Source organism: Enoplosus armatus, chromosome 5 (assembly GCF_043641665.1).
Source record: "Enoplosus armatus isolate fEnoArm2 chromosome 5, fEnoArm2.hap1, whole genome shotgun sequence".
NCBI classification, from domain to species: Eukaryota; Metazoa; Chordata; class Actinopteri; order Centrarchiformes; family Enoplosidae; genus Enoplosus; species Enoplosus armatus.
This window is the reverse complement of record NC_092184.1, coordinates 13,568,842-13,711,766: the sequence shown is the minus strand read 5'-3', so window position 1 is coordinate 13,711,766 and position 142,925 is coordinate 13,568,842. Positions and strand designations below refer to the sequence as shown.

Genomic DNA, 142,925 nt, shown 5'->3' with positions numbered 1-142,925 from the left:
GTAAAGGTGGAGCTCTCTTTACTTTATATACTGCTTGTGAATTTCCCCCCAGGATCAGTAAAGTCTTATCTAATGTACTTGTTGATTGTATTATTAACCTGAATCTGCAAAGTAACTTTTAACTCAAGTTATTAGATAAATGTAGTGCAGTAAAAAGTACAATATTTCCCTCTGAATTGATGCAGACTAGAAGTATGAAGTAGCAGAAATACTCACATAAAGTACAAGTACCTCAATGTTGGAGTGAATGACAGTCATGCTGTGGCACACTGGTATAGTCCATTTTAAGTGAATAAAGAAACTGTACTTGAGTGCAATTTTAAGGTACTGTGTTGTCATTTTATGCACCTTATACTTTTACTCCACTACATTTCAGAGGGAAAGATTATACTTTTTACTTGACCACATTCATCTGACAGCTGTAGTTTTCAGATGAAGATTTACACATTAAGCAAAAGAAAATTTACCCAGCAGCATGAGTGCACCATAACTACATCTCTAATCAGCTAAGACAGCACAATGGTATGTGTGAACTGTGTGGGCTGATGTGGCTAACATCCTGACCTTGAGTGTAACCGATGCAGCCGCAACATCCAGTGTTGCTCTCAAGTGTCTGTATCTAAATTTAACTGCTCAGAATTTAATTCTAATTTTAATTTTAATTTTTTTTAAATGGGATCAGTGAGAGACTTATCACAAATCTTTCCAACCTTCAATGAATATCTTTAAACAACTGTGAAACTCTGAAGTATTTTAGTGTGCACTTTATACTCTCAGTTGCAGGTATGAGGGTGCTACACTGGTGCATGCTGGGAGTGACCATCCTGCTGCTGGTGTGCGAGGTTGCCATCAGTCAGCTGTGCAAGTCACTCATCACGCTGGTGGACGGTTTCCACACGCTCTTCATCCTCATGCGCATGGCTCTTCCTCCTCCTCAAACTGCAAACCTAACAAAACCTCCGCTCTCCTCTTCGGACTCCCCTGCGTCTCCTCCACATGCTTCCTCCTCCTCAGTAGCACTTCCTTCCACCCTGCCTGCAGAGTCATCCATCACACCTCTACCTGGCACCCAGACCACCACTGACGGGTCAACCGTCCCAGATCAACCTCCTACTCCTCAGCCTCACCATGACGCCGCCTCACTGGTTAACTCTCATCACCTCTTCTCCCCAGAAGTCTCTCCTGCAGCTCTCCACTGCGGTCTGTCCTACACCACCAGCAGGATTCAGGCTGTGGGGACTTTCATTTCCGCTCTCATCCTGGCCTCTCTGTGTCTCTCTTACCTAATCGAAATCATCAGCTTTTCCCTGGAGCCACACCCAGTGCAGCGCCCCCTGCTGCTTGCAGCAGTCGGAGCTGTCAGTCTCCTCCATAAGATGCTGGTGCTCGGGCTGAACTGGGATCAGCTGCAGGATGAGAGGGCTGCGGCAAGCAGGCAGCCGGAGACCGAATCTCACCTTGAAGTGAACCACAAAGGTGACAGCTTACATGTTCACTTTGAGGGGAATGCACAAATATGCACTTAACAATATGTGGCATCATGTTCTAAAAAGGCATCTTTATAAAGGGTTTATAAGTTGTAACTAATAGCTTTATTAATGGTCAATAAATCACTAATAACTTTAGATCAGTTAAGCCATTAATAAGAACAACATTCAGAAGGTCATGAATCCCATCCTGTGGCATATAGACACTCAGATAGGAATATAAGCGCACAAGAAAGCAAACTTTATCTATAAAGTACTTTTCAAAAAGGACATTCAGAGTGCTTTATGGGGAGATGAGAGAGAAAGAGAGGACAACAAATACAAACAAGCAGAACTAAGTGTACCCACAAAATAAAACATATAAAATCAAGAGAAAGCCAGCAAAAACAAGTGCATTTTAAGATACTTTACAAAGATGTGCACTGACGTGGCTTCTCTAAGACTTTGCAGGAAGCTGCTCCAGATTTGAGGAGCAACAACAAAAGCATGATCACCTTTAGCTTTCAGGTTCTGTTATATCTTCGTGGGACATTAGTACCATTTAGGTGTCATCCAGAAAGAAATTCACGGCCTTCAAACTACAAAACAAACTGCAAACTACTAGTTTAATCGGGGTTATACTTCTTTAAATACTTTTTTGCAGAGAGTCAGATGAGAAGATTGATACCGTGACTACATAGTAAATATTAAGCATCCGATTAGCTTAGCTTAGCATAAAAACTGTAAACAGGGGGAAACAGCTAGCAGGGCTCCGTCCAAAGATAACAAAATGTGCCCACCAGAAGCAGTAAAGCTCACTAATTAACACGCTATGTCTTGTTTGTTTAATCCGTACAAAGTCTAAAAATAACAATTTGTTAGCTGTTTCCAGTTGTTTCCAGTCTTGATGCTAATGAGATGCTAACGGTAGCTTCATATTTACCCTAGACATGTATTGATGCTAACACGTGGTGGTTTTTGACCTCTGACATCCAGTTTCAGCTGGTTAACAATAGAAATCTGATCAATCTAATCTGAGATACTATAGTTGGTTATTTGATGTGTGATGTCCAGACTGTGTTGAAGGATTTTAAATTTGTAGCAGTTCACAATGATGCATGAAGCCGTTTTTAAATACTACTGCAGAGTCGCTCTCTCTGTCCCACCAACCATTACTCTCCTTGAGAGTTTAAATGAATCAGTGTGAAAGCACGAACTCACACTGGCATTATGTAATGATAATCTTTTACTACAGAAGAATTACTGTGCCTGTCCAGGTGATGATATTGCTCTTACAGCTTTCACTTTGAAGTAGCTGCCAAGTATATTCAGCTGTAAGGAACATCAAACAGTGTCCGTGTTTGTTTTTCATTCCTCTGTTCGACTCCCACAGCCTTGGCTGAGGAGGAACCCAAAGGCCAGGCCGAGCCGGGGCGAGTCCTGGATGACGTTAGCCGCGTCCTGTCTGCTATGGATGACTCCGTCCACAATGGGGCGCTTGTCCTCTGTAATCCGGGAACCTCCAGCATCCCTGACACTGACTCTCAAATCCCACAAGCACAGCCAGAAGTCCACCTGCATGCAGCAGCTCCACAGGACGGCCAGGACTATGAAGACATCGCAGAAATTTCCAAAGACAATATCTGCATGGGACATCTTGGTAAGAGAGTTTAGCTCCTTGGACTGTCACCTGTCTCACCTTAGTGTCCCTTAGAAAAAGAGCCACGTGAAAAGACAACATTTGAATTCCACACAAGTTTTTGTAATATTTGGTTTTCATATGTGACCAAATGAAATTACCCGTTTGTTATGGGTGAGGTGTGTTTTTACGGGTGAAATTACATTTTTACGTGCAACAAATATTGTTTGCATGAAAGACGGAAAGATGGTTATGTGAAAAAAAGAAGAATGATGAACTTCAATCTCCTCATCTGAAATAAGTGAAGCCACAGAATAATGTCAAAGTAGGGCTGGGCAATATTTTAATACTATCATTTATCGTCATTAAAAACCTTTTTAATTAGGTTAATGGTTTTGTTTTACATATTTAAAGAGTTTTTGTAAGTTGTAATACAGTAACTATGGAACATATGATTTTGCCTACATCTTCCATATTACGATAAATATCAACATCAAAAACAAATGCTTGTAAATTTTGTGATAATGATTTCAGTTCAGCTCTAGTACATAAAATTGACTCAACTCCACCTTTTCCAGAAAGCATGGTGTTTTAAATTCACATGATAGTTATTAAGGAAAATATGATTGTTTTATTTCCTATTTGTTTATCACTGTATGGCCCAAAAGCAGATGTACTGTAACTCTGATCACAAAAAGGATTCTTGAAACAGTCACGTTTTACAGTTTTCTCCCCCTTCAGAGAGTCAAAATGCATCTGATACCCCTCCAGTCTGCAAGTCATCACATCACATTCAGAGTCCTGTACCGAGTAGCCAGTGGCCAGTCCGTCTCCAGTCATTCGTCCCTGTCATTCAGGGCCTTTGTACCTCCCTTCTGGCTCTGATCAACAGCCAGGTGATGCTGCTGTTCGGCCCACAGTGCCTGCACAGCTCTGGGTCCTGTGGCCACCTGGTGTACCTGGATCCTGGCCTCTCCCTGCTGGCTGTGATTACGCTGATTGCCACAGCTATGCCACAGGTCAGAACCAAATTAAGAGTTCTACCCTCGAATGACAACCTAGAAAGTATTGGATTTAAGAAATTATTTATTTATGTTGCTCATATTTGCTGCAGCTGTATCCAAACCTGCACTGACTGTTGCCATTATTTCACTGGTGAATCTCTCCAGGTGCACAGGTATGGACTGCTGCTGCTACAGGCCACACCTCGGCACATTTGCGTATCCGATCTTGGACGGAGGATTACGAGTGTCCCTGGGGTGCAGGCTGTGCATGACCTCCACGTCTGGCAGTTGACTGAATCGTTCACGGTGGCCTCTGTCCATGTGCACTGCCATGCTGGGTTTCCAGCACACAGGTGAAGTTTGTACTGGTGGCTGTAACTCTTTATACAGACAGTACGGACAGTATAACCGAACATCTGTGATGTACGTGTTTGTTTGCAGTTCTAGACTAATGCTCAAGTATTAAACTGTAGGTAAAGGCAGCAACAGTGAAGGCTAAAGCTCATGGAGTTCAAACTTATTTGTAGTATTGGCTATAAAAATGGACAATTACTGGTTTATACATCTATCTGTTACTGTGTCTTTTGGGTGTTAGAGCCAGCTCACATTGGGCGACAGGTGGTCCATCCTTGACGTCACCAGTCAATCACACATATACATTATACATTCATTTTTCTTAGATTGTAGGGTTATCATGAATATGTTTCTGCCTATGTTAAAAACTGAGTATTGTATTAATGCAGAATCATTTCCCATTTGTCCAGGTGTGCTGATCTGATGTCGGGGGTCACTAAAGTGCTGCAGAGTGTTGGAGTGAGCTGTTGTACCGTTCAGCCAGAGTTTGCTGCGTCCTGCTCTGGGTCCTCTGCAGGGAGTGGGGGTGGTGACACCTCCCCCGTCGTCCACAGAGAGGACCCCTCCCTGCCTCCTCTCCTGGCCTGCAGCCTCGCCTGTGGAAAGGCCTGCTCTGGGAATATGTGCTGCACTCCCCTAGAGGAGGAGACCAGGAGCCTGCTGGCACCACCAGCTGGGGAAACAAAGGAAGAGCCTCAGACACTGGTCATCGAGAACACCTTCCTCTGACTCTGTTTTAACCAGAATTACACCAGATGAAAATAAATGGATGATCTGATATTCATGTGCCGATGTAAAGGAAAATATGGTGGTAATCTCTCTCAAAACACTGCCTGCACATTATATGTGAATGTTCAGTTAGTTTTATGTCATTAACATGGTGCTGCACCACAAATTGTTATGCAATATGAAGTGAAATTCAGTGAAAATGGAGGCATTGTTTCTTGTGTTGCATCATTTGTACCTGGAACCTCTGTGTTCTCTCTCATGTCGGTATTGAAATAAAACAATTTATGATACTAAAGAGTGTCTCTTTTCATTTAAAGATAATAATAAGAATGAAAAGTGAGGTGTCACAGCAGCAAAAGGTACAAGAACTAATGCATATAGATAATGTAACACTGCATATAATACAAAACGAAACATACTTCTATTTACATCCAGTGGTGGGAAGTAAAGTACATTTACTCAAGTACTGTACTGAAGACCAATTTGACGTACTTGTACATTACTTTAGTATTTTCATTTTATGCTGCTTCACACTTCTACTCCATTACATTTATCTGACAACTTTAGTTACTAGTTTACAGATTTTACATACAAAACATGTGATCAGTTTATATAATATGATGCATTGTTACAGGTTAAACTTACATCTATACATTAATAATAATAATCTAACAATATAATAATATAGAAATATATGGGAGAGTAAAGCAGATCACACAGAGGGCTTTTCCATGGCAGACATTTGGTCATTGCAGGTGTAACTAAAAACAATAATGATGGCTTAGCATGCACAATAATTGGCACACTTAAACGTAATGCAGCCATTACGAATAGCACCAGCTAAACCTGTGCCCTTCCTGCTGTGACATGCCAAAATGGATTTCTATTTGTGTTTAATTGTAATCCTGAACATATCTCTTACCTGCGATGACACCATGTGGCTCCACCTTGTTATTTTCAGACAGCCAATCACAATGCCTCTGATTATCATACTACAGCACAGACCAGACTAGGTTTCCCTTTTTTCTGTTTATTTGATATAAATGTGCTTGAGGGCATCCAGCGCGCGATTACACTTTGTGTACAAGAGCTCTGTGAAGTAAATTGTAAGTAACAACAGTCATTGTGGTGGCACCATGACTAAGAAAGGTCTCGCTGGTATGAGGTATATAAATGTCTGACTGACTAATTGTAAGTGCCCGGATGAGCCTCGGTGGTCCGGGGTGCAGGCTTCAAACCTGTAGCTGCTTAGCGGCAGAGTGGTTCAATTCCACCTTTCGGGCGACACAGTGTTTCTCATTATGTAACATTCACCTACTATTTGGTTTTATGATGATTTCATTTTACGTCTTATGTTTTTTCGATATCCACAAAACTTATGAATACAATTTATTCATACCTGAACTGTGTCAACTAAACGTAAACAGCACATTTTAAACACTTAACACTGAAAGACTCGTTTATTATTTCCATTTTTTACAACCGTTAAGATCTCCTGACTACGTCACCAGCTTACTTCCTGTTATGTTTTGTCCTTGCACTTCACAATAAAAGACCTAGTTATTAAAAGTCACATTTTTTCTTCACAATTTCTCTTCATCGAAGTACATTTACTCAAGTGCTGTACTTTAATTGTTGGGGCATTCGTCCGAGTATTTCTTCTTTTTTTTTGCTCCACTATATGTCAGAGAAAAGTATTGTACTTTTACCTCTGCTACATTTATCTGACAGCTACTTTACAAATTAAGATTTTATGTACAAAACATATGATCAGTTTATAACATATTACGCATTATTACCGGTTACAACAACCCAACATTATATAAAGTTGTTAAAATCTGCAACACCTCGACCAACTGCAATGTTAAAATGCTGCTCACATAATACATCTGTCATTATGTTATATAATAATATAACACAAGGGGCAGGGGCCATTCAACATGAGTATTTAATATTTAGCTCTTAGTACCTCTGTACACACAACACTTGTACTGTATCGAGAAGACTAGATGAGCCATAATTATACTAATAAAATAGACAATTGAATACTTGAATTGGTTACTATATATGTTTTATATATGTTTTAGTTAAATAATAATTATTTAATCAATTAAATAAAAGTGGAGCTGTAGAATTGTAGATTATTTTGATTTATTCAAATCATGCATGACATAGAATATAATTTTGAACACCTTTAAACACATAACTTACTGTGAACATGAAAATTTGATCTTTTTTTTTTAAAGAGAAAAGTAGAGTAAATGTACAAATGTAATTAATATGAATGTGTAGGCCTAATAATATGGTTATATTTTCTTAAGAGAATTTAAATGGTTCTGTTGTTTAACGTTTAAAATGCATGAAATGAATGATTAAACAACGATGTAAAAGCTATGACGAAAAAATGAATGCATGTACTGTAAATACATTCAATCAGTGTGGTTATTGTGCATGGATGGGGAATTTACTGTGAATCCACATCCGCTTTGCCCGGAAAAAAACATTGATTGACAGCCTCTCACAGCCAATCATCTGCGAGAATTTCCTGTCTGCCATCCAATCATCTTCCCCATCGGTGTAGGCGGGCAGGTCAATGCGGAAACCAGCCTGTGTAGCGGAGGATGCGTGATGTCCTTGCCTGCTTGATTTTGGGATAAAGTGGATGAAAAACTCACCCTGTGTTTGGTGGAGGTCACTGATTTCTTATTACCCGGTAAGACAGATTTTTGAACGTATTATCAACGTTATATTAGACTCGTAGAGGCCTCGTTTTGTCAAATAAACTGACGTGTAACTGTGTTGTTGGCCTGTGCCCGTCAGCGTCCTGCTAACGAGTAGGTGACGACGTTATGAAAGTTATTAACTTGTGTTTCAGTTAAAATTAATTAAGAGACAGTCTATACCAAGCAGAAACTCTTTATCTGCATCTAACTTTACCGTCACTAATCATTTCAGACGATATTTTAGGAGGCTTTAATTGTCCTCATCGAATTCGAAATGCAGAATGGCTGCAATTAACTAACGTTTCACTATCGATTAATTCATCGACTAATCGATTAATTTTGTATTTCTTTGTTTAAGCGATTATTCAATCAATTTATTTAAAGCTATATTTACAAAAGCCCAAACAGGTTATACCCCAGGTTATGTGAGAGGTGACCATATATCTTGCTTGATAAATTAGTAAAACAACTTCTTATTGAAATTGAAAGAGATTTTCTGTCTGTTGATCATTTCATTGTGAAAGAATCTGAACCACCTTAATAATGCAAGGAGAGGGTTTCACGTTTCAGCTCTGGACCAACTTAAACCTTCTTGGTATTTATTTAAACATTTCCTGCATGTGGAAGAAAAGTGGAAGCAAAAATTGTTAAATGAATACGAAGATGATTTGAGTTTGTTCAGAGCAGAGTTTTGTTGTTCATTTTGTTGTTGTTCGTTTCATCCTGACATTTTCCTTATTCTGTCTTCCAGAGTTGACTTTAAAAGACAGTCCGTGATGCCTCTTCATAAATACCCCCCCAAAATCTGGGATGTCCTGAAACTGAAGCAGGGCATCTACGCTCGTCTCCCTAAACACTACCTCAAGTCCCTCGAGCAGAAAGATCCCACTCCTGTTCATTGGAGGCCTCTGGGAGTCCAGTACCGAGCCAACCCAACGACGGGGCAGAAGGAACGGGTGCAGGATGTCCCGATCCCTATCTACTACCCTCCACACTCCCAGGACGGCCTGTGGGGAGGAGAGGGCTGGATATCAGGCTTCAGATACGCCAACAATGACAAAGTGAGTCTCCAGGAAGATGATTTCCTCTCCTTAGTTCATGACAATGCACACAGCATGAGCTTCCAGCTGCTGTAGATTTATATCCAGCCTGGGTTTTATTTGCATGTCACGCTCCACTTGCTGTCAACCTCGTCTCCACGGTAACTATCAAAAATCTAGTTTGGTCTTAATGGGAATTCAAATCAAAGGGTCATGTTTGCAGTCAAATAAGCAACGGTTTAAGGCTGTCATCTTTTGTAAGTGCAGAACACAGGTCCTACAATATTATGTTATTACAATACTTAAGCTACAATATGATATTTTGATGCTTTGATGATATGTTGCAAGCTCAACTTTGTCAAGATACTTTTATCCGTGAAGAATTTATCAATAAAGATATATTACAAGGTTTATTAGGTTTTCACTCTGTTCATCACACTTTTGAGATAAATGAGGTTCTCGAGTGGACGCACTCAACAACAGCACTGTCACAGAAATCAGTGAAGTGCATATAAAGCTGGGCCGCTTCACTGAATGCAAATATGTGGACCAAAATGTGTTTTGTTGAAGTTTATTGCATATTTAAAATATTTATTGAAAGACATGCATGTTGAGATCCACGTTTGCCAATCAGAACATCACATCATCTTGTTATTTGTCTTTGACATTTCCAACAAGTTCTGTACTCAAAATAGTCCACAAAACTAAAATGTTACTCTCTACTTTATCATACTTGTCTCATGGTTTTATTGATTTCTGAATTTTTCTCTTTCCATAGTTGTCGACTCGTCTGAGGAAGACCTGGAAACCACAGGTGTTCAAGAGAGAGTTGTACAGCGAGATCCTCGACCACAAGTTCACCATCACAGTCACAGCGCGCACTCTGGACCTCATCGATGCTGCCTTCGGCTTCGACTTTTATATTCTTAAGGTAAGAGAAAGCTACCTCTGTGTGACAAAATTACATATTCCAAAGGGCTTTTTATGTGACTGTAATTATCCACCTCAGACATCAAAGGAAGACCTGAACTCCAAGCTGGGGATGGACCTGAAGAGGGCCATGTTGCTTCGCCTGGCACGCAAAAACACAGAGCTTTACCCCAACAACCTGGTCAAGAGAGAGAAGGTCTACCACAAATACAAGGTGGGTGGGCTTGTTTACGTCCTTAATGTGTTGGGAATGGAGATGATTTCTGGCACAACTAACCCTGACCAGCTACTGTAAAAGAGAAGGAGTTGTGATAAAAACCCAAATCATGTGTTTCTTTTTCTGCTTCCTTCTGTCTGAGCAGCAGTTTGAGATCCCTGAGGAGGAGGCCGACTGGTTGGGTCTGAGCCTGGAGGAGGCCGTGGAGAAACAGAGGCAGCTGGAGCACAAGGTAACAAAGTCCTCAAACACGAAGACCGAAGCTCACCTCATTTAGCACTTTTATTTCAGCCATTTCACCTCACAACAGCTAGAAACAAAGTGGAAGAGCTAATGCTCCTCTATTGCAGGCCGCAAGATTTATAAGAAACTTATAAATAGGAAGAGTAGAGTGCAAATCTCTTCTATTTTTAATGAGAAAGACATTCATTGAGAGAAATAGATTTCACCAATACCCAAATCACAGACCCCTGAAAGATGTAAAAAGAAATGTTGCTTTGTAATGTTAACACTGTTCAGTCTGTGTTAGTTGGTCCCGAGGGCTCTGACTCTGTTTTGTTCTTGTCTCTCAGGAGCCTGAGCCTCTGTTTAAAGCCTGCGTGGACCAGCTGGTGGAGGAGCTGCACATCCAAAAACTCTCCGAGCCACACCTCATAGAGAAGTGACAACCTGAACCGCTTGAGCGGGACCAGAAGCAGCTTCTCAGACTGAAAAAGTCAGTAGGTTGAACTGACAAGCTTGTCCAGATGGTGGTGGGAGTCATCTAGTTTCTGTTTCTGAACAGTTTCAGTACTGATTGTACACTTGGGAGAACTTGCTGCAGTTTCAACTTGTATTTTCATCTGGAAGCGGCCCACAAGTGGAAGTGACACAAATGACGAGGCCATGCTGGAGTAATGCTTATTTATTTCCCCTTGCATTTAAGATACACTCGTAAGACATTTTAGGAATTAAGGGAAAAGCCTTCATCAGTGTAAATACTCCCCGACCAGTTGTGATATAAGGATACAGGATATCTAAAAAATAAAGATTCCCTTTTCTTTCTTAAACCTTGTTTCTGCTCATCTGTTCTCAAATAATTATTAAATCAGGTCACTAATACAGTGGGGCAAAAAAGTATTTAGTCAGCCACCAATTGTGCAAGTTCTCCCACTTAAAAAGATGAGAGAGGCCTGTAATTTTCATCATAGGTACACTTCAACTATGAGAGACAGAATGGGGGGAAAGAATCCAGGAAATGACATTGTAGGATTTTTAATGAATTAATTGGTAAATTCCTCGGTAAAATAAGTATTTGGTCACCTACAAACAAGCAAGATTTCTGGCTCTCACAGACCTGTAACTTCTTCTTTAAGAAGCTCCTCTGTCCTCCACTCTTTACCTGTGTTAATGGCACCTGTTTGAACTCTTTATCAGTATAAAAGACACCTGTCCACAACCTCAAACAGTCAGACTCCAAACTCCACTATGGCCAAGACCAAAGAGCTGTCAAAGGACACCAGAAACAAAATTGTAGACGTGCACCAGGCTGGGAAGACTGAATCTGCAATAGGTAAGCAGCTTGGTGTGAAGAAATCAACTATGGGAGCAATTATTAGAAAATGGAAGACATACAAGACCACTGATAATCTCCCTCGATCTGGGGCTCCACGCAAGATCTCACCCCGTGGGGTCAAAATGATGACGAGAACGGTGAGCAAAAATCCCAGAACCACACGGGGGGGACCTAGTGAATGACCTGCAGAGAGCTGGGACCAAAGTAACAAAGGCTACCATCAGTAACACACTACGCCGCCAGGGACTCAAATCCAGCAGTGCCAGACGTGTCCCCCTGCTTAAGCCAGTACATGTCCAGGCCCGTCTGAAGTTTGCTAGAGAGCATTTGGATGATCCAGAAGAGGATTGGGAGAATGTCATATGGTCAGATGAAACCAAAATAGAACTTTTTGGTAAAAACTCAACTTGTCGTGTTTGGAGGAGAAAGAATGCTGAGTTGCATCCAAAGAACACCATACCTACTGTGAAGCATGGGGGTGGAAACATCATGCTTTGGGGCTGTTTTTCTGCAAAGGGACCAGGACGACTGATCCGTGTAAAGGAAAGAATGAATGGGGCCATGTATCGTGAGATTTTGAGTGAAAACCTCCTTCCATCAGCAAGGGCATTGAAGATGAAACGTGGCTGGGTCTTTCAGCATGACAATGATCCCGAACACACCGCCCGGGCAACGAAGGAGTGGCTTCGTAAGAAGCATTTCAAGGTCCTGGAGTGGCCTAGCCAGTCTCCAGATCTCAACCCCATAGAAAATCTTTGGAGGGAGTTGAAAGTCCGTGTTGCCCAGCGACAGCCCCAAAACATCACTGCTCTAGAGGGGATCTGCATGGAGGAATGGGCCAAAATACCAGCAACAGTGTGTGAAAACCTTGTGAAGACTTGCAGAAAACGTTTGACCTCTGTCATTGCCAACAAAGGGTATATAACAAAGTATTGAGATGAACTTTTGTTATTGACCAAATACTTATTTTCCACCATAATTTGCAAATAAATTCTTTAAAAATCAGACAATGTGATTTTCTGGATTTTTTTTTCTCATTTTGTCTCTCATAGTTGAGGTATACCTATGATGGAAATTGGAGCCCTCTCTCATCTTTTAAGTGGGAGAACTTGCACAATTGGTGGCTGACTAAATACTTTTTTGCCCCACTGTATATCATTCACTGATTCACTGCATGACGTTTGGTGAGATGACTCCTGTCTTGTAAGCAAAAACAAGTTAAAGGAATAGTTTGACATTTTGGGAAATACATGTTTTTTATTTCTTGCTGAGAGATGAAAAGATGTCTCATGTTTGGACAGTAAATATCAGGCTGGAGCTAGCAGCTTGTTAGCTTAGCTAAGCACAAAGACTGGAAATGGGGGAAACCGCTAACCTGGCTCTACCTAAAGGTAACAAAATCTGCCTACCAGCACAGCAGCTGCAGTCCTTTGGCATGATGTTCTAAAATCAATCAAGTTTTACTAAGTTCATTTATTCAAGTACTTCACTTAAGTATACATTTTGAGGTACTTGAGTATATCCATTTTAAGCAACTTTATATTTCTTAATTTCAGAGGAAAATATGATTTTTATTTCTACATTTATCTATTTATAACAACTAGTAGTTACTTACAGGGTGATTCATCGATCAAACTAATTAAGTATATAAAATGATATAAAATGGTTAAAATGATCTCCTTCACGACCAGCTCATTAACATTCACATAATTCACAATCCCATTATTATACATAGTAATATAACTTGTGACAGGAGTTGTTGTACTGTTTAATGAATACTTTTACTTTTCATACTTAAAGTACATTTTGATAACAATATTTCTGTACTTTTTAATTCATACTTAGGAGACAGGACTTCTACTTCTAATGGAGTACTTTTACATTGTGATATTGGTACTTCTCATCAGCTCTCAGCGAAAAAACTTCTGAAGTACAATCTTAATGTGTGTTTTACTGCCTCTGAGGATGTGCTGTAAACCCACGACATGTTGTGTCTGTGTTTCCTCAATAGATGGAGCCAAAATGCTTTAAATGAGTTAAACCGCCATTTAATAACGTGAGAGATTATGACTTGTTTGTATTTTGAGCCCTTTTTTTGTTTGTTTTAAATGGTTAGATTTAGATTTTATTTCAAACATGTTAAAAAAAACTGAAAAATATAAGTAAGAAAACAAAACAAGAACAACCAATAAAATTAACAGTAAAGATACAGCACACTCACAATAAACAACATAAATAATTATTGAACTCTAGACATTTATTAAGCTCATCCATTTGAACCATATGACACCACATGTCAACATCCAAACAGCAGTTAAATGTGTTCCAGCATTTCTTTGTTTGCCATCAAAACAACCAGTGTTGCAATAAACCGCAACACCGCAATCTGCCCATGAACACGGCACTAATGCAGCTAACATCCTTATATGGTGCTCGAGTTGACCAGGGGAAAAAAACGAAGGGGTTTATGAAAACATAAAAACCGCCGTTTCTCGCCTGGTTTCGCTTTTCATCGCCTCTGGTCTGATCTCTGTCAGTTGTATTTGGTGTTGTGTAGCTTTGTGGTTGCAGCATGCTATTATGGTAACATGGGGAGTCCCAACTGGTGTGGGGACTCCCGTGGGTGTTGTAACCTTGCAACAGAGGAGGAAAAAAAAGATACCTGGCACCTGTAAACAGAAATATTCACTCCTTATATAGATACAACCTCAGTCTGGAATTACCCTATCAAATGGTGCACATGGTTATCAAATCATCTATATGAACAACAACAAACTCTGAAACTGACACACACCAAGCGCCACATTTTCTCTGCTGGCAGATGGATTTTAGAGGAACATCTGGCTGGTTCATCTTCACTCCCCTGAGCGAAACTAAAAGTTGTTTGACCTCATTTTTTCCATTTGAAATCAGGCCATGAGCAATCGGTGACCATGTATGAGCTGTCTGTGTCACATTTTTCCAACTAATCATTTGCCAGCAACCTCCATCTGTAGTCTGACAGCAGTTCAGCTGGAGAGGTGACATTGATCACGGCTGCAGCTCGTTTTGATCGGCCTGTGATTCACAGATCATTTATCCCTGTTTGTCTTTACTTGTGTAAATATTTATTATGGTAGGCACCCCCTTACATCACCCTTCCAGTCCACCTTTTGCCAAATATGGATTTTTTTATGTTATGTTTACTGACTGGGGTATCAAACATTGAAAAGGAACACTGTCAGTTGTACAAAAGTTGTCCCGGGTCCTAAAATGTATCCGTTGAAGTCCTGTACATTATAAACACTATGGCTTTAGGGATGGCAGTGTCAGTCCACCGCTTTGGTCCAGACTGAAATATCTCAACAAATATAAGATGAATTGCCGTGAAATTTGGTGCAGATGTTAATGGTTCCCAGAGGATGAATCCTAATGACTTTGGTGATCCTCTGACTTTTCATCTAGCGCCATCATCAGGTCAAATTTTGGTTTATGACCAAATACCTGCAAAACTGATGACATTCTCGTCAGCTTCAGCTAATTAGCACATGTTAGCATACTAACAGGCTAAACTAAGATGTTGGTCATGGTAAACATTATACCTACTTTACCATAGCATGTTAGTGTCTTCTATTATACATCCAATTTGGGTCTCAAAATGCAGTCCTACATTACCAGCTGGTCGTCTGGGGTGCTCTGATCAGGGTTTGTTGGTTGTTCCTTGATCCAGGCTCAAACTAAATGAGTCTCTCTGTGCTTCTGAGGTTGTGGCTCCTAAACTTTGCAACTCTTTTACAACTTCACCTCTAATTCAAACATTCAAACTCTAGTATTGTTTTTAAAAATATCTGTCTTCAGTCTCTTAATTTGTTTTTTAAAAGGTCCACAGAATGGAGAGTTAGAGTTATTTATCTGCAGACATGAGAAATGGTGATATGACTATACATTTGTTAACCATCAGTGTGTCTGCCACACCCTTCAAACCGTAGTATCTCTACTTTTAGTTTGTCTGCTTTATGCAAATATTGGACTTTTACACGAGGCAATGAAGTACTTTGTCAGGTATTTCATTTGCTTGATCAGCCATCCTCAGTTAATATAACTACTTATATACAATATATATCAATATTGCAGTTAAACCAGTTGATACCAGTTACTTTCCACCACTATAAATAATAGTAGTACATTTAGTTATATGTAGTAGTACATTTTAGTATTTCTACACTGTGGTATTGCTATTTTTACTTTAGTAAAAGATCTGAGTACTTCTTCCACCACTGATGATTTACCAGAAGGTGTGTGATTTACCATTAAGGGCTTGTAAACAGCTGTGATCACCTGCCAGAGTGGGTGTGACTCCAGTAATGGAGAGCCAGTGTGATTTCATTGGAGTGATGCAACTGGAAGTTAAACCTCACCTTCCAGAGGGCAAACATCTGAAATCAAAAACCGTACGAGGGCCCTTATTAAATCTCTCCTTGTCATCATTTCTATATTTGATTGTTTCCACCACACATGACTAATCCTGTGAGCTCAGTATTTCCCAGAGTTTCCACAAACCAACCAACACCTGAAAGTTGAGGTTCATGCCCACCGTCTGAGGCTGGTGTTTTATTTCACTGAGAAGAAAACATTTCATACCCTGATATAATAACAGGAATACTGCAATGAACCCTCATAAGATTTGTTTTAGCAACATTTATGACAGTGAAAGTCTCAGGTGCACATCTGTCTTCACTGAATTTGTGCTTTGAGGAGAGAGTTGCTCCCTCAATCGTTTTGCCTTCTTGTCTAATCCTAATTCAGATGTCCAGTATAATACAGGGCAAGCACAAGTCATGTCTGGGCTTTTCACATAAACAGTCCCTGAAGTATTGAAGTGACTTGTGCTGGGACTCACCTCCATGTGACCGTTTTAATGCCTGTATCATTTTTACAGTACAGAGTCCTCTCATGGGCAGTCTTATGGAAATAATCCTTTTAATAATGAAGTCATGGGTCAAATTCACAGTTGTCTGATCACTCTCATGACAAATCCACATGATTTACACTCTTAAACGTTGCTTTACTGCGGATTATAATCTCTGCTTTGAGAGAATAGTTTGACATTTACCTTTGGACAGAACCAGGCTAGCTGTTGCCACTGTTTCTGGTCTTTATGCTAAGCTAAGCTAAGCAGCTGCCAACTCCAGCCTCATATTTAGCATACAAACATAAGAGTGGTATCAATCTTCCCATCTAATTCTTGGCAAGAAAGCGAATATTTCCCAAAATGTCAAACTATTCCTTTAACATTTTGTGGCTACCACTACTGTCCCTGCTAAAATTTTAAGTATAACTAAATCCTTAAGTATGCTGATACTTCCTGTAGCCGTAAAATAAGGCAATAAAAATACACACTTGTCTACGTGCTTGTACAAGTCTTTATCAAACCGCCACTTTTGTGCCTTTGGAGAGGATGACCATGTGTTAAATCTGAAAGTGTCGACATGTCTGGACGAGTCCTAGCAGCAGGGTATGGTGGTACCATTTCACAGGAAATAATGCTCATCTCTTTGTGTGCACTAGATAAAAGGCCTTGGAAACCAGCCCAGTGTGGAGTTTCCCAGTGGCTGTACGCCATGTGTTCAAGTTCAAGTCAACAGTGACGGGCAGAGCCAGAAGAGGTAACAGCATCACACGAGGTAACCAGGTGCACAGATGGACGACTGAGAATGTTACATATTGACATTACACAGCTGCCAGTTTGTTTACTACTCAGTAAAAACAGGTTTGTGGGTGTGAGAGGGAACAAAGAGTAGTGAAGATCACAAGAGCTGAAACCATTAATCCACTAATCGACAGAAAATGAATTGGCAACAATTGTGCTAATTGTAAATTGGTACTAGTTTAAACTTGTTAAATGTGAGGATTTGCTTCTTTTTTCTGTTTTGATATAATTTTAAGTTCTTAAGTATCTTTGGTTTTTGGACAAAGCAGTCACTTTGAAGATGTCACCATGGACTGTAGGAATTTATGATTTATGTTTTTCACTGTACACAATTAAATTAATACAGAAAATAATCATTAAAGTTTGAATATTTCCCAAATGAATCTGCTTAGCAAACACTCCTTGAAAAGCTACTTTATCAGAAATAGCTACAACAGAAAAGCAACTGGTGTATTTGTTTGTGACGGAAATTTGAATCAATGGCGGACTCCACCACTAACAGGGGAGGAGGAGGGGAAATTATAGAATATAAATACATTGAAAGGCCACAAAGGAAAAAATGCCAACCATAAATAGTATTAAAAACTGGGTTTGATTTAAGGATTATAACTTTAAGAAAACATTTACTCACAAACCGTAATTTGGAAGTTGGCACAAGAAGCATTTGACATTTCAAAATGGTTAGATAATAGTGTTTATTTCCCAATCTGTCTCAATATATGAAAGTTTCTAAAGTGGCCTTACAAGTTTCCCAAGAAGAATGTGGCCTTACAAAATACTCAGCAAAAACCACACAATCTGAAAGGAGAAATAGATTTTTTTCAGCCTGGATTACTGTAAGAGGTGACAGCCAAGTTTTTGAGAATTAAAAGGTATTGGGTTGCTTGTGTGAGGCTAAGACGCTGTGACTAAATGGACCTGAAGGTGTCTGATAACCGTAAACAACTAAGGACACTTTTCATGCGAACGTTTCTCTAATTCCTTGGACAAACAAGTCATTCAGCATTGTCTTGTGACATTGCTGACATTTAAAACTGATGTGAAAAGCATATAAAAAAACACTTGTTGGCAAGATTCATTGGTTTTCTAAGTGAGCAAGCAGGTTAGGAATGTGTGTAGGCAGGCAGCTAAAGATATTCAAAAGTGTCTTCTTCCCTTTTTGTCACTCTGCAAACTCTTTTGAAGTCGAACAAATCATCACAAAAGCAGTAGTCCGTTTCAGAGGAAGTAACGACGTGACAGAAATAACACCGATCAACATTTAATTTTTTCTTTTCTGACATATTGACATTACAGTGCTACGGCGAAGGGGGGCGGAGCTGGACTCGTGACAAGCTGCGAGTGGAAATTTGAATGGCTGACACGAGAGTGAAACTGCAGAACAAAAGGAACCGACACAAACAGCAATGAATACGAGGACTGGTTTCTGTTAAGTCGATTAAATATTAAACAAGACAGCTGGTGCGACGGCCACATCAACAGAGAGTAATCACAGACGTGAATAATGTGAATAACAGATCAGAAACTACTCAAGACTTTGTGTTTTTAAAACTAAAATCCTTTCACACTGCCGACAACTTCTAGTAGGAAGTCAGGCCGTTTCCCTAAAATCATGCTGAAGCAAACAAAACAGACCTTACACAAACATTACATGACAGGAATTCAGTCTTACCAATGATTTACTACAATAGACAGCAATTTATGGACGGGTTTCTACTGTTCCCAAGTTAAATATATTCATGAGTTCTCATTAAAATCGCCTTCCTCTGACCTTAAGCCCGAAGATTAATGTTAGCAGCAATTATGGGAAAAATATGTGGGAATGTTGACCTGCTCCTGGTTGCTAAAAGCCTTGACCAGCAAGGCGTTCAGACAGATATATGGGGTTAGTGAGAGGGCAACAATGCAGTTGTGAAACCAAATGAGTCTGCAGATACTTACACAGTGCAAGCAGGCATCACTCCTCAAAACACACTTGTATAATGCCGCTTTTTATCTTTGATTCTATTTTGTTTTTTATTTATTTACCTTTTCTCTGTTATATTAATTAGATTGTTTTTACATTCATATTTGTAATTGCTTTGCTAACTGACACTTTGTCCCTTTTCCCCATGTCTTTCACTGCTTTGCTCTGTTTCATGTATATACAGCACTTTGTAACTCTGTTTTTGAAAAGTGCTATATAAATAAAGTTATTATTATTGTCTTGGATTTGGGACAGCATAATCTTGGTTGGCTCTAAATACAGAAGCGTTATGGGAAAAGTTCAACATTTTGGGAAATGCACTTATTCGCTTTCTTGCCGAGAGTTAGGCAAGAAGATTGATACCACTCGTGTCTGCTAAATATGAAGCACGAGAACGGGAATCGGGGAAAGAGCTAGTCTGGCTCTGTCCAAAGCTAATAAGCATATTTCCCAAAATGTCTAATTACGTTTTTGTAGTCGAGAGTGTAAGAGCGCTACATGGTCCTGACTATGCCGTCCTCATAGCTCCTCTTCTGTCTTCACCTGAACCATGTTGGAGGGGCTGTCCTGTGCCTCTGACTGCGGAGTCTGGCTCTCATTGACAAGCATGTTGAACTGCAAGTCGCTATAATGGGAAAAGTCCTGAGCGTACGAGCCAAAGTTCTGGTTAAAGTTCATGTCCATGTTGGCAAACATGGGGTTGGCGTCGGCCCCGGCCCCCTGCTCAAAGCCAGAGAGTATGGACGAGGTGAGGCTCGGGTCAATCATCTCCCATAATGCAGGCATTTCTAGCAGCTGATTAATGATGGACGCCGCATCGGTGCTATTGCTCGAGTCCTGGGTCTCGTTGTAACACATTTCCCCTAAAGCGGAGGCCCCGGGCTGGGCAGCACAACACTCGTCTGGAGACATCATGGCTGAAGGCTGCGGGAAGTGGAAGGGCTGCTCTGCTGCAGGTGCACTTTCAGCTGCTGGAGAGGAAACGGATTGTGTTACAAAGAAAATAAATTCCTGTTATAAAGTTATTAGGTAAAGAACTTTATACTTTGATCACGACTTGTGATTCTTGCTGTTTGCACCTGGATATTATTTAATTCTTTGCCAAAGGAAGAAATTTAGATATTAATTTCACGACTTTTCTGAGAAGTGTAGGCAATCGATGGTGGTGTCAGAACAAAATGTGCATGTGTGTTTATTATAATAAGCCTGTCATACACATTATAGAGTATCACAATCATGTGTACATATATATGTGACCGTCTCATATTTCTGTGTATTCCAGCAGCCTGTTTTGGGCAGTTTGGGCAAATGTCATGTTATCTGGTTACAGTTTCTCTGTCTAGTCATCATCATGTGACTTCTTATCATATGATGAGACAGAGATTTGAAATATTCATGCAAGTAACACTGTGTCTCTATTCGTCCTTGAACAGAGACAGGGGTTATAATCTACCCTCGTGTCTGATTTCACACATTTGTTGCAGGGCATTATGGATCTGTCCTAAAATCCTGTTGTAATAAAGTCTGTTGAAAAGCAATTTTCTATATACAGTGCATCTCAATGTGGGTTTATAACAACACTTCAGTCATTATCCACACTTTTATGTTTATCAGAGGCAAAACAATTACTTCTAATAGGCCGTTTTTTCACAGCAGACACATTTTGACTCGCTACAGCAGGAAAAGCACAAGAGTACTTAATAACATTAACAATGGCTCTGTTCCATTCAGGTTTCCTGGTACGTCATGCCAGTGAGCCAGCATGCACAATAGGCTTTTTTTAACGAGCATTGGTGTAAATAATAAATTCCATTTAGCTGCTTCAGTTTCAGGGTCCTGGTATTGTGCATGCTACCTCACTGTCACATTGTCATGAATTACTGCCCCTCACGGTGAACTGAGGGGCTGCATGAAGGGCCAGTATAAGATAAATAATGACTTTTTCGAACTGTGAATCATGCAAAGCTACGACTACAAAGAATAAAAACATAGAGCTAAAATGACCTTTAATGTTATTCATACCAACACCTGTGCTTTTCCTGCAAAGACACGTTAAAATGCTGTGAAAAATGGCAAATACAGACAAGCAGACAGACAAACAAAGGCTACTTGTGTCTGAATCAGTTTACCTCCTGACTGCTCTAGACACAGTAAACACGAGTAAACATGAAAAAAGAAAACATTCAATCAAAAGAAAGAAAAGGAGGGATGATGTTCAATCCTCACCTATCACACAAGGTTTCTCTCGGAAGCTGATGTCTGACTTTATCTTTCTCTTCCGCTTCACCTCATATGGATCTGAAATGAGGACAGAAAACCTTCACTAAACCTGCTGTTATTGTTTCTGGCTAAAAAATAAAGTACACTGCCATCAATAACCATAGAGTTGCTGTACAGTCCTGACTGACCTGGGTTGTGTGGCAGGTACGTGAAGCTGATCGGCTCACTCTCCATCTGGTCTGAGAGGCGACGCAGGGACACGCTGACTTCCACCTCCTCTGTGATGTCCTGGTCCTGGTAAGGTGGAGTCTTAAACACGATGGCGATCTGCCGGTGCACATCTGTCTGGGCAAACTCCCCGCTCGCCTTCCACGACCCTCGCCTGAAGATGATCTCTATGTCATCTGTGGAACAGCGACAACACACAGTTAGTCAAGAGAAATGAGCAACCTGAGAATAAAGAATTATTTTCAATTTCAAAGTCCAAGTGCTGTCCAATGTGCCTGCTATTTATATATTAATTTATCCTAACAAGTGTTTTATCTGTCTACCTTAGCTTCAAGTTGAGTTCATGACATTTAACATTCATTTATTATGTTATTTTCCTTTCTACGGCAAAAACCCTGCATTAAATACCAATTTGGTGGCCCAAACATTAAGTCACATTAGCATGCCTTATTTCATATCAGCAGCACCTTGTTTTAATAGTTGTTATCTACTCAACAGTTTGGGAGCTTAGAGAGGGAGAGTCACATCATTATCGTACTCTAAATGTCTGCAGTTTGGTGTTGTATGAATCGGACCCAGGATGTTCTCTACACTTAACTCCTGTAGTCTGCTGAGTGAACCAGATCTTGTCCACCCTCTGTATATTGTGGATATGTGTTCCTCGTACCTTTCTGCACTTTGTCACACAACATGTAGATCTCCGTCTTTCCGATGCAGGAGCCTCTGTTCTGGTTCAAACAGGTGATCTTCAGCTGTGATGTAGTCGTGGCCTCTGTGAAAAAACAATGTGTGAGAATCAGGAAACATATTTTTGGTGTGGTCGGTTATGCTGTGGTCAAGAGTCACAAGTGTGTGTTCGGCGATGTCTTACTCTTGTCATAGATGGGGTTGGACACCACTGGGCTGAGGCTGTCTTTCCTGCCGTCGTCCCACTCGAGCTCACACTGAAAACACAGACGCACAACGTTCATGTCCATGTCTTCAATGCCCTTTGAGTGACCAGCTGAGGAATGAAAAGACACAAAAATCAAATCATGAAGTCTGTTTCGAGGAGTCACTACGAATTCTAACAGTGAGGAAAGAAGAACAATTTCCCCCCGAGGATCAATAAAGTATTTCTGATTCTGATTCTGATCTGAGAAACTGTATCAACCTTTATACTTAAATATATGGATGTCTAGAAAGATGACAATATTAACTAAGTTCTGAAGAGGTGTGTGTGAATGTGTGTTAGGATCACTTACTTTGAAAGGGGTCGATATTTTGGTTTCTCCTCTTCTGAAGTGAAGTGTCCAGCTCTTTCCTCCTCACACACTGGATGCCAAGGTTAGCAAAGCTACAAGAGTCCACAACAAAAGAAGAGAAAGCAAGAAAGATGTTGAAATGTCAAGAGTCTAAAGAAAACATGTATTTAATAAAAAGTCATGAGTTGGAGGGGAAGAGATAAACGAGAGATAAACGAGAGATAAACGAGAGACGCACCTGTGACGTCGGTTGCTGTGAGGATTGAGCATGACCACGCAGATTCCTGAACCATTCGGGCAGTCTTTACCCACGAGGCAGTGAGGGTGAGGCCTGTGTGGGAGGTCTTTGGTCACCAAGGATGCGGTGACTGTGACCCTCTTTAAGTGGTCAATGGGACCTTGAATCTGAAAAGGAGAACAACACAGGGAGATGAAAAAGAGAAGTAGGAAGGAGACAGAAAAATACAAGGCACCAGCACATCACCAGTCAAAATCTGATCACCAGTGCCCGAGGTACCCCTTTCACCAAGAAGAAATTAACCATACCAAACTAAATATTGAGCAAATCGAGTGAGCGCCTCAAGTGTTGTCCTCATTGCGTGATGGCGTTTGTATAAAAGGTGAAGATGAATGTGTGGGAGTTTGTTAGTATGCAGGCAGGGGATAAACCACCCGTCTTTGACCACACTTGAGCTTGGATTTGAGGGGACTTTCTACTTGACTCTAACAACCCACATCCTTCCAGTTCCACCCGTCTTCACGAGGGGTTCAAGTCTACACATCAAAAAAAAGCAACTGTGGTTAAAACCTCTCCAACTGTCTGAGCGCTAGTAAACCCCCTTTAAGGTCCAAAACAAAAACCAAAATGTAATGTGTCTACCTCTATCGCAGGCTGAGTCTTGCTGGTTTCAGTGCTGGACGTCCCCAGGATGCTGCCGGCAGAGCGTCCCTCACACTCGTAGCGAAACCTCATGCCTCTCTCCTTGGGCTCCTCCACCACCACCAGTTTGGGCTTCTCCATAATCCGCTCCAGCATCTCGGTGTCGCCTCCTCTGTTCTGAGAAGAAACGCCGCCGCAGCTCCGAGAGGCCAGCAAACACGAGGAGCCTCGACCACGCCGTGAGGAGCCGGCTCCCCGGGAAGGATGAGCCATCTCTCTGGAAGTGCACAACTGCTGCAGGGCCTGAGGGAAGGCGCAGGGTGGCTGTGATGGGGAAAAAAACCCACAAACTTATTAACAATGCAATTTAACCTTTATTTACCTTTACCACAGAAGTCCCATTGAGGTGGGAAACCTCTTTGGCAGCGGAGACCAGGCCAAGACAGCAGCATGAAAAGATGAAGACAATACAATCCAAAAGATTAAAGGCCAAAGCAGATATGTGTCCTGTGATCTCAGACAATTATTGCAGGATGAATGTAGTTGCAGAAATATGATGGTAAATTGCCCTGAATGGCTTTAAATTGGCAGCGGCGACCAGCACTTCTCCTATCTTCAAAAGAGAAACTTGCGTCTCTGTTTCTTAACAAGGTTTTCAACATGTTGTTTAGAAGAAAAACATTAATCGAGCCAAATACCCACATATTTGTATCAAGTAGCAACTTCTATTGTCTTCTCCTGAGCTGTAATAATATCCACAATGTCTATACACAGTGGTATAAAATTTAATTATCTGACAGCTATAGCTACTTTACAGATGACGAGTTTCACATGAAAACACACTTGGTAAACTAGCTCCACCTCGACCAGCAACAACAGTAAAGCGGCACTTCTTACATATTTATGCATAAGTATTAACAATCTATTAATGTGACACTGGGGTAATTTTTCTGAAGAACCAGTACTTTTACTTTTGATACTTTAAGCACATTTCGCTGATAATACTTACATACTTTTACTTAAGATCTGAGCACCTCTAAAGGTCTACATCCCAGCAACATTAGAAAACAACATCAACTTACAATCAGAGAAAAATAAACAGTCACAGGCATGTTTTCAAAGTATAAAACAGACCTCTGTCATCCATTACAGCAGATGACACTGTAGCTGACACATTCTGCATCATAGCTGCAGTGAAAACAAGCAGCAAAACTGAGTCACTGCATGTTTTTTCTTCATACATGTGCTTTCTATCAGTGCACGGAGTTAACCATGTGCTCATTTGACTCCTCCTCTTGCAGTTTAATGTCTTATTTCTGCCACAGACCACCAAGCTCTTTCCGTTCCCACTCAGACTTGTTGTTGAGTACATCTCTCTCTCTCTCTCTCTCTCTCTCAGTGCTGCTTTCACTTTCTCATTAATTTCTGCCCAGTTAGGCCTCTAAATGGCTTCAATTCGACGTAACAGAAAGAAAAAGTATCACAAACAAAAATGTAAAACTTCACGAAACACACTTAAGTTTTAGCCTAGCTGAAGGATCAGTTGAACGACAGATGAACAATCAAACCTGCAGGGAACAAAGAAGTACCGAAGTTGACCCCTTTGTCGCCTGTGTAGCGGTTTAATCAGGCTGAGAGCTCATTAAACCATTGCTGCAGAGATCTGGGTGATGCCTCTGCATGAGATCATGTTTCACAATATCCGGCCGAGCCACAGATGTCTGTTCGTGTGTGCGTCTGCGAGCGTGTGAATCCGGGCATACCTGTTAGCCTCAAAAGACTTGAGCTAAAACAAAAGCCTGGCAGACTGAGCCAGTGAACAGGAAATAGGAAGTCAACCTCGACCCGACGTGGATCGACCAATTGGAGAAGCGGCGCGGGGCGAAGAATGTGACCTCTCACCCCCAGTGGGTTTGGCTAGTAAACAGAAAGGACGGGCAAACTGAAAGTAGGAGTCAGATTACACTTCTTCCAACCACTCCTCCTCCTCCTCCTCCTCCTCCTCCTCCCTCTCTCTCTCTCTCTCTCTCTCAGCCTCCTCCCACAGAAAAGCATGCTGAGGAGGTGTGTCAGCCTCTATCACAGGCTGCAAAGACTTTTTTTTTAACAAACTGTATTTACACACAAAAACTCCCAAATTTAGCAATCTCACATGACACGTGTCATTTCCTAACAAAGAGTTTCATCTTTCTTGCACCCTACTTTATTACTGTGCAGGCTGCAGCATCACTACCGTCTTATCAGATTACAGCACTTCTGATCTCTCTGCTGTCTGTAAACCACGTGCTTTATGGTAAGAGCCCGACCTGCCTGGCTGCCTCAACTACAACTACAACAACAACAACAACAACAACAACAAAAAGGGGTTAGTTTGTCTGTGCCTGCATGGAACAATATTTGAGTATTTTCATCATCGATTAACCTTCTGATTGTTTTAATTAATCGTTGACTCCATGAAATGTCAGAACCAAAATATATTCAATTAACAATAAAAAAAGCAAGAAATCCTCACCTTTGAGAAGCAAATTTTTGCTTGATTATTAACTAAAACAATTAAATGATTATCAAAATTGCTGTCTATGAAGTTTATGAATAAAGTCTGGTAGCACAGACTAAAATGCTACAATTTCCTTGAATCTTTAAAAGGACGTTTGTATTCAGTCTTGAGATTAAAGCTAAAATATGCAGCTTTTCTAACACTTTATATACAAGAATCATTTAGAAAAAAGGATCTATCATCTGTCTATATATCTATCCCACACCTGATGGACACAGCTTCATGGTTGCCCTCTCGGTGCTGCCAACAGTCGTTCTAGGAAATGTAGGAAACTGCTAACTGAGATCAACACCAGATAAACCACAACAACACAAATGACTACACTGGAACAAATTTGTCACACTGTGATGTTTTTGAGCCCACTCACCTGACAGGCAGTGCCTCTCGCCAGCAGCACGGGCTGAGATGGTGGCGAGGAGCTCTGTCGGCGACTCCTGTGGTTCTGGCTGTGTGGCTGGCAGCGGAGGTTAGCAGGAGGCGAAGGAGGTCCAGGGAGGGAGGCACCCGACCGTTCACCGTCCTCTCGGATGATTTCTTGAATGAGGTCTGTGAAAAAGAAAATTTGTGTTGGTCGTTTCTTTCAAACTGAGAAGTGGGGCTGCAACTAGGATGAAAACATCTTAACAAACAGATATAAAATGATAAAATCTCCAGAATACGTACCAAGATAAACAGACAAGGTAGAGATTATATATGATCTCTACAGGTTATATTTATATTCCCACAGTGTTTTACAGCAGAAACAGAGCTGAACATCATAAAAAAACTTTACATTTTTAAGAACTATAACATTAATCCTCCAGGTAAAGAGGCACTTTCTTACACAGAAAATGCCATATATTCAAATAATGTGACTTATATTGAAGCTGCCATTTAATAACTAAACTGATCATCACGGGACAAGATGCATCAGGATCGGGGTGTGTTGCCACCTTAGCTAAACAATGTCCTGTGTTTTTGTATTTTAAGTGTGTATTTATATTAGATGTGTTTTATGCTCAGTGTTACAGCGGTGTATAACAAGACTTTGCCTTGTTTGTGTACGCTGAACTTCAAAGTGTCGTTAACTCCACACACAATCCATTATTTTCTATATCAGGACACTTAAAGGTGCAATATTGTATTTATACCATGACCAATTACCAAAAAATATAAAACGTAATAAAATGGTTGATTAGTTAGTTGAATCCAGAGTTAAGTCTGTCACAGGTGAAACTAATGGGAGGGCTGTTGCTATAGTTACCAGCCGTTAAACATACCATGATTTGTGGTTGAGGTCTATGTCTGACAATTTCCAACCAAACAGAAATGAGATTTTCCTGCAGCCTCAGTGTACAAAATATTACCAAAGCAACAGATGCAATTACAGCCAAAATTATCAATCTATCTAGAAAATCAACTAGCAACAATTTTAATAATTGATTGAACATTAAAGTATTGTATTAGGGGGGAAAATGACTTGTTCCAGCTTCTCAAACGTGACTATTGGCTGGTTTTCTTACTCTTCTTTGATAGTTAACTCAACATCTCTAGGTTTTAAACTGCAACACATTAAATACAAGCAGTTTTAATGCACAAACAATAATGAACATTTTTCACTATTTTTACCTTTGCTTTTTATAGACTTGTACTGTATATGGACAATTAAACCAGAACATAATAGGCAGATTAATGAATACTGAAAATAAGTTGTAGTCTTATATGCACCAAATGTATACTATATAAAATAAAACTGAAATGGTTAAGTTTGCACCTCGGGCCACCTTACTAACCAGAGGCTTTGAGAGAAACGTCACAATACCAGAAGAGGAAGCAGACATACTATTGACAGTCTACTTCTCCTTCTGCATGATGTCGCCTCAGGCCTCACTTTGCAATAACACCTCACACATGCATGACTTTGTGCCTCTTGGGGCAAAAAAAAAAAAGAAGAGTTAAAAAAGCAAAAACAAAAAGAGTCCGTACTCACCGATATCTAACACCACTCGCTCTGCAGGACAAACAGAGAGCAAACTGTCAGTGAACACAGCAAACACACAGCTGTGTGACTGTAGATGTTGAAGCTGCACAAAGCGGAGCAGTGAGAGCCGGGCAGGAGTGCTCATATCCCGGGAATGGGTGTTGGCTCCTCAGCTCCGACAAATCACATGCCTGGTGATGATGTCAGCTCTCTCTCTCTCTCTCCCTCTCTCTCTCACGCGCACACACGCGCGCGCGCACACAAACTCAAACATTAAGATTAACACTTAAAAACCTACCAGGGGTACCGTTTAAGATGTCCATGTCTTTCATCGCATGTGAGGAGTCCTTAAAGACAATGAACTCCGCCGTCGTGTCCTTGAACTCTTTCCAAACCGGATAGTTTCCGCTATCGGTCTTCTCTTCTGGCTCAAAACGTGTGTCCCTCTCTTTAAAACAGCTCAGGTTTAAAAAAAGAGACTCGTCAGACTAGAAACCGGCTCACCCGTGTGAAGGTGTCAAACGGACTAGAAGCCATGTGTCGAATGAAGTCTGAAGATTACTTTGCTTCAGTTTTGCGTTTCCGCTGCAGGCTCGTTGATTGGCTGGTTCAGGGTGGAAATCCCCTCAACGTCATGTCACCTCCCAGACGGGAACCCCCCCTCCCGGACAGCAGGTAACGTACTGCAGCCTTATTGAGCCAAAAGTTTCATTAATTTGAATATTTATCATCTTGAGGTCAAAAGAGAACCGTGACCCCAAAAAAGGGGAGCCTTTTCCTTCCATTAAGTAAGTTTTTCTTTTAGTTTTTTCCATTAAGTTTTGTGTTTTTACCCAACGTCATAGCATATACAAAACAATTGGCAACTATTTAAATGAGCCTCCATCCCATCACACACAAACACCACTTATTTATAAACCACACCTGAGCTAGTTAAAGCCAGTTTTTCCCAGCTATTGAAATGAATGTTTTAGATGTGTCCTGGTTGCATCATGCTGTTATCCTGTAACATCTCCTGTTCAGACAAACTAAGGGAGATTAATTAATTATAACTGTCAAACTGCACCAATAACCTCTCTGCACGTTCAGTAACTGCCCTTAAAAAGTGACGTATTCCAGTTTCTTCTACCGTCAACTATGGACTCTTTGCTCAAGTTAACATGCACAGTGACACCTGCTGGTCAGACAGAGGACAGGCGATTTAAAGGAAACGGAAAGCGAAAGTTGAGGCGTTTAGGGGAAGTAAAATAAAATAAAAATAGATAACTCATCTCAGCTGCAGCGATGTTAGAGACAAGAAAACTACAACTGTGAGAAAAATATGAGGTCAAAGTATAATAGTCCACAGTTACAATGAATCTGTGGATGGTCAGTGTCTGAGTGAATCTTGAACGAAGAGAATTAAATCAGTGTTTCCCAACCTGGGAGATGATTCACGAGAGGAAAGAAGAAAATAAAACATTTCTGCTAAACACTTAAAAAAAACTGTTTTGTTTCCCTCTTTAGAACTCTAAAAGCTTTTACAAGTCGACATTGATTGGCTATTAACCAGTGGCTTGAGGGTTAAATGCTACATCAGGGTCAAGATCAGGGCATCTGAGTGTTTCTGTAGATGCTTCTTAAAAGGAAAGTGACATCTCCTAATTATCACCTGGTAGATGCATACCAACAGCGCTATTACTATTACCTATTTGAATCGCTGAAAAAACAAAAATCATAAATGTGGGCAGAAATTCAGAGGTCTGAAAGCAGGCTGCTTGGCCCCAGACTGAGGATTAATTGTACTGTTACAAACTATTATGTCTGATTTCTGCTGCATTTTCACTGCAGCGAGTACAGCTCCATCTTTAATAGTTAATCAATCGTTGCTTGGAAAAGTGACTCAAACATTTTCTGGTTTCAGCCCCTTGAATGAGAGTATTGTTTGCTTCTCTCATTTTTATTTCTTTGTAAATTGAATCTTTTTGAGTTTTGGACTTTTGGTTAAACAAAACAAGCACATTTAAATTCCCCACATTTGGTTTTTGGGGGAAAAAAAAGGAAAAGAAAAAAGGTGTTGGCCCTTACGTGGGCACCTTTTTTTTGTGAAGTTTTCTGTCAAAACAAAAATAATTAATTGGGGAAAATAATTGGTGGAAGAATCAATAATGAAAATAGTAATCAGTTGCAACCTGTAACTCCAGCCTTCAGGGTGAAAGAGTACAAAGGCCTAACATGATAACGTGCATGTTGTATTACTACACACCTAAACTGTATTTCCTTGTAGTTTCATGGTAAAACAGAAAAACCAGAGTGGCTTATAACAGTAAAATCAAAAAAGCTTTGCATAGACATTTTAAATCACACTTAAGTTTTACTATAAACATGAATGAATCAAAATTTAATATGTACCAACATGGAATCCTCTTTGTTTCAGGGTTTACAGCACTCAAAATTAAAACAAGAGACACTGTATTTCTTCCAGCACACACCCGACTGTCTCCACTGCGTCTGTCGAGGTGATCTGGTTTTGGAGCGTGAACATGAAACAATTTGAAAACCAGATGTCTGGCTGAGGGGAGAACATAAAAATTAGACTTGCAAATTAGTTTTCTGCTAGACAGTTCTGACATCGGTATTATTAACATGATAATCTGAGATTCTGTACAGTTGGAGGACATACAAAAGAATGCTTCAGTGACTGAAAAACAAAAATTAAGTCATTGACAATATTAATATATTTATATTAATACCAACAAGGCTGTTTTTTTATGTTCAAGTTTAGAACATTAACCATTTGTTTAAAATTGAGGGTAGTAGTCACTGTCTTGTGGGTAGTGTCCTGTAGGGTCATCTATCTCGTCTCCAGTCACCACCTCTTTTTTTTTTTCCCCCCCAACTTCCATCATGACTCAGGATCTTTCCAGTTTCCTCCAGCACTACTCTCACCAGTTTCCAGGCAATCCGAAACACGGTGCTCACATGGAATGAAAAGAAAAATTCACAAGGAATCTACACAAAGAACAAAAGCTGCACTTGGCCTCTTTCTTCCCTGTATATATATGTATATATATATAAAAATGTAGTATAACTGCGACCCGTTCCCCTCCCAACCTCAACTCCAAGACATTGTTACCCTCTGAGAAATCATACAGAATACAGTACATCACGTTTTGTTTTACTTCACTTGAACTGCAAAACGAGAGGGCGGGGAACAGAAATAAGAATTTACCAAGTCTACACTGAATATGATTCTCTGTGGATCCACACAGAAATCAGAGGGAACAGTTGAACTGCATTTTTTTTTGTAGTGGCGTCCATGACAGCTAAACGACAACCTCCTCTCCCTGCCTGATTTCCACAAGTCCTCTTCGCCCCAGCAGTGAGGGCCAGGGAGGCAGATAAGGGCGTGGTCTCACTTAATCGTTCTTCTTCTCCCCGTCTGGTTTGTCTGTGATGGCGGCAGGAGCAGCGTCTGCCGCTGCTGTGTTGTTCTGGGACTGGTCTACTCCGCTGGTGCCGAACTCGTTGACCCGGTTGGGATCAACCCGGTAGATCCAGCGCTGGTAAAGGTAGATGAAGAACACCACATCTGCAGGAGAGGAAACAGAGGTTAGTTAAGTTATTCATTATTCCCTTAATAACCGTTTGCCATGAAGTACAAACCGTCTTAGTTGTAGTGGTTAAATGTAGTCTGTAAACCCAAATCAAACTTAGCTTGTGAGCTGAGAACTCAAAACCTAGTCGAACTGATACCAAACCATTGAAATAAAGAAAAAAAAAACATATGGGTTAAATCACCAACAGTTGTATTTAGTGCCAACATCTATGAATCTAGGATGGTTAAGTATAACGTGATCAGCACTGTGACTCTTTATATTTAATTACACTGAAACAGTCTCTCACAAACTATCTGGTAACAGCAAAGGGCATCACGGAGGAAATCAGTGAGATCACAGAGTTAGCACTAGGTGGAGTTGGAGGATTAATTTTAACAGATGCTGCGACACATTTTGACAGTTGCTGTGTGGTTAGAGGGAATCAAACACAAAGCCATTGAGTGACGATGATTGTACATTTCCTCTGTTGTGTGTTGGTGTGCCAAAGTCAAAACAGAAGGGCCAGAAAGCAGGACAGCCTTCCCTTTAAATAAACAACAAATGTGTCTGTATTAACTGGCCACCTACTTTAGCTGCCAACATACTGAGCAATGATTCAAAACCACCTCCGGAAAAAACACTGCACATCTGAGCCTACCTTCATCACGCTACAAACTCAACATGGCTCCTCTTGAATGAATGGCTTTAACTGTAACAAGTTGTTTCAGGTGATTATTTAACTTATATTAACATTTAGATCATCTCTGACATACCATCTCTGAGGCATCCTATCCTGTACATCATGGGCATCTTGATGACGAAGGCAAACAGGTCATCAATAAAGGTATTGAGAGCCTTGTAGGTGAGCATCCTCCACGGGAGGTGGGCCACAGACTTCATTTTGTAGTTGATGAATAGCTGTGGTGTCATTGTAATGAAACCTAAAAAAACAAAAACAGAGAGAAAGGAAGGCACCGGTTAGGTAATATAAACAATTTTACACCAGAGGCAGTAAAGTCTATTTATACACAGCGCATTAGCAGAGGCTGCTGGGAGTTGGATACGTAACCATGATGCAAGTATAAAAACAGTAGCTGTATGTACATCCACTTAGAGGCAGGATAATTAAGAGAGACAATGCTAATCAGCCTCACCACGGGCCTTTAAAAATAGATTTACATAAACAGGAACAAAACCCCAATATGTCTGTGTGTGTTGCTTCATCTAAAATGATCGTCCAACAAAATATGTTCAGATACAACTTATTTTAACACTCACATATTTCACTTATGTACGTTGTTTACTATTTCCAAATTTCAAAATAAACTGACTCGCAATGACAAACATCGACAGCCATCTCGTAAACTTTTATGATGTTATATCTTTCCATTTCTATTAGACATGATTTGAATTCCTGTTCAATGTGTTTGTCTTTTTTGTGACCTAAACTGTAATCAATTATTATAATTTGTAGGTAATTACATGCTGTATACAAGAGAAACATGAACAATGTGCGGATTCAGCACTTGTGTTCCCTGCATCATTTCATGTACATTAGCTAATTCATGGTCAGTTACATTGCACACAAATAAATCATCTACATTATTTCTAACAGGTAAATGCCTCTCCTCTTCCACAATTTTCTCCTTTTTCATAGTTATAATTATTTTGATGTACTATAAAGGCCTATTTATGTGTATCTATGAGTATCTAAGTTATAAATAAAAATGTTCTTCTAAAAACCAAAAAGGACACACAAGATTAAATGATAATTTATATAAATGTGTGTAAATGCTTCAGACAAACTTACCAAAGGTTAACAAGAAGCCATAGAGCATGCTGAGTACCCATGAGTACCAGCCTTTGTGCTCTACGTACAATAAACTGTAGACCGCATAGCAGCCAAACAGAGGGTAGAGCAGCCACGACAGGTACTTGAAGGCCATCTGTTCAACAAGAGAGAAAAGGAATTGAGTTATAAAAGCAAACCAATAAGGAATATTTTATACACGACATGCTTTTAGGGATCTTATTCATCCCTACAGAAAAATATATATTTAGCAATGCTTGGTCAACTACAGCACAAAGCTTAAGGAACAATCAGACTTTCACAGAATTCATGTGATCCATTATATAAATGAATTATCACGTCCTCTAAAGGTATTTTTGAAGGCAGTGTCCTCTGAATGTGGCCGGTGTTAAAGAGGGCTGTAGGTGAGTATTGGTTAAACTTACATCGTCGTAGATTTTGGTTGAAGACTGCACATATGTTGACTTGTCTGTGAATACCAATCTTGGGAATAGCCCAGCGATTTTGTTCTCTCTGTCCAACTAGAGAAAGACAAAAATAGGCGGTTACTGCAAATGCAAAATGTGAAGTACAGATACAATAGGTTAGCATTTGGATTAACAAAAAGGAAGCAAAGGAAAGTTGGAAAAACATGCGAGACTTATTATCAAATGTAATTGTTAGGCTTAAAGGTCTCTAAAGCCGGTACTGTGTCCAGTCTAGTAGAGGATGAACTAGGTGGAAGAGGCTGCATTAAAGTTGGTCCGAAATGTGTTGTATTCTTTTAAGGATGAAAGAATTAAATACTGTTAATGAAATAATATTGTGCAAAAAAACAAAGTGTTGTTCTGACTTACTCTGACGTCCATAACCTTGGTGATTTTCCACAGGTCAATAAGAAGGCCGATGAAGACGCTGACCTGCACCACAAAGTTGGTTTCGTTGTCCAGTATGTACAGCAGCACCACCAGAGACTGGAAAACTCCAAATATGATGGAGCGCACAGACAGGCCCTCTAGAGACTGCCTGCTGTTCCAGAACTGGATATCTGCGGAGGAGATGGTGGCGAGTTGAAGTCGAGAGACAGACAGTGTGCAAACTATTCTTTTGTTGTTAAAAACAGACCGGCTGTTGTGACCTTACCGTTCTTGAAGGCGAGAAACTCGAAGATGCTGTGCACAATGGAGACAACAATGGTGAGTCCCAGCAGGTACGGGTTGGTTTCCAGAAGGGCCACCTATATAAAGAGTTTTTTTTTTAATTCAAAGTTAGAGGTAACACAATCTAAAGTACACCTGTTCAGGGATAGTAGCTCATGATACTACAATAAATACTATTCTAATTGAATGTTCACAGAAATGATGGCGTCCCAATACAGGCTATTCTGCAAGGTGCATTTTATTGTACGTGTAAAATCAAATATCAACCCACATAACATGTAACTATAATAACTATATGTCATCTACTAGAAAGCAGAGCTGCTCGAGAGTTTAGATGTCCATTGTAAAGATACACCTCCCACATACTAACTTAATTATCTTTTTTTAAAATCTGTGTGACTAAAAATCAACAGAAATCTATATCTATAAATACAGACAAAATTGCTTTGCAAACCCCATGATCCATGCAGCTGATAAATGAATCTACAATGATAGAGCATTATGTTTAATTATATATCAACCAGTTATTTCCCTAATGCATCATATCCAAATATTATTTTATTAATTATTACTGCAACTCAACTTGAAGGAATCCAAAAGCAAACCTGCATCAAAGAATCAAGAATACTCGAATCTCGTCACATCTAATACAATTCTTTTTTTCCCCATTTTTCTGTCTCTCTGACCCTTGACCTGTTACCTTGACAGAGTCTTGGTCTTCATCAGACTGCTCGTAAGTGTCCTCTGGTAGGAAGTTCCACGGTGAGCGTGCATTTTGGGCAGCGTAGAGCTGCCAACGCCACAAGGACAGCGGGCAGTAGGAGAGGCGCAGCGGGAGTGCTGTCAGGGTGTCGTTGATGGGATAGTAGTCCTTCTGGAGGTTCCAGTAGTCATTGAAATACACAATGGGATAGTAGTCGCCACTCACTGCATCAAACTTAACATCTAGGTGTAGGCAGGGTAGAAGAGTGGAAATGTCAAAGATGGTTTGCCACATAAAGAACTAAAGACCTTTTAAAATATACATAATTGAACAGTAAATGACACAGAGGTGAGTGGGAGGAACTTACGTTGGTCGAGAGGAGGGGGAACCGAGCCTTTGACCCAGGCAGTGTGGTCATCTACCATGTTGATGGTGAGGTTGGGGTGCCAATGAGAGATGATCTCCACTGGGCCATGGCTCTCTGCCCGCTGTGAGGAAGCACATTTAGATTAGACATGTCAGTGATGAGCTTTTTTATTTTAATTTGTAAAAATCAATTTAGGTTCTTTGCTCGAAGCCTTTTCCACGATTAGCTACAATAGACGTTTCTGTAAGATTGATTTGGAAATCAATGTCATAAGTGTGGGTAACTGACTATTTTGTGATCAAGAAGGTTTATTACTTTCACTCTTAAAATCTTTCTTGCGGGGTACGTTTTAATTAAATGTGTGTAGACAAAACTGGTAGCCTAGGTGAAAAATACTGTACCAGGAAATCAGTTTAATCAAGGAAAAGGTCTGCATCAAGGAGGTGATTCTGTTTGACTACATCAGAAATCCAAACTGTAATATAAAATATAACATTGGCAAACTCTGGTTTTGCAGTTGTCAAGGCACAACTTGAAACACTACCATGATGTTATTCTCATTTGGCGCAGTCAAACATATCCATTCATAATAAACAGTGTACTAAAGCCTGATCTGATAACAATATAATAGCAATTTTTTAAACATACAGAATCAATCTTGATATGGATCCCTCTGATTTTTTTTTTTGGTTGTGACCAACGTATATAGTGAGCTGAACATTTTACAGTTGAAAAATCAACTTGTCAGTGTCACCATATGTAGTTTGTCCACCAGAGAGCACTATTTCTACCTTCTTACCTCAAAACTAGTTTGTCATTTCTGTAATACAATTTTCTTGTTACTTATCATCTGACAAATACAATGTTGATATATCTGCAATAAGATAACATCAGCCTGGCCAATTTATTGGTGTAGCTCTACAGTGTACAAAAAAAATATATCAACCTTGATCATTTCGGGATCTGCTTCCGTCTCTCCTGTTAGCAGATTCTTGGTCTTCATAAACTTTCTTCGCTTAAATTTATTCAGCACTGAAAGAGTAAACAAGTAAAAGGTTAGAAATGATCAAATTTTATTACAGCTTTTGTTTAAAGTTTACAATAGGTGTGTTGTCCACATGTGCTCACTTCGTGTTGAATGAACTGTTGCCAGTCTGCGATACTGCCCCTTGCGTTTGGGGTCTGGGTGGAATCCACTTTTAGTGAAGTAGACGTGCATGTAAAGGGAACCGTTCTGCTGCACTGTCTGCGAATACACAAGCAAACAGGAAGAAGTATTAGAGTTTCAAAAGATACACATCTAAAGTATGGTACACATTTGTCAGGTTCATTACTAACTTGTCTTCTCGTCCTTCACCAAAGTCTACCTCATTTCTGAAACTAATACCTGCTCCTTCTCACCATCCATCTACTGTCTGTCACACCTCCCTCTCTCTCCTCACTCTCCAGCTGCATATCTCTCACATTGCACCTCGGCTCCATCCTCAGTCACCCTCACCTCTGGGATGTCCATCTCCTTGTAGTGCTCGTAACAGCCGTCCCCGTTCTCCCCCGTGGCCCAGTCTCCATAGACCAGATCCCTGTGGAACCAGAACAGGGCTTCTGTGTTGTTGAAGTCGGTGAACACCTCCTCCTGGGACACGTACACGTACAGGTCCTGCAGGCACGGTGACAAAATAAAAGTGTTTATGATATTACAGAGTCAGGGGAGAGCGAGCAAGTTAGTCTGAAAGGAAGAGGTAACGCTGGTTTGTGGTCTAAATACTTGAGGGGATCAGGGTGTTCCAGCTTCAATTCAATTAAAAAATGTTGAATAAAACAGCTGGCGATGCAGATAAGGCAACGGACAGAGGGGCGGGTGTAATACCATGAGGGTGTCCTTAGGGAAGAGGTTCCTGCTGGGTACTCTGGGTGCCCCGGCCGGCGTGTTGGGGTCAGGAGTGGATGGCCCTCGACGGAACCAACTACTGATCGCCCAGATTATGAAGATTCTGGAGGAACAAATGCAAACAGAGTCAGAGGAAAGGAAGGTTTAGTAAATGAAGAATTAAGTCACAGATAATAGAGAAAAAAGGGGGAGGGAATAGCAGGAGTGAAGAGTCTGATTAATACTTAAATTTTTTTCTAAATGGACAAATACTGGGTACATCAGCATAAAAAAATATATATATAGTATTTTGCTTTAACCTTATCTCGATACTGGAAGAGCTGCCACGGGGGAGAATGAAACCACAAGGAGGCTAATCTGATTTAACTGTATCCAGTCAAACTGCATTACATTCAGACTTTAAGAGAGATACTTCTCCTGCATCATGAAATCAGGGATGGTTATAAAGAGAAAAAGAAGAACGCTACAGTATTCTGTGGCAAACAAAGAAAATATTGTGAAATACTCAAAAATATCAAGAACTGACATATTTTCATTTTTATCAGTTTAACTTCCAACCTCCCTTCATGCGCTTTAGTGTATACTTCCCTCTTTGATTGGTATGTGTTAAACTGACATACTAAAAATACATTCATTCATTCATTCACTCACTCACTCACTTACTCCCATCACATACGTCTGGTAAGCTTGTACTGTCGGGGCTGTGTAACATTGTATTTCTCCTTTTTATTTTATTGCAGCCCACATTTGTTCCAGGATCAGTTACATTTGGTGAAGCTGTTCAGGAATATGTAGAGAATTGTGCAGTAATTATTTTTGGTTTGAATTGTATTTACAATCCTTTGTCTATGAGGGCAGTACTGTACATTTGGTTAAATAGGAACATGGCCCTCCACATTAACTGATTCATGAATCTGCATAGCATACAAATGAACCGTTAAAATGCCCTGAAAACTACTGCAATCTACACACACTAGACAGCAACACATAACAACCACAGTCACTTACTATAAAGCTCTTGCACTCCAGAGAGTAGGCAGGTGCGTCGGATCATAAACTCACATTCACTGGCTCTGAAAGAACCAAAACATCCTGCACACTGTCGATTACTTGTACTCACTCTTTTGGCACCAATGCCGTTTGCTTGTATGAATATTACCTGATGAAAGTCTGTGGACCAAAACGTCATTAATGAAGTGAATACAAGTGATTGATAGTGCAGGATCTTTTGGTTCATCCACCACAATAAAAAAGTACCACTTATTGAACAACTGAGAAAATACAGTTGACAAAGCAACATTAAGTAGAGAGATCTGACCCTTGTCAACCCATCAAGTCGAGCGGTAACTAATTTTCCCTCGTGACTGTAGCAAAAGAGAAATGGAAATTCATCAATACACTATTTGTCTTATTCTTTTATGCTGCAAGGTGCACAGAAAAATGTTAAGAAACAGATTTTAAGGCCAAATGTGAGTAATATGGCAGATGGACAGGCTACACAGACTAAACTCTGCAGAGAGCAGCACACTATTTTTCATTAACTTGTCACTTTCATATGGATTTGTAACACCACCATAATATATCAAATTGTGTATTTTGTTAATTATTACACCAAAAGTATCAGAGTAAGCTTTTATCTGTGGGCGCTCGTGAAGAGAGAGAGCAAGCCTGCCAGATTAAAAGACAAAAAGAAAAACCTCACCTGAAGAGGACTCCTTTAATGACCTGCCATGCATTAGGTGCTTGTTGCTGCTGTTGCTGCTGCTGAGGATCCTGTGCATTTTCAGCTGTCTGCACAGTCTGGTCATCTGTTGTTGCAGCTCCATTGCTGCTCACCTACAACCAGACAGACACACAGTCAGTGTAGCCAAAGAAAGTCACAATGATGGTGCACTAATGTCCTCATGTAATGAAGTACGTCGTCAAAAAGCTTCACTGGTCGTAAAAAGGAACCATTCATGCACTCAGAGTCAGATGTAGCCACTGTACTTTACTGAAAACCCAAAGTGGTGATATAATGATACGGTATAATCTATATGGGACTGAATCACCTTCAATCTCCAGTCAGACAAGGGAGTTTACAATACATCTTTAAAGGACTGAAGGTGCAGATAAAAAGGACAAAAATACAATTTATCAGACATAATTGATTAACTACTCAATGACCGTTGCGTTTTGTTTTTATTAAAACAAATGTCAGACTTATCACTCCATGATGTGCTAAAGGGAGGTAATGATGGCAAATACTTTTGTTTCAAAAAAATTATAGTAGGACATTTGCAATGAAATGTATGCTTGGCTAAATAACACACTTGCCAGATTAGAAAATGAACTGGCAACAATTTCAATCACATTCTTAAGTTTAAGTCACATTTTAAGCAAAAAAGGCCAAACACTCTCTCATTCCAGCTTCTCAAATAAGAGCATGTGCTGTTTTTCTCTGTTTCTAGAATTGTAAATTGAAAACATTTTGGTTTAGGCTGTTCTGGTCAGACAAACCACGCTATTTGAAGACATAATATAAGGCTCTAGGGCTTTTTTATTTTTACTATTTTCCGACATTTTATAGACTAAATGTTAAATCGAAAAAATATAAAGATTGCATAAAGCTGAGAGACATCACCTCAACTAATCAGTCTGTCTAAACTGATATTGACAGGCTACTATCTAATTTAAATATCATGATCTAAACAGAGCCTTAGCATAGTTTAAATAACTCTTCTGAGAACAAATGAATGGTGTACCAGCATGCATATTTGCATATTACAGATCAGTAAAATCTGTCATTAGTTTGCTTCAGCGTGTCCATGTAGCCCCCCACCCCTCCAGCAAGGCCACATTCTATTCAAGTGACACAATACACAAGCGCATGCCAAGTCATGAGACTCGTTCACTATCTAAACATCTAATCTCCCCCATTGTCACCAACACAAGGGAGAGCAGAGGTTGGCCTCTAGAAACAAACAACACTTGGGGGTATAAAATGTTTCCCACTTAGCAGGTTCTTATCATTTATTAGGGTGTCAAGAAGGCCTAAAAAAGCAGGAACAGTGAAAATGCTACGGTTTGTGATAAGCCACTGGTCTAGCACCATCATAAACAGAACCTTTCAAGGCCATGAAGTGGCTCAAAATAGAGCTTTTCATCTGAGCTGCCATGTCCTGTTGTTTTAAAATAGAAGCATTCTATTATCAGAGACATGGATCTCTGTCTCCTGGAGGGATCAACTTAATAATCACTACACAGACGGATCACCAACATGCTCACCAACGGAAACAGGATATCTGTTCCAGCTCAAGATAATAATTTACAATTTACGCACTCTGAACAAGGATTAACATTTAACCACCTACTCAGGGGGCAGGGTAAATGCTTCACACTGGATTGTCACTGCTTGTGTGTGTCTGACAGGAAGAGGGCACAGGTTCAGATAAGTCAGTCGTTCACAGAGAAGTGAAGACTGCTCTGGTAATGTTTACTACATATGGTGACATTACCTCCTACAGGAAGAAGCAAGCTAATATGCACTATTAGGTATAGATATAAGGATATAAAAGGCATGTCTGTCGAATGTGTGTCAATTACTATGGCTAAAAACGCTTGTTTGTTAAAATTAAACATGGTGTTTCCCCACTCAGAGGACAGGTAGTACAAGTGAATTTCGAATGGCTGTTATTTTAGACATGAAAATGCTGACTTCATCATATGTACTGTGTCCAATTCAGTTACACCTGTACTCAGCAGAAAATTAAATAAAAACTGAGAAAATGAAAAGAAGAGCAAAGACCTCTGGTCATATCTGGCTACTAGCCACTTAGTGTTTCCGCTAGATTAATACCAGAGAAATGTCTCTCAACTGATTTATCAGCAGTGGGCCTAGAGAGCAACATAACTGCCTCATCTAAAACTAATAGCTTGACAGAGCAATTTCATTACAAAAGAGACACTAAGTGCATGTTGTATCCTTGTAATAGTTTCTGCCACTTGTGCATTACCATTAGATTTGAATCACAGAGCTAGGTATCAGTTATTCCGCAAGATAAATCTCTGGTGATCTGTAAAATACCCCAAAACTTGTTTAACAACATTTAACATATGTTTTGAAGGTATTTCCAGAATCCTAACAAGGCACTTCTAACTGTATGGATAAAAAATACATATTCTGTTCCCTGAACAACACAAATTTGTCACCTGTTTTACCCACACAGTTGTAAGAGACATTGAGGAATCTGGCAATCTGAAAATTCAAAACAGTGGAAAATGTTGGCAAACCCTTTTGGGAGATTGTCAGGGATTACTTTTTGCTTGATTTCTGCTTAGCTCTATGGCTTCAATGTGATAATACAACTGAGTTAAGAATACCCTAGATTTAAAACTGAAACCATGAAGGGATCCAAAGAAACCAAAGTTATGCCTAGTCCTGAAACAATCCATTGATCGTTGGTCCAATGACAAAAACTACTGAACGGTCTTTAATAGAGTAAGTTAAAGAAATCAAATATTTTCTACAGCTTTACAGTCTGCTTGTTTTATCATATCAATGTTTTGTGTTTGTTAAGCCAAAGACTGACAGACTTCGGATTGAGCAATGAGCTCAAGAGAAACCAGTGGCTTGCCTCTAGAGAGTGATGATTCACTTTGACCTCTGGTAACTTGTAATATGCATTTGTCACTCAGGAAATAATTAGTAGTTGCCTCGATACCGCTCGAATTACCTCGAACAACTGATTTTATAACAATTTAAGAGAACATTTTCTAGGGTTAACAGCTACCTAAATTTGACGATGGCTACACCTGATTCATCTAACCTGCCAATGTTAACAAGATGCCAGGTGACGTTAAACCTTGGTCGAAAAATGGACGTTGAGCTTGAAGTTGACTGTAAATAAAAGGCAGTTGACAATACTTAAAAGTAGGTAAGGAATGTGTGTGTGAGCTGCTTGAGACTGGCCTGGTTAGTCAAGCCAAGCTGCGTTGTTCAGGTTCAGGCCTTGTGATAGCTAACTGACACACTGCAGCAGTCAGCTGCCTCACACTAACACACTTGGAGTCAACTAATAACTTTGGTGCTTTTATGTAAACGTATGTCTTCGGGTAAGATCTGACCGTTAACGCCGTCCTCACTCCGTATATCTGCTCGCTAACGGTCAGGATTTCTCAACACATCGTTAACGGCAGGAAGGGGGTCGTTTTAAAACCAACCGGCACTGACAACGTCACTGGGGCTCGTGTAATGATCGTTAACACGTTTTAACGTTAACATTACCGGCCCCGCACTCAACTCTCAGACAAACAAAACGGCCCCCTTCCCCTGGACATGTAAAGTAAATAGGGTAATAAGAGTGTCATTCATTTTACCTCGCCGTTGCTCACGGTAGCTTTAGTTGCTTCGCTCTCCTGCGTCGCCATCTTTCCTTGTCTCTATCGCGCACACACCACACCACACCACACTGCTGGCTGGGAAATTGCGCTCAGCCTCGCGAGAGGTCAGTTGTAGCGTCAGCGGAGTGACGAGCGTCTTCAGGGGTGTGATGAAACATGTGAGCCTGATAAATATTGTAAGCTGCTTTTTGTGACAAGGCTGATGAAACGGCATGAAACACTGTGCCTAGTCATGCATCTTCGGACGTGTGACTTAATAAAATGAAAGCTTTCTAAAAACTTAAAATGGAACCTGTACTACTGTTTATTAAATAGCTATAACAAGTTGTAACCTTTTAATTGATGTCTGTCAACCTTTATTTTCAATTCACCAAATGAGCAAGCCTTAAGACTAAGCCTTTTTCTACTATGAAGGCGCAATATTATATTTGCATTGATGGAAAGTAGCCTAACTATGTTTACTCATGTACTAATTTTGAAGGACTTGTACATTACTGCAAGTATGCTGCATTCCAGAGGCAAATACTGCATTTTCTTTACACAACAATACGTAAGCTCTACCTCAACCTATTACAACATTAAATGCTGCCTACAGTACATGTTAATTAATTAGTAATAATCATTCAACAAGCTAACACTCTGAAAGGAGCCATTCTGCACATGTACTTTTACTTTTTATATTTTATTATAGTTTGCTGATGATACGTCTGTACAATGAATATTCTGCATACTTTATACATTCACTATAGCGCCCTATCCTATTGTCTTATATGCAATATGTCCAGGCAGTGTTTTTTTGTTTGTTTTTCACTAAGGCACTCAAATGTATACTTAATGATTTCTCAGCAAAGCAAGTAATGTAGGTAAGTAATTAAATAAGGAGTTTTCTTCCTTCAAGATTTTTTGCATGCTTGCACTAGACATTTGCAGCATAATAATGCTGTCAAGTCAAGTCAGGCCAAAATCACAAATGCCTCAGAGGGCTTGACACACACTACACTTAGACCCTTAATTCAGATCAGGAAAAACTCCCTGAAAAAATCCTTTAAAACGAAAAAAGGAAGAAACCTCAGAAAGAGGGATCCCTCTACCAGGAGGACAGACATGCAACAGATGTATATACAGAGTAGACAGAAGTAGCTGCTGTAAAACTGGAGAAAATGTAAAAAAGAGAATTACTATTGTAAGCACAAACATATGTTTTGAAGTAAATATTCAGTGTAAATAAGTTACTGTCAGGCAGGAAATAAATGGTCCATGTTACATATACAGACAAATCAACTCAATCTGAGAAGCTCCTGTGCTGGCAAATCATTTTTATTATTATGCATTATTACCCTTTGGCACATAGTAACACCAGCACCTCAGGGATTAACAGGGTTTTTAAAAAAAAAGGAAATGAGAACACTACATTTTTGCAGGTGTGGTAATGACATTTCATTAAAAAGAAACCACAAAAATAATTGAATTTACATTTCATTTGTAAACTTTAGAGGATGAAAAAAATATATATGTTAACAGTTTTGGACCGGTAACATAAAACAAAAGCATAAATAAGGCATATCATTCATTTGAAATGCACATTTTCAAAAGCTGAGAGTTGTGGTGATTATAATGGACAGAGGCAGTTAACTGGAGAGTGACTGGTGTAGCTGCTCACTGTTGAACACATGATGATGCACTGTACCATGTAGATACAAACACACAAAATCAAAGTACAGTTTTTTCTGTTCCTACTTTAATGGCCAACCTGGTTTCAATGGTATCTAATCAAAAATATACATCTAATGGTTGTAAATCTCATAGATACATTTTATACTCGCGCTGCAGATGGTAAACGACAGGTATGTTTCAGAATTTAACATCTTCACTAAATTACTTAACAGTCTACTGAATGTACATGTACAGAATGGGATTGCACTTCAACTGCATGAAATTCAATGTGTCATGCGTACATGGAACTGCCGGAACAAAACAAAAACATGCAGGGATTTAAAAAAAATTGCCTATTAAGTACGACTTAAAATTTAATGTTATTTTTAATGTTTAACACAATTTAAAATCAGTTCAGATTGAGTTCTCAGAGACACATCTAAAGACTTCTGAGAAAAATCAAATATGAATCGGTATCCAATTCAACAGAGGATGTACTGCAACTGCAAATCTTTCCTGGCTGATTTCCAGTGCACGCTCTCCATGTTTATCAGATTTATTCTTGGATTTCATCCTCCATTTGTATACAGGACAGCTCAATTACTATTACCTTACCATTTAAAATTTCAAACTTTAAACTTTTTTTTTTATTTCAGTGGTTCAATATAAGCAGGACACATTCAAGTGCAGACAATTTAATATCTTAACAAGAGGAATTCAGTCACAGAAAAATAAAGGGGGAATTACATTTATATCCACTTGGAACCCTAAAAACGGGACTGTTTTACATACTACATACAAATACATAATGAAACATAAGGAATTTAAAGTTGTTTGGAAAGGAAATATCTACCCTTGCATACTTTCACACTCTCATAGGCAGTAGCAATAACTGAAAGTATAGCAAATAAGAACAGTTTTTGCTCAAAAAGAGGAGGGCGATGCCCCCAATACAACTAACAGCTGTGTTGCACTACAGAGTACTGAGGCTACTGTCAGAGAAGATGTATTGTTCTCCCCAATCAATGACAGGAAAACGTTTCTCCAATTTATCCCAATTGTATGTGACATCATATTAGTCAGGATTACAAGGTACAATGCCACCTTTGGTATTAGTGTCAGTCTTTTAGGGAGATTTTAGGGATATCTTTCCTTCAACAGACAGCTGTCCAATCCTTGGACCACTCTCTCAGCAATTTACAGTCTTCAAAAAAAATGCTAAAACTACTTAACTATAGACAGTTATATACCGTCATCTTTGTACAACCTGATATAAACTAAATGAAGAAAAATTAAGTTGTTATCTAAACTGTCAATAAAGACTCCCATCTTAAGAAAGCTTGGGGGCAACAAGTACTACTAAAGCGAGTAAATTAAATTAAACAGAGGTGCGTGAAGTGCAACATAAACCCCTCTCCTTTATCAACCCTCGATGGTGTGAGCTCCTCTTGTGATTATCCTGTAGTACTGTCATATCCAGCACATCAAGAGATGTACTACTTCACATTCATCTCCATCATGTTGCATTGGCATGAGTGAGAGAGAACTTGAACCTAAAAGACCTTTAGACACCGCTCTTTGGATCATGCCTTACAGAGAAGCAAAACAGAAACAAAAACTTAATTTGTTACAATGACAATGACTTTCTGTCACCTCTGAATGGATAACAGCTTGAGGTTGATGCTCAAATTTCAGGGCAGAAAACACTTTACTGCTTTGTTACAGTACAGTCCTACATTTCATCTAAACCGTAATCCTCCTCAGGAAAGTCTCCCACAATCACACTCAGGGGCTTCACAAATCCACCATATTTGTTCTCACATTCAAAGTATTGCTTCCCTTCAACACTGTGGAGACAATAAAAAACAGAAAAGACAGGGTCAAATGCAAACTCAAGACCAACATATCAACATTGTGCATAGCTTAAAAAAAAAAGAAAATGAGATAGCTCTTACCTTCCGTTGTGCTTTCCCAGGGGCTCATCGTACTTCACACCCACCCAATAGCCTGGCTTGAAATCTGTTGTGCCTGCAAAGAACACAACATTTTTCTTTACATAAGGTACTCCAATGCTTATTTGTGTTTGCTTAGTCACAATCCTAAATTCTCAGTCTTCATTAACTGCTGAAACGGACAAAAACAGAAATATTTAGTTTAGACATCTTTATTTACTAGTTATAAGTGAGATGACTAATTTTCACCACAGTTCTGTGTGTTGTATGTAAGATCAGAGATTACGATTCCATAAATATGGGTAATTACAAGCCATCTTGTCACTATCGAGAACAGGCAACAAAAAAACTTAATCATAACTTCTTTCACTGAACAAAGTGACCTACCTGCTTATATTATATGGATTTCCTAGGTCTATTTATTTATGTGGATTAACAACAGTATCCAAATGAAACAAAAAAACACCAGCACAAGAAACACTTCAGCTGCTAACCCAGCAGTTACTTTTGGTCTCCTAAAACTAGCAGAGCAACGTATAAAAAGGGCTACAATTCCTCCTACATTGTTTGCAAAGATTGTGTAATGGGCCACCATAAATTACAACAAAGTTTGCTCTGTTTGAGAGTAAATCCTCAGTCACACAGGATTTAAACCAATGTCCTCAAGAAAGTAAAGCTTTATCCACACTTACCAACATACAGGACTGTGCCAAGCTTCGTGGGTTGCCCAGTGACCTGCACTTTGCAGCGGCTGCCAACAGAAATAGCATCAGCAGCAGCCTTCTGTTCCTCCTCCCGAGCAGCAAGCTCAGCTTTCTTCTTGGCCATTTCTTCCTCATTGAAGTGACCAACACGATGTTTTTTCATGAATGACCTTGCCGTATCTGTAGGAAACAAAGTTGAATTGTACTCAACACAGTATACTTCAAAAATAAACGGTGAATGCTGCAGAACATCTTCTATCAAATAGGATTGGATACTTCCTTTACAGCATTTGTCAATGGTTAGCATAAAAACAAATCTTTCTGAATATTATTATTGTTGTCTGGATCCACTGATAGATAGTCAAAGGTTAAGTTTCAGCGGATTGACTTAATTATCAACACATAAATTCAGCTAAAATCTTCAATATTACATTTATTGTGTAGCTATAATGCAATAGTTCCATTTGGTCAGAAAACTTAAAACTGTACTTCTTTAACACCAAAAGCACAGAAAAAAAATTATTATATTATTCTATGAGAATTACAAATTAGAGAGAAGCTCGAGCATGTCAGACCATACCTGTTCTGTTTTCATAAGCATCATCTGAGAGTTCAAACTTCTCCACTTTGGAAACATCAGTGAACTCGCCCATCTGACCACCACTTCTATCAATAACCTGTGATTCAGGATGACACACAGACACTTTCTTTTAAAAACAAATGTATCACACAGGTAGTTATGCATGATAACTACATGCATGTGCTTCGCTTAAGCTTCAAACAAGTAAGGTAATTATGACAGTGAACAGTTGATCAGCTTTTTTCTTTGTCAACATTACATCACTTTTGCATAGTAATGCAGTTGTGAGCTGCTACTGTTTAAAAAAAGTCTCACCAAAGTCTTGGTGAATGAAAGTGCTCATTAGTACACCCAACTGAAAAGGATGATTATTTTATTTACCATTACCTACATAGCAGGGTTCTCATTTTCAAACCAGTTTGCAAATGTTTAACTTCAAACTTTGGACAATGAAAAAAGTTTCCAGGCACAATTTCACACTATTTCTTGAGCTAAAAATGCATGTTTTCTTATCTGAAGCAAATTTGTTTTTGTCTGCAGGAAGACAGAATTGGATTATGAACCAAAGAGCGTTCTAACAACCTGTTGCTATTTACTACAATATGCCAATAGTCTGGGCCTCTATATTAAAAGTGCTTCCAAACCGAGAAGCTACTTACGTGTATTCTGCAGTCATCGTCCACAGGATAGGAACCGAGCAAAGCTTCATTGTCATCCATTTTCTGCAGGAACTTGTCAGAGACAGTGAACAACTCCAGGTCCATGCAGGAGGCAGTTGCGCCGACAACCATCTCCAACTTCCCCTAATTACAAGACAAACAAAGTACTACATGTAACACAATTACATTTTTGTATATATTGATATTGTCCCCGATAGCATGAGGAAGACAGACATTAGACAATAATCTCTCTAACGTGTATTGTGCATGCTAGATCTGGGAAAACCCAACAGTGGAGCCAATTTGTGCAATTTAAGAGGTGTACAATGTAAGATGTTGGTAAAATGAGTCTCACCTTTAGTTCTGCTATACTAATCCCTCTATTGAACCTGCGCTGCACCTCAAAGGAGGAGATGGTGCTCGTCAGGCGCACATTCACAGTTGGATTGGTAACTACTGTCACCCCGCCGTCCATTATGCCGATTGTGTGGACACAGCTAATTATCAAATGCTGAAAATAATGGACAAACAGTGTGACATATTAACCGACGGGACTGAAATTGATACACGGTCTCACAGTTGCAAACAAATATTGTAAATAGATAAGTTTCTGTTGTTTTGTTGCAGGGCTCCGAGTACTAATACCTTATAGTAAGTAAACTTTGATAGAAGCTATTTCCTTTCAAAGCAATTCCGATAAAAGGACTAACGTTAACGAACGCCTGCTCCCAAGTCAGTTTTTCCCCTTTTACCATTAATAACTTACTTACTCTCACGTTGTTTTAAACACGTTCTAGTGTTGCAATTAACGGCTATGTTAAACTTGGTAAAAACCACATTTCTCTCTCATGTTCACACACTTCATTTTACATTTTCTTATTTAAACTAGCTAGTCTAGATTAGCTAGCCACAGACTGCGTCAAGGCTAGCAGTTTGGGTGGCTAGCAGCAGCGGAGTCACGTTGGATACACTGAGGACCGTCGCAAAGTTCCCGTAATTACTTACAAACGCGTATATTTTCTAGTGATGTTACGCTCGAAGAAGACCACTCGACACAGTATCCACTTTTCAAGGTAGAGGTATCGCAGCACGATGTTTCAATCATATGGTTTCAGTACGTTGCTTCGCCACACCAAAAATCACGTGACCACCCCAACGACCCACCCCGTTACGTCACCGTCGTGTCAGAGAAGCGTCGCGCTGCTCTTGAACACAGAGCTGCAGATCCTGATTAAAAGTGATCCGTTTTAAGAATGCAAACTTTATTAAACAAAATAACAATAATGAAAGCAATAACTGTTTCATTATGGCCTCAGATTTAATCCATCCATACAAATGTAATACCAAGGGTCTGGCCAACAGATGTCGCCATTTTGGACTGTGTTAAATGCTTCGAAACAGTGAACCATTTTTAACACAATTCCTTCATATTAATTCATTGAAATTCAGAGAGATTCATTTCCACCACCCTGATTTTCCTTCGATGGTATTTAAATTAACTTTGTGAAAAACTACCGGTTCGTGTTTATACTATGCGACCATGTGTGGTTGTGACACAACATAATCACATCAATACCTGCTACGCCCGGCTCTGGAACATTCTACCAACCCCCAGAATGGAAAACACCAATCACATCAGGGGGAGCAAATTAATTCAACCAATAGTGTTACGATACCGAGGGAACGGCGCTGTGGTACCGCCTACTTATCAGTAAATTGACACGATCGAAAACCAATCATCAGACAGGAATGAATGCGGCCGTTGAAATAACCACACAGTGGCGCTATTATCCGGTCTAAACCATGAAGACTAACCAGGCGGTTGCCCGTTGTTTGTAATAAGAAAATATAACCCGTACTGTGTATTACTACAGGTTTACCTGATACGGCTTGATCTCCAGCCATAAATAAATGTCAGGTCCAATAATGACCAGCAAAGCCACATATGTTGGAGTCCACTTCTAACAATGGTCCATTTAACTCAGGCTTCTTTGCAAACTACATTAAAGTACAGAATATTGGTTGTTATGGATATGAAATCACATTGTTGCAATTTTTGTGAGGTTACAATCTATTTGACCTGTCATTTGTAAATTCCCTGAAAATCACTTATTTTGTCCCGCTGAAGTTAGATAGAAAATAGGAAACGATCTCCCTGCCAGAAAAACCAGCCTTTTCTTTAATCCTTTAGTCATGGACATGTTACAGTGAAGAACAGTATTCCTCCAGCACAGAAAACAAACTAGAGCATGTATAGGCAGAAAAGAAGAGACCAAAGAAAGCAGAGAGTTACAACCAACCCCAGGCAGGGAAGAGTAGAGGGGGTCTGAGACAAGCCCACAGTCCCACAGGGAAGATTTACATTCCTATGGTTGTTGATGGAGATGGAGGTCTGCAAACCTGCCTGACCTCATTCACACTTCATCTGCAGGTCATGCTCGCATATATATCTTATCATATCATAAAGAACATGCTCATTTCTGTGTCTGACACACAGTTTCTCATTAATGTCTGAGGTTCAGATTAAGGCCTGTACATACACATGTAAGCTTTCAGTTTTTATCATTACAACAGAGAGCAAAAATCTAAGTAAGTCATTTGTTTTCTGAACTTGTCCTTCACATGATATACATAAAGTATCGCAGTTTTGGTTTCATATGTTCAATGCAGAGACGTTACTGCAGGCATTGACGCAATGAAGTAGTCTAAATGGATGTTCTCTCCTTCTAACAAGCATGATGCACACCTGTTGCAAAAATCCAAACATTAAGCATGTCACAAATGCAAATGATACCTGCTGTGTTTGTGTAGACTTAATTGTGTGTGTTTGTACTGACAGTATTTGCATTAGGAAACCACCTCAGACACGCCAAACCATGGGATCTGGTTGGAAAACTGGGATGACAACAAGTCTTATCTGAACAAACACGGACACAAAGTCAAAGGCCTTATTCATTACACATAACAAATGTTATTATTTTTGAGAAAACATATCATGAACCATTTTCTAATCTCCTGAAAATGATATTATAGTAAGTGCATGATGTGAAATTTGGATGATTTCTACAGTCTGAATTAACTGTCTAAGACACACCAACACTCTTTCACATGCTTTTGGATGAACAGGAGCTGTCAGAGCGCACTTTCTGAACAGTGGCATGTATTTTACAGGAATTTATTTGCCATTAAAGAGAATAATTGTAATTCTTAATCATAAAGGATATGTCTGTATGGCTACATGTAGAATCCCTGAGAGGTGCTTTTAAAAATAAATAAAAGTAGGATAAGATTACCATAAAGTCACAACTGCCACAAATCTGAAACTCTGAAAATGAGCTGAGATATGAGCATTTTGAAACAATCAGTCAATTAATTGATTAGCCAATTGACAGAAAATGAATCTGCGACAATTTAGATGATCAGTTAATTGTTAAAGTATTTTTTCTAAACTAAAATGGTTCCAGCTTATTAAATGTCCATTTTTACAGTTTTTGTTAATCAGCTGAACATCTTTGGGTTTTGGACTCTTAGTCTGACAAATAAGGAATGTGAATATGTCACCTCAGGCTCTGGGAACTTGTGTATTTTTCACTAATTTGCAGGATTATTTGGAAAAAATGATAGATCAATTAATCATGAAAATAATCAGCAGATTAATGAGAGATGAAAGTAAGTGTTGGTTGCATGCCTACGCTGTAATTACTGCATTTTGAAGTACTTGTATTTACATTTTCTGCTACTTTATACTTCTACTGCACTACATTTCAAAGGGAAACATTGTACATTTTATTTCCACTATTTATCTGTAGCTACTTGTTACTTGTTGCAAATTAAGATTTCACATACAAAAAATATCAGTTTATGCAGTTTCTAGATTAAACTACCCAGCAGTATGTAAAGTACCAATTATTAGCTTCATCTCCACCAGCTACAACATTACAATGCTACCTATACAGTAATGCATCAGTAACAATCAATTAATAGAACAATCTGACAGGGGCCATTCTGCCATCTAATTAGTATTTTTATTTAGGGCTTTAAGTAATAATTATTTTCATTATTGATTGATCTGCCGATTATTTCCTCGACAACTGATTAATCGTTTTCTCTATAAAATGTCAGGAAATGCTGATTATAATTTTACACAGTCCAAGGTGGCTTCTGCAAATTCCTTGTTTTCTCTGACCAGATATTTAGTTTACTGTCACATATGACAAAGATGAGCAGCAAACTCTCACATTTAAAAAGGCAGAACCAGAGAAAGTTTTGCAAACATTTTAGCTTGAAAAGTGACAGAAATTGGTAATCAAAATAGTTGATTAATAGACAAATTGGTTCAGCTCTACTTTCCCGTGTAGTTGTATTTAAGTAAAACCATGAATGCAGGACTTTTACTTGTAGTGGAGTATTTCAACATTATAATATTGATACCTGTACTCAAGTGAAAGATGTCTACTTGTTCCATCATGGGTCAGAAATGTCACATTATTGCCATGAAACAAGGCTAGCCTACAGGGCATAAAGTCACGTCTAACAAAGACAGTACATAAGGCTAGAGAAGGGGCGTGACCGCTGGTAGCTCGCGGGCACATTCATGCTTTGGTCGACTGGCGGAGAGTGGGAGAGAGAGCCGCGCTGCAGAGGGAGGGAGAGAGGAGGAGGAACTACTGGAGGAAAAAAAAAAAGTTAAAGTAAAAATGGCTTCCTTGTCTTTGGAGTCTACAGAACAATCTGAGAACAGCCCAGAGGAGCCAAGGGCAACGGAGTCCAAAGACGAGAAGGATCCGGTGCAAGTTTCGGAACAATTACTCCAAAGTTTCCAAAAGTCGGCTCTGAGTTTTTCCACTGACCAAGTATCATGTCTCTGCGAGGCCCTCCTGCAGGCGGGCAATGTGGATCGCCTGTGGAGATTTCTATCCACCATACCTCCTTCGTCCGAGCTGCTACGTGGCAACGAGACCCTGCTGAAGGCCCAGGCACTGGTGGCTTTCCACCGGGAGGAATTCAAGGAGCTATACGCCATCCTGGAGAGCCACGACTTCCACCCGTCTAACCATGGGTTCCTGCAGGACCTGTACCTGAAAGCCCGCTACAAGGAGGCGGAGAGGTCCCGGGGCCGCAGCCTGGGCGCAGTGGACAAGTACCGGCTCAGGAAGAAGTTCCCCCTGCCCAAAACCATCTGGGACGGAGAGGAGACCGTGTACTGCTTCAAGGAGAAGTCTCGAAATGCCCTGAAAGAGTGCTATAAGAGCAACAGGTACCCCACTCCGGACGAGAAGAAAAACCTGGCTAAAGTCACCGGACTGTCCCTCACACAGGTCAGCAACTGGTTCAAGAACCGCAGGCAGAGGGACAGGACCCCGTCCGGGACCCACTGCAAAAGGCAAGAAACTGGCAACACACTCACTGCATTTATCTTCATGGATTAAGTTGGTGGAATTCAAAAGTCAAAATCTAGGCGACAGCTGTCCTGAACTTTCCTTTGCTTATCTGAGAGCGGCTCGTTACTTGATGTTGTGTTTTATGATCGCTCAGAGTAGTCACTGAAACTTCCAGACCAAACCTTTAAGGTAAACAAAGACCTGCAGGCCTAAACACAGGGCAGCATAGAAACAGTGTGCACACATTAAGTTAACCTTCAAAGTAACTAAACTAGCAACAGAAAACATCGCATCCAGTGAGAGGGTGGACACAGGGGCTGACTTTTTGACAGCAGTAACGCCACACACGCAGGTCTGGGACCAGGAGCATGTTGCTTTGTTATGAAATGTGAGATCAAGGCGCCCATCATGGCTCAAGTTTCCTGAAACACTGCACCGCTGCCGAGGGCCTGCAGGGTGACCGAGGTTAGAGTAAAAGCTTCAACTAGGGAAGGTGGGGGTGGAAAACAGAAAGAAAGAAAAGAAATCCTCTTAAGTTGCTTTCACACAGGCTGAAATCTCAGAGTTTTACAGCCACTAAGTCACCAAGGAGGAGGAGGAGGGGGAAATTGTGAGGAGATAAGAGAGAATACAGCAGACTTATCTTATCAGACTTGAAGGTTTGTGGTGGTCTGGTCGACCGGGCTGACCACATTAACCAAATACAGGCGCTTAAAAAGTTTCTAGGAATCTGATCCAGCTTCCTGTCTGCACAGAGAGCTTTATACTGATCCACTGCAGAATACATGATCGCTTTTGTAGGTAGGACTTGTGAAGATGACCAGAATGAGGACGAGAAGGATTAATAACACTACTGAATGGTTTCCCAGCATATCACAAGTTAACCACTGAAGAAGAAGCTATTCAACAAACGGTGGGCAAACTAGAAGAAAATGATTTATCATTCATTTGAATCTAAACATGCAAACAATTTTCATTCAGTGTACGTACTTTCCCCAGATGTTGCATTTATATGTTAATTTTTAAATTGATTGCTGACTATTAATGGATGTTATCATATAAGTGTTACTTCTGCAAATCTTAAAAAAATGACTTCCATAAAAACTTTAAATAGCCTAATAAAATGCATCTATTTATTTACGTTTGTAAACGATGCAAATGTGTCAGAGTTGGCTGAAGGACAACTTTTCACAGGTATTATAAAGACATCCTAACATAAATAATATTTATAAAATGGCCATTAAAATATTGAACAGTTATTGAAATATTTTGCACATATAGAGCAGGGAGGGTATTTGTCTGAGGATCTCTTGACTGTTTTTGTAAACCTGAAATTATTATGTACGATAGCTTTTAATGCTTTTTTGAAAGAAATCTCAGTTTAAAAAATGTTTTAGAGCCTAAAGTTAGTGCTGCGAGATATACTAAAATAATGTATTAATGTATCTGCAGTTAAACAATTGTGAATGCATTTTCAAAACTGTTCTACATTTTTGGAGAATGGGTTATTTTGAGCGGGTAAAATTCACAATTATTTCAATATTACTGCAAGTTTCAAAGTTTTCTCATGACAGTGGGAATTTCAACCCTCCTACAAATTCTAGCAATTTCAAACTCTGCTACTGTGGATTAAATAAATTCTCAGACCAAAACCAAAAAAGTCAAAAATGGTGTTGAACAGCCAGATGCAGGATCATGTTAGATGAAGCCTGATGAAGAGTGTGTGGCTGAAATGTTGCTCATGCTCATGGAGTTTAGGAGCTTTAATATGGTGTGCAGATACTCTGTTTTTTCCGTTCATTTATCAGAATCTTAATTCTGTTGGTTAATGACATACAGTTATTTAAAAAAACAATGCATGATCCATTAAGACCTGGGAGTAAAATGTAGTCCCTGACCTCAAAATGTTTGTATTGTAGAGCTTTGCAAAACATAAAGCAACAATAAAATTGATCCAGCACCTTATGCCATAAGCTCAAAGCATTTAAAAGATTAGAAAATTACGAAGGGAATCAATAGCTTGTGTTTATACGTTTTCAAGTGACCCATTTATTTTTCCTCTGTTCCAGTGAGTCTGATGGGAACCACAGCAGCGACGACGAGGCGAGCCCCATGGACGACACCCCTGACAAACCAGAGGAGGCTGCTGGCTCCATGGCGTCCATCATCTCCCTCTCTGCTGTCCCCTGTAGCACAGGAGGCCAGCTCATCCTCAACGGGTCCGGTGGCTTCCTCGCAGCCCCTCAGTCATTACTTCTTAATGGAAATTCCCTGATCTCGAGTACCGGTGCCGGTGTCATAATTAACGGGCTAAGCTTGAGCGATTGCCAGACAGTCACACTGAGTCCTGTTGCGACCAACTCTCCTTTGATACTGAACGGGGCTCAAGTAATAACCAAACCAAGTATCAGTGTGCACCAGCAGCAAGCAGTTTCCGTGGCAGAGCAGGAGGTTTCCGCCGTGGAGGCCAAGCCAAGCAGTCTTCTTCTAGGCGCTAACACCACACCGGTCTCAAACCCTCCATCCATCATCTCTCTTCCTCTGCAAACCAAGACAGGCAGCGGCAATGCAATGGATTTCATCAGTGTCCCTGAATCAGAGGGCAGCAGCCAGACAGTATCCTCCTCTTCTTCATCTTTATCCCCCTCCTCTCCCACTCTGTCCTCACCAACCAGTCTCCCCTCACTAGTCTTAACACAAAACCCCCAACACCAGGAGTCTCTCACCCTCCCGGCCTCTATGTCGTCTGCAGGCATGGTCATCTCCAGTTCTGCTGTGTCTCTCTCCGGTCAGCAAGGGGAGTATGTTGTCTTCGCCACTGCTGGCTCCCAGTTAAACCCTTGTAGCTCTGTGGTTTCCTCCACCCCTCAGGTCTTTTCTCTGCCCCAGGTTGTGCCTTCCATCCAGGGTATACCAGTATCCCAGCTGGTCCAGCACTCTTCAGGAGCCTCTGTGTCCCAATGCCCTCAGTTGGTCCCAGTGTCCCCCCTCACCTCACCAGCTCCTCTGTTCCAAAGCCAGGCAGTGAACACAGGCAACAGGCTGGTGCAACACCAGCAGGATGCTTCAACAGAAGGTGCCACAACCATAGTCTCCATCTCACAGCTCAACAACCATCAGTTCCCACAGCGATCCGCACACCAACTAGGGGACCAAACCACAAACTCAACACCCAGCAAAATCCAGGTCCCACAGGTCATTTCCATCTCTTCCCCAACACAAGTAGTCCCAGTCCCCCAGGCCAAAGGCACCACGCCAGCACAGTTAGTCCCCCTCTCCATGCCTCAGCTGGTCCCGGTCTCCTCCATCCAAACGTCTTCCACCATGTCTTTCCCCCAAGTGGTACCTGCCAGTCCGTCTCTCTCCATCCCCTCTGCTGGAGTGCCCTTACAGATCCTGACCTCAGCTCCGGCAGCTCCCGGGATCGCACAGGGTCCTCTCAGGATAAACCAGCTGAGGCCCATTCAGAGTGTGGGTCCCCCGACCAGCGTGGCCCCTGGTGTGCAGCTCCTCAACTCTGGGATCATTCAGTTGCCCTCTGCTCCTCCAGGTATACTCTGAATGAAACTGTTTTGATAATGGATGAAGCGTTTTAAGAAATTGAAAGCAAGATTGCCAAAAATCCACTGCTTGCAGAGGATTTGATGTTTTTATTTGTCATGTATGATAATAAATTTGATTTGATGTAGACTATTGGTGAGGTACAAGCAATTTGAAGACATGAACATGGGTTCTGGGTTCACTATTTCCTAATATCATATAGACTAAGGGACTAATGGAGACAATAATCAGCTGATTAATCAACAATGAAAATATTACTTGCATTCGTCAATCTGTATATAGCAACTGTTAAATCTTTTTCGAACAAATATTTAATTACATGGATTAGCTGATGCAGAGTCTTCTTTATTTGGTCTATAAGATGTCAGAAAATAATGGAAAATGCCTGTCAAAGTTTATTATAATGTTGTTGTCATGTTTCTTGTTTTGTCTTACCATCAGTCCAAAACCTACTTGTATTCAGTTTATTTTCACATTAGACAAAGAAAAGCTGAAAACCCTCACAACGGACGAGCTGGAATCACAGAATATTTGGCAGTTTTCCTTAAAAAAAAATCATAATGATAAATCAGTGATCAAAATAGTAATGAATACAGCAGCATTTTATCCATTACATTGTAACATAACACGCAATATACTATGGCTCAGAAAACTGAAAACATATGTTCTGACACAAAACAATAGTGTACGTGTAGAAAGTTAAGGAAAAGAACAGATTGTGAAACACAGACAGAATATTATTAATGCTGACTGATACATTTTTCCTTACAGCGAATGTTTATTGTGTAAATCACGTCATTATAAATATTTGTCTGTAAATGAGCTTCCGTGTTTTAGCTGTAAAAAGCTGTATTGGTGCTGATGATGCTGTATCTCATACTGGTGAACTTTGTCACCCCTGTAGGTAACCTTCTCCTTGGTGGAAGCCCCTACCTGAGTGTCCAGCAAGGCAAGCTGATTCTGACCATCCCAGCGGGCATTCAACTCACCAGTCTGCCCCTGAAACCAGTCCAGGAGGCTTCACCCATCTCTGCTAATGGACTGAGTCCCGTTCTCACCCCCTCGACCCCTCTTGTAGCCTCCCAGCCTTTAACCACCTCAGGCCCGACCCCCATTGGCCTCACATCATCTCCCCTAAGCTTCATCAACTCGTCTCCACCATACTGTGCTCCAGAGACTGGGACACCTGGCGTCCCCTCCCCTCATACGCTGGAACATTCAGTCACCCCCACAACGCCAAACACTCTTACTCCAGAAAGTATGCTTGCCCTCAGTCCCATGTACAGTGGGGTGACACCCAACTCCCAGTTGTCCCAACCAGCCTGGAGCCCTGTGCCCCTCTCCACTTCCACTAGTCTAACTCTGTTTGATGTCCGCGGCAAGGGGGATCTACCTGTAGACCCGGCTTTGTTAGGCCTACCTGGAGGAGAGTCGCTGCTTCTGGGAAGCCCCTCGTCAGAGCAAGACGTGGAAACCAACTCAGCACTGGGGAATCCAGAGGAGATGGATGGGGACTCCAAGATTCTTACTCAGCTCCAGTCTGTCCCTGTGGATGACGAGCTGGGGTTGTAGTCTGTTTACGTTGCTGGTTGGCAACCTCTCGTCTCTGAAAACAAAAACGATGATGCAGTAGGCTACAGACTCTGCTGTTTGTTCTCTTAGTGATCTGAAAGATTTTATCCCACATTGTTCATCCTCTAAGACCCAGACGTCTTTTACAATATGTTTATACGTGTGTGTGTGTGTGTGTGTATATATATATATATATATATATATATATATATATATATATATACATATACATATATATACGTGTATACCGTCACGGTCTTAGCTGGCACTTTTGAGATAAATCCTCTGCAGCTCTATTTCACATGGATGGGCAGGGCTATATAGGACGTTCACCTGCTGGTTCAACATCATGATATTCCTCTGGGTCTCGCCTGAGAGAATACGTGCCTTACCTGATTTATCAGATCCAGACGGAAGAACTAACACAGATTAGTCTGCTTGGCCCAGTTACAGGTCCTGGTGTTAAAAAAGAAAAACTACATTATGCATGACGTCATGGCCTTGCCTTTGTCTCTCAGCTCCTCTTTGCAGTTTTGTGAACTGCAGACCAGCAGTTCCAGCTGCACTTGGAAAAGATATCTGTGGTGCTGGCAGTAGAGGTGGTTTGTTGTGGACTACCTGGCAAAGGCCTGTCCAGAACTCAGAGATTCAGGATGTTGGTTTTCCTTTTCTTATTCACAGCCTCAACATATTATTCTACCAGCACTCCAGGAATATAGTGAAGATTATATTCTTCACAAACAGAACTTGAGTTGGTTGAGTTTTATGTGAAACCGTTGGAATTTGTTTTCCTCCACCATTATTATGTCATAGCTTCAAGGGCTATAAATCAGGATTTTATTGCTCCAAGTTACTGAAGTCTGGGTTTAAACATGCAGCCTGACTGCATTTAATCAGTAAACTGTTTTACTTTCTGCAGTTTTCAAGAGAAAATGCTGCCCTCCATTAGTAAAAATATTACACAGGAAATAAAAGGGTCTATACTCTATGCAATGCATGTTTAGTTCTCTATAGGACACTATGTGGCACAATGGCTGAGTTGAAAAGCCAGTACATTTGGGAGAGGAGAAATTAAAAAAAAAAACTGAGCTTTTAAGTGAAGCATGACACTAAAACGTTTGCTGTGATTCCACTTAGTGATATTTTTGTTCGTTAAATGCATCCAAAATGCTTGTTGATATTGATAAGTGCCTTATTTTAAAGCTTACAGGTTTGTTTTATTTTGCTCTATACCCGACCAAATTTTGGGGTTCACTTTATGGACTTTTCTTTTGAATACCCACATTTCTGTGTTTGATCTCCATTGAAACATAATGTGACAGTTGCTGCATAGTCACAGCTCGATCACCTCTGTTTGTATATTTTGCACCTTTCATTCACACAATGTTTACGCTGCGCTGCCGTGTTGTTATGACAGTGGTTGGACTTCTGTTGTGAAATGCCCTTGTCTTTCTTAATTCAACCGTAACAATCCCCACTTGACAGAGTAGCTAAAATAAATCAGAAAACAGGATACTGATTTCCTGATGAAATCTGTCATAAATCGATGCTCCTTCAATTTAAACCTAAGACTCCCCATCGTCATATGAGCTTTCCACTGTCATAACACAGGTAGCGGTCAAACTTTTGGCCAATTATGGTACACAAAAATACACTTCAGTGTCGCATCTAGTTACAATAATGGCCTTTGTGTTTCGTTTTTATAAGTATGTTTGTTGTTTGTCTTTTTTGTACATTTAATCTATTTAAAGCATGTATCAATCGGTTTCTAGTTTTAACTGAAAGACAAAACGCAGATAGGAAATGATATTCATTTTCACTTGGAAGGTCACATTGTGCTGCAAACTGAGGTATCACAATATTAGACTACAGGTATTAAATTAATTTTTCATGATATATAGGTCATTTTGAAATACAGTAGGTCACCCCGTTAATACATTTTAAGGTCGTTTGTTCCCAGTGGCCTTTGGATAGATTATTAAATGGCTTTGACAAATCAATTTTAGTCTGACTTTTACTGAACATTTTAAATTAGTTATGGGTAAAGGGAAATGTGTCCTATATGTAAAATACGGTATCCTGCGTGTGTTTGTATGAGCCATTTCTTACCAAAGTTTGTAGACATTAAAGCCTCTGTGGGCTTACGCACATTTGTACCCGTTTGTTTGTTGTAGCCTGGGTTATGTTCTTACTCCCTCCTACCTGACACATGACATATATGACTCCAGATTTAACCAAAGATAATGTATTTTGATGGACGTTTTGATAGTTTTGAAAGGGATCATTTGTGTCTGTCATTCAAAGCTTCTTGTTTTCTCATTTTTGTATTCAAATGCATTCTATTTTTTATATTACATAATATTGTAATAAACTACATTTACTACATTTTACTGTGAGTGTTCTCATGCTTCACATTTTGGTGTGAATTATTGTTAGCAGTCAAACTGTCAGACGATTTTTGCTTCTTATTTGGCAAGAAAATTTTATTCAAATGCATTTTCTTTGTGCGGCAAAACTATCGCACTCTCTCTCGCTGGGTGAATGCCAATACAATAGCAAAACTCCAACATGTGTGTGAGGGTGTGCATGTATGTGTTTGTACAAGAAGAGGAGGATGTACGGTGTGTTGTTATAACCCTGATGTTCTCAGGTTACCTGTGATCTGATTCTGCCGGGGCATGATGAGTAATGCACGTTCACTTAGGTTTGTTCATCCTGCAGAGGCCTCACCTCTCTCCAGCACAAACTCAAAGAGAGGTTGTTAGATCTTTCGTTCAACTTACATCTCAGGACTTTTTTGGGGGCCACCATCCTGTTTCCACAGCAATGATCTTCACAGCAGAGCAGGTCGCTTGTGTGTGCGAGGTCCTTCTGCAGAGCGGCTGCATGGACCGTCTTGCTGGCTTCCTCCACACTCTTCCTCCTCCTTCCCTCTCCTCCTCCTCCTCCTCTCGTTGCCCTGGGGACCTTGAGAGTGTGCTGAAGGCTAAAGCCGCAGTGGCCTTTCACCAGGGCCGCTTCACTGACCTCTACGCCCTGCTGGAGGGCTTCCCCTTCTCCCCACGCAGCCACCCGCTCCTGCAGCAGCTCTGGCTCAGAGCCCACTACATAGAGGCCGAGAGGCAGAGGGGCCGACCCCTGGGAGCTGTGGGGAAGTATCGCGTAAGGAGAAAGTTTCCTCTACCACACTCCATCTGGGACGGAGAGGAGACCAGCTACTGTTTCAAGGTAAAATCTTATCTTATCCTAAATGAGAGAGTTGTTATTGTTAATGTTATTTAGTGTTCTGGTACGTGCTACATAACTGTCTACAGGTCTTATGAATTTTGACTAGCTGTCAGTGAAGGAGATGGTTTGACACTAATAAACAGGAAGTCTTATCTTACTTTTTACTCACTACATTTATCTGACATCTATAATTAGTTACTTTGCAGATTCCTCCTCTAAAATATGATTATTTGTTATAGATGAACATATCCAAAAGGAGGCCTATATAAAGTAGTTAGACTTTTCTCCACATCAACCAGCTACAACTGTAAAATCCTCATATTAGTATATCAATAAGATCAAATAAAATTACTTCCACTTACTTCCACTTTACTGAACAATAACATTTTGAACGCAGGACTTTGACTTGACTATTTTCAGAATTTGGCATTACTATTTTTTACTTTACTTAGCGTTTCATCGGACTACCTTTTCCACCACTGTGGGAGTTACAATGGTGGAAACTGTGTTAGCATACAATCACCAACATCTTGACTTGATCACCGCATAACGTTAGATCTAAGCTACTTATGTTCTCTGTATTTGTTTATTTATTTAATTTACTAACAGGAAAAATCACGGACTGTCCTCCGGGAGTGGTACCACCATAATCCTTATCCCTCTCCCCGGGACAAGCGGGAGCTCGCCGCAGCCACCGGCCTGACAACCACTCAGGTCAGCAACTGGTTCAAGAACCGCAGGCAGAGGGACCGAACCACGGACGTTACTGGGTCAGTGACGGGGCAGCAGGTCGCTCTCTGGGGAATTTACTAATTTCAATAATTTAATGCTCTCCTACGTACCAACAGCAATTTATCTGACAAAGAGACATGAGCGATAATATGACTTTTTAACAGAATAAAGTAATTTACAAGCTAGGGAAGCTGCACTCACCACAACCACAGGAAGCGGATGGATATACGGTGACTAACCGTTTAGTCTCCCGCCATAAACAAAATGTCATAATTAACTAATTAGCATATGTATACTTACGGTTAAAAAAGTAACAACTTAATAACTACTTAATACAAGGCATGACGTTTTCATACATTTATCATAAATCGATAAAAATCCACCGGCGGAGTGATATGAAGAATGAATCAGACCTGGTTGACGTTACAATCAAGCGACCGTTTGTTTAATCAACTGACTATGAGAAAGATAACTTCTCTCCGGTGAATCAACGGAAATATTCATGTTAATCCTGCAAAAACGGTTCTATTATAACGTTTCAAGCATGTATCTTAATGGTCCATTGATGATTTTTGGATTTTCTTGTTCACCTGGTTGTGAGTAGTCGACTAGCAGGTGAAAGTAGAAATAATGGTTTGACTCTCTTTTAATGCAACATGAACATCTGCAAAGCAGTTCACAAAGGATCCAAACCTTCAATCTGAAGTCTGCGTGTAAAAAAAAAGTTTTTAGTCTTAACGTTCTGTTGCTTTATTCTTTTTACGTAGTATAACACCGCCCTCTTGTGGTTAAATCAAGACATGACGCAAGATTTAACGGTGTGATGCTGCACATGAACAGACACTTTTTTTTCTGATGCTCCTCATCTCCTCATTCAGTTTCCACATAGCTTTCTCTGGAGGAACCTCAGGAGAAATCTACCCTTCCTCAGACAACGACCTTTCACCTCCAGGCAGCCCACACCCCCAATACCACTGCCCTCCACCTCCACCACCACCTACACCCCCACCCCTCTCTCACCCACCACCTCCTCTACGGCACATGTCTGGAGGCCTCGTTTGTGTCTGCCCTTCAAATGTTTAATTTGTGACTTTGGTTACTTGATTGCTTCTTTTTGATTACTACAATATGTTTTTTAACTGTTTTGCTTCTCCTTGAATGTAAAGTCTATTTGTTGATGTCAGTAAAAGAAGTACTTTTCAAAACATGACTTGGCAGATATTTCAGCGTGATTTAAAACATATTCAGAACACCATACATACATCATATGACTGGATTAAATTCAGCATACCAGTTCACAGATGTGCTGTGCACCCCTGGGGTGGTATCCACACTTTGGAGGGTCTCTCACTCGTCCTTATAAAACACAATATTCCCACATAGCATCAAAACATTTACAGAAATCAGGTTCTTCAGCTTGTTAAAAGGGAAGATAAGATGGGACTATGCTGGTAAAATGATCCTGTATGTGCTGAATCTAGAAGTTACAGATTCTTTCTGGTAACAGCATTTTTTACTTTCCACAATTACATCAAATTCTAAGAGAATGAATAAAATTATTTTAAACTTTATTGCAGACTCTCACTTCACCTTTTACATGGTGTAAAATAACATCATTGCCCCGACACAAACTGTGCAGTATAGCCATGTCATATATCTAGCAGTTAATAACAGCAGGTCATAAAGCCAAGATGATCCTCACTCAAGTGAAGCCAATGGGATTATTCACAGATATGACCTGTCGTATGAACTGCGTTCACAGCAGCTCAGAGAGCTCAACTGGTTACAAAGTCTGTCTTTAAGAGGACATTAGTGCATCTCCATCATATTAACGTGGGAAATAAATGCAAAGGTTTTTTTTTTTTTTCACAGGATTCAAGCAAAAAAGAAAATCAATTTCACACTTTGCTGACTGTTCCTCCAGTACCATGATCCCAGAACTATTAACATTTTAATTAAGACTCTTTCTATCCACATCACACGCTCACACATCTGGACAGGGGTCTCCAACTCATCCCTCATGTGAAACAAAGGTGGACTGGTGAGTCCAGTAGGGTCTTTGATAGGGTTTTAGCTGGTGTCCCTGATAACAGTACACTTTAGTTCTCTTGTATATTTGGGTCCATTTCACGCTGGTCATTTAGCAATTATCTGTCATCCATGTGACAAACACCACCAGTACAGGTGTCTTCAGATGACAGCAGTGTGGACCCTCATCACAAGTATCTGTCAGTGTTTTGGTGTTCAGAAGCCCAGGTATTCTGCCAGAAACACGGCCATGATCTTGGTCAGGTTCACCACAGTGGGACGGTGCATGTTCTCCTCTGTGTCATCCAGCGTGTGCCAGAACTGTGGGAAGGGAGTGGCGATGACATGGAGCACAGGGACACCTGTATGAGTGTGGGGGAGGGGAGATAGAGATGAGGACTGACTGACACAGTACATCCTAACACAAACTCCAGGAGCAACTTTTCTAATGTTTTTTCATCATGGGAAAGTGAGGTCAGGATTCAAAACTCATTATTAAAAGACATGTGCAATAGACCACACACACACACACACACACATTATAACACAGCCATGTTAGACTTTACTATATTACATTACACTCATTTGGCAGATGCTTTTGTCCGTAGCGACTTACAATAAGTGCATTCAACATCCATAGCAACAAGAGGAACATGTCCTGAAAAGCTGACGTGTCATGGTGTAGCTTAAAAAGATGCGACTCTACTGTCCTGACATCAGTTTATTACATGAATGGCCACAAGGTCCTCGGAGTGGCTCTCGTCCAGAGGGGAGGAGGCTTTAACCATGGCTCTTGAACCGAATGTGAGCTGTAAAACGCTGCAGCTTGCAGGTGCATTGGTCTTGGCAGGAGATGACAAATGCCTGCATGAGCACCTGGGCTGGTGAAAAAAGGGACGGTCTCCTGTGCAACATCTGGAGGAGTTATTACTCACCTTTGTGAAGGAAGGGGATGTGGTCGTCTTGTACCGGCCCAAGGTACACATCCTTCCTAAAATACGTCTGCTCTGAGGGGTGAGACGTCAGAAGCCCCTGTCGGTGGAGTCTCTTCTCTGAGAGCGAGGGCAGAGTTAGGGCGCACAACAAGAGAGGGATTTTGAATATGCATGAAAAAGTTACAGCCAGTGCTCACCTGCAGCGATCAGACGGTCAAACCAGCGCGCCGTGTTATCAAAGTGATTCGCAATCAGCGGATCAGGACCACCGAGCAGGTCGAGCAGCACAAAGAGGTCCTGAAGAGTCAAAAGACAGGGGTCAGCAGCTGGAAGTGGCGACTGCATATCGAGTTTCCTTTTGAGCCTAGTACAACAGACCTGCTGCTATTGTTAAGTTTAAAAAACGGGCTGTTAAGGCAGTCTGCTAAATTCAGCCTGGTCATACATAATTTAGTGTGTGTCTGGATCCGGATGTGAAATGAACCGTGAAGAACGTGTGTTTCGGCACAGTTTCCTCACCACAGCCTGAAGCATGGTGGTGTGTGTGGAGCCTGCGGGGTGAGGCGTGATGGCCATGCGCTCAGCCAGGTGACGGGAGCCGTACAGAGAGTCTGTGGCGGTCCACTCTTCAAATGACTCCTCCCCATCAAAAAACACCAGCTGAAGAGACACTGGAAGTTTCTAGGAGGAGAGAGGAATCCAATTAAAATGCACTTTACAAAAAAGCTGAGGTCAGTTTCTCTTCCTGCAGTGATGTCGCAGAGTGTGTTCCTACGGTAACTACATAACTCACAGCCTCTGGAGAGATACTGCTATTTACAGATGACTGCTGCAGAGAAAACAAGGGGCTGGAGTCAGCATTTTCTACCCTTTACTGCAGGCAAAGAGCCACAGGGATGAAATGAGAGTATAAGAAAAAAAAACTACTCGTCAGCACCTCAGGCTTTTTCTCTTTGCTACAGGAAGAAACACAGGAAAGTACTAAACTAATAGGAAACTAATCTGTCAGACGTCAACGCACATGTAACAACACACAACCGAGCACACACCTGCTGTTTGAATGATCTAAGCTGGGCGTCCAGAGAGGTGGCGAGCTCAAGGATCATAGCACAGGGCACCGCAGAGTCACTGGCCCCCAGAAACACCTTCTCTGGGGACCGGGGGTCTGGAGGCAGAGCCTTGGAGTCGTAGTGGCAGGCCAGGAGCAGCCTGCGGGGGGCCGAAGGGTCCAGAGTAGCAACGATGTTGGTGAACGTGACCTGGCCGCGAGGGGTGGAAGACTGGAAGGAGTCCAAGTCTACGGCCCAGCCAGCAGACAGCGAAGACAGAGTGGAGGTGATGTGCTGAAGTGGAGCAGAGAGGGGGGAGTAAAGACGAGGGAGGAAACTTTTGAGAGCAAAGAGGAGGAAACTGTAAGTATTTACACGCACCTGCTGTACAGCCAGGCTACCTTGTGTCCCTGGGAGCCTCTCTGTTAGGATGGGCTTCAGGTGAGTCTCCCACAGGCGAGTACCGTCCACCTGAGAGGCCAGACGGCGGATTTGAGCTGGAGAGCACTTACTGGGTTTGTGGGACAACTGGATGGACAGGAGATAAGATTAATGATTAAAAAGCAAAATATGGGAAGAGGAAAAGCAAGAAAAGCAAGTGTCATTTCTGTCAACTCTATTCTGTACATGCAGCATCTTTTGCATATCTGCCCGTGGAAGAGGGATCGCTCCTCTGTTGTTCTTCCTGAAGTTTCTCCCTGTTACTTTCCCCTTAAAAACATTGAAAACACATGAAACCTTTGAGGCACATTTGTGATTTGGGACTATATGAATAAAATTGACTTGGCTTGAATGACAAGTGACTGGGCAGATGGACTACGTCAAACATCAACAAATGATTACTTTCCAATTATTTTCTCTGTTTTTTAATTAATCGTTCCGTGTGTAAAATGATTGAAAATAGTGGGAAAAAAGCACATCACAATTTCCTGCACGTCCAAGATGATGGTATCAGATCGCTTGTTTCCCCCCCCCCGCCTCCACTCAAAAATGTGTTGAGTTTTTTGTCTCTTCACTTGTATGTCTGAGCTTCACTGTGCAGAGTGATGTTTGTGCAGAGTTTGACACTATAAGAACGTTTTCACACATTCATCTGCTGAAGGGTGAAAGTTTCTCTGTGCTCATCATAAATCTGATTTTTACAATACAGACATCACAAGTTGTTTTGTTGCAAACTTACACAACAGTCATGTGGAAATTGTGCACATAAACTGAGAATGGACTTTTCAGTTAAGTACAAGACATCTTATATCAAGTAGTAAAACACTTGTAACAAAACATATTTGCACATTCATAGATTCTGGATTTTTCAATGACGGAGAAGGTAATTTTAAAAATCATATCAGATACAGTAGTCTTAAATATATGTGGAGGGGATCTTTAAAAGACGTCAAGTTTATCATCACATAAAACAAATAAAAGCATCAATCTGGAATCAGAGATTATTTGGCATTTTTGCTTAAACGATTAATAGTTCATCAAAATAGTTGTAATCATTATGAGTCTTTGTGACGACTGACACGTCTTATATCTGGTTACTATGAGATGCTGTAACACAGAAGTCCAGACAATGCAGCACCATCTGGTTGTGGTTATTATATTTCACTGACAATTAACTCTTTGAGGACCAAACTAGTCCCACAACAGACAAGTTTTAGAGTCTGTGTTTATGTATGTGGCATTACTCTTACCCTGTCTTTGGTCAGATCTGCGGCTGGCATGCGGTTCTCATTTTCATTGGTGGTGTCGTTGGACAGGTAGACTCCCAGCACCACCGCCAGCACCAGAACCCCGACGAGACAGAGCAGCAGCACCCGGGCCCGGGGCATCCGCACCCGGTCACAGCCGGGGAAAGAGCCGCTGCCGTTGCTCTGCTGCAGAGGCTTGTACCGCCGACTGGACCTGGACATGACTTGTTTGTGTAATATCGATCCGTCAGCCCAAACAGCTACGTGTCAATACTGACCGGTGGAGCATGTAGGAGGGAAATCCACACAGGAAGTCGAGAGGGACGCTGGCTCGTATCTGAAGCCGACTCGAGGAAAACTGGCACAATCTGTCAGTCTGTGGTCCAGTTACAACATCCATCCTCCGCATTTGATAGACTGTCTTTCGTGATCCCAGTCCTCGATGCGACTCTAGCAGCCCAGTTCTTTGACGACATGGTTGGCTTAAGTGTTGTTTGGATCAAGTTAATCCAGGAAACACAACAATTTACACATAAACATTCATTCAGTCTACCTCTAGCTTCTGCCGTTTAGCGAGCAGCAACTCTTTACTGATGTTTAACTCATTTTCATCCGCTAACAGCTACTAATGAGAAGAACTGCAACAACGTGAGCATGTAGCAAACTTGTCATAACTCCTCCGGTGCAGAAATCCATATAAAAAATGTACACATTTTACGCCTTCTCCATACGAGACATCGTTTCTGGTTAAATGGCGTAACTTCTTTGAGGGCTTATATGGTGTTTGGCAAACAGCGCTGTGGTGCGGTTAACGCCACCTCTTGGACTGGAGGGGTACTACAGACTGAGATGAAATACAGTTCAATACGACATTAAGACGCCATCATGTAAAGTGACTAAATGCATTTATGCATGGTACTTGTATTTTACTTGATTAATTCTATTTTAAGCTACTTTATACTTCCACTCTTCATTTCAGTGGCAAGTACTTTTTTTTTTACTGCACTACATTTATTTTAAAGCTTTAGTTACTAGTTACTTTGCAGAATCCGATTATTAATTCAAAATATAATCAACAATTAATCACAATGTATTATTATAGATTAAACTACCCAGCAGTATATAAAGAAGTTATAATTAATCAGAATCAGAATGAGATTTATTGGCCAAGTATGTGTACATAAGGAATTTGACTCTGGTTTTAAGTTGCTCTCGATGTACTTACACACAGTTACAAGAACAATTTACAGGAAGGGTTAGATAGAAATAGACATACAGCTAAAAGGACAATAAAGTTGAACAAAGATTAATAGAATAAGGTGAAAAAAGGTGTGTATATAACTGACCAACAGCATACAATGTCTATATACAAGTCAAGTGTTTCTGTAACTTGTAAACAAATACAAATAGTGCAAAGGAACAAATATTAATTCCACCTTTACCAACTGTGCTGCGTATATGAAATAAATACATGAAACATGTAGCCTATTTTCTAAATGTAAATTAAACATTTCAATAAAACTGGTGTCATGTTGGTGTCAACTGGTTTTCTAAACTTCATTTTCCCTTACACACCCATCCAAATGATTGCATCATTCTCCTCTTTTTTAATTTCCTTGCTTGCTTGAGTTTGCAGGAATATTTGATTTTAATGCTTTGGCTGGGAGTGTATTTGTAAGATATTTTCAGAAAAGAAATTGTGAGAACACAGAGTGAATACACTCTTGTGCCTTATGTGAGGGATGGTTGGTCATTTTGCATCAGGTCTGAACAAAACATGTTTCATGACCTACTTCTCCATCCCGCCAGATTTTCATCCGAGAAAATGAACGGAAGAGGAAGCTGACATTATGAACTCTTGTGATTGGTCCTCAGACACGAAGTCCCGCGTTATTTTGCTGCTGATTGGTCAATACGCCTCTCGTTCTCCGCCCACAGTGGTTACGCGTTCCCTACAAATAAAACGTTAGCGGGACTTTTGGGGAGTTATTCGCGCTTTCTTACCGGAGTCTTTGACGGAGTCCGTGTTCATCCACACATTTTGACACCGAGGAGAAGATAAACTTGTAGCTGGAGAGCTGCCGTTTTCTCGGGAGACGAGTAACATCACACGTTGACAGTATGCATGTTATCAAGCGAGGTGAGCACCTTTTTCTGTTGTCATGGAGTAACCCAGGCCTCAGTTAGCTTCAGTGCTATCACTGTCAATCACGTGGATTTACCAGTAATTATGAAATGACAGCGACTCATCTGCTGCCTCAGCCTGACTGAGGTGTTATATCACAAACGAAACTTAATGCGCCATGCTGTAGTCGGTGACGCAGCGTGAAGCGGTTAGTTAACATTAGCTAGTAGCCCTCCGTAAGTTAACTTAATTAACATAGTTAACAAGTGTTAACACAGCAGGCTACAGCGTTGTATTACCGTCAGCTTAACAAGCAAGTCGTGGTGGATGGCCAGCTGGCCAAACAAGTGAACATTGACGTTAACTAATTAAAATGTTATTTCTGAGCCCGTTGGCTGAAGGTTTTCATTGATGTTAGTGGTTATGGCCATAAGTCTTTGTCATAGTTGGCGCCAAAAGATAGAGTTAGATAGGCCCACCTGAGTGTCAGTGTGGAGCTCCGTGAGGTTTTGGTCATATGAAATGATGTTTACTTGCTTAGGTTGAGCAGTTTTGTTGGCCAGGAAAACTAAACTCTTTACAGTGATGTTAGACTTTGGGACCACAGTGTCAAGTAGCTGAGTTCAACACCACAAGTTCTTTGACCATACATCTGTGCAGATTGGATTAATACTGGAACCAAGTATATTTCACAAAAAATGCTGCATAAATAAACTAATAAATGATGATATATGATAAAAGGTTAATCTACTTAGCAGTATATAAAGTAATTATAATCACCTCCACTTTTTACCAGCTGCAACATTAAAGGGATGAACACATCAATGCATCAATAATTATAATCCAGTAACTTCATATAAAATATTAGATCCTAAAATGGGCCATTCTGCGTAATTAGTACTTTCACTTTTGGTATTAGTATATTTTGATGCTAATACGTTTGTACTTCTACTTACTTATGAATTATTTTATAAAATGGACAATGGACACAAAGATATAGTGAATCCACATGGTCCAAGAAGAAGCCAGCTGATGCCAACATATTTTAGTTAAATGTGTTGACAAAATGTTTGAGGTTGACTAATATTCTTATAATCTGTATCTGTATCAGCTCTAAATGCATTGTTTAAAAAACATTGAAAAATCCTGTTTGACAAAGAACTGGATTTACGGTGATTTATCATGATTGATACTTATTGAGGCAGCTAATAGTTTCATACTGTTTATTGATTGTATAATTTTGCTGACTTAACATTTTCAGACAGTGGTGATTGGGTTAACTGAGAAGTGTTTGTTTGTTTTTCAGATGGGCGCCAGGAGCGCGTCATGTTTGATAAAATTACCTCTCGCATCCAGAAGCTGTGCTACGGACTGAACTCCGACTTTGTGGATCCGGCCCAGATTACGATGAAGGTGATCCAGGGTTTGTACAGCGGCGTCACCACCGTGGAGCTCGACACGCTGGCAGCAGAGATTGCCGCCACTCTCACAACCAAACACCCCGACTATGCTATCCTTGCTGCACGGATCGCTGTCTCAAACCTGCACAAAGAGACGAAGAAGGTGTTCAGTGACGTGATGGAGGACCTCTACAACTACATCAACCCCTTAAACAAACGCCACTCTCCCATGATCTCCAAGGAGACGCTCGACATTGTTCTCGAGAACAAAGACCGCCTCAACTCTGCCATCATTTTTGACCGGGATTTCTCTTACAACTTCTTTGGCTTCAAGACACTGGAGCGGTCCTACCTGTTGAAGATCAACGGCAAAGTGGCAGAGCGACCGCAGCACATGCTCATGAGAGTTGCTGTTGGGATCCACAAAACGGATATTGACGCAGCCATCGAGACCTACAACCTGCTGTCAGAGAAGTGGTTCACCCACGCCTCCCCTACGCTCTTCAATGCAGGAACCAACAGGCCACAGCTGTCCAGCTGCTTCCTGCTCGCCATGAAAGACGATAGCATCGAAGGCATTTATGACACGCTGAAGCAATGTGCCCTCATCTCCAAGTCCGCTGGAGGAATCGGCGTGGCGGTCAGCTGTATCAGATCAACGGGGAGCTACATCGCTGGCACCAATGGCAACTCCAACGGGCTAGTCCCCATGCTGAGAGTTTACAACAACACAGCACGTTATGTCGACCAGGGTGGCAACAAGAGACCTGGAGCCTTCGCCATGTACCTGGAGCCCTGGCACTTTGATGTGTTTGACTTCCTGGAGCTGAAGAAGAACACAGGAAAGGAGGAGCAGAGGGCCAGGGACCTTTTCTATGCCATGTGGATCCCCGACCTGTTCATGAAGAGAGTGGAGAGCAACCAGGACTGGTCTCTGATGTGTCCAAGCGAGTGCCCCGGCCTGGACGAGTGCTGGGGGGAGGAGTTTGAGAAGCTCTACACCACATATGAGAAAGAGGGGAGGGTCAAGCGTGTGGTGAAGGCTCAGCAGCTGTGGCACGCCATTATCGAGTCTCAGACAGAAACCGGTACGCCATACATGCTGTACAAAGATGCCTGCAACAGGAAGAGCAACCACCAGAATTTGGGCACAATCAAAAGCAGCAACCTCTGCACAGAAATCGTTGAATACACCAGTCAGGATGAGGTAGCCGTCTGTAACCTGGCCTCCATCGCGCTCAACATGTATGTCAGCCCCGAGCGGACATTTGACTTTAAAAAACTAGCACATGTGACCAAAGTAATCGTCAAAAACTTGAACAAGATCATTGAGATTAACTACTACCCAGTGCCCGAAGCTGAAAAGTCCAACAAGCGCCACCGACCAATAGGAATCGGTGTCCAGGGTTTAGCAGATGCCTTCATCCTCATGCGTTACCCGTTCGAAAGCCCTGAGGCTCAGCTTCTGAACATTCAGATCTTTGAGACCATCTACTACGCCGCCCTGGAGGCGAGCTGCGAGCTGGCCGCTGAGCTCGGCCCCTATGAGACGTACGAAGGCTCTCCTGTCAGCAAGGGCATCCTGCAGTACGACATGTGGGAGAAGACGCCCACCGACCTGCTGGACTGGAAACTGCTGAAGGAGAAGATTGCCAAGCATGGCGTGAGGAACAGCCTGCTGTTGGCCCCGATGCCCACGGCCTCCACCGCCCAGATCCTGGGCAACAACGAGTCTATCGAAGCCTACACCAGCAACATCTACACCCGCAGGGTCCTCTCTGGAGAGTTTCAGATCGTGAATCCTCATCTGCTCAAAGACCTGACGGAGAGGGGACTGTGGAGCGAGGAGATGAAGAACCAGCTGATAGCTCACAACGGGTCCATTCAGGTAATCCGTCCACATCACGTCCAGGTCTCATTTCAGGAATTAAACTGTCAAGATGCTGATTTCATTATTTTGTTTCTATCGTTATCTGCTTATGTGAGCTCCAGACTTAAGACATTTTATAGACTAAATGATAAATTGATTAAGAAAACAACGTTAGTTGCAGCCCTAGTTGTGATTAACTAGAAATAATTACGGAAATACTTCCAGTTGGTTAATTTTGTAATAATTGTACTGGGAGAACCAAGAATGATTACTTTACTTATTGATTCATCTGATTAATCAATTTGTTCATAAAATGTCAGAAAATAGTCAAAATTGGCCTCCATAAATTCAGGTGACATATTGAAATTGCCAGCTGCCAACAGTCAGAAACCCTAAAATATAAAATTTACTATCATAAAAAACCGAAGATGCACACATTTTTTCCCTTTTTTTAAACCCCTTTTTCACTTTTTGTTTGCTTCAACAGGACATTGAAGAGATTCCAGCCGATCTGAAGCAGCTCTATAAAACTGTGTGGGAAATTTCCCAGAAGACCATAATCAAGATGGCCGCCGACCGCGGTGCCTTCATTGACCAGAGCCAGTCCCTGAACATCCACATCGCAGAGCCGAACTACGGCAAACTGACCAGCATGCACTTTTACGGCTGGAAACAAGTAAGTGAGACCTGGAGAACGAATCGGAACAGAAGGATAAAGAATGAGAACGTGTTAAATTCACTCCTCCATCTGTCCACAGGGTCTGAAGACAGGGATGTACTACCTGAGGACGAAGCCCGCTGCTAACCCCATCCAGTTCACCCTGAACAAGGAGAAGCTGAAGGAGGCGCAGGAGCAGGTCAAGGCCTCCGAGGAGGAGATCAAAGAGCGTAACATTGCTGCCATGGTGTGTTCTCTGGAGAACCGAGACGAGTGCCTCATGTGTGGATCTTAGACGCAGCCCCTCTCCTGTCTGATCGTAGGCTTTGGGTTGCGCCGATGCACCTGCTGTGACTCGACCCTGAAGTCTGCTGTTATATAAGAGATAAGATCACACATGGGTGCACACTGTCAAATGTATAAAATTAATTTTATTAAAGTGTTGTCAACTCACTTCTGTCAATGCAAGTACTTAATACAAAATGTATTTTATGTTGGAGATAAAATTGCTTTGTAATAGAAAATAAAAGTTTTACGTGCACGTTGTTTGATGGTGTTTGAGAGTTGTAGAAAGTGAACCAACTTGATTTCACAAAAGCCAAATGCTTTAAGTAGTGATTTTTATTATCAATTGTTAGAGGGAACACGGGAAGATTTGTCTATTAAACATCAACTAAAAGTGGAAAACGCCCGTCACGATGAACTGTACTGTTTGGTCTGAACAGTCAATCAAAATAGTGAACGACTCAAGACCAAGAAAAGCTGCAAATTCTTAGCATTTAGGCTTCAAAGACCAGAGTAATTCCAGTAATAACGACAGAAAATCTGCAATAGACAAACTGATAATCACTTCAGATATTTATCAAGCAAAAGTGCCAAACGCTCTCTGGTTTAAATGTGAGGATTTGCTGCTTTTCTTAATAAACTTCTTTGGGGGTTTTGAACTTTTGGTTAAAGAAAACAAGGAATTTGAAGATCTCACCATGAGCTCATGTTTAATGCTCAAAACTATTGTAATATATTTGTCTTGTAAACTTAAGTTGCAGCTCTAGTTTACCAACAATTGTGTAACTTAAGAGCAATGAGGGAAAATGTTACATTTCAAAAACAATGACAATCAAACAAAGGTCTGATAGTTATTTTTAATATATTTTTTATAAAATAATGAAAACATAATTTACACTTTTAAATGTACAAGTTATTACAACCCAAAGAAAACAAACCTTTTTGTGTATGCGTCACGTACCCCTGCCACATGCAGAAAGCACCGACGAAGAGAAAAGATGACGAGAAAATACAAAACAATGAGGAATCATACAAATCAGTTTTGTACAGAGATCAGAAAACAGCATACACAAATAAAAACACAGTACCCTCTCATCTTCACTATTGTCTGCAACAGTGGGAATGTGTTAAAAAATAAATTATCAAAATATTTCAACAGGGTTGTGTTTGCTATAAATAGCTTACAATTATACATAACATGAACAAAATATATTTAAAAACCAAAAGAAAGAAAGAAACCTTGCCCCTTTTACATAAGCAAACTAACGAGACTTGCAGATACTAAAACCACAGCTACACCTGCGAAGCTGCGTGAAGGAAGGAGTTCCTACAGGAGGAGCAACAGGAGTGCGTCACTGAGAGCCTGAATGAAAAAATGAAACCATGAAACCAGAATAAAACGAGAGGAGAATCTGAACCACATTATAGTCTGAATTTGTTTATGACAGACTGGTAAAAGTAGTACTTCTGAACCCAAACAAAAAGGTTCAAACGGGCTCAGGTATAAACGTTACTGGTATCAAAGTTAAGGGGATGACAACAACTTGAAACTGTGGAACTGGCTGCACTAAATACTAAAGGGAGTAGAAACATGAAAGCAAGCTGTTTTTTATGAACTGAGAAGGAAATGGCAGTTTTCTGTCCAGCTCAGACTACAACATTTGTTCCCTCTTGTGTTAGTGAAAGAAAAGTATTTTTAAAAGTACGAGTGGGCGATACAGACATTTTATATCAAGATATCGATATAGTTGACTTTATGGAAAGTGTTTATATTTGTCTGTTTCAGGCTAATCCAGCAAATTAAAAACTTATAAATCAAGGTATTAAATCATAAAAATCCAATATTGCCATGAAACAGTCCTGCTAATTTGCCTACAATGACCTAACACACCCAGAAATATTAAAGGGATAAATACAATAGTAAAAACATTTACATTGCCTCACATCGCCCACCCCTAAATGATGGTTTAGTGTCATTAACAGCATCTTGAGGAACCTGAGTGAGTTGGGATTGAAAGTTCAACAGTTCCAGTCGGACCAGGGAAGAAGTAGTGTTTCTACAGGGCAGAGCAGGAGATGATAATTTAGTACAATTTTATCAGCAATATCTAAACTAACACAGGAAGATAAGATCCATCCTCTGCAGGGATGTATTATCCGTTCAGTACCAGCATCCACAAAACACACAGACAGACACATTGTTTCTGTATGAAAAATAGATATAGTAAACAATATCGTTAAGCAAGCTAGCAGTATAAATAGCGTCTTTTGTGTTCATTTGGGTTATCACAGAACACAGGGACGAATCCTCTCTCTCTCACACTCACAGACAGACAGACAGACTGGTTCTGATAGGAAGGAGCTTCAGTGTTGTCTAGTGACTTTCATGTACAGTAAATGTTACCGGTGACAGTTTCATTTTGATTAGTATGCAAAGAAGACGCGGTTATAGTTTGACGTTGTGGGAAATATGATTATTCACTTTCTAGTGGTTAGATGAGAGCATCGACACCGCTCTCATGTTTGCCCGTTAAATTACAAGCTACGGCCAACTGATGGTTAGCTTAACATAAAGACTGGAAACAAGGGGAAACAGCTAGCCTGGCTGTGTCAAACGGTAATAAAATCCACCAACCAGCACCTCTAAAGCTCACTAATTAACACGTTATATCATGTTTGTTTTCTAATTACTACGAGGACACCATGTTTGGTAACCGCTATCAAAATCAAGTATGTGACAAAGTGTGATTAAAAAGCGGCTAGCTGAAATTGCTAATCAGGTCACAGAATTCGGTGTAACACCGGGCCAGTTGCCAAGCAACCAGCACAGACCCCTGTGAGTTACTGCTCTGTAAAACGGCAAATTGTCCGTTTTACAACCCCGTTTTTTTTGGGGTTGAAGCAAACAACATATAACATGTTAATTGGCGAGCTTTAGAGTAATTTTATTACCGGGCAGAGCCAGGCCAGCTCGCCGTTTCCCCCTGTTTCCAGTCTTCATGCTAAGCTAATAGCCATTGGCTGGCTGTAGCGTCATGGAAAGACATGGGAGTGGTATCAAATCTCTCCGCCATAAAGCGTATTCCCCCAAAATGTCAAAACTATTGTTTTAAATATTAGGAAAAAAAGATAATTTCAAAGACGTACTGTGATAATGACTCAAGGTTAAAACAATTATCCAGTACAAGATCTGAGATGACACTGCACTGCTGACAACAGTGGAAATTAAATTCAAATACAATGCACTACATTAGAGATATGATACTACTACATCACTGAGCTTTATGACATCGGCCATTTACACTCGCTCAACACTCACTGATGGCTTGTTTCACATCTCAGGGCCACGGGTCATCCATGTAAACGGAAGAAAGAAGAATATTGTGGCCCACAAGTTTCATATTACAGTAAACTACTTTGTTCATCACTCAAACGTCCTATAACAGACCATCACATTCAGCCTCTTTCTCACACACTCACACCAAAGGGTAATAAAATGCATCTTGCCTTGAGCACAAACACTGTTGTGCAATAATGCTTCTGAGTATTCGCTGTACCATCAGTTACACACACACACCTCTTTAGTACGACTGTTTTACAATATCAGTACAATATAGATAAAATCGATACATGAGAATTGTACCACACAGGCATCTATCTACAGTACCATGTCTGTAGAGCCTCCATTACTGCTAGTGCATTCTGGGAGATGCAGTCTGTAATGAGTCTTTTTTCTTTTTTTTGGCTGATTCGCTGCAGGAACAGTATTAGGCCTCTCCAGGTGATGTAGTGTTCTCTAACACAGTCCTCTCCTACTCGCTCCTCTGGCATAGTAGCATATGTATTTATATATATGACAAGTGTATAAGACTTTTTGACTTCAGTTTATAAAAATAAACAGGCTCAGGGAATGGAGAGGGAGGGTCTCTGCTCTGTCTGCGCACAGACTTGGTGAGACTTTCTGGGAGTGTTGCATTTTAAAAATCAGATTTTTTTTCTTGCTCTCTCTACGGTTTAAGGCAGTCCAGTGGAAGCTGAATGAGGTGACATCTTTGTGACCTCTGCAGCCCCCGTGTGTACAAGGAATCATGGGTACTGAGAGAGTATTTCTCTCAAAGTCACCCTCCCTCTGTGGCCCAAATCTCATGCTCTTCTTCTTCTTCTTCTGCGGGTAATGATATCACTCCCTCTTTGAGTCAGTTTCCTGTGTTAAGGAGTGAGCCTCATGGTCACTCTCTGTCTTGTCGAGGTGCGTAAAAATCCTGCTGAACTTGCGCAGCTGCTCACTGGCTGTTAGGCTCTCCTCCTGCAAGCGCTGGTTATTCTCTCTCAGGTTGGCCATCTCTGCCAGCAGAACGACTTTGTCCTGCTTCTCCTGGTGGTAGAGACACAGAGAAATGATGACTTTACAGTTGGACAATGGATAGAACTTTTCACTGTTATCAAAAAATTGTTTGACATTTTGGGAAATTTTGTAACTTGATACCACTCTCACATCTGTCCGCTAAACATGAAGCTACAGCCAGTCAGTTAGCTTAGCTTAGCATACAGACTCATAACGGGGGGAAACAGCTAGCCTGGCTCTGTTCAATGGTAACAAAAATCTGCCTACAAGTAGCATGTAACCCCTCGTTACCCTCAGTTTTAAACAAATAAGATTTAAATTTTTGGTTAGAGCGCTTTAAAGGTGCTGGGAGGCAAATCTTGTTAGGAGTAGCTTGAATGCACACATTTACACAAGCAAAAAGCTGATTTATTACAGTGTGAGACAGTAAAAGTGTCAAAAAAAAATCAGACAGTGGGCTTCCTAGTGGGCGCATGCAACATTACTATCATGTTCTGGGTACAGATTTGGCCCGGGACTTTCTACTTTTAACTGTTTAATAAAGGCAAAAGATTCTCACTCTCTCCAGATCAGTGTTGAGCTGTTTTAACATCACTTCCAGGTGGTAGAGCCGACCAGACAAATCGTTGGGCACCTCGTCGCTGTAAACACACACGCAGCACACATTACATTGCATAGAGACAAATACACACCCACAGGTGGTGCAGGTGGTTAGGCAGGACAGGTTTTACTGGTGTTTGCGCATGCGCATTAATTCCTGTGTAACCGTTTGACCTGAAGCTTTTCAGTTTCATAAATATACTACTCTTGCTGCTCACTGGTAGAAAAATAAACACCCTTTCTGACAGAAACTGGTACTGCAACTCAAACAACCAACTGTTTACTCCAGTGAGAATACAGAGAAGTAAACAACCTGGCAGTAATGGAAATTACCACAAGGAGGCAGTAGTGACAAAGTTATAACAAAACATGAATATCTAGAGGAGTTGTATTCCTGCACTACTTTACGTCTGTGTGACAGTGAGGCTGACATACCCGCTGAAGGTTGGTGTGGTCCGAGGTGTCTGAGGAGTGTGAAACTGAACTGGACTGACGACTGGTCTCATGTCTAGACCTCCAACCTGCGGCTCAGTCAGTGAGAAGAGGGAAACTGCTCTTTGTGCTGCAACAGAGACACATAATCGTACTTTCTAAAAACTGCATGAATGAGTCTTTTTACTCAAGTGTCCCTTGGGGATACATGGCACAATCACACCTCAGCACAGGAGGACTCTGACAGCGGGTGAGGCCGTGGATCAAGTGTTGGCTTGAGTCTAGTGTGTTTGACTGTGCCATGATAGTCTTTGTGGTTGTAGAGGACACAAGGGACAGGAAGGAGATCCAAGGAAAAAAACAGAGGCTGGGAAGCAGAGCAGGTGATCGGGTACGAGGTGTAGATGAACGCACTCTCTTTCCCAGGAGTGTCGTGTGACAGAAGAGAGCCGAGACAAGGTGAAACCGGTCAACCCCCAATATCCAGACAATATGTCTCACATCCGCTAGACATTTAAGATTTAACGCTGGTTAATTTGTTTTTTAATCTTACAAATTCACCGTTACAACAGAGCAGGTATATTAATAAATAATAAGGTTACAGTAAGCAGTTGTGTGATTCAACAGAAAACGCCACAAAACCCCACACATTACATGCAGAACACTGAGCCTAAGTTGAACAAACCTAATCTTGAAGTGTCTCCGTCCTCACCTTCGTAGGCTTTAGCAGCGTTGACCAGGCTGGACCACTCCAGTCCACAGGCTGTGTCAGGAAGAGGCATCAGTCCGGGATCAAGCCTCCTCAGGGGGGGAACTTTGTCTCTAACTTCTGTGAGAGACAGCTCCGAGGCAGACAGAGGCACTGATGGACAGGAGAGGACAACAACTGCAGTGAGTAAACAAATCTCTGCAGGAAACAATGGCATCTACATACTACAAGGTTGCAGAAGTTATAACTGTGAACATAACAATCCTAACAGGACTGCTTTCACCACTCAACTGCTTGGATCCCCACAGAATGAAACTTGGCAGCTGATAAACTCAGCAGTGAACATTCAACACTGTTTTCATGAGTTTTGTCCACCTGAAAACAAAAGGACAACAGTTGGTTTGGTTCAAACTCACCCTTCTTGTTCTGCATGTGGTTGGAGGAGACAGCGTGTCTGCGCGTGGGCAGCGTGCAGGTGAACAGCACGTCAGTAGGAGTCGTCTGGTTCTCAGAGTTGGCATAGCTGGCCTCTCTGCGCCCGCTGCACAGGGACTCGTCTGAGAAGGTGCGCTGCAAGGTTCGTCTGGGAGACTAAAGGAAGGAAAGTGACAGAGATCAGAACTGTGTGTGCACGCTCATCAAAGTAAGACTGTTGACCTGATGTAATGGTCTGCAAGTGTAAGTGTGTTCCTCACTGGATCTCTCTGTGGCGTCTCTCCCGGGTTGTCCATGATAATCAATTTCTTCAGGTCGTCCTCAATGGTGCTTTTGTACGTCCGGCGTGGAGAACGCAGGTCCCTCAGTGACGCTCGGAGCCGAGGTTGTCCAAACACGTTCTTTGAGTTCGTATCCACCTGCCTGGAGATACAAGACATGACATGAGTACCAAAAACACATAAGATAGCATGCATTTTCTTAATCATGTCTTTTTCCTGTGTCTTTCCACATTGACCCAAACCATTTACACCTCCAGCCCATTTACAGGTCAGTGTTTTAGTAGCTTGAGGCTCGTCCAAAAGAGCAAATCACGAGATAAATCTCAGGGGTCCAGAGATAATTAACTCTGCTGCTCAGAGTTATGCTTATTATTTCATATTTCCTCTAATCTTTAGTTGGGAGAAGCAAGATCGTTGCTCAGAGGTGGAGACCAAAAAGTAGTGTAGGGTCAGAAACAACCCCCATGTCATTAGTGAGGACAATGATTCTAAATCAAAGCTTATCATTTGAAGCTCTCAGTCACTGGCGTACTTCTTGCTGTTGCTGCTGTCGGAGCTGGATATCGTGGTTGCGTTTGAAGGTGAAGGGCTGGTGTCTTCAGTCTGCCAAGCCGTTTGTCTGCTCTTCCCATAGAAGGCCTTGGGGGCAGAGCTAGACAGCGGGATGGAGCTTAACTGGGCTGAAGTGGGTGTTGTTGTAGCGGCTCGAACAGGCCGGGCTTTCTCAGCTGTCGGAGTCTTGTAACCCTGCGGTGTGTAGGCCCTGAGAGGATGGACAAGACACACAGATACGTGATTAATGCATTCAACGTGAAAGACTGCCTTCTTGAACGCAGTTAGCCGCAGGAAGCTATGTTTGGATTTCACTTCAAAGGGAGAGTTAGTTTTTAGAAGATTCTCAGAGGCGGCAACTATGGTATAATGAGTTCACTCAATACATGTCAGAGGATAGGCAATGTCTGCTGGTCTAACCTCCTTTTCATGGGAAAAGATTAATATTTATAGTCATATTATCTCAACAGACATGTCACAGATAGCTTGTGACGCACCACGATGCAAGGTACATTAATTTAAACATAAGACATTTAGATCACAGGGAGGAGCGCGCAGATAAAATCATATTCTCCAACAGAACAAAAGATTTCTGTGCTCAAACACTGCACGTTACATATATGGTTTAATTATTATACCCTTTGCAAGATCATTCAAATATTTAATGTCACAAAAAGACCTACTAGCAATGACTTATAGCATTTTGACATAGGGAAATATGCAAGAATCCCCCTTGAATGTGTTAATTAGTAATATTTGTTACTATGAACAGAGCCAAGCTACCCGTTTCCCCTGTTTCCAGTCTTTATGCTAAGCTAACCACCTGCTGGCTGTCGCTTCATATTTACCGGACGTAAATGTAAATTGACTTTCTTCTACTGCTCTTTGTATGTGTTGTCTTTCCACATGAGCAGAATTTATTCTTGTAGCATACATCTTCCTTTCCTCCTCTTCATTGATCAGACAATGAAGATAGAGTATGCAATTAAAGTCCAGGTAGTATTGTCAGCAACAGCAGCAGCAGCAGATGCTATGCTACTGCCATGCTGATACAATGCCATTGACAGCAAAAGGTAAACAGCAGAAGAGTTATGAACTACAACTACCATCATCTATCATGCAACGTGAAATGTCCTTTATCCAACAAACCAATTCTTCACCACTGAAAAACAAACTAACAATATCTATTAAAACATCCAAATTATTCAACTGACCCTTTTATCATTTAGAAAGAACATATTGTAATCCTCTAACCAAAACAAATCGTACAACACTATCTGTCAAACTGATTGCACAATACCTGCGATGAATCATCTGTGTTCTGAAGCCTTCTGCTTTAATTTCATGTCTGTATTATGTCGATGGTCCAACACATCCCAGACTGCAACATCAGAGTCTATGGCTCTCAGGGTTTAAACACAGATTGATTTAATCCAGCAGAGAGTGGTCGAACCCTGTGTATGTTTGTGCGTTTAGATGATGTGGGGAGGGCAGTGACAAGTCCACCAGCAGAGGAGATCATGATGATCTGTATGTTTCACAAGGATTAGGCTGCTTTAATCCTTAATGTACCCTTTAAAAGATACTTTTTCATGTATGATACTATTGTTGCAAAAGGATCTGTGGTGCACTGCTGCTGCTTGGTGCATCATTCACTAAAGATTCCTAAAAACTTGTTAGAATTTTATTTAGTTATTACCAAGTACATTAAGCTAAGCAGCATAAAACTGCAAGATTTATGATATGCGCTGGCATATCATTCACTGAGGTTAATGTTAGTTAATATAAGCTTCATAAAATGTGCCATAAAAGATGCATCTCATCAGTGAGCCAGCCTCTTACCTGGGTTTGAAAGCATCCATTTTATCAGCACTGGAGCCAGGAGGCGGGAATGTCCTCGTCCGGTACCCTTTGTTCTGATTGGCTGCTGCCGGTATGATGGGCGAAGACTCTCGTCTCCTTGCTTCTCCCCCGCCACCGCTCCTTCCCACGGACAGCTCCTGGATGCCACCGTAGGTCGCAAAGCAGTGCACGGGCTTGTGGGACTGGCTGTTGGACACGTTTCCGTGACGAGTGTTGTTGTAGTGGGTCGAGGCGTCGATGCCGCTGTCGTTAGACCCCCCCTTGTTGAGAAGATCGGGGTCGGGGTCAGCTGGGTCGCCGAGGCAACCCCCGCCTCCTCGCTCTCCTCCAGCTCCTCCGTCGAACCAGCGCTCGTCGCTGTGGCTGCTGGAGGCGTTGCTGGACAGAGTGTTACTGCTGGAGTGGCTGGAGTACTGAGTCTCGCCCTGCAGAGGACAAGAGGGCAACATTCAGACTCAGGGAGGCGACCAGGCAAAGAAGGTAAAGGTGAACAAGTGAGACGGGGTGATGACGAGCCTGACCTTCGAGTGTCTGTTTGGAGAGTCTTTCCCCGGGATATCCTGTCTAGTCAGTCTCCTCTGCCCCCCTCCACCACCTGGCCCCCGAGACAACGATGCTGGGACGTGCCAGAGGGGTTCTAGACAGAAAACACACACAGACACTTGCAGGATTAAAACAAATTACTCTGAACCTCCATGGTTGGCAAAGAGGATTAAATACTTATAGCACATTTCAACACTGACCTCCTAGCCACCCACCCACCAACGCACTAAATCACACTCAGCTATCTCTACTCTACTGTGCAACACACACACACTTTGAATCAAGAGAGAAACCATGAATGTAGTTAAAGACAATAACTTACAACCTGCAATAAATTAGTGTTTGGCCACATATCATATAAGAGTGGCGAACATGTTGGCAAACAGTTACACATCCAGCAGATACAGAGCAACATTATCATTCATTTGGCCACCTGATGAATGTAAGTTCAATATTCACTCTCTTTTAGGCCTCTACCAACTCCTGAGCGAAATATCTGGCTCTTTATCCCCTTTCACATACAAGTAGTCACGTGATCGATTGTTAATATAAGAATACTGTAAATGTTTTGAAGGTGACGTACCCGTCTTGCAACGCTCCATGGTGCTCTCCTGACTGGTGAAGCCTGAGGAAGACTCTCCACTGGAGGTGATGTCCACACTGAGGTGGGGCTCATAGGGTAGCAGGGGGCGTTGTCCTGTTCCATATCTACACAGGGGGGGTATTTGATTAATAAACACATTCATGCCACAGTCAGTTGTATATGAAATAACACAGAGAGCATTAAGTTAACTCTACAATAAATCTCTTTTTAGTTTGGATTTGACTGAGCAGAGGAGAATTTCAGTTTCTATTTTGCATCCTGATGGCGGTTGAATAAAAAGACATTCATCTGGTTGAGTGAGATGTTATCAACCTCCACACTGTGAGGAAGAGCCACCCACACAACAGATCCTTCCTCTGGGAGACAGTGTGTTCATACACGTCTAACTGCAGACCTGAACGCGCCACATTATTCTTATGAACAGATATAATCCACCTCCAGCACACAAAACAGTTGTTATGAGTAACATTGGACATGTTTAATCAAGATGGAGATCAAATGAGTGACGAGGAGAGCGCGGAGAACAAAAGACTACACACACACCTGTCAGGTGAAGGTTTGTAGCGTACGAAGGGGCCTGGTGTGATTCCAGGTGGCCCCATTGTGGAGAGGCCGACCAGGCCTGAGGAGGGTGAGGAGAAGCTGGCTGAGGGGTTTCTGTAGGGCAGCACTCTGTCGCCTCCTGCAGGAGACAGACTGTAGTGGTTCTCAGGGTAGCTCACTGGCCTGGAGGACACACAAAAAGGCTGATGGTTAACAGAGAGAAAAACAAACAAGAAATCATTTACCTATATCAAGTGAGAAACACGCTGCAAAACAAGTGATTCAGTTAGAAACTGCCAGGATTCGATTGCAGTTATTACATTTGGGAGTGGGCAGTGTGACACTCCAGTGACACGTGTGGTTAGCAACTGAGAACAAAAATACAATCCCTCCTTCAGAAGGCTATCCTAAACAAAGCATTACACTTATAACATACTTAGCTTTGACAAATTTAAATCACTGAACAAATCAGTAATATGGGTGGTGATTCTGACATCTGGAACCAGATAATGCTACAGGACAAGATTGTGATATACGGGAAAAAAAACATTTGTTTATTGTCCGATTTTGAGTGAATCAAACACCGTCTATCACAGTACAACAAAAGATTTGAGTTCTTGTTTAAACATTATGTACTTCAATCTTTGTACTTTCATCTGCTTTATTGTCATTTATTCATATAATGTATCATTTAAAAAAAAAAAAAGATATACCTTTATATTTTATGACGGTCTACTGCCTTATTGTATAAAAAGAGATTTCAAATAATATTATCAGCTGTAGTATCTGTGACAGGTAAATTCTATTTGCAGAAATGGTCTCATTGCTAATATTGGTGCTATAAATAACCCAACTGGGTCTCTTCTGTAATCTAATGTGACTGAATCCAGCACAGCAGCTCTGAGTCTCACCTCTTAGAGTTGAGGTGCTGCGGCTCCCTGTAGGGAACAGGCATCAGAGTCTTGTGTGAGCGGGGCAGTGGAGGAGGTGGGGGACCCATGGGGGCCCAGCGCTGTGGGTTGGGGGCACTGTGGAGCCCTGGAGGAATGGGTGGGCTGTCCCATCGCCACGTCGGGCGAGGGGAGGGTCGGTAGCCTGCAGCCAGAGGCTCAGATTCTGGCTTCTGCTCCATGGTCTTCATCTCATACTCTTCTGTGCAGCCCCTGATGAGACAGAGGGAGAAAGTTATAGTTAGTAAGAAGAGGGCAGAAATAGGCAAATATTACCTCCCAGCTGGAGGGCTGGGTGGTCCTAAAGGCCTCTAGCCTGATACTCGGCACATATCTTTTACACACCATCATTATTTCATTCACACCGCTTATTACAGGAGGGCAGGAGGCATCAAATATGCATGGAGAATGTATTCAAGACGAGACAAACGCTGAGAGGAAGAGAGAGAAGGAGATGAGAGACGATGCCGGTGGAGAAATGGTGTCAAAGTGAAGAGTTAAAGTGAAATTCATAGTGAGGTGAAACAAGGCAGCAGTGGGATAAAAAAAGAACTTAAAGAGAAACAAACACAACACAGCAGAGACTGAAGTAAGATGAAGAGATGTGTCTCTTAAAGGGCCCGTTCACCCAAATTAGGGCTGCAAGTAACGACTATTTTCATTTTAAATGAATCTGCAGAATGTTTTTTTTGATTAATTGATTGATCGTTTGGACCAAGGTGACGTCTTTAAAAGTGTTGTTTTGTCTGACCAACAGTCCAAAACCAAAAGACATTAATTTACTGTCATAGAAGACAAGTAAGTATCCATGAACTAATCTAGTTTTTGGCATTTTGGCTGAAAATGGACTTAAACAACTAATTGATTATCAAAATTTGTCTATTGATCGACTAATTGTTTCAGCTTTAACCAACAACAACAACAAACAAGAAAAGGGACTATTTCTTTATCAGAAAATAGATCCAATTAAAACTGTACACAGTGAGCAGTTGGGACTATTCTGAATAACTGACATTATTTAAGGATACATTGCTGTAAAAATAACATAATTAATATATAAAACTATCTGCATGGATAAATACCAGTAGTAGCAGGGTAGGCAGCATTTCTTTAGTGTTTAACCTGGATTAATCCTAGAGCCTGGTCACACTGAGCCCTCTATCTACTCTGCTACTATGTAAACATCATCAAATGAAAGCTGTGGACAGAACACACACACACACACACACACACACACACACGCACGCACACACGCACACACACAGAAGAGAAAAGAAAAGAAATGACACTGTATTTAACAAAAGCATGCACAATCACACTATTTAGAAATGCTAATCAATGAACATGAACACAACGTGTGGTCTACCAATCCAATCAATATCCGTACAGTGACATAGTAGTAGTACATGCTCTGACCTCGTACTTGTACACACACACACACACACACACACACACACACACACACACACACACACACACACACGAAGCGAGTACAAACCTTAGAGTCTACATACAGTAAGTTGACAGGCAGTGTTTCTTCCATCACACTGGCTGATGTGACACAGCTGGAGCTCCCCAACACACACACACACGCACACACAGTCAAACACACTCCAACATCACACGTTTTCGCCGCTGTATCCGTCCATCTTTGCATGTGCTCGACGGAGCCAGAACAGCAAGGACAAACACTTCCAACTCTCGTCTCTCTCGTTCTCTTTCTTTCTCTCTTCCACCCACTTCTCTCACACTCGGTGGTGTTGAAACACGTCCTCCTCACCGAGCGTGCCTCTCCAACTCAATACACTCAACCCTGCCTTTCTCTCCCTCCCTCTTTTCCATCCTTTTCACTCGCACGGGGCATGCATTTTTAATTAATCACTTCCACTCATTTATTTATTTATTTTTTATGGTCTCCTTTTTTTTTTTTTCCCTGCAGATTTTCAGGCCTTAATCTCGTGCAATCTGCTTGCCTGGCACACAAACGAGTCAGAGAGAGAGAGAGAGAGAGAGAGAGGGCGGGCGGGGGGGTGAAATACAAGACTCTAATTATCAGCTGCTACTTGAGAGAGAGAGTGTGTGTGTTTGTGCATGTGTGTGCGTGTCAAAGGGATTTAACTCTGTGTAATTAAACTGCCTCCGACATTAAAGAATTCTAACCACTGTGCGATCACACAGCCAGCCACGATTACTGTATTTAGGAGCCCTGGTTCTCAGTCTGTGGCTATTTCTTCACCTCCATAACCATTCTGTAACACCACATCAGCATCTCATAAGGCCTCGTTATTCCGCTCTTTGTCAAGGCCGGGTGTGCAGATGAAAGGTTGGAAAAGGATGACGGCGGGGGGTGGGGGGATGGATTGTGGGAGGAGAGGAAACAAGACGCTGGTAAGCTGAACAAGATGACTAGATATGAAGGAGAGAGGAACAAAGAAAGGCGGATTTCGTCAATTCACGTTGAACAAATGCGTCTTTCTTTTTGTCTCCAAACCTCATTTCGCCCATTTCCTCTTGAACCACACATCGTTCTTTCTCTCTGTTCGCTCGCTTCCTCTTTTCACACACTCCCACACAAAAATCCTCTCAGAACATTGGAGTCTAGCCACTATCTCACCCATGCTTTTGTGTGTTTGTGTGAAGAGCGTCCCTGTGCTCACTCTAGCTCACTCTTGTCCTTCCACTACTGCTTGCTATCACTCAGTGCTCGACTCTTCCTATGATGTCACCCCAACATCTGTATTCACCACAACTGTTTAAAAATGAATCACTGTCATTAGTTTAGCTTCAAAGAAATACAACATGCATGACTTTAAACACACCTGCGAGGCCCCCCCTCTTCGTATGGAGGAATGATGACCACTTTGACTGTGACCGACGTCCTCAGCAGGTCGATCATCTGCTCGTGAGTCAGCGTCACCGCGGCCACCTTGCAGATCTCCACCAACCGGCTGCCCTGTCTCAGTCCCGCCTGCCAGGCAAAGCCATATTCCTCCACCTGCACGAGAAACCCACAAAAAAAAGTCTTTGAACGAGCCAGTGATGTACAGCCAAGAAATCTTCATAGATGAGTATTTCAGTATGAGATCTGGTGTGGCAGATGGTCATCTGACGGTACCTCAGCCACAGTGCCGTCCAGGCGAACATGGAAGCCCAGTTGTCCCAGTCCATTTCTTCTCAGAGTCATATCCACCGTCTCACATCCCACTGTCAACGACTGGCAAGGAGAGGACATGATTAGAATTACAGTATTATCATGTTCTTATGTGTGTACTAAAATTGTCTCAAGGTATCTTCCAAAACAAGGGGGACAACACAAAACAGCCTGAAAGGCAAAAAGGGAGGTTCATTACCTGCAGAATTAAATTTGAAGACCGTTTAATAGTGAAATCCATCAATAATATCATCACTATGCACACAAAGTACCAGGCGACATCACCTGAAACTATTTCAACCAGCACTATGGAAACGTTATCAATCTCTATGCATGTATTTGGTATTTTTAGAAAGATTAAAGATTTTCTAAATATTTTGTTTTCTGTTGGATTAACGCAAAGCTCGCTGGAGTCCAGGAAATCTCCATTTCCCAGCATTTAATTCATCAACTTTTCCAGGGATTATCACAATATGAAATGCCTCTCATCAGCCAGAGCACAACTTCACTGAAAAACTGAGTTATATGGTCGCATAGAGTACCTTCACGCTATATAATATTTGTGTTCATATATTAATATGAATCTAATTGGCCTGGAATATAGTTTTAAAAGGTTATTAGCTTTGTTTACTTATGTGCATAATTACATTATACATTGTCCAGGGCCTTTCAAAAAATACTGTCTTCACAGTTGCTCCTGTTAGTTGTCCTGTAGTTGTTTATGAATGTAAAAAGAGTCTTGAATTTCCAGGTTTTCTTGGGAAAGGAAATCCCCTGAGCTTAATGCCTCAAAGCAGATATAACAGAACACAGGAGTAACACCAATTTTGAAGCTAAAACTGTAATAAATCACATATTAACAAATCACAGAGACTTGACTTGACTTGACTATACTTGAAGTATAATTAAGGTCTTTAAGTGGTCTGAAGACATGTTTTCAGTGTGGGCCTAAAATTCACATTGTGATTTCCAACATTTTAGGCAGTGAACATTTGTCAGGCCTCAAAAGATACGCACAGTGCATTTTGGTGAGAAACATGTAAATATAACTTCTGCTATGGTCAAGCTATGTGCCCATGTACATGTTTTGCTCTGATAGTCACTATCCCTCTACACTGGAACTTGAACAAGCTCTAAACTCTCACCTTCAATCTCTGCACCACTTCCCTGATGTCCTGTGCACAGCCCTCCGGTACCCGCACTGCAATGTGGTCTCCTCTGCCATAGAAGATCTTCAGCGCCAGGCGCTCCGGTGTCCAGCCGATCACGTCCGCACAGAAACAGTTAAACACCACCTCTTTGGTGGAACAGTCTGTCAGGAGGATGTATTCAGCTGACAAACCCAAGGCACAGGGGAGCTCCGTCCCTCCTCCACTGAAGTCCTGGGCTTGAACCCTCCAGGCGATGGCCCCCGCAGCTCCCAGCTCTGCTCCCTCCCTCGCCTTGGAGCGCTCGCGTTTTTTGGACGCGAGGGAGATGAGGTTGTTAAGCTTGCCGGCTGTGTCGAGGGGTGTGCTCGTGACGTAGTTCTCAGCCAGGTCACGCAGGTACTCCTGCCGCGTTCGTGTCGCCATGGTGTGGAACTTCTCGGACTTGTGCGCGGCATTTTCTGCATTGATAACTTTGGCTAGAAGGAAGTTACGAAAGGTTTCTGGGTCCCGGAAGGTGACACCGCTGGGGATGGGCGGGCCGAAGGGAGGCACATCCTTCATTCTTGTCACAGCAACACTGAAGGAAAAGACGAGACAGGCAGGATTTGGAGTGTGAGAAACTTTAATTTGTATCATGTTTGTGTGTAAATGAACATGTGCTTGTTCTGTTCTCAACATTTACCTGTAACAGGTGCTTTCAGAACAGGGGTTGTGCACACGGACGATAACAAAGACGTGCTGGAAGTGTGAGCGGATATTCTGAGGGGTGAAAGGCAACGCTCCCGGCTCCTGAAAGATTATGGTGACAATGTCGTTCCCTATGTGCCTTTTTCTCAGGAGCTGAGGAAGAGGAGAGGAGAGGAGAGAGGAGAAGAGATAAAAAAATTGACAAATAAAAAAATGAGCCAACATAACTGGCATTGACACACTGACTCAGTCAACGATAGACAAGGGAAATGTGAGATTGAGACGCTCACTACTAGACACCAAACAACAGCACTTTATGTAATTTGTTTTTCGGATTCTGTGTGGGCTATTTGTGTCTGTGTGCTGGTTTGTCCGTCTATCTGTGTTCGTGTAGGAGACGTCCAGGCTGTGTCTGTGGTGCGGTGCTTGCCAATCCTCTCTTCTTCTGCAGAGGGAAGTGTGAAGTACCAATTATGTAATCCATCCCACTGTTTGGCCACAGATGCACACATTCTCCAGCATGGAGCCGCAGGAGCATCCTTCACTCCTACTAAGACTGCAGTTTTGAAAATTTGGATTATTGAGCTTGATGTAGTGTTTACAAACACTAACTATAAATGTTAGAATTGATCATTTGGAGAAAAGAAGTTTGTTTTATTTTACATTTTATCAACATATTGTTTTCTATTTATCTATATACTGCTGTTGCACAATTCAACAGTTATCTACTGAACATTTCACCATGGGTCACATAGGATGACTGTGCAGGCCTAGCTTGTGTTCTCCTTTTCCTCTCTCCTGAATGTCAGAGCCTTCACACTATCTACATTTCCACTTCCCTCCTGTTCATCCACTGCAGGTTGTTTTTAATGTCAGATGCTGCCACCTAGAGGTTCATTTGAGCAAGTAGCCCTCCATGCTGCTGCAGTCTCAAAACCTCTGGATGGAGTTATTGTGCCATATTATAAAATCACACTTTCTGATTTTAAGAGCTGATACTAATATGAACTCTTCAAACACACTTTTCATTTTTCTCAATTAAAAAAGGTGTAACCCTCAGATTTCTTGTTTACTCAACATTTACAAGATGTTAAACGAGATGATGTAACTGTCAAAAAAGCTTGTTTACAATAACAAACAATAGATTGGGGTGTAAGATGTACGCTGTGGGTAATAAAAGCATAGTTCTCCAATTCACAACATCAGTTTGATATTTTTTTAATGTTTGAGGAAGAACAAATGACTTCACCACAGCCTGCACTGTTGATGAGCTGACACATCACAAACTGTGTACACTAATCCTGAGCACCCACAGGGCCTGTCTGAGCACATGTGTTCACCCATGTGAGTCTCTCACGCAAACACTTATGCAAACTATTAAAAATACCAACGAGCAAAATGTTATCTTACACACAGGTCACTCGCATGAAGCCCACGCTGCAAACACACAGTGCCCAGGAGAGCGTGTAGGAAGGCAGCTTTATTTCAAGAAGTGAAAAAAAAAACAGGGAGAAAATAAAGAAACTACTCACTACTGAACCCCACCCAGCTCTGATCCAGTTAAAGAATGAGAGGCAAAAGAAAAAGCCAGTAAGTAAGGGAGAAAAGAAACGCCAAGACAAGGAGAACAAAGACTATAAAAACAAGAAAGGAGGGATAAAAGAGGAAAGAGACTCTAAATGAAGAGGGCGACACAAGTCACGAGTTTCCACTTGATGAATTCTTGCTGTGGTTTACGACTCGAAGCAACCGGCTTTAACTAACAACCACAGACAGACTCTAAAAGGCTTTGGGTGACATGAAAGGACAGTCATGGATGCATTTCTCAGCTGTTGGCACCAAAAACGTGGCCAGAGACACAACACACAGGCCCAGGTGATGGTCCTGGATTTAGGTAGGGGTGCTCATTAGCTCTTACCTGCTGGGGGTTGTTGGGCATGTACGGAAGCATGGTGGACACGTGGAACATGACCTCGTAGCCCTGGTAGGCGGTGTACAGGGAGTGGGTGCCCGTTGAGTCCGCTGGAGAAAGGAGTAGGAGGAGGAGAAGGATATTTTAATTTCACCTACAGATGACACTGTGATCCTGAAATGAGTCCAAACACTTCCTGATTCAAACTGATGTTTTTTCCAACGATCATGAGGACTGTCACTGTGCTTTTGCTGGGGTTATGGCACTAGGCCTGGCTATTATTAAGCACTTTCCAGACATAAAATCACAACAGGTCAACATAAAAAGATCTCACTGCTGTAGAACAGGAGAGGAAATAGTTCTGAAGAGGAAGAGTGTTTTCTGTGCCCTCACCGGGAGCCATTGAAGACTTAACTAATGTGAGTGTGAGGGATACACATGTTTTATCTAAAGCATTCATATATTCATATATTTATAAAGCTAACTGCATGAAGAAAAAGAGAAGGTGGGCTCATTCACATTGTTTCATAAGTTATTTCCTCTACGCACAGGAGATGATAATTAAGTGATACATTTATTACAGTAAACAAGAAGTGCATGTTGAACCTTGTGCTGCTGCCAACACATTTATGGACTGTGGTGCATGTTTGAAAGGGTGAAGACTTACTCTTTGTGTCGAGCTGTGCGGCGTATTTGGTGAATCCCTTAAGAAGCACCTGCTCCCCCAGCAGCTCCAGGAAGGCAGAGAAGGCAGGTGATGCCTCCTCGTTGTTGTACATCTCCTCCTCGGTGCTCTGGCCCGCACGGCACAGCAGAACACCCACCTTGTGCTTCTGACTTAACTACGAGGCAGTGGAGAGATAACATTAACATTACACACACACACACACACACACACACACACACACACACACACACACACACACACACACACACACACACACACACACACACACACACACACACACACACACACACACACACACACAGAGATGAAACACTGAACCTTGTGCTTCTAATGCAACTTACACACAAACCAACACAAACCAACACAAACAAAAACAAGTCCACGGCTAGCAAAACACCTCCGCCTCGCACTTCACCCTCCATTAAATAAAAAGCTGAGATAACATGGCTAAACATTAAAGCTTTTATGGTTACACACTCATGCTCAAACACACCACACCCTGCTTCACTCAGCTTTCACTGCCCTCAGTCCAATTGTACTTTGCACTAACACTAAATCAGTTGTACAGACACTTTTATACACAATATCTGAGCATACTATATGTCACTGTGTTACTTTATCAGTTCATATTTTTTGGGTTGCAGTTAAAATTAGCCAGCCTGATGTCTACTGACAGACTGAGCAGGCACTTGCCAAAGAACAGTTTCAATAGAGGCATCGCTGCTGCTGAATCAACTGTCGAATTTCCAGTTTTATCACACAGGCCCCAAAACGAAATGCAAATACAGACAGACACATAACTCACCCCCTGCTCGTCCAGTTTGAGGAGCTGCTCAGTGACTTTGGGTGTGCTGAGTGCCAGTCTCAAACAGGAGACGTTGAGCTCGGGGACGACCTGCTCCAGGACCTCCTTGAGTGGCAGACCCCGCACCGTGCCGTGCCTCCCCGTAGACGCCACCGCATCCTCTAAGATGGAGCCTCGCAGGGTCACAAGCTAAATGTGAGGAAATAAAATGTGCTGTGAAACTGGAAGCAATGCATATATTATAAAAATAAATACAATTTCATATGATTACCCTTTATTGATCGCTTTAATCAAACCAGGAACTGAAATATTATTACTTTCACTATCACTTTTTACTATTTACTACTATGTTTACCTCTTTACTAACTTGGGGACAGAAGGCTTGCTGACCCTCTATAAGACCAACTCACTAATTAATTGGGGTTATTGACTTTTTGTCACTCTGTCTTCTTCCGTTTCTCTTTAAATTAAGAATATTTGCTTAATTAAACTTCTTTTCTTTATTGGTATGGGTTAAAACCTTTTTTGTGTATAACTGTATTGTATCCTCTCAGTTGTAACAAGCTGTGTTTTCTGTGTTCTACTTGTTAGAATCACAATAAAAATTGTGTCAAAAACAAGAAATCACTCTATTTTGACATATTAGCTAAGAAAAACAAACCAAAAAAAAACAGGTAGGACTGACTGAGACCTAGCCTGGGCAAATAGTAACATTAAGACAGACACAGGAGAACATGCCTAGTAATACTACTGATATTAAGATAATGGTATTGGGAGAGGTCAGAGGTCAGGCTCAGCTACTGTACCACACCTCTGGAAATAGACAGGTGGATGATTAGCTGCCTGGGAACATGAAGTGGGTCCATCAGATGAGGGATGGTCTCACTACTCATAATAGTGCCCTGCTGCCCTGAAGCCACACACACACACACACACAGTGAAAGTGCTCTGTGTGGAGGATTTTAAGTCAAGCAATATTGTGAATTAATATTCTGCTCAGTGTTGTGCTGCCATAGAGTGCTGCTCCCTGGTGAGGGGAAATTGACCTGCTTCACAACAGTGAGACTATAATAACCTCAGATACAGTAGGCTGCTCCTTCTCACCACACACACACACACACACAGCTTCATTAAAGATGCATGGCAGACTCTGGAGCTGGCAGGGGCCGGAGAGACAGCTGAACCTCAGAGACTCGAGGAGAAAGGAAAGCTGATTGACACACAGCTGAAGTTATGGAGCTGTCGTTTCAACTCGTCAGCTTCTGTGCGGCGGCGGCGGAGTGAGCGACTGCGACACGCTGGGCAGGAATGTCAGAGGGCGGTGCGTATAAATGTGTGATGGAGGGAGAAAGAAGAAGTCTCTCCACCTTGCTGTGTCAGCACTGCTGCACAGAATTAAATGACAGACTTTAGGGGGATGGATATTTGAGAGCAGCTGCAGCTCGAGTGGGAGAGAATAAAGTCTGCAATCAATCTCCCTTTTTTTTCTGTGTGGGAACAGTAGGCCTGGGTGTGCTGGCTGTGTCTGCTAGCTGAGCTCTGTGTACTTAGATGGCAGAGAGGCTCCATTGTTGTACCAGAACTAAGGTGATGAGGCCAGGCAGCCATGTAATCCAGCAAAAAACAACACAGCGCCAGCCGCACAGAGGAAGACACATCATGCACACAATGGTCAGAAGCAAGTTTGTCTGAGTGCCTTGACAATCCTACACAGGTGTTGATAAAATATTAAGTAGGTCAATCTAACTATTCAAAGAGACCTCAGACCTCTTTAACACAACCCATGAAAAGTAAAGACAGGCCACTAACACAATATTTGTAAAATGCTGCCTGTGATCAGGTGATCAAGTCATTGATACCAGGGTTTTATAGTTTACTCTGCCAATTATTTTCCAGATTAATCGATTAGTCCTTGTGTCTAAAAAATGCAGATCACAGTTTTCCAGAAAACAAAGGTCACATATTCAAATGTCCAAATGTTTTGTTCAACCATCAGTCCAAAGATATTCAGTTTAATATCTCACAAAACAAAGAAAAGCCTGACATTTGAGAGGCTGGAACAAGTATATATTTGGTATTTTTGCTTAAAAAGTAACTCAAACAATTAATCGATTATCAGAATAGTTGCAAATTAAATGTCAGTCGATAATAAGTTCATATTGATAATACACATCAACCACGAACAAAGTTAAATACAAAGTTTGGTGCTCTGGAAGCAGAATCTATAAAAGTAATTGAACATAAGTGACGTCTTTGAGGGAGACTTCAGAGAATCTTAACTAATTCTCCGTGATCACCAGCCCATTTAATACATTGCGAGTATCTGATCCACCAGAGTGGAAAAGTGGTGGGGTGTGCTCCCTCTGAGAGCAGCTTTGGCCCAAGCAGCCAGTGTTTGGTTTGGCTTTGCTGTGCTGAGACTGGGCAGGTGGAATTTTCCACTGGCAGAGAGGAGAGAGGAGGTGAGGGGGAAGGCGGGAAGGTTAAAATCAGGGCAGAGAGGGTGAGGAGAGTCAGAGGTAGGGATACAAAGGGAGGGCTGGGTAAAATGAAAGTAGGTAAGGAATTAACTTAAGCGTGCACACTCATACTGACTCATCGCTGAGTAATCCCCAGGACAAACGCACACAAACGGTAGATTGTGCATACCTCGCTTGTTCTGACGATGAGGCGGTACTGGTACTGGTCTTTCAGGTCTTTGGTGTCTTCCAGTTTCTCCCTGCGGATGCTCACGGCCACAGCGCCCATCTTATCATCTGTCCCAAAGTAGTTTGAGTGCTCTGGTGAAGGACAGGGAGAGATGATCAATGTTAAAAGTTTTTGTTGTGGAGAAAATGTTCATTCACTCACAAATTAGTCATTAGTCAGTTATCAGTATTTGGGTTTGATAACCAACACTAATAAAGGGAAGAGAGAAAACAGTACATATCAGGAGATAAAGATGAGACAGATAAGAGAAGAGTTTGACAGAGAGAGAGAAGAAGATACCAGGTAATGTATGTGTAGGCCAGGACTAAGACAGTGACATGTTACACAAGGCGTAACCCAGAGAAAATGATAATTGCTACTAAAGAAAGGTGAGAATTAAAGGACTAAATAGTCATGTGGCCACAGAGATGCTGAAAATGTTTGATGTTCACTTCATAGAGGATTTGATAAAATACAATTAATCAATAAGACTATAACAAACAAACATGTCCTCAGTCAAATCCCGATGTTTTAAGTCGCCAATTAACATTCTGTGGCTTGTTAACAGTGTTGACACACAATATATTCATCCATTAAGAGGCTGAGACAAAGTTATCAACACACTTCACAAGCATCTTGCATGTCCTCTTCTAATGCTCCTAAGCTAAGCCGTGGTAATGCCAACGCCACAGGCAGCGTGGGAGTCGAAAGACAAATTCTCCAGACACTCGGGGAGGAATCTCGCTTGACATGAATTCCTCCTCTATCCCCCGTCTGACTGGAATGAACTGGGACGACGTACATGTTAGGAGACTCAGGCCTGCTTAGCTTCCATGCCATGTCCTGTGGTGAAAAAGCTTTTTGACGAGGCTTTCTGACACACACACACACACACACACACACACACACACACACACACACACACACACACACACACACACACACACACACACACACACACACACACACACACACACACACACACACACACACACACACACACACACACACACACACGTTCTGGGGGCCAGCTAAGCTGGAAACGAGTCAGCAGATGAACATATTTTTGGAACGATAACCTTTATCTGTGTAGCTGCAGGCCCATCTCTCTCTCTCTCTGTCTCTCTCTCTCTCACACACACACACACACACACACTTGCATACATGTGCTCCTAACAGCATCTGTCACTAATTAGGGTGCAGCCAGATGATGCTCGCCAAGGGGACGTTTCATCCACATCGTCTGAAGAGGTGATGTTGTGAACGGACATCACACACAACACACATCACACATACACATCATCCCTCCCTGAAGTTAGGTGTTACTTCTGACACTGAAAACCAGATGTAAAACAAAGCTGCACTGGCTGACTATGTTAAGTGGTACTTGCGATGGCGCAGAAAGGCAGGTGGTGTATTATCAGCTCAGAGTTTGCCAACAGTCCAGTGGCAGGTACATGTGTAATAAAAACTCTGGGAGCATTGCCAGCTTGGCCCACTCTGCTCTGCTCAGACCCAGCTGGATATTAACAGCCGCAGGATGACATGTGGGTAATGACACTGGAGAAACTCTGGCTGGACAGACGAGATCGACGCTGTCTAATTCATACAGATAGACAACAGCAAGGGGCCGAAATCAGAGTATAACATGGGATCAGTATGTATATACTGTAGGGCCACAAGCTGCCACTAGTGATTATTTTTATTATCGATTAATCTGCTGATAACTTCTCAGTAACTGTTTAGTCTAAAAATGTCAGAATTGTGAAAAATGCTCATCACTATTTCCCAGAATCCAAGAGTTACATCTTCAGACCAAAAGTGTTTTCATTCATAATGATATTAAAACGGAGAAACACATCTGAGAAGCTAGAAAAAAAGCTGGAATATGACTTAAACAATTACTCAATTGTCAAAATATTGGCCATAAATATTCTGACAAAACGGATTAATCAACTAAATGTTTGGGCACAAGCTGTAACTCAATATTATTTTGATGATGTTGTTTGCAAATGTTTTGATTTTTTATTTGGATTTATAAAATGTCATCATCATCATCATGTCATAATTTCTCAAAGCCCACGGAAACATCTTCATGTTGCTTGTTTAGTCTGATCAACAGTCCAAAACTCTGCATATTATTATTATATATATTTAGTTTATAAAAAAGAGAAAAGCAGAAAATCTTCAATTTTGAGAAGAAGTAACCAGAGACTGAAAGATTAATCTCGAACTGAACCGACTAGTTTATCGATTAGTCAATTGATAATCTGGCTTTAATGGATAGAGGCAGTAGAGATACAGACATCAGAGGCTGCCAGCCAGATTCAAACCAGGGAAGTTGTGGTCTCACAGTGTGCATCTTAACCACGAGGCCAATTCTACTCGGAAAGTCTTCAGCATGAAGCAGAATGTTTCAGCACTAATATACTGTATGAAAAAGGGGAAGAGAAAATATCTGAATGTCTGTATCTTTAACATCCAGATGGCTCATTCATTACTTGTTGCATTAATGCCTTTTTATGTCTTACGTAAAGCCATTTGAGTTGCCTTGTTTCGGAAAGGGTCTGTGCAAATAAACCTGCCATGCCTGCTTGAAGTATGCTCTCATTGTGTACATGAGAATTAACTGGAATAAAAACTGCTTAAGCATCTATTAACGACTTAATGTATGTTGTAATACTGCAAAGCAAAACCATGTATAATCAATTTAATCAATATGTTTGATTGTATATGTCAGTGTTACCTTTCCCATGGAAGAAGTCTCTGTAGTACCTGGCCCCCAGGTCTACATGCTCTATGCTGTACAGTTTCAGTCTGTCCAGTCTTGTAACCTGCTGTTCAATCGGCACTTCCAACACTGAGACGCTGGCGTTACTCCTCCTCAGCCAACCCCTCGCTCCGTCTCCTCCTCCGTCTCCTCCTCGCTCTGCTGACGAGCTGAGGAAGCTGATGTTGCGCTCCCCATGGCCCCCAGTCTCATTGAGGAAGTGGGGGCAGCAGAGGAGCAGTGGGCTCGAGCTGTGGGCTCCAGGAGGCCCTTCCTGGCAGTCCATGCCCAGGGAGGGTGCTGCGGAGCCAGGGTCAAGGCTCAGGGTCAGGTCCTCTATACTTGAGTAAACTGGGTCGTTCACACTGGAAGCCAAGGATCTGGAGACAGACAGGGACACTGAAGCAGCTGATGCCCCTGTGGCGGTGTTCCTCCTCTGGGCGGCATAGCCCCGCTGAGCTGCCGCCTCGTGGAGGTCAAACAGGATGCTCTGAGCATCGAAGTGGACAAAGCTCTTGGGGCACACCCACGGTTTGTAGGAGGCGTCTGCTGAACCCCGGCCTCCCCCGTCCTCACTACTCTCTCCTTTCCCTCCGTCCAGCTCACCACGGCTAGAGCTCCTAAGTTTCCTGAACAGAGAGGAGGTGCCCAGTGACGACTCCGTCCCTCCACTTTTCTTCCTCACTCTCTCAGCTCCGTCCTTCCTTCCTGTCCCTCTGTCGTCCCCACCTGTGGGACCAGGCGAGGGAGCAGAGGGGAGGGGTATGCTTGGCGGTGAGTCTGGAGTGCTCAGCAGCTCCCCGAGGCGTATGGGTGCTGAGCTGCGCTGGTCCGGCCTCTCCTGGTGGAACTGGCTGAGCATGTCGAAGAAGCTCTGGTCAGGAATGCCCTGGATGTCGATGGAGGAGGTGCTGCCATACTCTCTGAACATGTTCCCCATCCCACCGCCTCCACGAACCTCCACCTAGGAGCAGAAAGGGGAGAGATTTTTCAGTTTGTAATGACATATCAGTGGATACAAAACAAGTTTGATTTTAACATTAATGTAGGGGAAAAAAAACACACCTAACCTGTTTGGTAAATTTTAAAGAAACTGGTGCGTTTGCCCGTTAAGTTCGGTTAGTTTAGGCTGGTGTGAAAGCTGTCAGACGAACTCTGAAGCAGTTTGTTTGTGGTGTAAAAGCAAATCAGACCAACCGTTTATATAATAGTATATACGTGACTTTAGCACGAATTCAAAAGCTGAACTACTGTTAACCACAGCATGAACTGCCAAGGAAGCGATCTATATAAGCAATTATAAGCCATTATTTGGTAACACATACTGCATTGTGCATGAGAAAGTGAAAGGTGTTTAAACGAGAGGTTGCGAAACTACCTCACTAACATTAGGGTACAAGACGCCTCTTATTTGTGGTAATTCTACCTGTTTGTCATTATACATAAGATGAGGTCGAGTGGCAGCAACACATGAGGTGCAGTAAAGTGTAGCATGACCTGCTGTCAGTCACTGGAATTTTATTTCCCCACATGGGTCAAAGTAGTACTGATGAAGCAGGATGACATCCAATGAAAGAGCTACCTATCAGTCATTATAGTGTGTAAAGACAAAATGCTACAGAAAGCCAACATCATTTCTTCTTTGAACCAGACCACAGGTGTGACAGCGACTGAAGACTCACCTCATTTTCGTCCTGTTCGCTCAGCGTCACCTCGCTGTTTGAGCGCTGTCTCAGTGGAGGGAACACTCTTAGACTAAAAGGGGAACCTCTTTCAACGCCAAAACCGCCTCCTCTGAACTCTACATCCTTGGACCGCCGTCGTGGCAACCTGGCAACTCCTCCCCGCACCAACCCGATGTCAGATGACAAAACTGATGAGGAATTTAAATTGGAGTAGTCATCTCCATGTCGACTGCTGCCATTTTCAAGCAGCGACTCCCTGGACTGGGCGCGGCGCGGGGGCCATTCTGCAATCCGCGCCCGAACACCCATTTTGGGCACAGAGACGCGTGGTTGGGTGGCCGGGTCTGTGGGGCCAAGAGCCGGGTGGCCATTGGGGGTGTGGCGAAACGGAGTGTGCTGGGGCAACCCTCCTCCTCCATCCAGGAGGTCCGAGGAGGTGCAAGTGACCCCTCTGTCTCTGTAGCTGTTCATGGCACCCCAGGAGAGCTCAGGGCAGGGAGGCAGGGGGCTGGCAACCCATGTCAGGAGGGGTGCTGGGAAAGAGGGAGAGGAGGGGCCCCACACACACTCTGCTGACGGTGCTACGGCCTCCAGCTCCCAAAAACATCGCTTTTAATGGGCAGTGTGGGAAAGACTTCACTGGTCCATTGATGACCAGTTTGAGTCAGGACCGGTCTTCTTCTTCTTCTAGAACTTTTTTCAGTCTAATGCAGATCTGCAAAAACAAAAACGAAGGAAAAAAGTCATTCCAACAAATCAGCATTTCTTAAATCACAGAGCTTGTGTGACCCAAATTTTCTCCACAGGTGTAAAAAAACAACAACTGAGCACTGAATTCAGAAAAGAGCGAGTCACTCAGCTGTAAAACAATGTAAGACTGATAAGACAGAGAGAGAGAGAGAGAGAGAAAATAAGGTGAGAGGATATGACAGAGGATTTCTCCCGTTGAGGCTAATCTTCAGGAGGCTGACAAGGGATATTATTATCACACACTCGGTGCACTCGAGTGAGTGTGTGCGCACACACCAACACTCATATACCCAGAGGACATGAAGGCTGTGGCTGCTCGGCTACAGCTTAAAACCAATGAAACACTTCAGTTAAGATTATCCGACTATAAAGTAATACAGATCCAAACAGAGGTACAGGTACACAGACAATTGTAACATGTCAGCACTGCAGCATATTCTCTACTCTACTGTGTCTTATATTCATCATGTGGGCACGGATCTCCACATGGCTGAGACGCAGAAGCTATTTTGTTGTTCTCTTTCTGGAGACGTGAAGCCAAACAACCAACAACTACAACTTAGAGATGAGGAGATGAATAGGGACTTCGGGAGAGACAGAAAAGGGAGTGGGCACAAAGTGACCCAACAGCTGGAGGGGTGAGGTGCGGTGCATCCAGAAATAGAGCGATTGGAGTCAAGAAAGAGCAAGGAGGAGAGCGGTACATTGTTCAGTGACCCACAGCGGCCTGCTTTAATATGACAGTCACATTGCATCAAGTCTTACAAATCCACCAGCCTTTTGTTTACTCAGAAGCATCTTCCGTCTCTCCTGAGGTTTAACATAAAGACTATTTACAGACGTTAATGTCTTCACACCATCATTGCACGGGTACAGGAATACATAGACTCAATTTTAATGTCTACTTCATGTTTGATGATGTAAAAAAACGTATACTAGCGTTGCACTCATTGTCAAGTTCCCAGCAGACTGAATCATTGTACTCTTTGCTCATCATCAGTCCAGACAAAACCTTCAATGGTTCATGGTCATATTTTTCTGGGCTGTGAATGTTGTGGTTGTTCAGAGTGACCGGCTGGGAATTCATATTGGAGAATATTACGATGTGGTTATGACTCCACTGGATGACCATTATAAACACAGAAAGCAATGACAACATGCTGGCAGTGGTCCACATGGACAACATGTGGAGAAGGAGCCGTTGGCAGCCAACTACAGTCTACTGTATGTGTTTGGGTCCCATTAACAGGGTTGCTAAAGAGTTCACCCCCAAGTTAAATTTCAGACTTTAAGACCTTATTAGTACCACGCAGAATGCAATTTATTATCTGTTTCACGATCATACTGGCCAAAGTATGATGGAAAACCAGTAGGGACGATTTGGTCTAGAATTATATATTATTCTATCTATTTTTTTAGTACTTGCAACCAGCATGTAATAATTTCCAAAGATATAATTATTATAGTCAAACTGTAGTCAAACTGCTAGTGTTTCTAGTGCTACTCTTCTTTCCTCCTGAATATCCATTTCCATTCTCGAGTTTCTGTCTAATCTCATTCTCTATTTAGGTCTCTGTTCCTGGATTAAAGATCCTTTATCTACATAAGTCTCTTCTCATATTGCCAAATCATTCAAATGCCTACTCTAAATTTGCTCAGAGGGTAAACGCACATAATCAGCATATCTACCTTTTTAAATGTGCTCTTGTTGTGTTTCAGTTTTGCTAATTTCACTTTTTCCTATTCCTGCATCATGCTAGTCCATTGTACACTGAATCCATTTAGCCTGTATATAGCTTGTCTCCACTTTGTCTGCATCACAACATGTGAACATTAGGAACAATCTTGTTGTGAGAACAAATCTGTGCTTTTCTCTCTCCAGCTGCCTCAGTTTTTGTGAATTCTACAAATGTCAACTCCAGGGGTGACTATCTTGTTATGATGTCCAATTTGCATAACGTTGAGCTTTTCATTGTGTAAAGGCAGCTCAGAGTGGTTTGTGTGTGTTTTACGATACACAACGCCTTGTTTGAGTCCTTGCTGAATTCATTTTTGGCCCCAAGAATTCATTACTCATTCACTCATACACGCAGACAGGCATCATCAACAGAACTCAGTCACAGCAAACAAAACCCCCCTTTTGTCCGACAGCCACGCAAATGTATCATGTCTTTGTTTTTGGAGAACCAAAGGCACTTCCGGGCCAAAGGCTCCTGCTCTGATCGTGCCTTCTGACAGAGTCTCTCCTCATCCGGAGAGCTGTCCTGTGATCCACTATCAGGCCCAATCCCAGATTATCCGGCCCCAGCTGCAGGAGCTGCAGAATGGCCTCATTATGTGTCTGAGGTGCCTGACGAGAGAGGCAATGGAGAGTGTGGTTTGATCTTTACCAGTGACCTCTATCAGAGTGTCCACAGCTCACAGCCCGTCAGCGAGAAACATACCTGACTAAGTTTAACAGACACCCAAAGAGTGAGAGGTACAGACCGTTAATCTGGAATAGCTGGAGTCCCTGTGAGACAGTTGGCCTGTGAGACGATGGCGTTTCTAGAAACACCAAAACAACAAGACTAAGAGCTTACAGCTGCACTACCGGCTCAGTGTGGCTGTACTTGGACACAGAGGTGCTTTGAGCTAAATGCTAATAATGTCAACAGGCTAACATGATCACATGCTGATATTTAGCACGTATGATGTTTAAACATGTTTGGTTTTGAGTGTTAGCACACTAACATTTGCTAATTAGCACTAAAAACAAAGTACAGCTCAGGCTGATGTGAATGTCTTGCAGGTATTTTGTCATGAATTACAGTATTGGACAAATCAAAATTTAGAATCTGTCTTTCCTAAATCAAGATGACTCTAAGAAGACTGCTTGTGTTGTGCATAAATAAGTAATGAATTAAATACATTACGTTGCCCTAAGGCATCTTCTGTAATTACCACATGTCAAAAAACCCGTAAATTATAATTAAACAGTAGGGATTTACTGTGATCACAAATCACAAATCTGATGATGTCTGAATGCATCATGTATTTATCATCATTATTTATCATGAGACGTGAGATCTGTATGTGTGACAATATATTCTCAACTCAAGGTAAAAGCTTTGTCTGAGCTTTCAACCACATCTCATGGTCTTCATCAGCAAATGATGGAACATAACAGCCAAATGTTGTCGCGTGGGAAAGTAAACATCTGCACCTTCTTAAACCCAAAAACTTATCAGTATCTGTGAGGTACAAGACTCAAATCATCACCTTCAAACAGTCACACAGTAAGTATATGAATTCATAATAACGACTGGAAAATTAGAAAAATTAGAAGTTATAGTTATACCTCTGGTACGATGGGAAAATATCAAAATAGCACAAAGTGTAGGGCCACAGCTACACTTACACTGTATAGAAGAGGGGAAGAGGCCAATAAAATGTAAACCTGCATATCACATATTCAGGTGTTAAATGAAAGTTTGCTTCATTGGTGAGATGGAGGGGGCTAGGTGTATTAATCAACAGCACTATAAAACGTGATTATATACTACAAAGAAAAGGGTAAAAATAAATCCAGCAAAGAAAAAATAATCTCCATCAAATACAGTAAGAATGGAGCAGACACATGCAGCTTTGGCCCAGATGTCAGAAGATAAAAGGCATTAAATGTCTGCACTTTAATTACTCACATATAGTAATTAGTTAGCTCTGGGATGTACCTCCCATGTTTTGACTCTCCCAGTCTCTCCCATTCATGCTCCTTCCCTCCCACCCTCCACACCCGCTCCGACTTGCTCTGCATGATGCAGGCTTGGCCCGTGCACCACAAACACACACCAAGGTTGGTAATTACACTGGTTAGATGGTAGTAATGACAGAGTTAGCACAGGAATGAGTGTACTCTGTGTAGAGGAGGAGGTGCCCACTGATGCTGCTGCTAGCTGGTATGTCATACCAGGACGGGCAGACCTGAGATCAGCGTGGAGTGCAACTGAGAGATTGTCACAAATGTAAAAAGTTTCTGTCTCTGCCAGTGCCAATACAGAAAGCAGTCTAAATCTGAGATGTATGGCAGCAAGCAAACGAAATGAAATGAAAAAGATGTACATGCAAAGACCAAAGGCTTCTGAAAATCTACAATAAACATCTAAATGATGAAAAAAAACACGCAAACATAAACTGCTGGCATTGTGTCAAAGCAGAGCGGTTTAAAAAAAAAACAAACTCTCAGGACATAAAACATCAGCAGCAGTTACTGTAAGTGTTTAAATTAAGCAAACGATGCCAGAGTGCGAGCTAGATTCTAGGCTGGTTTGAAGAACAGATGGCAGTACATATGACTGGCAGATGGCAGACGGGAGCAGAGCAGAGCACGACACTGTAACACAAAACAATACAGTGCTGGCACATCCAGCATCCATGCCACCGTGGCTTTTGAAGGAGCAGAGAGACCAGGAGGTGCCATCAGGTCTGCTTTGGCCCTGAACTCAACATGAACGACCTCAACTTATTTAGACGTGACACGTTACTGAAGGAATTAAAAAAAAATCTAGAGCGATTATTAAACTGAAGACACGAGTAAACATAAAAATAACCTCGGGCCTTGTGAGACAGTTTGAAAGGTGTGTACTATTGTTTCTGGTTAATCAGCCAAAGAAAATAAAAAGCAGCCCTGCAGACTTGAGATTTGGACTTGAGTCATACTTTAGGACTGAAGATTTGAAAGAAAAGTCTTAAACTTTGACCTGATAAATCCCTGAACAATACAAATTAAATAAGACAGCATCATACAGGCCTTGCCGGGCCACACACCTTGAGTATTTTAATTATTGAGCCCTCAACTTCCAAAGGACTTGCTCTTAGCTACCAAAACAAAATACTCAGCTTTGAAAGGAATAAGTCAGATGCTGTGTTTTTTCAAGTCTATCCCCCTTTTCTTACCATGTAGTGGCAACAAAAAGGGATCTTTAGACAGCCAGTATGGACAGGAGGAATGAGTGCAATAATCAATAACTCTTTCAACATACATGTGGCATGAGCAAGATAGACTTGAAAAAGAAAAAAACACATATCCTTCAATGGTCCGCATTCAGAGGCCTGAATGACTTGCAATTTGCTTATGAAGACTTGCGACTTGACTTCCAAAAGGACTAAAAAAACTGATAAAACAAGTAGCAGGTCTATGCAAGAGTCTAAAATGAAAAGACATCAGTGCATTGCTAAAAGGTCAATGCCGTTAAAAAGGAAACGGTAGAGGTGAGGTGTCTGGGACCATGAGAGAAGATCAGCGGCCCGGATGTTTCATTGTGCTGTGGAGTGGAACCGTTGGAATGGCTCTTGATGAGACATTACAGGATGACTGCCGGTGTCCATCTGCGTTTTCCTGATGTGATTGTAGAGGCAACCTGCTTTCCCTTCTACAATAACAGATTTGATAAACAAATTTTATGTCATAAGAGCCAAATGGAGCTACAGGTCTGCTTCTTACCAGACATCTCACTTGAACCCAGCTGTAAGAGAACAGTGCTTTCTTTCCATGCAGCAGGAAAACTTCCTCCATAGCTAGAAAAATGCAAATAATGAAGAGTCATCTGACAAACTTCTTTACGTGCAACGCGAACTGCCGGCGATCCTGGAAGTCGCATTGGAACAAACTCAAGTCTCAGATACAAACTCCCTGAGTCCCCGACCCCCTCCATCAACAACAAAACTCTACAGGAAACACTGAAAACAGCACTGACATATCAGAACATTGGGCTGGAAGGAAATACACAGTTGCAGCCTCTGACTCTGGTCTATATTGGGCTTGTTAGTCTGTTTGGCTTATCTGGAGGCGACATCTCTCCCTCTCAGACTGGAGCTTTACTGAGCTACAGCTCTCTCCCTGTCGCCCTGCTTTCCTTTCCACTCACTTTCCTCCCCAGTGTTTTCCTCAAGTCTCTCCCAACCCCGCTGTCATTGTCTCCACTGATTTCCGTCTACATTGTTTTGCTGAATCCCGCTGATGTCGCTAGTGTCACTTCCATCTGCCTGTCTGTCTGTCAGGCTGCTGTCCCATGACACTGAGACAGCTCGTGAGGAGGAGGAGGAGGAAAACCAGGGGTTGGGGTGAAAAGAGCAAGACACATTTAGTGATATTAGATTCAAAACAAACTCACACGCACATGTCTGACTTATTTGCATCCAGTTGGAGGATCACGAATCACAGCCTACATCACCATTCATCAGCTGCAGGCAATGGAACAGATGAATGGTGAGAAAAAAAGGAGGAGTTGTGGAGATGGAGGTGGAGAGGAGCAGCAGAGGGGAGGTCGAGATAAGTATGTAAATATTCAGATACTGCAGCGCTTGTATAAGATGTTTCAGTCTCTCTGGTTTGTCAAATAATTTCTGAAATAATCAAATTCATCCCAGCAGAAAGAAAAGTTCCCTCACAAGAGGTCAGCAGGGTGGTAGCTGGAGGGGCTTCAGAGCGCTGCTCAAGGACATTTCAACCAGGTAAAGACTCGCCGGCAGGGGGTCATGAACCTCAGAGGTCTGGTTGAAGGACGGCCTTTCTAACCTAAAGCAATTAACTGTTTAACAAGCAGCTATACTCGTTGATTTTCAGCAGTGACCACACTAAACTAATATACCCAGAGATATTAATGGGATAGCTACCACGGTATAAATGGTATGGCAAATTTATATACATCTATGTCATCATATCGCCCAGCCTTATTGCTATTTGCCTCATTCCTCGCTTTCTGTCAGTATCAACAACTTCACTCATTACCCTAAAAGAAACAAAGTAGTTTTTCTTTGTTGAACCTACTGCAATTTTCTGAATATTTAATCCTTTGCTTCCTTCAGACATCCCAGGCATCGAAATATGGCTAAGGATACTAGAATGACAAAACTAAATATTTTCATAAAACCATTAAAACACAAGTATTTCAGCTTTTGTGGCCTGCACCTTTGTTGGCACTAAAGTTGAAGATAGCTAACATTAGCACAGAGATACAGCTCAGAGGTCAAAGTTCTTCCTGAAGCCAAAAAAAATATTTCTGTAAATCAGAAGAGGCTGCTGATAATACAAAGTTCATGACAACAACAGGAAGAATCAGAAGAAAATACTGGTGAGTTGAATCAGAGAGAATAAGTATGGCACACACAGCATTGCATTGTGGGAGTCCCTATTAAGCTGCATGTTGTGTTGTGACAGTGGCCATTAGTGCAGCTCTTCTTCATGGAAGAGAGTGTATAACAGGTGACCTGCTTTTCATTATCAGTGCAAAATGCAGATGAGAAAGTGCTTTATCTACAAATTGGAGGAGCAGACAGCTCACCCCTACACTGCAGAAAAATATCCAGGTCATCAAGTCAATTAGCCTTTTATCAAGTTTCTTATAACCAAATATTCTGCAAGTGAAGTTGTGTTAAATTGAGTTAAATCGAAGCAGAATAAAGAAGACACAACTGATACTTAATATCAGTAATAGGTTTGTTACTAGATTAAATACTTGATTGAACATACAATATGTTTAAACCACCTACACACACACAAACAAATACAGATATCAGAACCAGACACAAAGAGCCTTAAGGCAGACTAATACAATAACTTGCAGATTACAGTGATTAGAAGAGAAATGCTTGCATGAAAAGTATCAAGACAATTGAAGAAAAGTAGATCACAAAGCCCCGAAACAAATGTTTGGTTTTAAGAAAGCTGAATGTTACAGTCTGCCAAATCCACATAATCAAGCCTCAGATTAACAGATACAAAATATAAATTTCTTCTTAAAGATTACACACAGATGTGCAACATCAAATGAACTTATTGTACCTTGTTCTGCCTTCAGCTGTGCAGCACGCAGGTGAAGCAGGTGTTTGACGTCACAGTGCAGGAAGGGAAGGCTCAGTATTTTACTGTAAGAAAAAATGAGAAAAATTGACATCTTGTTAATCTGCATTTGATTTCTTTTCAATCAACTCAACGTTTTCATGGAAAGGCACAGTCTACAGCTAAATAATTGGTAAAGTTATTAAAATGTTTTTGCTTTACACATGTGAAGACATTTGTATGATATAATGCATAACAGGTGAACATAAACTTATTGAATGAATGGGACTTTTTTATGTTAATCTGCACACATTTGCCATATTGTGATGTGATGTTTTTAACATTTTGTATTTCACATAATCTGAGTGTGGTAGTAATAATTGAGCAGCTGTAATCAGTTCCACGCTCAGCAGGTCATCCACACAGACAAGTCTATTGTTTGTGAGGAGTCTGAACAAAGATGCCCGAGGCGGTCTAGCTGTACAGCGTCTGTGGTGTAAACACGTTTGCATACGCACAGACTGGTTTACACACAAACAGAGATAAAAACACCACGTCATGTATGATTTGCAGCATTTTTCCTCTGCAATAACTGATCAAATGTTGAACCAGAAACAATGTGCATAAAAAATTTAAACCGCTAATGGATGAAGTCCTTCATCTGCACACAAAAGTGCATGTGTACACGCATGTGCTCTGGTTTTGTCCCCATTAACCTCTGCATCGCCTCATCACAACCGGTCTCCATCTCCTAGCTCTCTTTTGAGGACGGAAGGAAATACAAAAGAAGAGTGGAGGCAAAGTGAAGGAGGCTGTGCACTTTGATTAGAGGTCGAGGGAGGGGGGAGGGCTCTTCAAATACAAGTAGGACATAAAGAGAGGGGTGAAGTGGGGCCATGGTAGGGGGCGGGTGGGAATCAGCAGACATAATGTCCTGAGGGGGAGGCCCATTACTGTCTGACAAATACAGTTCTAATCAATACTGATCAATCAGGGTCCACTTACCCTGCCACGGCAAGCATAAAAACACTGTCTTTAGCAGAGGGGGAGAGCAGGGGTGGACAGGGGTCAGTCCTTAACAAAGTCAGCAGCGTCAGCATGGATTTAAAGCTCAGGCTTCACTCCGAAAATGAAATTAAACCGTAAGTGAAAACTTCCAAACTATGGCAGACTTAACACCACAGACCTCAGCCTCAAAGTGATTATACTACAGCTTTTGTGTAAGGTGCTGAATGCAGCCATTATCTCTCTCTCTCTCTCTCACACACACACACACACACACACACACACACACACACACACACACACACACACACACACACACACACACACACACATTAGTAAAGTCAAATCAAACACACAAAACTGTTTATTTTATAGGGAAGCATCAAGATTATTATTTCTCTTTATGAGGCTGTTTTTGGACTGCTTCCTTCTTAAAAAACGGATCTACATCCTACAAAAAAGTATGGGAAGTTATTGTCTTCACTCCCAAGGCTTATTTCTACTAACTGTCCCCAAAGTCTGTGCTGAAATGGGAAAAAGGGTGTTTAAGTATCACCTGAAAACCACCTGGATCTTCAGGAGCTGGTCTCACTGGATGCATTTAAAGTGATTCTACATGACTTGGAAGCAGGTACATCTGGCTGTAGATTTTTTTTTGTTGATATCTTATAATTCTGCAATTTGTTCTTTGTTTTATGTCTGCAACCATGTTATTTGTAACGATGCCTGTCTTGGCCAGGACACTCTTGAAATAGAGTCTTTTACTCCTGGTTAAATTAAAAAAAAGATGCAACCAGTGTGTGGAATTTCATGGGCAACAATAGGCAGGGGTATTTTGACACGTATTTTGGCATTAATGGGTTTCAACAGAGGGCAGCTGACACCTGACTCACGAGTCACAGCCACAAACAACATTGGCAAAATGATCAGAGGTTCAACGAGTGAAGGGACTCATAGCTGACACATTGCTGGTAAACCACACACACACACCACAAAACTACCTCACAAACTGCCACAGGGTTGAATCATCACCTCTGTGCCACAGGCTATGCTTAAAATATTTGGTCTGAGGATAAGAAAACTGGTGACTTTGTTGCCGTTCCTGAAGTACCTGTATCTGAAAACAAAATCTAGAGCAGTTCTTTCAACCACTTTCTAATGTCAAACATATATGTGAAAGGTGTTGGAACTGCAACAGCATGAAGTCCACTGGGTCTGATGATTGCCTGATATTACAGTAAAGGTCTCAAGACACACTGCAGAGCAACTTAGACAGAGGATTCATGAACAGCAGGATGAAGACAAATGGCCTCCACAAACACCACATCCAAACATCACTGGACCTTTACGTGGAGCAGTGGAGTGCAGAGAGAAGAGCTGAATTCAGAACAGACATCCACACGTGCCTGGTGGAAAGTCGATTTATGTGACTGGGACTCTGGTTAAAGTCTCGAGAGTCTGCTGTATATTTAGTCGTGGAGTCACTCTCTGTGGCTCTGAATCCTGCCAGACAGAATAACTGTCACACAGCCAGAACACAGTTGGCTTAGTCCTTGTGTGTGTGTGTGTGTGTGTGTGTGTGTGTGTGTGTGTGTCTACAGTATGTTTGCAGGACAGTAGGACTATGAGTTCAGCATAAATAATTCTATAAATAAATAAACAAACAAATTCATCTGCTAGTGGCGTTTCAGAGAAGACAGACAACCACCACTGATGGGATAAAAAGAGAGACAGTATACATGTCTGCAGGCATGTCTTCGCCATCATTGGCATTATGTTGTAATTAAGATGGGATTACTGTCACAGCTCTGATGCATGAATATTTCAGACCATTTGCTGTGTCAGTACTCCTCCGGAGTTCAGCCCACTCAAGTTTTTACTCACACTGTGTGTTGAGAAAGCTGAACGGCCATCACAGTATCTGTGCAACACATAATGAATGTTTGTCAATTCATCAGAGACTGTTCATGGTACAATATGGCACATTTAATATGGCGATTTTGTCAAAGTTAACTGATATTTACTGTTCGACCAAAATGTATAAGAACTGTATTAGTACTACTAGCTTGTCAGTGTATTTCTTGATAACAGACGTCAATATCAACAGAAATAAATCAGATAAATTAGAGCTATTTAAGTTAGTGCTTAAACAAGTAGTTGGCTAATTGCTTGGTTGATGGACAGAAAATTAATTGGCAGCTATTTTGATAGCTAAAGTAATTTTTCCAGCAACATTGCAAACATTTGACAGATCTAAAATGTGAAGCTTTGCTCACTTTCTCTGTTTAATATTCTTGTAAACGGAATATTTTTGGTTTTCGGACTGTTGGTCAGACAAAAACAAGCCATTGAAAGATTGTGATGGGATTTTTTTATCAATAGATAATGAAAATAATGGTTAGTTGCAGCCTTATTTCTAAATAACACACATGGCTATTACCAACAATCAACTGATCTTGGAATATTATCTTGTTCAAGCTTGCAGACTTATGCAGCCTACTGTCACTTTAAACAAAAATACAAAATGTTTAATTTTTTTTCCTGTAACTTTCTTGTTACTCTCGTCTTTGAACAGAGAATCTCACTAGAATTGCACACAGCAGTCACTGTTCTCTAAATATTGTGGGTGCGTTTGCATATCCTTCACCGCTGTAGACTGGAGTGTGTCATGAGTACACATGCTGTAGGAGAGGGAGGGAACCCCCTGCAGAGAGGGGTGGGCAGCCCCATTCACACTCCAACACTGGGAGGTGGGGACTGCCACACTTTCATCCCTTTCACATCTCTGTTCCTTTGCACGCCCCTCTGGCTTTCCCCCGTGATCCTCGCCACCTCATCTTATTCGAATTGAAATAGAGCAATGGGGAAGTTGGGGGGGAGGGAAAGACCTTGCTTTGCTTCCTTCCTCTGTGAGTCGCACAAGTGAATGACATGTGGCCCTGTCCCGCTGTGAAGATCTCCATTAAGATGAAATCAGGATGAAGTGGGACTGTCGCATGATGGCAAACCAATGGAAAAGCAGAGTGAAACCAGACAGTGTGCTCTTATGTATCCCTTGTGCACTCTAAATAAATCAAGCTGAGAGTTGCTCTGATCGATCAGTAGCTGATCAATATGAGTGAAGATTTATTCTATATATGAGACTGATCGAATTCCAATGTTCCAGCAGGAAATTGCAAAGTAAGTGTGCACAGTTTGTATTATGATAGACATCAAGCAGCATATTAACATATATTATTATTATTCTCTTGCAACAAGTCAACAAACACTGTGTTTACTGCCGTCCATCAACTGTCTTAGGCTGTTATTATCTACTCAGGGAGCATTTTTGGAAACAATCCTAAAGCTGCTGTGAGTGCGTAGGTGTTTGCTCAAATGATTATTTATTAAGACTCATATTTTTAATTATTACTTGCTAAGAAACTGATGATTGCTCTATGTCAATAATATTCCAATCTGAGCTTCCTTGATACAAACAAAAACAATAACTCAAAATCAGACATTTTTCAATTATTTTCAAAAGGACTGAGTGAAGCCCACAGGCTGCTTTAACTTTGGGCAACATTAGAGGAAAATACAGTGATGAAGTCATATGCAATACACAGAGCTCCTTTCACCGAAACCACTTGGAAATGCTGCTGTAGCTGTTTGATCGCTATGCTGGTGCTGGTTGCCATAGGAACGGGAAGGTGCACCAGCAAAAAAAGACATATGATGTAGGCGGCGGGCCGCAGGCAATCAGGACACACAACCTGAGAGCGGAGCAGTAAGTAATGAGACACATAGTAATAATCCACATAACACGGCCATCAGTTGGTCACTTTGCAATCTGATGTGAGCTGTCGCTGCAGCAGACTGCAGCAAAGCTCACGCTCACGCTCACACACACACACACACACACACACACACACACACACACACACACACACACACACACACAGTATGCTTTACTGGATTAACCAAATGACTCCAAACTTTGCTCATTCGAGGTGCTGCAGTGGAGCTTTTTTTACTCTTGAATATTACGTGTCTGTCTGCAAAGCGTTCACCCAACTGTCCTCAGATCTGTTCCTTCTCCCGCTGTGGTTTAATCAGTCTGTCCATGTCCCCATCGCTCTCTCGGCAGGCTACTCACAACCACGTGCCATGCAAGCATCAAAGCATGTTAAATCGGGCTCTAAACTCTTCAAACACATGAAAAAGCTTAGGGCTGTAAAAGTGCACTCATCAGCAGACTTCCAGCATCTGTTACTTGTTTTTGTTTCCATAGCTTAATCCAGTTTAGCAAATTCCTTGCATTGTCTATAGATCTATGGTATATATATATAGTGAATTAACCAGCCATATGCCAAGTCCCAGAGCCAGCTGTATGGAGAGGCTTTTCAATTACATCTGCAAAGTTTGAACCTGGTGACAAAGTAAGTAAGGAGGATTAACAGAGGAGTTTAAAGGGTTAAATTTACTGTATGACTGGAAGTTTATGGGTTAAGCAACCACAAAACGCCCACTGCCCTTCCTAAATAACGACTTTCTAAGAATCTAAGAAACGGCCCTTAACTCAGTGGTGTTCAGTTTGACAATACATACATTTCTATGTGTTTGTGTGAGTGATTATGTGTACATTGAATACACATATGTATTGCAATATAATCTTCACCTCTAAATGTCCTAAGACACAGTCCTCCAGGCCTGCATGTTTAGCACTTATCACATATTAAAAGGGGGGTTTCGTCACCACACAGACAGCTTTTCTCCTGGCTCATCAAGGCATATCACCTGGCGTCAGGTGGCCGTCGGCACACAGTGATGATTACCATCTAGATTTTGTCGGCTAGCTACCTGTTGCTGCTGCAGGCCCGCATTTTATCTGGCTGTCTAACAAACTGCCAGACGCATTGCTGCACAGTGGCGTGACGAGATCAGCCGACTCCTTTCTGTTGAAATGACCACATCAGCTTCAGTGATTCTTTGATCCAAACTCAGGCTAGAGGGCACATTCCTGACAAGACTTACATGTTTCTTGGCTGCAAAGGGGACAACATGCAGGAGAATAAGTTGCAGCTCAACACTTAAACACCTGGTTATCATTGTTGTTGTTATCACCTTGGTTTTAAATGTTGAAACAGCTGATGATGTGTTCAAATTAATATCCATCTTTGTTTAAAAGCTCCTAACAACAGCGTAGACTATACAAACAGTATAGAAATAAAAGACACTAGGCTGACTGCTCACAATGCAAAAACATATGGAAGAGAAACAATAAGGAAGCTACAAGCCCTCAGCTCTGCCCTTGGCCTCAGCCTTTATCCTCTTGGGTGTGTGCGGTGAGACTGGGTGTGTTTCTGTGTATGTGTGTGTGCAGCAGTAACAACGGGTCCTCGGGGTGACTTACACCGTCACAGCTGTTGCAGCTCCCACAGAGTCGTCTCAGGGGAGAACAGCGGGCTACTGCTGCTCCACGCTGATGAACCCGAGGGCGTGCACATGGACCACTGAGGAAAACACTCGCTCACACACACGTTTACACACAGACAGAGGCAGGCCTGCATGTTTACTACTGCACCTAAGTTATTACGGCAAACATCAATACTGAAATGGTTGCATCTATTAGGGTAATACCACTGATGTAATAATATACAACTTGTAATGCAAAATAAAAAGTATATTGAATGCTTGCACTGACACATTGTCAGTGAGTGGATATAAAACATTGTTCTACATAATAGCTTGTACGTCATCATGAATATGCAGAATCTAATTTCTTGAGCTAAAGATACTTTAATTATTCAATTACTGTGTTATATGTGGATTTTGAACAAAGAAAACTGAAAAAAGGAACAATGCTTTAAATTAAAATATTTTCCTAAGTGAGTCAGACCTCTGACCTCCCTACTATAAATCATTACAAACAGAACTATGTAAAAAAAAAAAAAAAAAGAGAGACAGTTGGGCAAGCATGCCTCCCCGTGCACTGTATCAGTGACACATACTTTTATTAATTGGGAATAATTTTGGATTCATATTTGCTCAACTGTCAAGGAGCTGACAGCTCTGAAGGCAGATCGCGAGAGCAATTCAACTACAGTGAATGCATCTGTCACATTCAATCTGTCTGGAACAATTGTGATTAGCTGGTGTTTCCCCTTCGCACTCAACAAGTGCAGCTTAGCATAGCAGGAGCAGGCAGATAACTGTGTGCTGTGGCAACAACAACAGATTAGCAATTTGTGCCCCTGTTTCCAAAGACTCTCACCACTAAGTAAGAGAACTGGACAGCAGACAGAGATTTTCTCAAATCATCCAGTAATATCTCGGCCATTTAGAGCTGTACGCTGTAATTTGATTGCATTCTGAGGTCAGCTACAATACTTCCAAAAACATCAGCCAGCTGATTGTGATTAAGGGGTTGGTAATCACTGGTCTATTAACATAATCTCACACAAATCCCATAAATACACACATGCACGAAAAATGTAAAAAGAGTGATCAGAGCGGATGAGGATTCACTCATTTCAGTGCCTGCAGGTAACAAATCATGGTCTCCTTTTAAGCCAACATCAAGGAGTTGACACAGCGGACTGACAGACATGTTTGCAGCTGTTGTGTTTTGCACATTATTTTGTCAATCTGTCCTCTGACTTGAGGTTTCCCACACAGTTGTGTTTCTGTGAGTTTAGATTTCACCATGCATATGCTTTGCTATCGACCAAAATATGTCCATGGTACAAAGTATTGAAAACTGTTAATTATATTATGTTAATTAGTGAGCAGGAGATGCAGGAAGGAGGATTTTTTTTTTACCTTTAGAGTCTAAAGGTAAAAAAAAAGTCTCTGTCTCTAAAGTTTAGACAGAGACTAGCTGTTACCCTTGTATCCAGTCTTTATGCTATGCTAAGCTAAAGCAGGCTTAGTTTAGACATGAGTGAGGTATTAATCTTCTAATCTAACTCATTCATTATAAACAAATGAACATATTTCCCAAAATGTTGAACTATTCCTTTAAGCGGCGATAGCTGGCATTGAATTTTTGGTCTGATTTGTAGTCTTGTTTACTTAATCTTTCATTTTAGGTTCTATTTAATACAAGAACGTTATTTTACAGCTGCATTGTGTGAAGACTATATTAAACTCTGATTCATTTAAGAAACTTAGCGTTAAATATAAAAGAGGATTTTGTAGAAAAACACGGTTATAATACTCAAATTAAGATATCAAACGATTTTGGTGTCTGTACATATATTCTCAGATATTTTTCTACAATAACGCCTTCATAGAGGAAACGGGGGCAGGAGTGCATCGACATACAAGTGTGTGTGAGCCTGTGAGGCTGGTTATTTCAAGGTTCTTCCTGTAACCGAATCAGAGCAGTGACAGACTAATGAGGCTAAATGATGATGAGGCTTCAGGAAGGGAAGGCCTCCAACAGGGAGAAGAGAAGATGTGTCAAACAGCTGGGAGAGAGTCAGGGCTATCCTCCGGAAGCTTTACTTTTATAGAAACTCTATATCTGGCAGAGAAGAGCTGGTCTCATCATCTACAATATCCACTGGGAGCCATGGTTAGAGCTGTGCAACAGAAAATGTCTGAAAGTCTAGTAATGCCATGTATTATTGATCCATAGGAGGAAATGCCCTCCTTCAAAGGGAGGTCAGAGGTCAGGGTTAACAGCTTCAGGTCCTTAAAGTACACTCCTTCTTCTTACGACCCCAAAGCTCTCAACTGCATCTCTGAGATATATACTGTGCTACTGCAGTCTACCGACGTAAACAGATGTGGGCTCTCATTCAACAGCCCCCTGATCAGACTTCTAGCCAAGCAACAGACTTAAAGAGTCCGTCTCACTACTTCCAGTGACCGGATCAGGGAGGGTCAGGCACGGGGTAAGCCTCAATCAAAAAATTCCTAAAGCGCATTCCTCCATTCACCTCACTAAAAACAGATTATTTAATCAGTGCAGGCACAGAAATGAGCCAAAAAGGGTATTCAAGGCTAAGAACGGGATCTGGCAACATTCAAGACCAACTGAAGAAAAATAAAAACACAGACCACAGCAGTCAAAAACAGTGATAACTGATCATGATCATTGATCTCTGACGTTCTGTTCCCTTCCACAGATATCACAGCACAGGGTCAGCTGCAGTGCCTTGACTTGATCTCGGCAGTGAGCATGTGTGCTACCGTTGGAGCTGAAACAATTTGTCAATAAATCAATTTATTGAAAACTAGGGGTGCTCTGGTGTCCTGGGGGTTAAGGCACAGACCATGAACCACAACTTCCCCAGTTCAAGTCCAGTCAGGGATCTGTGTTGCATGTCATTCCCCATCTCTTGCTCTCTGTCCCCTCATTTCCTGTCACCTCTCTACTGTCAACTCACTAATAAAAGGCATAAAAATTGTTCATAAAATACTACTAAAAAAAAGAAAAGAAAATTAAACTATATTTGATAATCAATTAATTTCTTTAAACCATTCGGTGGATCCAGCTTCTCAAATGTCCAGATTTTCTTATTTTCTCTTTTTTTTTTATATCATTGCAAACTGAACATCTTTGGAATTGGACTTTTGGTTGGAGAAAACAAGCAATATGAAAACGTCACCTTGGGCTCTGATGAATTATGATGGCCAGTTTTAATTATATTCTCACTTTTTATGGACAAAACGTTCATCGTTAATGAAAATAATGGTTCTTTGCAGCCCTAACTGACTTGTGGACTTGACAAGACAGTGCTCAGCAAGCTTTCATCCCAGCCAATAAATGAACTAGAACTACAAATACTACTGCAAACTCCTGGTCTCCTGGTCTAATCAGTTGAAAAAATTTTCATTGTCAATGAAGACACAATTTTAACGTCCTAGTCAATGAATCAATGCTGCTTAGCATGACATGAGAGCACAACCTCATCTAGCACTAAGGGCTAACGCAGCTTCTTCTTTAAACGTAAAGAAGATGAGAGTACATTGAGTGACATCTCCATCAGTTGCATTTCTAACATGGCTGATTAATGAGAAGTGACACTGTTGTCCTATTTTCTGCAACCTACTCTGCATGATGCCTCGACAATAGCAAAAGAGCACAGGGTCAAGGGCGTGTGTGTGTGGTGGGGTTACAGTGTAGTCAAACAAAGAGGGCCTCTGACACAAATCCAGCCAGCCAGTCTCTCTCTCTCTCTCTCTCTCTCTCTCTCTCTTTTCACTAGGCCTCAGTCACTGTTTGATTTTCATCCCCTGAATGGTGCCATTGAAAGAAGAAGAGGCAGTTAGGACCTTATTGTATGAAGACTTTGTGAGCTCCTAAAGGAATAAATGAGCTCTCAGAGACAACCCTGACTGTTGCAGATCATTTTTCCCTCAGTCACCGTCTCTCCAGAATAAATGACTCACACAGACTTGGGGTCAGAGTTTGTACTTTGGCTAAAAAAATGTCACTACACTTGAAAATCAAGATAGTAATAACGTGATTCAGTCTTAGATGCCTGATTATGGACTTTGAAAACTACGACTGCAGCTGCCTCCACCCAGCATTTGTGTAGCTGTATGGCCTAGATAAGCTCAGCTGGTGGAGAGAGAGCATGGCAGGGCTGAGAGATAGTGGTCAGAGATAGAGATAATAGTGCCTGTCGGTTCCTCTGATGCCTGTGAAATGATGGGACTCCTTTGGGGTTTTCTAACTGGATTTGTACCACAGTCAGCGGTTAGGCCAAGACAGTGGGGAAAGTGTGGGAAAGGCTTGGCATATTGTGGCTGTAATACTGTAAGGTCAAATTCATCTCAGAACAAGTAAAAGGGTTTAACCACTGGTAAAATTGGAGATTATTCAGGGCAATTTCTCCTCCATTAAATGAGGGGCAATAAGAAAGAAAGCACAGCTTTACAGGCTCACTTTTAATTTGCCTCTTATTTGTGAAACCTGACGCTGACTGCTTGAGATTTCTAAATGAAGGAGGTCAAATATGCAGTTAAACAAAGGCTTTAAATTCATGTCACGCACTCTCAGGTGGGTGAGAGTGCGGCTGCAAGGTGCACTCTGCCCAAGTTCACCTTGATTCCAGTGATGACATCTAAAATATGACAGGACATCAGCAGCACTGTCACGATCATATGTTTCTCACAGGACAACGCAGTCAAAGGGCAGCAAAGTATGACTGCACACAGGAAAACCAGCCTGAAAAGATGTTGCCTATTGCCTCTGCACTTTCCTCCAACAAGATCCTAAACCTCTCAATATTTTCTCCTCTAATGTTTCCCGTCATAACATGAGATGATGCTGGATTGCCAAACATCCTCAGAGGAATCTTGAGAAAGGGTCATAGACTCAGGTAGGTACAGGCAGTCACAGTCAGTCCTTGCTGTTCTGTGAGGAAAGACTGACTTTCACTGCTTTTGAGAATTCTTGTCTTTTAAATGTCATTCTCCTGCCCCCACTCAACCTCTCTCTTCGTTTACATTCGGGCCGATCCTGATCCAGACCCCTTCAATCCACCACGGGGACTCTACAGAGAGGCAGCAGAGCAGCAGAAGCAGGCTAAGAGCTGCAAGAGGAAATTAAAAACACAGCTACCACTCCCTTGTTCCTCCCTCTCCTCTTGAGTGAGGCCAAATACTCGTACATCCTGGTAAAGTCTGAGTACAAAGTTCCAAACCCTTTCTAATATTCACTGCTGCAATCCCTGAGTCTAAAATCATGAGAGAGAAAGAGCAGTGCCTCTGCCATCTCAGTGTGTAGCTGATAAGGAATCCACTGATCACAACTGTTTCTTGTTTCTGTGAGGTACAAGATAAAATAAATTACCATAATTTTCTCTAAAAACTTAGAAGAATCATAATAACCCTGAACCTATATATAATAGCCTGAGTCACTTCTCTCACTGTAGACTCGTCTCTGCTTCTGTGGTCAGGTTGGTGAGAAATGTCTGGGATCAGCTTGGTTTTGGCCAAAGAAAGACGTTCAGAGACGGAGGGAGGGTGGTAGACTGAACAGGATACATAGGCAAGGAACATGGAAAATACAAGGAGGAGGAATGCATGGGGGAACCCCAAAAATATGATCCTCTATGTTTTAACAGCCACAGCCACAAATTTTGAACGGCTGACTGAAGTTACTCACAGTCTGAAATTTGGTGAGCGGAGTGTCAATCGTCTCATCTAGAAATACTGAAATTATGCTACAGAGAAAATGTGTTGACAATCTGGAGCATTACACAGCCCAATTGAAGCTCTAGTTATTGTTACATTAACTTCCTTTTTTAGTATTTTTTTTTTTTTTTTTTTTTTACTTAATTGTTCCTCTGCCACATGTCCATCATTGTCATTCTGTGGCCAAAACGAGCCTGATAAACACAGCGTTGTAACATTGTGTTCATATTAGCTGATTTATTAAGGGAAGAGGGGGTTGTTTTGTTCTGTTTTTCACTAAGTAATCAGTTGTGAGTGATGTATCCATCCTGCCATTTTCATCTGACATGGAAGTTACGGTATCAGTTGCTAGGAGCAGTTAACATTTTCCACATTGATCAAAGAAATATGTGAGTTATGAGCTTCTTATTTCTCTATGTGGCCATTTTTCTGCCGCTAGTTTTCATGCACGTAGCTAGCCATCTATGTAGAAAGATGTCAAAGGAAACTAGACAACACTTAGCTAAATGGGAAAACAAATCCGAGATGTGGGTCGGTCGGACAAAACAAGTAAAAAGCCTTTATTGTCCCACCACCATGCCATGCACATCACTTCCTCTCATTACATCCTCTAAAATGAAGGGCTAAATCTGGCTTGTTCCCTACTTAAAAACACCCCATTTATTTATCTTTTACAAACTAGTTAGTATCCAAGCTGCAGGCCAACAGCTTTTTGTCCAGTATGGTTGTTGTACTTGCAGCATTAAACCAGACAAATTTCCACATTAGGGTGTTGCAGAGGCTCTGTAGATCTGCTGGAGCTGGTGTGCACCTACTCAAAAATATAACTACACATCAAGGCTACTGCAGCTATGGAGATACCACATGGAGACCACAAGAAGTGTGATTGATCCCCTTTCCATTTTACTCTTCAGTGAGGCCATATTGAATATTAATCTATAAAAGATATGTCTTTGTGGTTTATTTTCCCCTCCTGGCAGTTACGTAGCTATGAGAGAGTAACTGGCCCCAACATAGACCTCAAAAGATTTTACAAAGGTGATCTCACTGATGCGTTCGTCATTCAAAGAAAAATCAAGCTATTTTCTTTGTGCATATGCATCTGTGTATCTCCATGCCTGTCACTCGCGTGGAACGGTTTCATACAAACACGTTCAAACAGCCCAAACCCACAACCCCCAAACAAAGCCGCCAGTTGCTGGAACTCCTGGCAAAACAGGAAATACAACTTCATCGCAGCAGCGTACACAACACAGCGAGGACGACTTTTAGAAAAAAACAGGCTGTCGAGTTTCACTACAGCATGAGTCACTGTACACCTCCATGAACACGGAGTAACAATTTGTTTCTTTGGCAGTCATACCTACAGCACGTTGGCCTACATACACACACCATAACCCTCCTGACTTAATACAAACAGAAACTGTAGGAGAGCTTTGCTTTTGTAAATGTCAGGTGATCTTTTTTAAAGGTAGAATGCTGATAAAAACTTTCTGATATATTCAAAATGGCATATTAGTAAGTAAAAGAAATTCTGGGCACAAATCCAAAACTCTAGAAAAATGATCAGTCTTGACATTGAACCTTGTTCCTACAAGACTACAAGTTCCTGTTCACTCCGACAGTTGGATAGGGTGGGAAATGTTAAGCGGCTGGGATGCTGCGGCTCCCTTCAAAGCCTCTGTGGAAGGTCTGGTTAATGAGACGAGCTGGTCTCTTTACGTGCCACATGTGTTGCAGAACCACACACACACACACACACACACACACTTTTACCCTCAGTACCACACCTTTCTGCTCATTAGTCTGCCTGTATTTTCAGTCTTTTCCTCTAATTTTTCTAGGCATCCTCCTCGTCTTCTGCTGTCTTTTCTCACATTTCTTTTGTGTCATCCCGGCCACTCTTCCCACCTCTGTATTACTGTTCATTTTTCTCCCTTTCCCTGCCAGATGGACAGAGCAGAGGGAGAAAGAGAGAACAAGAGAGAGTGGGTGACAAAGAGCAGAGCGTCCAGTTCTCACTGGGTGGCCTGTGTCCAAGCTGTTTGCTGACGGCGTGTCACAAGAGCAGATCACAATGCAAACGTGAAGCTAAAGCAACACACACACACACACACACACGAATGCTGTACATTTGAGCATCTAATGAAGCTTCTGCTGCAGCCACCCACTAACCACTTAGTGCTGTGGTTTTGCTCTGATGCTTTTTATAAACACAGACCTGGAGAACATGGGGAACAGGTGTCACACACATACTCAGTGGCAGCTGTAGGAGGTTTAACACTAGCGCAGAAGTCTCTAAGAGAAAATGTACCTCTGTCTAAGACATTTGCCAGACCATTTTAGTTTGTTCTCCTGCCAGTGGCTAGGCACTCACAGAGGCAAATATTGACTGAGGGCTGGCTTGGGCTCTGCCTCTGTGCTGTACCACATCACCTTGGACTTAAGCACTGAACGCAGCAGTACATGTCCAAAACCACACCACCCACTTGAGTCTGTTACTCACTCTGTTAGTGAGAACAAAAATAAAGAGAACAGTTTTCTTTGTTTCTGGTTTAACTTCAGTTCTCTTAAAAATGGCTTATTGTTGTCGCATATGGGGAAGGTCAAAGCAGTAATTCAAACAGTGACTAGTCAGAACAAGCTCGTAGTTTCTGATAAACTGCAACCAGCTTGTCTCTAAATTGACTCATACAGCATTAGAATTCAGGACCTTAGCCTTGGCAGATGCTTACGCTTTACCAACCGAGCTAAACTCAAACTGATGCCGCAGGCAAACTCAAAATCTGTGTAGCTGTCTCCTACAATGGTACATCAGTGGTACATGCTATAAGTTTGTTTTTCCTCAGGGAACAAAAGGCCCGACTGATGTGCTGACAACTTTCTGTGGTTGTGTGGAAAAGTTCAATAGTTTGACATTTTGTGAAATATGCTTATTCAATTTCTTACTGAGAGTTAGATGAGAACTTTAATATCATTCTTGTATTTGTCCGTTCAATATAAAGTGGAAGCAGCAGACAGTGAGCATAGCTTAACATAAAGACCGGAAACCGAAGTGCAAAAATGACAATTTGTGGTTTTACAAGGGTCTATGTGCAGGACTATTACGTGACTTCCTGGAGTCTTGTTTCACCATGAGGTAACCTCGGGCACATGGACCCCTGTCAAACCACAACCGATTACAAAGTGTGTGTACACTCTAGATTTTTCTTTTTACGGAATAAACAAACAAGATATAACATGTTAATAAGGGAGCTTTAGAGATGCTGGTAGGTTTGTACAGAGAAGTAGCCCTGGTGTCACTTGGAGCCCAGATGGTTAAGAGTCTGTCTGCATGGGTCCTCCCTCCACTACATTGGCCTGATCTGAGCCATCTGTTTAACCAACCAGACCGTGCCAGGCCCTGCCTTGTAGCCTCGGTGCAGGCCTAACCCTTCTTCAGAGATGCAGAGGTTTTTGGATATCATTTGCATTCCCTCTTTTAAACTGCCTTTCTTGAGAAAACAAGTAACCTGGCATGTATGGACCAACATGATAATATACTCTGTCTTGTAAAGCCAGAGAGCGTCAATTTTATGATGTGATAATATGAGTTGTGCCAGGGAAAAACTTCTGTTTGCTTATGCAAAGTCCACAATTCCGCTGCATTTATGGGAGAATTTTTTTTTAAATCAAACACAAGTCATAAACTCTGACCTTTACAAACAGATACAGCAGTTTGAGCAAAGTGTAATTGTACTATGGACTATGGACAACACAGAACACTGGTGGTAATTTCACCAGAGATAATGTAGTCGTGAGGGGACAAAGATCTTTTATGACATGGTAATGAGTCTTCATGGCTGCCCAAGCTCATCAGAGCATTTATGCAGCGTTGGACTACATACCAACGTACTGTAGGCTGCTTTTAAAGTGGAGTTCTGCCATGGCTAAGCAGCTTAGACTTGGCCAAAACTTGCATACAAAGACAGCACAACCTCTTTTAGGTCACATCACTCATTGTGTCTCATCCGTGTGTTTTTTTCCCTTCATCAGCATCTATGTGATACTCTGTATAAAAAGCCCAATTTGTTCACCATCCCCACCCTACGCTCTCCTTCACACAGACTCTTCAGACAGCTCTCCCTTTCAGTGCTAGAATCAGCCTTTGTTAATTATAAATCTCACCCTGTCCTCTTCCCCTAACAGGCACTGAGTAGGGAAGTACCCGAAGCAAATGCATGAGATGAGGAGGGCTATTAAAAGCAGTAGAGGGAGAAAGAAGTGAGGACAAATTATTTGAAGGAGAAGGTCAGTTAGAGAGATGACAGATTTGAGAAGGGGTATGAGGAGAGAGTTTGTTTTGGGCAAAAAGGGATAAAATAAGGACCGGGTAGCAACTAAGGAAGCGTGGCTGACCCCGATTCTGCCATGACTCCACTTTGCTAGAAGGGGAGGGGGGAGTCCAGACGTAAACCTACAGTGACAGGGCTGCTGCTGCTGCTCCAACAACGCACCCGCACCACTGAATCAGCCTTCACTTGTTGTTCCTCCTCCTCCTCCTCCATCTCTGCTCTTCACTTTGCACTTCCACAAACAGGAAACTTCTTCCAATGTTCCGTGGAGATCTGCTTTGTTGTGAATGCACTATATTGGCAAATAAACAGATCTAAAACTCAGCCACACTAAAAGCTTTGTGCACAACTTCATTAATGGTGTGGTCTACATTTCTTGGTGCAACCCATCCATGCATGTGAAAAAAGGGAGAGAAGCACATAAAGAATGCAAGGAACGTGGCGTTATGAGCCCGTTTTATTAAGAGAGGGAGCCCAGCACAGTGTGGGGAGAACAGGCATGTGATGCTGACTGTAAGCTGGAAGAGGATGAACTCAAACTTGACTGTAGTCAGACCCCTGGGGCAGAGGCCAGCCCAGCACAAACCAGTCTGGAGGGGGGTAAATAAACATGCCTGCTTGGCTGGCTGTGAGTGCTGGAAGGGCCAACAGGGAGGCTCACTTCAAACCGCAGCAGGGCTACTTAGCTGGTGTGTTTATGACCAGGAAACTGCCTGACAACTCTCTCACACTCACACTCACACACACTCATTCACACACACACACAACTCACTGCAAGGTGGACAGATCCACACTCATATGCATCCACTTATAAAGACAAATAAAAACATCATGCTGGTACAAATAATCATGAATTGTGAGGGAAGGATAAAAAAAAAAAAATCACACTGATAACATTTCTAGGCAGTAAGACAAGAGAGCAGCCGCAAGCAACAAACTATCAGCTCACTCTGGGAAGAGGATTAAAAGCACTAAGCTCACCGTTTTGGCAGGAGACCCTGAGATGGTGTGTTAAGTGGGTTAAAGCACACCCCAAGTCTCATAATCGCTCTGGTCTCCCCCTCCCTCTTCTCCCTCTGTCTGCCAACACCAGCCGAGGGGAACAATTTCAAGTCCCGCAGAATACTTAGAGATGCCGAGGTAGAGGGGGTTAGATTCAATCGAAAAGACGTACACCAAAATGTGAACATGCAACTTCCTCTGGACACAAAGATGCATCAGAATCACATGGAGAACAACGTCTTTCTTGCCCATCGGGGGGTGGGGGGGTGCATCTTTCTTTTACAAGGCTCTGCTGCTCTTCCTCTCACACCTACTGTAATGTATAATCTAGTGTTTCCACCTCCCCTCCCCAGTCTCTTTTTGTGAGGATATATTCTTAGTGCGTGTAAAGCTTAAACTACATTTGTGTTACTCTTTTTATTGATCTGTGTACACTCTGTGTGCGCTTACAAAAAAAAAGCATCTCGAGTCCACACTGAATCCCTAGTCAACACTTGTAGGCGCACACAAACACATACACCCCCGCTTCTCACACAACATCACTAGCCAGACACTCTGGTAACATGAGTCTATGGTGAAACTGTAGTACTGTAGCTCAGCGAGCCTGGCTCCACTCTAGCACAGTCCCAGGCCCCAGTGAGACCAGGCACTGTTTGCCTGCGGGACTAGTGAGAGCAAACAGAGTACAGTAGGTCCATTGAGACTGAGCCGAAACAGAGCTGCAGAGAGTACTGTACAAACTGACGCTGTGAGAAAAGAGAAACAAAGAATGCAGCCAGCAAGTCAGGGAATTAAAACAGAGCAAATGGCACCAGAAGTAAATCTCAAAGGTAACTGTATACTGCACATTTGTTCAAACTTACAAACATGTATGGGAGGCGCCTATTTGCCATGTGTGAAAATCAAACTGGGTCTGTTATCTACACCTTGACCTCCACTCTGTGATGAATGGACAGGCATTTTCAAAACTCCCTCAAAAGGTTCGAGATCCCTTTCAACCCATCTCCACTGACAGCACTAACTGCAGAAGAAAAGTGATCTTCCACAGTATAAATTAAACTCCACTGCTTTTGTGTCTGATTGCCAGAAGACTGATCCTTCAAAAGGATGAAATGCCAGATGAGTATTGCATATGTGTTTGTGGTGGAAGGGTTTTGTTGTTATAGTTTGTCAAATCGGCAAAAATAGTGTCCTAAAAATGCATGCACACACAAACATACACACTTCTGCGAAATGAGAGGCAGGTGGTGAACACAGTCTTTTCAGAGGATATTATAAAGAGGGGTTTGTCTCGACTGAAAGAGGATTACGGGAGAAAGGTGTGGCTCCTTTTAACTCACAGTAGCGTGCGTGTGTGTGTGTGTGTGTGTGTGTGTGTGTGTGTGTGTGTGTGTGTGTGTACACTTGACTAGCCCATATGAACACCCCATTATGGAAAGTTAAATGGAGACACAGGATCTGACTGAAGTCCTGTCAGCACCTTCCTGTCAGAGTCCACAGCTCAACCTCAACTTACTTTAAAACCTGTTTCCCTCTGAACCAGCGTATGGTTCTAATGCTGAAGAAGCGGTGATAATTTATGCATGCTAGTTGGTTTCAGGTCGCAGTATCAATCACACATGCGGGGTGAGGGGGAGTTTTAAACACTGCTAGAGATCTCAGGCCCTCAAAACTATCTCAGGCATCTGGACCGACAGCAGCATCTCTGGAGTGGAATTTGGCCAGTAATAACAGCCGAGTGGAAGGTGTGTCTGTCCCAACCAGCTTCAAATTAAACTCCAACAGAGGGACTGTACCGCCGTATCACCGTCATCACTTTGTTCCCCAAACCTGGTCGTGTCAACAGGAGCTGGGATGGCTTGAAGGCCTGCACGGCTTGTCACTTTGCTCGTTCTTCACCCTGCGATCCATCGTGATCACTGTCCCGGCCTAAACTAGTGCAGAGTGCTGTCACAACAAGCTAAATCCCTCCAGAAGTCGCCTCTCTTTCTCTCTGTGTTTGGGTTTAAAGCGTGGCGTGAGTCCAGGGTGTGGTTCTACATCCAAGCATGCACTCACGCATGCATGTACACCCACACTGAGCTGCACATGTGCTCACAAAAGCATACACTGTTGTTTTTTTTTACAGCTATAGTGTGGAGTGAAAACATTTGACTAATGACAAAAAGTTAAGAGAAAAAAAGAAGAGGAAAGAGGACAGTTTAAAGATATAGTTTGACATTTGAGGGAAATACTTAAATTCACTTTTTTTACCAAGAGTTAGATGAGAAGATCAATACCACTCTGTGTCTATGCATTAACTTCAGAGCAAGGGCTGAAACTGAATTAGCTTAGCTTAGCATAAAGACTGGAAACAGCTAGCCTGCTGGTAAGAAAATACTTCGGCACACAAAACCACAACGTTTTTACATTTTGGTTTTAGTACACATTAAACAAATGAGATACAACATGTTAATTAGTGAGATTTAGAGGTGATGGAAAGTGGATTTCCTTAACTTTGGACAGACCCAGGCTAGATGTTCCCCCCTGCCACCAGCCGTTATGCTAAGCTAAGCAAAGTGCCTTCTGGCTCCAGGTTCATATGCAACAGAAAGACATGAGAGTGGTATTGTAACTCTTGGCAAAAAGCGTGAATAAGTGCATTTCCGAAAATGTTGAATTATTCCTTTATAAATTGTGAAGGGAGGAGAAAAACCCACAGCCTAGAGGCTCCCCACTGGGCTGCCAACATTCCTGACAAATTCAGACGTGGGAACCACCGGAAAAACACAGCCCTCTGTAGTCAACTGTGCATGTGAGCAAGGACATGCACATCAAGGAAGGGAAAAAATAACAGCGTCTGCTGTAGTTGCATGGCAGAAATTAGCTTAATGGACGCAGTCATGTGTGTGTTGAGGTGTTTGGGCTGAGAGCAGTGACGAGAGTTTGTGTCTTGGAGGAAGAGAGCGGAGCAGAGAGGTTGCCTAAGTGCATGTCTGAGGTGGCGGGCGGGGGGGGGGCAAAGTGGGTCAAGTGAGTTTCATCTAGGGGCGGGTGATAGCAGTGACCTTCAGCGCACACACAATCAGTCACCTAGTAGCTGCAGCACAGAGACAAAATATCCACTGTCTTCTGCCTTGTTCCAAACCTTTTTGTGTTGCATCTCTTAACCGTACTCATCACAGCAAGGAGATCCGCTCCACATACAACACCGTCTCCAGAGACAACCAAACAACCGACTCTGCATTTTCTCTGCAGTTTCACACACAATACACCCCCCTGCTCCCCCTCCGAGACTCTCACCTCGGGGGGGATTGTATCACATTCACACTATGTTTTTATCGTCACTCACTTCCACTGTGTTTTGTTCTCCTTCTTTGTCTTTTGATTATCATTACTGTTTCTCAGGTAGAGCCTCGTCTGACACACTGAATCAGACAGTTATCTAATCAGAGCTTGGCCACAGAGGTCATGGGGAAAATGGAGAAAGAAAAGAGAGGACAAATCAAGGATGTGAAAGAGAAGGAAGCACATGGGCTGGCTTTCTTCTACCAACAGGCCTCCCTTTAAGCCTCTCCCTCCTCCCGTCAAACCATTTCTGCCCCTCTGACTTATCAGCTCATCCGTCTCCTCCTCTCCCACGATGATAACAGGCTCTACTGTTGTGTGCAGAAACACCCAAACTTCTGTCACTTCCTTCTCCCCTCTACTGCTCTCTGGATTGCTCCTATGGGACAGTTAACAAGGCGGTCACTGCTGCACACATGCAGAGACACTCATATGCTGGCGGGGAGGATGGTAGTTTGTATCGCTGTCTTAGGCTAGACCAAATAATTACAGTGATAACTGATGCTTCGGACTGGAATAAGAGTGTCAGCCATCACTTACAGCAGTGAAGTGCATGATCTGAAAGCAACTGGGAGCAGCCAAGTGTGCAGAGTGGAATAACTTCAAACTGATGACTAAAAAAAGTCAAAGAGATACTTATAATGCAAGTGTTTCAAAGGGTGGCATCAGCAGAGCTAATTGCAAAACTACTCATTTAATCAAGCACTTAAATAAACAGCACTGGAAGGCATACAAGTTCTCACATGTAGTTGTGCAGGAAACGTCTGTGCTCAGGCTCAGCAAAAAAGAAGATATGTGTGTTTTGTGCTGGATGAACAGAAATTTTATTTAGAGGGAAATGGAGCGGTAGGAGCAACACTATAGCTTCCCTCCCAACTACCTCTCAGACGGAACCACCGTTAGCTCAATTACAGATGCCTGCTATTTATAACTGCTTAGAGTGACTAAATACTGGATTCATTGGAAATGTATTATATAAAAATAAAGTTCATGTAATTATAAATATTGTATTGTAATGCTGAACTAAAGATACTTAATATGAGAGCGTTTATCTTAGATGAAGGAGAAAAATGTCTGACCAGAACATCCCTTATCCCTAAGTTAGCTCATGATACAAGCACCAGTTGCTTTGAGATGCTAAAAACACATTTAATGTCTATGTCTTATATATTAAATAATACACGGACATACATTTAATTTCTATGTCAATGCCAGTGTGCTAAGGCAAAAAAGCACAAGCAAAAAACATTGAAATTAGATCAACTTTTGCAGCAATGCCAATGCAACGTCATCTGGCAATGCACTGCACTGACTATTCAAAAATGTGCAAGCACAGATTCCTGGTATATTACTTTGTAACATGAATGATGTAATTCTACTTTTCACCTCGCGATCATTGCGATGGAGGATAAAATGACTATAGCAGTGGTAAATCCTTCCTCACGGTATTATAAACCACTGTGCAGTATTTTAGCGTCTAATAAGTCTTAAAAACTCATGAATCTATAACTCAAACCGGCCCTCCTGGATCATATTTTATCTTCTTACGTTACCTAACAAACATTTGTTTTGGCCTGAACGCCCACTAAGAGAGGCAATGAGCTTGGTTATCTGATGACAAATTCACCACAGAAGACACTAATGAATTATTCAAAAATGTTGACTATATTGAATAATTTTGACTTATATAGCCATAGTGTATAAACACACACACACACACACACACACAGGATTACATACTCAGAAAGATTTTTTTTAAAAGCCTCAAAACAAAACAGCTGTATTCAGTGTTTTTCAGAAATCCCCTTATGTCCCACTCATAGAGCGGACTTAACTTATGATCTGCACTGCCCTGCCTCAGCGACAACATAAACACATTAGCATACCATACCCTCTCTGTGCAGAGCAGACCAAATGAACTTGTATGGAAAATAGCCCACTAAATAGCCTCTATCCCAGTATCAAATCTGATTTGGAAATGAGGAGGGAATAAATGCACATTTTGATACAGTACAATAAAAACTGGGCCAAGAGACGTTCATGGAATGACCACATGCTATACTCAATTAGCATTGAAACAATGGCACCACAGTCAGCAGTCATAGCTGAGATCTGAGCTATGAAGAGGAAGAGGGCGGGAGAGACCATATGTATGTATGCATTCCTCTCTGAATGGCTGCATGCATGTATGCGTGCCTCTCTGCACACATACCACAAAATGGGGGGCAAAAAAAGAGACACTGACTTTTGATGTTGTTTCATAAAACATTTTACAATGAGATAGAAGAAAAAAATAACTAAAAACATCTTAAAAACTCACCCATTTCCACCCAGATCACACTCATACACGAGGGTGTGTGTTTAGCTGTGTTTTAAAAAGGACATGCAGGTCACTAAAAGCAACAAATCCTGAGTGACAGTGGAGGGGGGAGACATGCAAATCTATCTACATGTGTCTCCAACCGTTTTTTCGACAGCAGTTGAAGGCAGCTTGGTACCTCTACAGTTACTAAGATGAGCTAATACTAAACTATGCCAACAATGAACAGAGAAAAAGTCCAGGATACCAGCTGCATGCCAGAGACAAATTGCGTTAACATTTTTCTGAGCGTAGAGGAAATGTTTTTACTGTTGTCCTGTGAACTGGTCATTCGTCTTAGTGACTGATCTCTGCAGTGTAAGGCCACTTCTCTCCCCAATGCCTATTGTCTGATTCATCAACAACACTCATCTCCAACACGCACTTGCATCCTCCTCAGTTAATACTCACTTCCTGTCCGACAGCTTGACCTCCAACGGGCAGCACAGAGAGCCAGAAGGAGCAAAGAGGCCTGAGAGCGCTTCCAAATATAATACAGATGGAATTTCTCATGAGGTGTCTGGGGGCTACAAACATGCTTTTATTGCTCTACAGAAAGAAACAAAAATGTGGTCATACACACATCTTCCACGATGAAGAATTGACTCATTGTTCAGACAGAGTGGGCTGGGTCATTACAACCTTTTGTTGATCCAGTGATTCAGGCCATTCACTGAGATGAAGGGCTTTTAAACTTCCTCATTCACATTAACTTTCTTGGTCAGGGATTACAAACATCCTGTCATTATATTCAAGCACTAATACTTTAAAAGCAAAATAAAAGATGACATGGTAGTAGGTGCCTTGAATACTGCTCTTAAGTGTCTCTGCTGGCTGTGTTCCTCACTCTAATATGTCTTTATCCGTCAACAGGTCCTGCTACAGACAGTATATGTGAATTAATGTTTCTCTGGTGTCATATAGTGCTCAAACGATCAGTTGATTATTGGTAGGTTGATAAAATAATACACCATATTCATAATCAAGTAATCATTTAAGTCATTAATCAAGTACAAATGGCAAATATTGTGAGCATTTGCTGCTTTTCTCTGTTAACTGTAAATTGAATATTTTGGGGTTTTGGACTGTTGGTTGGACAAAACAATCAGACGTCAACTTGGGCTCTGTGATGAGCATTTTGCACAATAGTCATTTAATAGACTAAATGAAGAAGCCAAATGATTTAAAATGAAATAATCAATAGTTGTAGCCCTAGTGTGATCATATGGTAACACAAAAATGATCAAATAAACTGGCAATTGTTGTTTGGACGTGTCTGAGCACACAGTAACGTCTTTAAATGTTGTTTTGTCCGAACAACATCCCCACACTGGGGGCTGGAACCAGAGGATTCTTGGCGTTTTTGCTTGCAAATAATTAATCAACTCTAAATGTAGCATCGCCCTAATATTCTTTCCTGCAGCTAAAATGGGCAGCAAGTGAGCTCATGACTTGACAGGTGTGTGATGGTCAAGCTCATGTGTATGTGGGACCCACAAGGTTAATTTACTCCCCCTAACTCCATAAAAACAGATGGGAGACAGAATCAGCTGTTTCTTTATCCCGTCATGCAGGATTTCCTCTTTCCAGAACATTTCTGCTATGTTGGTGTATGACAGAGCTCTTTGTGTGCGCAACACACACACACACACACACACACACACACACACACACACACACACACACACACACACACACACACACACACACACACACACACACACACACACACACACACACACACACACACACACACACCACCTGTCAACCCTGTGTGTAAAGCCTCAGTTAGAGACAGATATGTAGCAGGTGTAACAACACGCTCTTCCCCTTAAAGTAGCAGACAAACTCAACTCCCAAGACACAAGAAACAAGATGTAGGAAGAATAAAGGCAATAAAGACATTACAGAGAGAAAGGTGGCTGCCGCCTACTCTCAGCTACATGACAGTTCAGATTAATGGACGTGTATCTGAATGCTTTGGAAGTCTCTAGAACAAAGCCTGTTCCCCAGAGATCGGATGTATGATGTATGCGCCTATCATCAACAGTCTCTTAAAGCACAGCACTGAAACACCATTTAACATCATCAGTCCCTTTTGAAACAGGCATATAGGCTCGAGAGAAGCATTATAAAAGGGGGAGAGTAACAGATAAAAGCGCTTAATGTTATGGAAATGAGCACATTCAGTACTGCTCAGGGACTAAGCAGGCCTATAGCTAGTTATCGAAGCGATTCCTATTTCTTATGGCTTTGGATTCTGTGTGAGAATTGAGAAATAACCCAAACAGTTGGGGTCTGGTTTTCTTACAGTACTGTCTGTGAAAATCTTCAAGTTCTCTTCTGTTTCAATAAACAGATTCAAGTAGTCAAGTTTAAACTCACTACCTGACAGGCTCTTTCTTAAGTGGACGTCCATTTGTAAATCTGTAGAATGGCGTCCACTTTAAATTGCTAAATGGACAGCCTGTGTAAATCACTTTATGTACAGCACTTTGTCAGGCTGCCTTAATGCTTTGCAGCAAATGTGTACATCTCCTGTGACCCTGTCAAAAGCTTAGTGTTAAGTCCAATAACCCTGTTTAAGTGTGTTGTGGTTGGATGGTGAGGCATTCCCTCTCACTCTCTCCCTTTTCTACCAGCGCTGACCAGGGGGGAGGACGCCGGCCGACCTGTGGCAAGAAAGGCCGCCTCAACATCTGTGTTTATCCTCGAGCTAAAACCAACAGGCTATATTTACCCCAGCCAAACATACCCAGCACCAGAAAGGAGTCAAGAGAAGAAAGATGTAGCCTGGGATATAGCCTATGCTACGCCTGGGAGATCTACTCTGCCTTGTATCCAAACTGAGAAGACCCTAGCCTCTGTAAAAGATAGAAAGTGCACGCTGTCAGCGCTATCAGCCAAATGCAAGCGCATTTACGCGCAGAACTGTGATTCTCTGATTCATCCTCTTCTGAGAAGAAGACACAGATTGGTAAACAACACCTTGAGGGAATTTGACCTCTGATGGAGTGAGAAGAAGAAGAAAATAAAGAGGAGGCAGGCTTGATAAATCAACTGCCTACCTAGCAAATGTTTTATAGCTGCGCAGAAGGCCATAAAGCAGAAACTGATTTCAAGAAACATGGTGTGCTCCCCTTTCTGTAAATCTCTGACCTCTTGACACTGTCATGTATGCTGACTTATGGATATGACCCTCAAGGGAGGCAAATACATCAAAGAGAGTGGATGGGAGGGGGCTTGCAATACTGTTGGTGGTCTAATGCTATTTCATCTTGAACCGTACACCTGCACTCTGACTAATAGACGTGTATGACGCACGTCTACTGAGCGCACTGTCAACCTGTGTTTGACCCATTTACATGAGACTGCTGTCATAGGTTAATCCCTTGAATAGAAGCGAAAAACAAAAAAAAACTCTTGCACACTGTCTGAGCTTGTTTAAACAAGCATCACAACAGTTCCTGACTGTATATATGCAAAGATGCTGAGGAAAATATCCAGACAATTACCCAGCATCTATGTATACATACAGAAGTATATATTAGGAACTGATGAAGGTTGTGTGTTTAAAGATATATACACCACAAGTAAGCAATACAGTTTAGAGGAGTTATTTCAATCATATTCAAGTTGTGCTGCCCTCTCACGCACCTGTTACACATTCAGGTGTGGAGAGATATCTTTTCAGCTTTTGAGGACATCTACTACTGTAGTGCCATACAAATCACAGCTAAACCACACAATTATATAGAACTACACTACATTACATAATTATCGAATAAAATTTCATTTTCAGCTTCCCTTCATATCCACGCTGGCCCTCGCCTACACACTGCGCTCTCCGTTTCAGTCCTACTGTCCCTCTGTCCCTTTCAATGGGTAAACATGTTGTTTAAATAGCAACAAAATTTACTTATGTGAATATTACAGTTTGTGTATAGTGCCTGGAGTCTTATGTGTATTATTGTACTGTATTTCTAGCCCATTATTTCTTGTCTATTTTCTTTACTAAATCACTTTCAACTGCCTCTGAATTTGAGAGGTGCTGTACAAATAAACCTGCCCAGCTTTGCCTATATTTTATTAGTTAATTCTCTGCATGCGTTCAAGAGATGCTGAACTAAGTGATTTTGATTACAGTGACAACGTTGACTGACATATTTGGTTATTTTGTGGCAGGTATGAGGAGCACTCCAGGGTGGGAGTGGAAGGCAGTATTTATCTGCTCGTCATGAATTAATTTCTGTTTAATTGATTAATTTAATAGCAACATTAAAATAAATTGTTGAGGCAAACAGAAGCACCTGTTGACCAGAGTCAATTAAGGTCCCACCTGCATTCAGTCCCAGTTGGGAGGAGGCTGTGATGCCAGGTGTGATGACGTGTGGTGACCCATTCAGATTAACCACTGACATGGGTTGAACCTGCGTCACAGTGTTTGTTTAAAAGGAGTATAAATCAACAGCACCAGGCAGCAATAATTTGAAATATACTATATACTATATAATATATTATATAAGAAAGCAGGCAAGACAATGAGCTGACGATGGCTGAACTCTATAAGCTCAAGGTAAAGACAATACTTCATGTTCAGCCCCGTCAAAACACACATTTCACTGTGTTCACTGACATAGACCAGATGGCATAAGGTAGCCTAAGGTATCTTCCTCCCTCTCTGTGACCTATCAGGATACACCCAACGATTGTGATGGATGTTGTTTGAGGTGCTCGAGTGTTCTTCAGCACACTGTGAGAACGCACAATTGTTCATTTCTATTAACTTCTATTTAACTAAGACGCCTCAAAGGATTAAATAGAAACCTGGCAAGAGGCTTTTCGTTCTAAAATTACAAACAGCAGGAGGGCTGCCAAGGTGTCGCGGTTGGGAAAAGAGAACTTTAACCAGAGCTGGTGCCAAAACTACATCTTTGCTGCCTTAAAAACATCACAAAAGACACACTTGGAAAAATGTATTGTTCACCCAACAGATGACCATGACTGCATGCCTGTAAGTGGGTTCTTTAAAATCCTTGTCAAGAATAAAAGGAACAGGGAAAAATCACCAACTGATGAGTCACCTCTATCAAGATAAGACACAGTGATTCAACGTAATGTTTACAGGCAAAATAACTCAGGTGGCCCACATTCAGCTCTCTTTGAAGACAGGATCCTTTGTTCCTGCAGCTGTTTGCAATGAAACACCAAAATAAGTAGCAAAAAAATATGAGATGTTCCTCAAGATCACAGACTGTAAGACTGTAATTGTTATCTGGTACCCAGTGGAGCCGACTACAAGCTGACTGCTGGAGGTGCTTTACAACCAAGTGACGTGGGTCCAAAGTTATTTAAATTAGATTAAATTAGTGTAGATTAGCATGGATAATGTGATATTGTTGTAAAATACCAAAGGCAAACATGCCAGATATTCTGGACCTGGCAGGATTTTCCAAAATTGTGCAGTATTGGCAGCAAAACATATTCTGGACCAAATCTAAGACTAGGAATCATATTTATGAAGGTTTACCACAGAAATTGGATCTTGAAATGTTTCAGAGTGACAAATTTTTCCAACCAAACTAAAATAAGAGTTTATAATTATTGTATATACCTTGGATTTTAAAAATGTCTTGCTTTGACTTTAATAGAGTTGCGTGAACCAAACTGTACAACCTGGAGAACAATGTGGCATTTGGCAAAGGGTTTGTTACTTGCATGAGCATGCCACACACTTGAGCAGAAATGTAAACCTTTAAATGCAGCACCGACACAGTCTAACCAAATACTAGACATTAGACACGAGTATTTAAAACAAACATTTAATTGTCATTGTCAGGCTTCTGTTATTGTTGGCCCTTGCCTTGGCATACTATGACAAGTATAACCCTAACCCAACTATAGCATCAACACACCCCACTGAGTAAAAGGCCGACATAATAGTGGATTTAAAATGTCAAATTTTGACAAGATTCAAACTGCACCAAGGTATCTACACGACAGTCTGAAATTCCTGCTACCTTGTGCAGGTTTGCATCATCTCTTGGAAGTCATAAGCTCTTGTCATTTCAATATATCCATCAAAAACAGCTTGCAGGGACATGCAGCTGCACTCACTGTAATACCTCGTGCTGAACTATACCTGACCTGTACTGCAGTTTTCTTCAAACTATCAATTAATGGAAATTTTGCATTAGCGGTAGAGAGCTACAAAAGACAGGAAAGGAGTGTATAAAGTGAGTGTGTCTGTGAGATACAACAGTGAAGGTTATGAGGAGTGAGGCGGCCTCATGGATGTGGACTGTTTCAAACTAAGGTCTCACAAGAGCAGCGTGTCTGATTCAAGTGTCATTCAGCAAGACCCTGCTTACTCAATAAGTGTTAACATGCTTTGGGATTTTCAGCACACACTGACAAGTTCACAGGTCATAAATAGCAAAACTGCTTAGTTTTGCTTTTAATATGTAACATTTTCAAACATCCATTCAGAGGATGGAAACGTCTTCACGGAAACTATAAACAGAAGCATTGTATAACTGACTTCTGCAGTCTGGTACACAGCCTTTGATCAAAGGAAACTGGATTTACAATATGGAGAACCATGTCATTATTATTCAGCATAAACTTCACAGTTCAGAACTGTGTTGACTGCATTCAAATCTGATTTCTCCTCAAACAGAAGATGCAGAATTTCCCCACAGCACGGCTAACAGTGGGCAGTGCTGTGCTCAACACCTGCGCCGTTACAGGCGGGTGAGCAGTAGGATAACCAGGTTAAGACACTTCAACATCGTTCTTCGATTTTCCCCGGTAATAATTATTCCATTAGTTCCAGATGGGAGGCAACCAGAGTAAATGATGCCCAGAATATGTGCAGTGCTGCCATGCTCTGCTGCTCTTGCACGACAGATCCATCATCCTGATCCTCGACGTGTCATTTCCTGAGGGCTGGGGAATACAGCAGCAGCACGGGGGATCTCTATGAAAGGGAGACGACACGCCGAGGCATCATCACCTCCCCATTCAGTGTGCACACTCGACCGCACAAACACACACACAAATATACATATCTGCTACGCACTTGCAAATCTTGCGCACTGTGCACACGTCTTTTGACAGCTGAACAGAGTCTACATGTCCAACCACAGCAGGAGCACAAAACAATTATCCTTTTATGACCACATTTAAAACATGTTGCACAACCTATCACAGTAAACCGGTGCCATTTACAACTACTGCAACACTCCTACCAAAAAGAATACGTGTGTGTAACACTGCAGCCAAAATCTTGAACTGAAACAAATCTCCGGCCAAGGCAACTTCCGATTGCAGCAAAACTACTCGAAATTCAAAGCTCGTCCAGGCTAACTAGCTGGCTAGCTCTGCTCCCAAACAAAGCTCCCATTGTCTGGAACTTGTAGTCTTACCGTTTTCTCTTGGCCCTCACAACTGTGATTAACTCAGGTACGAAAAACTACAAATTCGAAGTCTGCACAGCACAGTGAGCATGCGCACTGGAACCTTAATGATCAGGAAGGTTGTAGAATATTTAGTAGTTAATACATTTTTGCGGCCAGCGGCATACCTGAGGCTATATATCTACTCTGTTGAATGACCGGAGGTCGAAGTGAAGCACTGAGCCGGTGTACACGGTTTTCGGTAGTACTCACACTGACGGCTGAGCCGTAGTAAAGAGCCTGTTCTCTGCATTGACTGAAGTTGGTCGGCTCGGCTGCCTCTCGGCGTTTGCCTCGCTCGCTAACGTTTAGTTCACTCGTCACTTTTCAGCGCTTTTGAATAGCCCGCACTGTTCAACTAAAACTGTTCAGACAAAACCAAAAAGAGCACACATCTTACCTAACACTGCTCCGGTGTTTCCGCTCGGCTCCTATTCCGTTAAAATAATTCTCCAGACATTGTGGAAACACTCGTTGGCCGACGGTCGACTGCCTGTTCACCGAGCGAGACGTTGCCAAGAATGCTCAACCGAAACCACGGCGAAGCTGCGCCCGCACACTCACCGCGCGTGCGCAGCTCCGGTTGGCGCAACCTACTGATAGTAACACACAGGGGGCAGCACACTACTACTACTGGGACTGTGGACACGCATATAGTTTTAATGACCATCTGGTAAATGTGACAAAGTTTTACTGTTAATATTATAGGCACGAGAAACTACATCTGAGTGTAAACACTTTTTAAAATAATAATAAAGGGGCATTCTGTATAGTTATCATGCTGCATGATCACATTTTGATTATGCATCGCTCGCAAATTAGACAATAGCACAACCTTGTGGTTACTAAACATAATCACTCCTCTGATGTGTCATTTGGTATTTCACTAATTAATTCAGAAGTTTAAACAATTGTTAAGTTAATTTTTAAATATCACCAACATGCATGACTCAGTCATAATCCTAAAACCACAGTTTTTTTTGTTTGTTTTTGTTTTTTATTCAGTCAATACCACCA

At 41.7% G+C, this 142,925-nt stretch overlaps 10 protein-coding genes and 1 non-coding gene across 14 annotated transcripts; 6 read left to right on the top strand and 5 right to left on the bottom strand.

The window, feature by feature from the left end:
* Positions 1-256: 256 nt before the first annotated feature.
* LOC139285460 (proton-coupled zinc antiporter SLC30A1) lies at positions 257-5,192 on the top strand. The gene is made up of 6 exons (XM_070906026.1): positions 257-272; positions 778-1,476; positions 2,860-3,126; positions 3,847-4,124; positions 4,275-4,462; positions 4,874-5,192. The coding sequence occupies exons 1-6, from the start codon at positions 257-259 to the stop codon at positions 5,190-5,192; spliced, it is 1,767 nt and encodes a 588-aa protein (XP_070762127.1).
* Positions 5,193-6,389: 1,197 nt separating this feature from the next.
* On the top strand, positions 6,390-6,476 carry trnastop-uca (transfer RNA opal suppressor (anticodon UCA)). The gene has a single exon. It is a non-coding gene; the product is annotated as a tRNA-Sec (tRNA).
* A 1,311-nt stretch (positions 6,477-7,787) lies between these two features.
* On the top strand, positions 7,788-11,151 carry mrpl28 (mitochondrial ribosomal protein L28). The gene is made up of 6 exons (XM_070906228.1): positions 7,788-7,905; positions 8,667-8,976; positions 9,734-9,886; positions 9,965-10,099; positions 10,248-10,334; positions 10,675-11,151. The coding sequence occupies exons 2-6, from the start codon at positions 8,692-8,694 to the stop codon at positions 10,765-10,767; spliced, it is 753 nt and encodes a 250-aa protein (XP_070762329.1). The 5' UTR covers positions 7,788-7,905; positions 8,667-8,691; the 3' UTR covers positions 10,768-11,151.
* A 7,440-nt stretch (positions 11,152-18,591) lies between these two features.
* relb (v-rel avian reticuloendotheliosis viral oncogene homolog B) lies at positions 18,592-28,812 on the bottom strand. Of its 2 annotated transcripts, none has more exons than XM_070905621.1 (11): positions 28,700-28,812; positions 28,411-28,431; positions 26,809-26,987; positions 23,885-24,208; positions 23,243-23,409; positions 23,005-23,096; positions 22,632-22,763; positions 22,428-22,532; positions 21,721-21,936; positions 21,539-21,610; positions 18,592-20,283 (listed from the first exon to the last, which is right to left on the bottom strand). In XM_070905621.1, exons 1-11 carry the CDS (start codon positions 28,731-28,733, stop codon positions 19,832-19,834), a joined length of 1,794 nt encoding a protein of 597 aa, XP_070761722.1. In that variant the 5' UTR covers positions 28,734-28,812; the 3' UTR covers positions 18,592-19,831. The 2 variants fall into 2 exon arrangements, with proteins under 2 accessions (XP_070761722.1, XP_070761723.1); XM_070905622.1 differs by having other exon boundaries at positions 18,592-20,280.
* Positions 28,813-30,750: 1,938 nt separating this feature from the next.
* Positions 30,751-43,295, bottom strand: clptm1 (CLPTM1 regulator of GABA type A receptor forward trafficking). Its single transcript, XM_070905875.1, has 14 exons — positions 43,245-43,295; positions 39,589-39,722; positions 37,866-37,989; positions 37,497-37,655; positions 37,127-37,244; positions 36,945-37,030; positions 35,999-36,119; positions 35,629-35,873; positions 34,912-35,005; positions 34,626-34,816; positions 34,215-34,310; positions 33,790-33,925; positions 32,753-32,920; positions 30,751-31,972 (listed from the first exon to the last, which is right to left on the bottom strand). The coding sequence occupies exons 1-14, from the start codon at positions 43,293-43,295 to the stop codon at positions 31,800-31,802; spliced, it is 1,896 nt and encodes a 631-aa protein (XP_070761976.1). The 3' UTR covers positions 30,751-31,799.
* A 1,274-nt stretch (positions 43,296-44,569) lies between these two features.
* tbcb (tubulin folding cofactor B) lies at positions 44,570-49,943 on the bottom strand. Its single transcript, XM_070905737.1, has 7 exons — positions 49,822-49,943; positions 49,172-49,327; positions 48,817-48,960; positions 48,158-48,254; positions 47,566-47,757; positions 46,877-46,949; positions 44,570-46,768 (listed from the first exon to the last, which is right to left on the bottom strand). Exons 2-7 carry the CDS (start codon positions 49,289-49,291, stop codon positions 46,654-46,656), a joined length of 741 nt encoding a protein of 246 aa, XP_070761838.1. The 5' UTR covers positions 49,292-49,327; positions 49,822-49,943; the 3' UTR covers positions 44,570-46,653.
* A 3,570-nt stretch (positions 49,944-53,513) lies between these two features.
* On the top strand, positions 53,514-59,330 carry six5 (SIX homeobox 5). Of its 3 annotated transcripts, none has more exons than XM_070905548.1 (4): positions 53,514-54,199; positions 56,267-56,601; positions 56,641-57,747; positions 58,663-59,330. In XM_070905548.1, the coding sequence occupies exons 1-4, from the start codon at positions 53,514-53,516 to the stop codon at positions 59,328-59,330; spliced, it is 2,796 nt and encodes a 931-aa protein (XP_070761649.1). The 3 variants fall into 3 exon arrangements, with proteins under 3 accessions (XP_070761649.1, XP_070761648.1, XP_070761647.1); XM_070905547.1 differs by having other exon boundaries at positions 56,267-56,633; positions 56,670-57,747; XM_070905546.1 differs by having other exon boundaries at positions 56,267-57,747.
* Positions 59,331-62,144: 2,814 nt separating this feature from the next.
* Positions 62,145-64,373, top strand: six9 (SIX homeobox 9). Its single transcript, XM_070906025.1, has 3 exons — positions 62,145-62,558; positions 63,168-63,328; positions 64,169-64,373. The coding sequence occupies exons 1-3, from the start codon at positions 62,157-62,159 to the stop codon at positions 64,371-64,373; spliced, it is 768 nt and encodes a 255-aa protein (XP_070762126.1). The 5' UTR covers positions 62,145-62,156.
* Positions 64,374-64,867: 494 nt separating this feature from the next.
* qpctla (glutaminyl-peptide cyclotransferase-like a) lies at positions 64,868-69,567 on the bottom strand. The gene is made up of 7 exons (XM_070906181.1): positions 68,994-69,567; positions 67,684-67,830; positions 67,303-67,596; positions 66,773-66,934; positions 66,451-66,550; positions 66,254-66,370; positions 64,868-65,680 (listed from the first exon to the last, which is right to left on the bottom strand). Exons 1-7 carry the CDS (start codon positions 69,210-69,212, stop codon positions 65,535-65,537), a joined length of 1,185 nt encoding a protein of 394 aa, XP_070762282.1. The 5' UTR covers positions 69,213-69,567; the 3' UTR covers positions 64,868-65,534.
* Positions 69,568-71,094: 1,527 nt separating this feature from the next.
* LOC139285155 (ribonucleoside-diphosphate reductase large subunit) lies at positions 71,095-75,537 on the top strand. The gene is made up of 4 exons (XM_070905643.1): positions 71,095-71,130; positions 72,422-74,403; positions 74,873-75,061; positions 75,144-75,537. Exons 1-4 carry the CDS (start codon positions 71,112-71,114, stop codon positions 75,336-75,338), a joined length of 2,385 nt encoding a protein of 794 aa, XP_070761744.1. The 5' UTR covers positions 71,095-71,111; the 3' UTR covers positions 75,339-75,537.
* Positions 75,538-78,761: 3,224 nt separating this feature from the next.
* sipa1l3 (signal-induced proliferation-associated 1 like 3) lies at positions 78,762-103,193 on the bottom strand. The gene is made up of 22 exons (XM_070905368.1): positions 102,720-103,193; positions 101,014-102,001; positions 98,229-98,359; positions 95,580-95,768; positions 94,754-94,928; positions 94,093-94,196; positions 92,170-92,327; positions 91,482-92,064; positions 90,301-90,399; positions 90,005-90,180; positions 87,147-87,398; positions 86,236-86,418; positions 85,672-85,796; positions 85,067-85,182; positions 84,525-84,970; positions 82,663-82,893; positions 82,110-82,272; positions 81,831-82,005; positions 81,418-81,567; positions 80,709-80,835; positions 80,233-80,314; positions 78,762-79,703 (listed from the first exon to the last, which is right to left on the bottom strand). The coding sequence occupies exons 1-22, from the start codon at positions 103,191-103,193 to the stop codon at positions 79,509-79,511; spliced, it is 5,322 nt and encodes a 1,773-aa protein (XP_070761469.1). The 3' UTR covers positions 78,762-79,508.
* Between the last annotated feature and the right edge of the window lie 39,732 nt (positions 103,194-142,925).

Excerpts from the sequence above, each read along its gene's own strand:
- LOC139285460 (XM_070906026.1), top strand. Across the intron at positions 4,125-4,274 it reads TTGCCACAGCTATGCCACAG|GTGCACAGGTATGGACTGCT; the intron begins GTCAGAACCAAA and ends GAATCTCTCCAG. Across the intron at positions 4,463-4,873 it reads GCTGGGTTTCCAGCACACAG|GTGTGCTGATCTGATGTCGG; the intron begins GTGAAGTTTGTA and ends CCATTTGTCCAG.
- mrpl28 (XM_070906228.1), top strand. The coding sequence starts at position 8,692 with ATGCCTCTTCATAAATACCCCCCCAAAATCTGGGATGTCCTGAAACTG. Across the intron at positions 9,887-9,964 it reads TCGACTTTTATATTCTTAAG|ACATCAAAGGAAGACCTGAA; the intron begins GTAAGAGAAAGC and ends TATCCACCTCAG. Across the intron at positions 10,100-10,247 it reads AGGTCTACCACAAATACAAG|CAGTTTGAGATCCCTGAGGA; the intron begins GTGGGTGGGCTT and ends CTGTCTGAGCAG.
- relb (XM_070905621.1), bottom strand. The coding sequence starts at position 28,733 with ATGAAAGACATGGACATCTTAAACGGTACCCCTG. Across the intron at positions 23,097-23,242 it reads CACAGCAACCGACGTCACAG|CTTTGCTAACCTTGGCATCC; the intron begins GTGCGTCTCTCG and ends GGACTCTTGTAG. Across the intron at positions 22,764-23,004 it reads AAATATCGACCCCTTTCAAA|CTGGTCACTCAAAGGGCATT; the intron begins GTAAGTGATCCT and ends TTCATTCCTCAG.
- clptm1 (XM_070905875.1), bottom strand. The coding sequence starts at position 43,295 with ATGGCGACGCAGGAGAGCGAAGCAACTAAAGCTACCGTGAGCAACGGC. Across the intron at positions 37,031-37,126 it reads AACAGTTCATTCAACACGAA|TGCTGAATAAATTTAAGCGA; the intron begins GTGAGCACATGT and ends TTACTCTTTCAG. Across the intron at positions 33,926-34,214 it reads CAACCAAAATCTACGACGAT|ATGGCCTTCAAGTACCTGTC; the intron begins GTAAGTTTAACC and ends CTTGTTGAACAG.
- tbcb (XM_070905737.1), bottom strand. The coding sequence starts at position 49,291 with ATGGACGGCGGGGTGACAGTAGTTACCAATCCAACTGTGAATGTGCGC. Across the intron at positions 46,950-47,565 it reads TGGCACAGTCCTGTATGTTG|GCACAACAGATTTCAAGCCA; the intron begins GTAAGTGTGGAT and ends TGTTCTTTGCAG. Across the intron at positions 46,769-46,876 it reads CTGGGAAAGCACAACGGAAG|TGTTGAAGGGAAGCAATACT; the intron begins GTAAGAGCTATC and ends TTGTCTCCACAG.
- six5 (XM_070905546.1), top strand. The coding sequence starts at position 53,514 with ATGGCTTCCTTGTCTTTGGAGTCTACAGAACAATCTGAGAACAGCCCA. Across the intron at positions 54,200-56,266 it reads TCCGGGACCCACTGCAAAAG|TGAGTCTGATGGGAACCACA; the intron begins GCAAGAAACTGG and ends CCTCTGTTCCAG. Across the intron at positions 57,748-58,662 it reads GTTGCCCTCTGCTCCTCCAG|GTAACCTTCTCCTTGGTGGA; the intron begins GTATACTCTGAA and ends TCACCCCTGTAG.
- six9 (XM_070906025.1), top strand. The coding sequence starts at position 62,157 with ATGATCTTCACAGCAGAGCAGGTCGCTTGTGTGTGCGAGGTCCTTCTG. Across the intron at positions 62,559-63,167 it reads AGACCAGCTACTGTTTCAAG|GAAAAATCACGGACTGTCCT; the intron begins GTAAAATCTTAT and ends ATTTACTAACAG. Across the intron at positions 63,329-64,168 it reads CGAACCACGGACGTTACTGG|TTTCCACATAGCTTTCTCTG; the intron begins GTCAGTGACGGG and ends CTCCTCATTCAG.
- qpctla (XM_070906181.1), bottom strand. The coding sequence starts at position 69,212 with ATGTCCAGGTCCAGTCGGCGGTACAAGCCTCTGCAGCAGAGCAACGGC. Across the intron at positions 67,597-67,683 it reads GTAGCCTGGCTGTACAGCAG|CACATCACCTCCACTCTGTC; the intron begins GTGCGTGTAAAT and ends GCTCCACTTCAG. Across the intron at positions 65,681-66,253 it reads CATCCCCTTCCTTCACAAAG|GTGTCCCTGTGCTCCATGTC; the intron begins GTGAGTAATAAC and ends ACACTCATACAG.
- LOC139285155 (XM_070905643.1), top strand. Across the intron at positions 74,404-74,872 it reads CTCACAACGGGTCCATTCAG|GACATTGAAGAGATTCCAGC; the intron begins GTAATCCGTCCA and ends TTGCTTCAACAG. Across the intron at positions 75,062-75,143 it reads ACTTTTACGGCTGGAAACAA|GGTCTGAAGACAGGGATGTA; the intron begins GTAAGTGAGACC and ends ATCTGTCCACAG.
- sipa1l3 (XM_070905368.1), bottom strand. The coding sequence starts at position 103,193 with ATGAACAGCTACAGAGACAGAGGGGTCACTTGCACCTCCTCGGACCTC. Across the intron at positions 90,181-90,300 it reads TGGACGGCACTGTGGCTGAG|GTGGAGGAATATGGCTTTGC; the intron begins GTACCGTCAGAT and ends TTTCTCGTGCAG. Across the intron at positions 82,006-82,109 it reads AGACGCCACAGAGAGATCCA|TCTCCCAGACGAACCTTGCA; the intron begins GTGAGGAACACA and ends TCCTTCCTTTAG.